Below are 144,179 nucleotides of genomic sequence, written 5' to 3'. Positions count from 1 at the left end.
TCCTCATATGGGCCCAATGTGTGTGTGTGTGTTGTTGGTTGGTGATGTGCGACGTCCACCTCCGTGAAATCAATAAAGTTGAGGCGGAGATGATTACAGGACGCGGTGGTGGCGTCGCTGTCGACTCTGACGCCCCGATCGCGTGTTGATTGCAGTTGATGGTCTGTGGACGATATTCAAGTGAACGTGCAGCCGCTGGCGGTGATGATGAGACCGTGAAGGCTTCATTTGGTGGTGGTGGTTTGGGAGGTGGAGATAAAACAACGTGTAAGGACGATAACGACGTGCAGATTAGGGGATTAGGCGGACCCTGTGACCCTCATGTGGAGGATAAAGCGGTAGAAGTTGATATGTATGATGGATGGATGGTTTATATACATTGGTTCTTCACTGAGGCCCCAGTTAAGTCACTGGTATCTGGGTTTATTTTCATTTATAATGAAGTGACAGCAATAATTATGGTTTAAAAGCTGCACAGTAATGCCTCTAGAAACAATATAACATTATTTATAATTAATTTAATCCTGTCAAACGGCTGAGTGACCAGGGTTTTTTGAGAAGAAGAATTAACTTCTGCAACTTTTCTGGTTTTCAGGCGTCTCGCTTGACGTAAAATAAATCACTTCCTGTATGCAGTGTTCAAATGTTGCCCTATGTGATATATATATACATATATATATATATATGTATATATATATATATATGTATATGTGTGTGTATATATGTATATATATGTGTATATATATGTATGTGTATATGTATATGTATATATATATATACGTATATATGTGTGTGTGTGTATATATGTGTGTGTGATAAGTAAATATTGATAATAATAACAAACTGTATTTGTATAGCACATTTCGCTCAACGTGCTTCACAATAAAAGGAAAATAACATTTAAAAAAGCAAATACAGCAATAAAACGCAACACAGGGTGGAATAAAAAGGAAGTAGTTTCAGGCTAGAGTAAAAAAATATGTTTTAAGATGGTAAATACTGAAGAAGAACTCATTAAAGAAGAGTTTGAATGTCGTGGAAATGTGTTTATATTTAAAAGTGTAACTTTTACTTTCAAATGCAGCTCCAAACATGGAATAATTCTTCTGTTTAGCCCTCATTTCCAGACTATAGAGTTCCTCATATTGTGGTTTATCACATTTTTGCTTGTGTTTCAGTTTTCCAACAGCAGAGGGCGACACCATCAAGGTTGCACTGTGTCCAGATTTATGCTCCTCTCTCATTTTTTACACACAATAATAAGCTCAATAAAAAAAAACCTCCTGTGGTTCATTCACCTTTTTTGATTAAGAAATTGTTTGGGGGGGGAGTTGAGACATGCATGGTTTGTTTTATGTGGAGAAATAAAAATCTGATGCCAAGGATAATCCCAAACTATATGAGGAGAGGAGAATCGATATAAATGCTCAGGAATGTGTAATAAAGACATAAACAATAGGAGGTGAGATAAGTTAGTAGATACTGCAGTGACTCCCTAATACTGTAAGTGTGGGCTGTGGCCCCCAAGTGGGCCCTGCAGTTACTGCAGGTGGGCTATGAAAGGTTATTTCAAACAAATCAAATATATATGACATTTAAAATAACAGAAAATATTTGGATAATGTAAAACAAACTCTTAATTTGACAGCGATAATTCTTGGAAATTTGACAAATGTATAATTATTGTATATACTATAAAATGCAATATGCATTTTAAATTTAAAAAAGCAAAAAAGGTTATTTTGCAACTTGTTAAATTAGTCCAAATTATAAATGTTGTGCCTGGGGAAATAAATAATCTCGTGTGATTTCAGGATACAGGGGATTAAGAGAGTGTAAAATGGCATTCTTGAGTTTGGGCATTGGCTGCAGTGGAGACGGAGATGTAAACAGACTCTGGTGATATTTTTGCAGAGTCATCCTACTGTTGTCTTTTTTTTTTTTTTTTTACTTCCTTGAAGCAGTTCATGAAAGGACTGTACTGGAGCACAATGGCTTGTGCAGCAAGTCATAAAACAAACAATAAAAGCATTTCATTAGGATTAGGATACAATTATTTTCCGTAATTTGATTAATCTGTTGATGGATTGATTGATTGATTTATTGAGCACTTGTTTGGTTTTCCAAAACCCTCAAAAATGCATGTTCTCGAACGTCAAATCAGTTGTGAATGATTTATGTTGTCCTATGGAGCTTCAAACCGATCGATTATAAGATAATAATCCCAACATACGGGTGGAAATACTGCAATTTATGCTCCACTGCTACTTTGACATGAACTGTTTACACCTGATCGGCTTTTAAAACCTAAAAACAGAGCAATATTTCATTATTTTTGTTGTTGTTTTTGCAGGATCCCCTTGAGAGTGACAGCGTGAGGTCAAACCGCCACCAGGCATGCAACAAAAAAAAGACCTACGAGTGCATATTTGTTTGCACACTGCAGCAAGTGAGTGTTTATATCAGGTTGCTTTTGTGATGCAACACACTTTGTTCTGCACACTCTGGAGCACATGTGTGGAAATGACTGGTAAAAACCCTGCACCTGCACTGCTTTCAAATCTAACAAATATCTTCCTGTCACATTAAAGGATCTATAAATTATATATATACAACAATGAAATGTAAAAAGAGACAGTCAGACGCGGATTTTCAAAGCCTCTAATGTGTCAGAATTACTGGTCTGACGAGAATGACGACCTGAAGTGTTTCCACCAGGCAGTCGCTCGTCAAAGGGGAAAAAATTACACCGTCGTAATCTTTCTCCTTCTGTTTCTGGGAAGGTTTCACGCTTCTGTTTTCACGCTTCTGAAAAACAACCAGGACTGATTTTTTAGACCTTTTTGGATATGAAAAAGAAAATACCACCTCGTTATTTTAACCTGCCGCAGTGAACTTTACGAACACAGTCTCTGGAGCTGTGTGAGATCACATCGATCTCTGAGTGACATTTTCTAAGTGTCCAAATGCTTAAAATGGTTCCCAAAATATCATATTCATAAGGAAACAAACCAAATAGTAATCGATTAATTGAGTCATTTGTTTTAGCCTTGGTGTGTTTTGAAGAGAATATTAATTTGACATTAGTGACGCTGACATTTCATGTCTTTTAGAATCAGAATAAAAATAATTTTAAAAATGTTATGATATGCTTTAAATAACAGTTTCAAAGCGTTCAGTCAGTCTGTTCTGACTGTGTTTGCAGTGCACATGAACCTGAACCTGAACATCCACAGATACATAATGGAATCACACCAGGTTACTGTTGTCTAAGGTTTAGAGCGAGCATTGTTGTGTGTGTGTGTTTGCTCCCAAATGAAGTCAAACAAGGTCACTGTCACCAGCTGCCAAGGGAGGGAGTGGCCTGTTGTGTTGAGTGACACATGAATCTATCTATCTATCTATCTATCTATCTATCTATCTATCTATCTATCTATCTATCTATCTATCTATCTATCTATCTATCTATCTATCTATCTATCTATCTATCTATCTATCTATCTATCTATCTATCTATCTATCTATCTATCTATCTATCTATCTAGGATAGGTAGCTATCTATGCTATCTATCTATCTATGGTAGGTATCCGTTCCCTAATCCCTATGGTATCTATCTATCTATCTATCTATCTATCTATCTATCTATCTATCTATCTATCTATCTATCTATCTATCTATCTATCTATCTATCTATCTATCTATCTATGGTAGGTATCTAGCTATCGTAGGTAGGTAGCTATCTATCTATCTATCTATGGTAGGTATCTATCTATCTATGGTCAGTAGCTATATATATCTATCTAGTCTAGCTATCTATCCATCTATCCATCTGTCTAAGATTAAGGGCCTGGGGGGCACCCTCAAAATCTCTTGAAATGCCCCTGGTGACACATTCCAAAAACAAAAGCTCCGACATGACACTAATTTATCAACCTAAAAACTGTCAAACTTCGTCATTAGTGGCCTTTGTGTAAACCTCATTTAGTTTTACCAGTTTAATCTCATACCATTCCCATGAGATCACACTGAGAGCAGCTCAGGTTTAGTCCTTTACATGCAGTCAAGTGCTGAGTGGTATTATGGGATTATGCTGTTTGTTGAAAAGAATCGTCCAAAAATCGACGATGATTAGTGCGTGGGGTTCCCTGCATGTTTGCTTTGTTGACTTGGTTTTGTAATAATATCGTGTTTCAGTTCAGTGACTGTTACACAATCCCTGAAGTCGTCCTAATCCCTGACTGAGGTTCACTTTCAGTTTGAGGAATGCAAATTTGTACTTCATAAATGATATAAGAAGGGATTATAAAAGAGCTAAAACACTTTCACCTGCATTTTTACATTTTAATTCAACTTTACCTGCATTTAGCTTCCAGTTGAAAGATAACTCACTCGACCACTGAGCCACCGTGGCTCCATCCTAATTCCTCACTTTTTTAATTTATATTATTCTATTACTTACTTATTCATTTATTGCTGCTATAATATATATAATATAATTGTTTTTTATGGAAGAGTATTAGGGCCACAAAATTAAGCAAAAATAAAAAAATCTAACTTTTCCGAAAATTCTGACTTTAATCTCAGATTTTAATCTTAGAATTCTGACTTTAATATCAGAATACTGACATTAATCTCAGAATTCAGATTTTAATCTTAGACTTTAATATCAGAATTCTGACTTTAATCTTAGAATTCTGTTTTTAATCTTAGAATTCTGACTAATCTCAGATTTATCTTACAATTCTGACTTTAATATATATAATATATACAATTACAATTAACAACATTAATTTTCCCAGAATTCTGACTTTAATCTCAGATTTAAATCTTAGAATTCTGACTTTAATCTCAGACTTTAATATCAGAATTCTGACTAATCCCAGATTTTAATCTCAGAATTCTGACTTTAACCTCAGACTTTAATCTTAGAATTACTTTATTTACACGTGTCCCTAATGCGCTTCCGTAGTTTGTTGCATGTCATACATGAATACTTTATTTTTAAAAATGAACATACACGTGATTACGGAGATTCCTCCTCCCGTTCCTCCTCCTCTCTCCGTGTGTGTGTGTGTGTGTGTGTGTGTGTGTGTGTGTGTGTGTGTGTGTGTGTGTGTGTGTGTGTGTGTGTGTGTGTGTGTGTGTGTGTGTGTGTGATTCTCCTCCTCGCATTGGTCAACCACAGATCCTGTGCTGCTGTGACAGGGCGGAAATCCAAGCTCGCGCCGGAGTTCACGCACAAACTCAAGTGAGTGAATGTGTGTGTGTTTGTTTGCGTGAGTGTGTGTGTGTGTGTGTTTGCGTGAGTGTGTGTCTTTACCAGCTGCTACTACTTCTGCTGCTGTTTTTAGGAGGTGAGTTACTCTGTTCAAGTGTTTTAAAATGTGCTTCTTTCTCTCTGAGGACGCGCCCTTTTCCAAAGTAACCGAGGACCAACGTCAAAGCGCGGGTCTCGTGCAGCGTGTGTGTGTGTGTGTTCTTAGTGCAACACTCCTGACACGACTTAGCGCGACAACAACAACAACAACAACAACAACAACAGTAGCCGCGCACTTTCGCTACAGTTTACACTTGAGTTACACACAAGACCAGTGTTTGTGTCAGAAAAGCGCTTACACAGTAGCGAACACACACACACACACACACACACACACACACACACACACACACACTCACACACTCAGCAGTTCACTTTGACACAAAACTGTTTCAATTCCCTTCAGTGTGTGAATGTGTGTGTGTGTGCGCGCGTGCTACTGTGTAACCGCTTTTCTGACACTGGTCTTGTCAGGACCCGTAGTCCTCATCGAGACCAAAACCTGGTTTCAGTGCGTGTTTTTTTCTGAAACCCTGCTTTAAGTTTAGCCCTAATTATGTCAATTGTGGTTAGTTTGAGGTTAGATTTTGGTTTAGAAAAATGGCTTCTGAAGCTTTTACCATTGAATATTAAAAGGGTTTTTGTCGGTCAAAAAAAGCATTTAAAGGATTGTCAAATGTTGCAGAGCTGCAACTGATAATGATCTGCATCATGGATTCATCCATTAATGGAGTCATGGTTTGTTCCATAACATTGAAAAATTATCACTTTTAAGAGCCCGAAAACATCTGAGAACTTGTTTTTCATTTGACTAGAATCCGAATCCGTCATCCATTAATCCATAAATGTTTAGGCTAAAAACTATAATCTCCCTGAACAACATGAAGCATTTTTATTTTTCAGTGTTGACTATTCTTACGTTATTGTTTTCCCAGAGTTGTTGACTTTGGCCTTAAATACTACAAAAAATATGGTGTTTTTCAAAGAATAATTGGACATCGACGCAGCTGTTGGATCGTAATCTGTTAATTTATTTAATAACACTTTATAGTAACTGCAACAACAAATATTATTTGGCCTAATCCGTTTGTTGTTTGTCCGTAAAATGACATTACTCAGTCTTTAATCTGAGAATTCTGACTATAAACTCAGACTTTAATCTCAGAATTCTGACATAATCTCAGACTTTAATCTCAGAATTCTGACTATAAAGTCAGACTTTAATCTCAGAATTCTGACCTTAATCTCAGACATTTAAACTCGGACTTTAATCTCGGAATTCTGACGATAATCTCAGACTTCAATCTCAGAATTGTAAAAAAAAACTCAGCATGTATAACATGTCACAGGACATACAGATTATCTTGCTTAACCTTAACCTTATTATCTTTGACCAAATATGCTGGGGTGTAATAATCTCATAGTTGACTTTACTGACGACAGTCGTTTATTTTTCCACTCAAACTCCAAAGGAAGAGGAACAGATTACAAAGAACCACAGTTTTATCTCAGCGCCACAACAGCACAACTCGTTTTTACGTCATTTTTCAGAAATGAAAGTATTAAAAGAGGCTCCCACTGACGACACATAATCTACCACACACACACACACACACACTATCAGTCATAAACACAAAACACACAGTAATTCATTGATCGCGGAGTAAATAAAACACCTCTTTATCTAAAGCTACATGTACGCACACATGAACATGTGGACCGACTCGTCTGCGACACAACCACCAGATTATTTTACTACCGTCTGTCAATCACACGATCGTCAATCATGTCAGAGCTGTAACCCGTGATTACGTTCACTGTTGATTAATGTGCAGATATTTTCTGTGTCATCACTTTCAGACCGAGAGAAACGTCACGATAAATGAAGTCTTTAGGCTTCTTGTGATTTGTGATATTTCACTGCAGGGATTATTATTATTATTATTATTATTATTAATAATAAAAAAAAACATGACTTTTCAACATTTGGATTAAGCCAAATAATAATTGTTGTTACTATAAAGTGTTATTCAATAAATTAACAGATTACGAGCCGACAGCTGCGTTGACGACCAATTATTCTTTGAAAAACACCATATTTTTTAGTATTTAAGGCTAAAATCAACAAGTTTGGGAAAATAATAAGGTAAGAAAAGTCAATTCCTCAAAAATAAACATTAAAATTCTGAGATTTAAATCTGAGTTTAATGTCTGAGATAAAAGTCAGAATTCTGAGGAAAAAAGGTCTGAATTCTGAGATTCAAGTCTGAGATTATGTTAGAATTCTGAGATTCAAGTCTGAGATTATAATCAGAATTCTGAGATTAAAGTTTGAGTTTAAATGTCTGAGATTATAGTTAGAATTCTGACTTTAATCTCATACATTAAATTTAGACTTTAATCTCAGAATTCTAACTATAATCTCAGACTTTAATCTCAGAATTCTGACTTTAATCCCAGAATTCTGATTATAATCTCACAATTGTGATAATATCAGACTTTAATCTCAGAATTCTGACTTTAATCTCAGACATGAAACTCAGACTTTAATCTCAGAATTCTAACTATAATCTCAGACTTTAATCTCAGAATTCTGACTTTAATATCAGACATTAAACTCGTCGAGTCTGCGTCAGCTCCGTTTCTTTCTTCCTTTGAAGTTTCAGTGGAAAAACAAAACCGCTCGGTCATGATTGAGTTAAACCCCGGTCAGCTGTTAGAGCAGCTCAACAATGACATGGCAGAAAAAGCAGCACGCGTGTGTCACGGCTGATACGTCACACGTGGTTATTACACCACAACGTTTTTAGATAAGATAACGCGGTTACGGTTAAGCAACGCAATCTACTGTACGTCCTGTGACGGATTATACGTGCAGGTCAAAGGTCAACGCACGAGCTGAAGTCAGTAAACTGCTGCGGTTAATAGTTAACTCTGCCTGAGTCATTGTTGCTAAAATAACTTCATTTAAATTCAAGTGTGCTTGATTTATAACATGAATAAACATTGAATAACATGAATAAACATTAGGAGTCAATGATGTCCATCATTAGTCTGTGGTCTCCTCCACTAGCACATGATGTCAATTTTGTTGATTCTGTTCCTGTTTTAGAGGGAAATATGCAATAAAGTGTGGAACACATGACCTGACAGGAGCGTACGACCGTTAACAACACTTTTGTGCCGAGTCATTTCAAAGACATCGTCGTCCAACTTCGTAAAAAATATTGTTCTCCCTTAAAAGAAGAAGTAAAAAGCCCAAACCTGACTCGGCTAAAGTGCTTTTGCTGATTTTGAACAAGTGGCCACCAGTCGTGGTGTCACCAGTAAAACTGAACACTGACATTTGTGTTTTTCACAATGTTTTGCAAAGTTCCGAGATGTCACATTGGAAGACGCTAGCTGTCAATCATACTCATGTATTTTAAACTCAGAATTTTGACTTTAATCCCAGACTTTAAACTCAGTATTCTGACTTTAATCTCAGCATTCTGACTTTAATCTCAAGACTTTAATCTCAGCATTCTGACTTTAATCTCAGACTTTAAAACTCACTATTCTAACTTTAATCTCAGACTTTAATCTCAGACTTGAAAACTCAGTATTCTAACTTTCATCTCAGACTTTAATCTCAGAATTTAAACTCGGTATTCTAACTTTAATCTCAAACTTTAAACTCGGTATTCTGACTTTAATCTCAAACTTTAAACTAGGTATTCTCACTTTAATCTCAAACTTTAAACTTGGTATTCTGACTTTAATCTCAAACTTCAAACTCGGTATTCTCACTTTAATCTCAAACTTTAAACTAGGTATTCTCACTTTAATCTCAGAATTCAGACTTTAATTTCAGAACTCAGACTTTTTGTATCAGAATTCTGACTTTAATCTCAGAATTTAAACTCGGTATTCTGACTTTAATCTCAGAATTCTGACTTCAATCTCATACTTAAACTCAGTATTCTCACTTTAATCTCAGAATTCTGCCTTTAATCTCAGAAATGTCTCAGAATTCTGACTTTAATCTCAGAATTCTGACTTTAATCTCAGAATTTAAACTCAGTATTCTGACTTTAATTTCAGAATTCTGACTTTGATCTCATACTTAAACTCAGTATTCTCACTTTACTCTCAGAATTTGGATTTTAATCTCAAAATTTTGACTTTAATCTCAGAATTCTGAGTTTAATCTCACCTGGCCAAACAGGGATTATGAAAATCTCATTCAAATGAATAAACTGACCAGAACTGAACTGGATTCACGTGTTCTCCCAGCAGGGCGAGCTTTATATAAAGTCTCTGCACACACACACGCACACACGCACACACACGCAAACACACACACACACACGCACACACACACACACACACACACACACACACACACACACACACACACACACACACACACACACACACACACAGTAATTCAGCGTAGCTCCCTGTGAGGCCTGCTCAGGACACAGACACAATGGACCTTTATGAAAAGCTCACAGTTCTTTAACTTCTGCTAATCTCACTGTTTGACTGTCGTCTTGTAAAAGTCTTTTTCCTCTTTGCGCCTCACACACTCTCTCTTCTCGTCATATGACCAGCTCACAGTCTGACAGCAGGGTGAGAGGTGACGGAGCTGCACCATCAACACATTTTAATTACAACAACTGCAGAGTTTTCTCTTGCCATTGTGTAGTTTTCACTTTCTCAAGAATCTGCTATTGATTGAAAGTGTTTTTTCTGACGGCTTTAACTGTAACTGCCAGCTTTTTCTTTTCCCTTTCTCCGACTGAAGGAACGCAGAGATTACACAGCGCTCTTTTTCTTCTTCTTCTGCCTCGTGTAAAGAGAGAGACGTGCTGGAAGCGTTTGTATTTTCACACCGTAGCTTATTGTGTTTTAATGGCAATTCTACAAAGTGTTGCAAAACGGATTATATTCTGACCTTTTTAAGATGAAATCAGATGAGATTTCAGGGGAAAAACGGTTTCTGGTAAGAATTCATTCATTCATTCAGGCAGTCTCTATTTAAAATAATAATAATAATAAGTATTATATTCTGGTTTCTTTGGTCTTTTATAACTAAGAAGCTTTAAAAAAAAAAGTTTGAGTGTTTTTAACAAGTTTTCAGTGAATGTGAATATTTTCTACTTTCTGTGATTTTTCAGCTTCTTAAATATGAATATTTCCTACTTTCTTTCATTTTTCAGCTTCTTAAATGTGAATATTTTCCAATTTCTGTCATTTTCAGCTTCTTAATGTGAATATGTTCCAGTTTCTGCCATTTTGAAGCAATACTTTCTAGTTTCAGTGATTTTTCAGCTTCTTAAATGTGAATATTTTCTAGTTTCTGTCATTTTTCAGCTTCTTAAATGTGAATATTTTCTACTTTCCGTGCCGTACTTTTACTCTGTTTCCAATAAAAAATGATGACGCATTGGAACATTTTATTTATAAAAGTTAAAAATCCATTTCCTTCCTCATAAGTGGAGCAGTTTACAGAGATTTGCCATTTTTTCCCTTTTAAAGCAGCGAGGAAGTGAAACTCTTGAGTGCTCATGACTCACTCAGCCTTTACATGAGTTTGATTTCATTAAGATCTTCTTCAATCACCAAAACTTACTGTTTTTTTCTTTCCAGAAAGAGAGCTGTAACAGAAGAAGTCCCTGCCACGATGAATCCTCGTCTTCTCCTCCCCACGATGTCACGATGGATTACTCCAAACCCCCAAAACCTGTCAAATCTGGACCGACGAATGTGAAAGTCCTGGTTCTGATGTGATTTTACAACTGCGCGATCACAGAACTGAGTGCTGCCAGTCATGTTGGAGCCAGGACCCGTGCACGAGGGAGTCCTGTCAGGTGGTTCGCCGTCCTTCTACGTCCACGTCTACGTCGTTCCGCCGCCGCCGCCGCACCTGTGCCGAAAAACACGCAGTGACCTCGGAGTTTCCCGTGGAGGCTGTTGCCGCGATTACCCGCGGAGAGCACGCTACGCTGTGCAGAGTCCACGCATGTTTGGTCAATGTCAACTCACTGGATAGATTATATTTTTACTGGGATTAAATGAAAGACATGTGCTGCCTGGAAATTGAATTAAAGACCAAAAGTGCTGTAGAAAGTCTGTCCCCGATGGGATAAGAACTGGAAAAACTTTAAACCGTACAAGACTGTGGACAACACAAATACTTTTTTGGAGTGCTACTCTTCTTCCCATCATGCATTGCTCCGCCAGGAAGAAACGTCTCACGCGCGACTCCGATTTCTCTGCGATCGTGGTTCCCTCCATGTACGGCTCCGGTTACCTGGACTACACGGTGGAGACCCACGCGTCCAGGTCCATGAAGGTCATGGACGAGTTCAGGCAGCACGAGATGCTGTGTGACCTGGTCCTGCACGTCACCTACAAGGAGAGGACGGTGGACTTCAAGGTAGACGCTACTCAAGTTTAAACATGATTAAATACTCAATATCAATGAATGTAATTAGAGAAACCTCTATTTATTATTACGGATGAGGATCTGGGCCACACAGCAAAAAAATATTTGAGTTCTGACTTTAAAACTGAGAATTCTGACTCTATTCTCACAGTTCTGACTTCATTCTCAGAAGTTGAGAGCTGAGAATTCTGACTTAAAAACTGAAAATTCTGACTTTTAAACTAAGATTTCTGACTTTAAAATCAGAATTATGACTTCATTCTCAGAAGTTGACAGCTGAGAATTCTGACTTTAAACTCGGGATTCTGACTTTAAAACTCAAAATTCTTTAAACTCAGAATTCAGACTTTATTATTGGAATTATGACTTATAGACTCAGAATTATGACTTTAAACTGAGAAGTCCAACTTTATTCTCAAAATTCTCACTTTAAAACTCAGAATTCTAACTTTAAACTCAGAATTCTCACTTTAAACTTCAGAATGCTCACTTAAAACTTCAGAATCCTGACTTCATACTCAGAATTCTGACTATTCTCAAAATTCAGACTTTATTCTCAGAATTCTGACTTTAAAACTGAGAATTCTGACTTTAAACTGAGAAGTCCAACTTTGTTCTCAAAATTCTCACTTTAAAACTCAGAATTCTCACTTTGAACTTCAGAATTCTGATTTTAAAACTCAGAGATCTGTCTTTAAAAGCCAGAATTCTCACTTTAAAACTCCAGAACTCTGACTTTATTCTCAAAATTCTGACTTTATTGAGTCTAAAGTTTAAATTCAGTACTCATATCTTTTTCCTGTGTGGCCTTAATCCTCTTCCGTAATTTATACTCCATTTTCGTCACAAATGTTATTAGTCACTAGTTATTTTTTCAGGCTTAATCCAAAATAGACCATTTGAGATAGATGAGTGGCATTTTCACTATTTCCATGTGTCTGCCGTGACTTCTGATCACTTGCTTTGCCGGATAATCCTGACTGATTAGACCAAAGACAATGATTTATATTTTACTCGTGTACAATGCCAGTCTGTTTCACTGATTGTGAACTCTTTCTCTTGTCCTCAGGTGCACAGGGTGGTCCTGGCCTCCTGCAGCCCCTACTTCAGGGCCATGTTCACCAGCAGCTTCAAAGAGCGTCACGCCTCGGAGATCACCCTGCGCGATGTTTGCCCTCAAGTGGTGGGGAGGCTCATCGACTTCGCTTACACCTCCCACATCACAGTGGGAGAGAAATGTGTGCTGCATGTTCTTTTGGCCGCCATGAGGTAAACACACATAAACAGTGGCACGCCGCGTTTGGAAAGATCATCCTCGGCCGTTTGTAAACAGCCGAAAAACACTCGCTGTGCTCGGATGTTTACATACACTGCATGGTGCAGTAATGGTTCTTTTTTTTCCTCCCTCCCCCTCAAGATATCAGATGGAAGATGTTGCCAAGGCCTGCTGCGATTTCCTCAACAAACATCTGGAGCCGGCCAACGTCATAGGCATCGCCCGCTTCGCCGAGGAGATCGGCTGCACGGAGCTGCACCAGAGCTGCAGAGAGTACATCAACATCCACTTCAACGAGGTGAGACAGTAAAGTACACGTTAAAAATGTCACGTCATGGTTATTATTATTGTGACTGCAGTTTTGGTGGATTTGTCAGGACTTTGTTATGACCTTTATAAACCTGCATTGTACATTAACAGATGGAGCTTTAATTTTCTGCCATGTCATAGTGAAACAGCAGCTTTAAGTGTGTGTGTGTGTGTGTGTGTGTGTGTGTGTGTGTGTGTGTGTGTGTGTGTGTGTGTGTGTGTGTGTGTGTGTGTGTGTGTGTGTGTGTGTGTGTGTGTGTGTGTGTGTGTGTGTGTGTGTGTGTGTGTGTGTGTGTGTGTGTGTGTGTGTGAACATGTCTGACATACAGAGCATACCTTTGTTGACACTGTCCCAAACATTTATCATCATGTGTGGAACAGTATTTGCCAGTGGGTAAATGAATGGTTTGTTTAAAACATCAAATTGACATTTTATTCTGACTTACATAATTTGCTATGAAGTCACTTAAATATTCTATAGATTTAGATTATATATATATATGTGTATATGTTTTTATATAAATATATGTGTGTGTATATATATATGCATACATGTGTGTGTGTATATATATGTGTATGTATATATGTATGTGTGTGTATATATATATATATACACATATATATGCATACATATGTGTGTGTGTATATATGTATGTATATATGTATGTGTGTATACATATGCATATATATGCATACGTGTGTGTGTATATATTTATGTATATATGTGTGTGTATATGTATGTATATATGTGTGTGTGTATAGGTATGTATATATGTATGTGTATACATGTATATATGAATACATATATATATATATATATATATATATATATATATATATATATATGCATACATATACACATATATGTATGCATATATATAAATATAAAATGAAAACAAGATTGTTTCCTAAAAACCTTGAAATTATTTTTGCCCACAAACCAAAACGATTCAGTTTTATTTATTCATTTATTTATTTATTTATGTATTATACGCCAGAATATAGTTTACAAAAAAAACACAAAAATAATATGGAATTAATTTAATAATACATTTTTAGACAGAATAAAAACAAGATTTAATAAATAATTTCTCACAATACTTGCATACAAGGTGTCCTGTGCAGCATTAAGGAGGGTTGATTGGCAGACATCGAATAAACCACCCTTATTTATGTTTATGTGACTTTATATAATTGCTTTAAATTTAAAGAAATCATCTCCTTTTAGCAGCTTTAGAGCAAGTCTTTAATTATAGACTTAAGGTAAGAGTCTCGACGCCTTAAAGCAGTCGACGTGTGAAGTGGAAGCTTCCTATACAAACCTTAGTGAACAGGTTCTTTCAACTGGAAGGTTGACGTTGATCCTCAGAGGGTTTGACAAGTGGACGATGTGGCATTGAGACAAGGAAGCGCTTTATAGATAAAAATCATTATCTTTGACGTGAATCTGATACGTAAAGGAACAAAGACGAAGAAGGAGGACACACACACACACACACACAGAGTGGTGAAAGAAAATATACTCGGCTGAAACTTTGGACAGTAGATGTTTTTAAATCCCACACACACACTGAGCCTTTTCATCCCCCAGTCTTTAAAAGCAGGATTAAAATGTCGTCCGTCTTACCTCGCCTGACTCCTGTCGCGTCTCTTTTGTCTCAGGTGACGAAAGTGGACGAGTTCTTCAGTCTGTCTCACTGCCAGCTGCTGGAGCTCATCAGTCAGGACAGCATCAAGGTTCTTTGTGAGTCTGAGGTGCGTGTCAACTGTGTGTACTCTATATATGTGTGTGTGCTACTAAGACACTATGGTAATCTCTGTATTATGATTACACCAGGTGTACAAGGCCTGCACAGACTGGGTCGGCTGGGACACGGAGAGCAGGGCCCAGTATCTGCACGCCCTCCTCAATGCAGTTCACATCTACGCTCTGCCTCCTAAGTTTCTGAAGAACCAGCTCCAGTCGTGCCCCATCCTCAGCAAGGTAAACATACACATAATGAAAATATGAGTCGTCCAGTAATGCTTTCAGATAAAAGCCAACCTAGGACATTATTGGCACTTTCCCCCTTACAAGCTTTCTGCAGGAACTGGCTTATGGCAATTTGCCGTGGGAATAATACACAATAACTCCTTATATGGACATCCTGAGGGGGTGTGCATTTATAGGTTGTATATTCAGGCTTTAAAGTAGCAATAATTGTGCAGAAGTCGCAAAATTAGAGCGTTTCTCTTTTGTTTTTATTGATTAAAACGAGGCCAGTCCGATTTAAACATTTGCTTGCAGTACTTTACAGTACTTTTTGCTCACGTGTGTTTATATAGTTGGTCAAAGATCACCTTTTTTGCATATTGCACATTCTTATACCTTCTGTTTGTACTGTATGTTTAAGCATAGTCATGGAAAACAAAGCAGCTGTGTTCTCAGGGTTAAGGTTGCAGCGCGTAACGTTACGTAATTTCTGTTTCCCCGGCGACCAAACGGGAGGCGTAATAACAACAGAAGTTATGCCACTGCAGCTTTAAAAGTCTTAAATAATCCACATAATTTAGTCTTATCTTACTAAAGTAAATTGCATATGTATATACATATATATATATATATATATATATATATATATATATATATATATATATATATATATATATGTATCTGTATATGTGTATATATGTATGTATCTATGTATATATGTAAATATATATGTATGTATCTATGTGTGTATATATATATATATATATATATACAGTACAGACCAAAAGTTTGGACACACCTTTCCATTTACTTGAATGAGGAAGTGTGTCCAAACTTTTGGTCTGTACTGTATATATATTTTATATTTATATATGTATGTGTAAAGATATATGTATATATATTTGTGTATATATATTTTATGTGTATATATTCCTATATATATATACATGTATATGTGTATGTGTATATGTATATGTATATATATATGTATATACATATGTATATGTATGTATATGTATGTATATATATATGTATATACATATGTATGTATATATATATATATATGTATGTATGTATATATATTTGTATATATATGTATATGTATATATATATATATATGTATATTTATTGTTTTTCAGAATAAAACAAGAACATAAGACAAACAGATAATAGGAAAAAAAGACCCTCACTTTACCCACTGTCTTTTATTTTGGAACACAGGCCAACTCCTGTAAGGACTTCCTGTCTAAGATCTTCCAGGACATGACGCTGAGGAAACTGCCGCCTCCACCCAACCGCGGCACTCAGCTCATCTATGTGGCTGGAGGGTACTTTAACTCATCACTCACTCTTCCACTGCATTCATTTGTTCACTTTGGGAACATTGAAGTGAAGGAAATCCACAGGGAGTTACATGCTGCCCCCTAGTGGCTGTTAGCAAGTCATCCACACTGTTTTTTTCTTAAAAGGTGGAGTGGTATTCATCTTTTTTTCATCATTTTTAGATCACATGTGATGCACTTTTCTTTCTTTCTGTGGCCAGGTACCGGCAACAGTCGCTGCCGTCCATGGAGGCCTACGACCCCAAGAAGAACATGTGGCTGAAACTGGCCGACATGGGCACGCCATGCAGCGGCCTGGGAGCCTGCACTCTGTTTGGACTGCTCTACACGGTCGGTTTATACACTACCGTTCAAAAGTTGAATGAATCAGAAATACACTCTATACATTGTTAATGTGGTAAACGACTATTCTCGCTGTAAACGTCTGGTTTTTAATGGAATATGTACATAGGTGTATAGAGGCCCATTTCCAGTGTTCTAATGGTACATTGTGTTTGCTAATCACGTTAGCAGCGCACCAAGTTCTACAACATTAGTCTCAATTTCTGTCGTGATATTTTATCACTTTTTTAAAAGTCATCTAATCCCCGTCTTCATGACTCCAGGTCGGCGGCAGGAACCTGTCGCTGGACAACAACACCGAGTCCAGCTCGCTGTGCTGCTACAACCCCATGACCAACCAGTGGAGCCAGCGCGCCGCGCTCCACGTCCCCAGGAACCGGGTGGCGGTGGGCGTGGTGGACGGCTGCATCTACGCCGTCGGGGGCTCGCACGGAACGACGCATCACAACACGGTGGAGAGGTGAGACGACGAGAAATTAAGGAACAATTTGATTTTAATGACGTCTAATTTCCCAGGATAAATCAAATATTTTCACACACGCTCTAAAACTGTGCATAATGGCAGGTGAAGAGCCGTCATTCAACCCTGAAGAGCAGTCAAACGTTCTCAGCTCTGCCCTTTTTAGTCGTCGTCTTAATTAAAGACATCAACGTGGGCTCTTTGAAAAAACGTGTTGAAACACACTTCCCAGGAATGTCAGCCTTGTCGGGAATGCTTTGTGTTAGTTTCCACCGTAGAAGCGGGGAGGAGTTCTAAAGCTGCCGTTATGAATTAAAAAAAAACCTCTGTCAAAGGCTGTCAAATCTGATAATAAAGTCTTGATTTTTCACCACATCTAAAGCAGCCTGACTTCAAATGTAACACCGTAGTAAAGATATTGTGATGAATCCTGGTCACAGGAGAGTAGAGATTAGAACTCGCTCGACATCAAACTACTGAAAATAAAACGCCGGAAGGGAGATCAGAGCTTTTCTCGTCAAATAAAAAGTAGGCGACGCTCTCGCAGATGGTTCCCAAGTGATTCTGAGATTCAACAGTCGTGAAGCGGAAACGTTGTGGTCATTGTCAGAAGCACAGTGACCCGTTGTGGTTTTCTCTAATATTTAGGGCGGGCAATAAAAATATCCGACACCTTCTTATCTGCACTTCACAGCTGGACCTGAGCCAACGTCAACAACAGAGCCGCTAACTGTTTTACTCATTAACCACATTAACTACAGAACGTGCAGTCCTACCTGCCTCATACTGTGACTTATATCGCGATAATATCATACTGTGACATATATCATGATAATATCGTACTGTGACTTATATATCATGATAATATAATGTGACATATCATGATAATATCATACTGTGACATATCGTGATAATATACTGAGACTTATATATCATGATAATATCATGCTGTGACTTATATATCATATCATACTGTGACATATCATGATAATATCATACTGTGACATATGATAATATCATACTGTGACTTATATATCATAATATCTTACTGTGACTTATATCATGATAATATCATACTGTGACTTATATATCATGATAATATCATACTGTGACTTATATATCATGATAATATCATCCTGTGACATATCATGCTAATATACTGTGACTTATATCATGATAATATCATACTGTGACTTATATATCATGATAATATCATACTGTGACTTATATATCATGATAATATCATCCTGTGACATATGCTAATATACTGTGACTTATATCATGATAATATCATACTGTGACATATCATGCTAATATACTGTGACTTATATATCATGATAATATCATACTGTGACTTATATATCATGATAATATCATCCTGTGACATATGCTAATATACTGTGACTTATATCATGATAATATCATACTGTGACATATCATGCTAATAAACTGTGACTTATATATCATGATATCATACTGTGACTTATATATCATGATAATATCATACTGTGACATATGCTAATATACCGTGACATATATCATAATATCATACTGTGACTTATATATCATGATAATATCATACTCTGACATATACTAATATACTGTTACTTGCATATCATGATCATATCATACTGTGACTTATATATCGTGATATGTCGCCACCTTAAAATTTGCCATTAAGAGGTGGCTAATTTAGCTTAGCATAAAGAAATACAAGGTAAAACAGTGAGTCCGCCTCTGTGCAAAAACTCCATGTTTATTTATTGTTTGTGTGTAGATATATTGTATGTTGTTCTTGTAACTTAAAGAGTGGACGGTTGTGTCCATATGTGTCCCAGTGATTGACATCAGCGCCCCCTTGTGACCGTCATGAGGAGGACAAAGTGGTAGAAGATGAATGAATGTTGAACAATAGTTTACAGACTCTCTCAAAGCCACTTGAGTCAAGTCACAGCGTCTTTAGCCTCTAATAAAGCTCATCAAACACGTTCGTGAGATTAACCTAATCCACTTAAACTTGACTGAGTCGGTTACTTTTAACGCCAGCTTTCCCTTCCTCAAACACTTGTTGTGTTGAATTAGTTATTATATATAATTGCCTAATGTGTCTAACATAATCTGGATTATTGACACACTGACAACAACCTCTCTGTTACACCTGTTTGATTTTATTTGATTTAATTTGCAGGTGGGATCCAGAGTCCAACCGCTGGTCCTTTGTTTGCCCGATGTCGGTGGCTCGCCTGGGGGCCGGCGTGGCGGCGTGCGGGGGGGCTCTGTACGTGGCGGGCGGCTACGACGGACACAACCGCTGGGACTCTGCGGAAAAATACCAGCCCGACACAAACACCTGGCAGCAGCTGGCTCCTATGAGCACCATTCGCAGTGGCCTGGGTGAGTGAAGGGTTATATACGTTTATTCTCTTTAGTGAGGAGGAGATTAGATGATGAAGATTTACCAAGAAATGGTATAAAATATAATATAAAAAAATAGTATAATATAATAGAAAAATAAAGATATATATATAAGATATTATCACATTTTATCATTTTCTTCAGTGTTTTTGATTTGTGTGTACAGATTGTTTTTATTATTAGATTATGTTAAATGGCGGGTTTTGTGCTGGTAGTTAAATTGTTGCTTATTTTAAGCATAAAAGGGCCAGAAAATGTCCTGTAACTAAGTGCTTTTGTCCTTTTTTCCCAGAGTAACTGTCATTATCTGGCTATTAACAATTTAAAATGGCGTTTTATTCAAAAATAACACTCGTGGTACATGAACAGATCAGCTTTTGCGTGTTAAATTTGAAATTTGAACAGTATAAAACATTTTTTTGTGTATTTTGCTTTGTGGAATGGAAACTATGTACAGGCTTTTCCCCACTTTTTCCCTTTCTGGCGTCAAAGATGCCGATTTGCCGGCTTCCTGCAACAGCGGGAGTGAAATTAACCATAATAACCTCACATTGGCTTTGACGTGCAACTTCTCAGCTTTCAGAAACTGTCTGAATTTTTCTGATCGCACAAATCGTCGCGTACTTACGGTACTGCAAAGTGCACGATTTTTGCCGTCTTGCCTAAATGCAGATATTTGCATTTCCATCAAATTCTCAAGCTTTCCCCCTCTATATGTTTTTCTTTGCAGGGCTTGTGTGTGTCAACAACTACCTGTACGCGATAGGAGGCTACGACGGCAGGCACCAGCTCTCGTCTGTGGAGCGTTACAACGTAGCCAGGAACGCGTGGGAGCCGCGGGCGTCCATGCACTGCAGCCGGAGCGCACACGGAGTGACCGTCCACCAGAGATGCATCTTTGTCCTCGGTAAGTGACATCATCATCATCATCATCATCACACCCATGACAATTTATATATTATCTCTATTTTTACTACCATTTCTTTGCAGGGTCCTTTAAATCATGGGTCATTGAAAGTGCTTAAATTTTGAGGCCTACGTCGAGTCGTAATCACTGTTATTTTGTCCGCCGTCTCTCTCTCGGCCGTTGACGCGAGAGTCCGTGCAGAATAATGAGCGAGTAAAGTCAAGAAAGAGAGCAAATGACGACGACGTGATGCCTGGTTCATTTGAAAATGAAAATGAAAATTACAAGATCTCTGATCTCTCACCAAAGACAAATAGCAGGACAGTCACGTGTCCAGATCCAGAGCTTCAGATGATGCAGATCAATAAACGTGGACGCCATCATTGGGCAAAGCGACTCTTACAAGTTGCCCTCCCGTCTGAAGCCTTGTCACTCCTTGAATTTGAGAAGATTTGGTCCTGGAAAGTCCTTGGAAAAAGGCCTTGAATTTGAACTCAACCAAGGTGTGGAAACTATCTGTGATACCTTATATAGACTAAATAAACCAGCCATTTCCAATACATTTTTACATAAATATTGTTTGGCGAACACAGTCAAGTCCCTTTTATTTTTACTAATTTTACTATAAACCATAAAAAGACAAATTAAGTGACTTGTTGAACTGTTCTCTAATGTGTGTGTGTGTGTGTGTGTTCAGGGGGCTTTAACCAGCATGGCTTCCTCTCCGGCGTCGAATGTTACTGTCCGGAGAGAAACGAGTGGACGCGCGTCACAGAGATGCCGGTTGGACGCAGCGGCATGGGCATCGCCGTTACCATGGAGCCGTGTCCTGGCAGCCTGCCACAGCCGGAGGAGGAGGACGACGGGGCCACGTAGGCAGGAGACCACGACCACGACGGGGCCACGTGGGCAGGAGACCACGACCACGACGACGGCAGCGAAAATCTGTGTTTTTGCAAGTGGTGCTGCTGCTGCTGCTTTTCAAGGGGAGGGGCTAAAGTACATTGAATAAAGAAGGCGCCCAATATGGAAAACCTGTATAACTTATATACGTCCACATACCTCGTGTATATATGTATATGTATATATATATACATATATATATATATATATATATATAAACATATATATATATGTATATATATATATATATATACATATGCCGCTCGTGCCGCACAATACTGCTGGTGTTTGAATTCTTTGAAAGACTCTTCATCTCCTCGTCTGCAGATCATACAGAAAATGAGGTAATCTTAAAGAGTAATACTATTTATTATTATAATTATTATTATTATTATCATCATCGTTTGTCCACGTGAGCGCGCGTCAGTGTTTCCTTCGTTTTTGTGCCAAGGAGGTTTCAGACGCCATGGAGTGCCATTGTTCGACGTTTGATTGATTTATATTTGTGTGTTTGTCTGTAAAGTTAATCAAAAATGTGTGAATGATATATATATATATATATATAAAAAAATCTTATTTCTCCATCTGCATTTTTGGTTTAGTCTTCTAATTCTAATTCACTGACCTCTGAAAACAGACAACACATTTTTGCATCATAAATATATTTTTATTATTGTGAACTTAATATTTTTGCATATTAATCCTTAGTGCTCTGGTGCACCCATGGTAATATTTGCCGTGGGAATAAAACACAACTTACTGTATATGGACATCCTGGGGGTGTGCGCCTTTATGGGCCATATATTCAGGCTTTACAAAATGTGTTTTTGAGTCAAAGTTATGATTGATTGATTGATTGATTGATTAATTAATTAATTAATTGATTAATTAATTGCACTTTTTAAGTAGACATAATTGTGCAGAAGTCACAAAAATAGAGCGTTTTTCTTTTGTTTTTTTCCTAAAAATGAGCCGAGCGAACTCTGAACTGTAATGTATTTCACAAATTCTATCCGATTTTAAACAGTTTGAGTACTTTTTGCTCAGGTGTGAAAATTACATTATTTTTTCATCAGGTCGTGCTGGAAAAAAGGATATAAGACACTATGTTGCACATTCTTATCGCCTCTGTATGTACTGTATATGTTTAAATATAGTCATGTAAAAAATGTCTTAACACTTTTATTTTGAAAGTCTCCAATCCAACTTGTATTCTGTAAAGCACTTGTTGACTAAAGTGCTTTACAGAATAAATCATTTGACTTTGAGGCCCCTGTACCTGTAACTGGAGTCTTAAGGATGCAATAGCACGTCTTCCACCACTAGATGGTGCAACAAGTCCAAAAATCAGCTGCACACTGCACTGTTTTTGTCTCCTGTCTTCTTCTTCATGTCAGAGATGACAGTGACAGCCTATAAATAACAGCTGTTCACCTATCGACCAAACACAATGACTCGTCCCTCTGAATATATTCTATAAATATTGGACGTTTGCTCCGTGGAAGCATTGATATTCTGTTAGTGTGTTAGTCATCGAACACACACACACACGCGTCACTATCTGCTCCTCTTCACCGTGGCCCACCTGCAATTATCGCAGCAGGCCTGAGACTATTATTCAAATGCAGCCTCTGTCTTGTGCTCATCTTCATGTCGAGATGTCTGACAGAGAAGCAGAAATGTGCTAGAGGTTGTGGATGTTGTGGAAATGTTTGTTTTTCCACGGCTCTCGTGGAATAATAGGAACGCAGGTGTGACGGTGGCCACATGTTTGACTGCGGCTCAGATTTCAAACTCGTGGACACGCACGACATTGTGATTATTGACAAAAGCGACCTGTTGGCTGATGATGAGGATGAGCAGAGATGAAGGTGTGTGTGTGTTCTTTTGCTTGCGGCATACTGAGAACCAGTGAGGGTTTTTAACCAACAAAGTGAGGTAATTTTTACGAAGTGAGGACATTTTGGCTGGTCCTCACTTTGTTTTGATGCAAATCACTTCCTTAGATCGTAAACATGCTATACTCTATACGTTTTTTAACATTGGTTCTCAATTTGGTACAAAAACCTGGTTCCACCTGCAGACATTTTATGGTACTGCACTCAGTAGTATTTTAGATGTCGTGTGTGTGTGTTTGGCCCCCACGGACGCCTCTTTTTTTATATCGACTCACTACTCACAAACAAGAGCAAGTGACTCACATGGCGAACGCATGACGCACTCGCATTTGCGCACACATACACAAATATGTGTGCGCGCACAGACGCGCGCTTGTTCCTTATCTGACTGTCCGCACATGCGCACGTGCACCATGCGCGCGTGCTGCACACTCGTGCGAAACAAAGCTGGCTGTCTCCTATTCACGCGCCATGGAAACACATTTGCCTCAATGTGTTCATTGTCTCGTGAGAGGAGAGGATGATACAGGACTCACAACCTGCGTCCGTGAACGCATCATTTAAAAACCAGGAATCGTATCGTCATTAGCAATATATGCGTTCGTGGAAGCAGATCTCAGCGGCTCTGTTATCGTTGTAAATTAGCTTGTAGCAGCAGCTACGACAAGCTCCCGCTGTGGGGAGGACGTGGACGTACGTGTGCATTTACGGCTCACGTATTAAAAAAAAATGTCTGGTTTAAATCCAGCTCGTAATAACAGTTAATGTGAACGGGCTCTGGTCTTTTTTGGGCCTGATCTAAGCTCTACTTTCCATATCTGGCAAGTTATTCAAACGTTTAGGAATTGCGTAACTGAGAAGCTAACGTCACAAACGTGCGACAACGCGCTGGTAAATCTCGTCTGTGATTGGACGCTTGTTCCGTGGAAGTCCCGAGGGGCTACCGTGATGCCAAGTCTACTGCTTTATCCTCCACACGAGGGTTGTGCGAGAACACGAATTAAAGCGTGTCGCTAGCATCGTCTCACGTGATCTTTCGTATTCCCGTAGCAGCCTCCGCGTTTAAACCACGTGAAAATGCTCAGCTTCTTAAACTGTTCTCCAAGGGCCGACGCAGACGGTGATTGGACAAAATGCGGCAAAAGCTGTCACTTCCAGGGAAGCTCAGCTTCTCTGGGAGTCAATGAAGCTGAGCATGATGCTTGGAGGAAGTTTTCTGAAAGGCGGGGCCATATTTTGATTGACAGCATTGCAGAAACAAACACAACAGTGGAGCCTTTTTCTGCCTCAGTCCTGTGTGGATTTTGCGAGGGAAGTTTGTAGACAAACAGATGGTCGTCGTGTGTTATTTGCTCAGCGATATAGAACGTTTTCATTTTTACATATGAACCGTAAATAAAAACACCATAATTATCGCTCTTCCTCGTTCTAGTTGTTGGTTTTGCAGGATTTAAGGAAGAATTTATGTATAAATAACTTCAAAGACCAGCAACCGCCACTGGTGTAGAAGGTTTTTTGTATGCTCGCGCTAGTGTACTCTTTTATCATGCTACGACACATTTTCTCTGTTATCCTTGTTTATATTAAAGTAAATTATGCCTTTACAGTTTATTTTAACCTGACTTAAGGTAAATAACGATCCATTAAGACGCTTCCTCTCTCTCTACAACCTCTGTCTGGTCCTTGAGGTTGAGTTTTACAAATATTTTACACCAAAAAGTATCTTTAAAAAGTGTTAAAATGTGCTTCCGTGTCTCTTTTTCAAGTTGGTTCACAGGTTGCAGGAAGGCTGACGGGGCCAAAGCAGCCAGTGTGTCGTATGTGAGTATTACAGCCAGGCTTATCCTGCTGGATGTGGCTTATTCGGCCTTATTTAGATTTTCACACAGGCAGGAGGTATAACTGAGCCTCTATAGAGTCTGAAGAGATGGTGACGGATGGAGTGTTTGTGTGTGTGTGTGTGTGTGGGGGGGGGTTTTAATTCTAGTGGGCCTACAGCTAGATGTGTGTGTTAAAGTGTGACCTTGGGAAGCGATGACCTCATCAACATCCCCGCCTGCAAAGCTAATCTGTTACATTTCTGAAGGATGCTAGCGACGACGGAGCCGCCCCGTGAAGGTGACATTGGCGTGGAAATCCGCCCCTCAGCGAGACACGTGCACACACATTCAAATGAGATGTGACGTCACGCGTGTGCACGGACGCATGATGCACGATTTCCACGCATGCATGCAAATACTGTCCGACGCACATAATAATAATAATAATATGTCAGAGTGTTTTCTCTCGTCTGACCTCAGATGTTGCACTTTTTTTTCTAACCAGGAAGTGATTACCTTCCACTTTATTAGGTACACAAGCCTGCTGATAAAGTGGCGGCTAACATGCTAACGGCAACCAGTTACGGTTGCACCAAGATCACCGTTCTTGCCCAGTCCGGTTCTTGATTTGAACTTCTGATTAAATATTAGTAGTTTGATGTCGAACTTTAATGACACAACGAATGCTAGCTGCTAACAGCTGTGTTGTATTCCATGCTAAATCCTCTCTCTCTCCTCTCTGGCAGGTGCCCTTGAGCAAGGCACGTCCAGCCTGAAGAACAGGAAGGAGACGGGGGGGAAAGCTGGTGAAACTGACGCGTGAGTGAAATCAATGTTACGTACTCCTCCTACATTCTACTACTATGTTCACATGATAACGTAACACAAGCGTGTACTACGCACAGATCTGTGCGAGAATATGCATTCATGACATCTTCATGTCGAGGGTATGAGAAAACAGTCGCTCAATATCAATGATTTCTCACTGATGGTTAATCTATACGTACGTTAAATGTGTCAGGATGCTATTTGACCTATATTTTTATTCTTATTTAATCATAGAAATTAGTACATCAGCACTTTTTATGGACTCTTATTGACTCTGAACCATGCAATTGTATATGTGCATCTTGAAAGTGACCTGAGAAAAGATGATTTAATGTTCTATTTCAGTATGTATTTATATTCTATTTTAATCAATGTCAACTCATTGCCACTTTGTTAGGTACACCTAATTGCATATTTAGGTATGTAGACGTGGTCAAGACAACCTACTGAAGAACAAACTGAGCGTCAAAGGGGAGAAAAAAATGTGATTTAAGTGACAAAAACAACATAAAACTTGAGGGATTTTCCACCTACAACCGTCTCAACAGTTCAAAGAAACTAATCCCCCCCAAAAAACAGAGGGAGAAAATATGCAGTGAGCTGCAGTTCAGAAGTGTGGATGCCAAAGGTCAAAGGTGAACAGTCAGAGTAGAGTAGAGTGGTACTGATGAAGTCAAATCGCTGCTGCTTCTTCTTCTTCTTTTGGTGAGAAGGTGAGAATAAGACGACCAAAAATATGGATTTAAAGGCGCCATATGTAAGAATGTTGCCAAAAACGGTTACTACATTCAAATTCAAAAATACAGAGGGCTTTTAGGTTTCGTTTTTCTGACGTAACTGGTAACCCGTGGTCGCTCGGCAGCTGAGACTCTACTGACTGCAATGATTGGTAGACAGCGTGAGGTGGCGCCACATGATTTCAAAACATAAACATGATTTGCAGTCTGCAAACTATATTTTAACGCGAATATTTTGTCTGTACTGTTGTTGTTGGTGAGTTCAGTTTGTCATATGAACATTATTCCTGAGTCTCTGTGACACATTAGGAGGATTTTATAGCCAGTTGCATTAGATTTATTACATAATGCACCTTTAAAGGTGCCATATGTAAGAATGTGGCCAGAAACGGTTTCTACATTCAAATTCAAAATACCGAGGTCTTTTAGGTTTTGTTTTTGGCGTAACTGGCAACCCGTGGTTGCTCGTGAGCTGAGACTCTACTGACTGGTAGACGGCCGTAGGTGGCGCCACATGCCAAAACATGATTTCAAAACGTAAACATGATTTGCAGTCTGCAAAAATATTTTTTTAATGCAAATATTTTGTCTGTACTGTTGTTGTTGGTGAGTTCAGTTTGTTATATGAACATTATTCCTGAGTCTCTGTGACATATTAGGAGGATTTTATGGACAGTTGCTTTAGATTTATTACATAATGCACCTTTAAATGTCATTTTTTTTAAACCTCTAACTTGAAATTTAGATTGTTTGTGACACTAAATAATCCCTTCAAACTAGATTTTGAGCACAATAAGACAACTGAGAGAGAGTTTGCCCACATGTGTGATGTTGTACGGTGTTTATTGTGTTGTTTTTCTTGTTATAATCACAGAAAAGGCTGCTGTTGCCTCTGCTTTAGTGATGGGAGCCTGCCTGTTGTGCGCCGACCGCTCAGTGTGTTCACTTCGACTGTGTTTCTCTCAGACTCGGAGGAAAGCATGAGTGGACCGTTTCAAGCTCCCCTCTCGCTGAATTGATTCTACTATGGGTCTTGTAGAAACGCGGCGCGGAAACGCAGGGGTGGCGGCCGCTCGTGTGCTTCTCATTCCGGCGTTTTTAAAACCTCTCACTGATCCGCGTTTCACACAACCGCGTCTACAAGCCCGTAATATACTTCTTTATAACACTCACGCGTTCACATTTCACGTTGACCCCCGCGTTTGTGGAAACGCACGTCTCCGGCTCACCCCCCTGTACCCAAAGGTGGTATATTCCACAATTTATTCCAGGGAAAGACTGACAGTTTTTTGGGTCATGAAGCAGCTGTTCAAGTCAGTGGTTCGCCCTCCCTCCGCAAGAATAAGGAATTAGTACATTTCAAATTAGATAACGACAAACGTTGGTGCAAGATGAGAAAAAAGTATGACAATATGTCCGCTGCACAATATAAACCACTTAAATATGGGCAGAAAAAATGTTTTAATGCTAAACAAAAACATTTATTAAAATAAAAAAAAATAAAAAAACTCATAGTGTGTATTTCAATACATTTAATATCGAGAATGTTTTGCTGTTGTATTTGTGCGCTGGAGTGAATAAGTAGAGCTAATTTCTCTTAAATTTTTTTTATTGATAGAGGCTGCAAACAATACATAAATATATATATTATATTTATATACATACACTGGATATAATTTTATTTGACTGCCATTCATCTGAACGGTCTAAACAAACCCTAATCATAACCTAAAAGCCATAAAAGTAACCAGGTTTTAAAAGTAACAGGGTTTCTGACTCATTAGAACCAGGTTTTGGGTTTCCGTGAGTACTACTGGTTATACTAGAAGAGGTCATAAAGAGGTGACAAATACAAGTACACACAAACACACAAATTTCACTTTCATTCATTTGGTTTAACCAAAACCAGTTAATGCCATAGTCTGGCTTCATTAGGACCAGGTTTTTGGTCTCTGTGAGGACTACTGGTTATGCTAGAAGAGGTCACAAAGAGGTGACAAATACAAGTACACAAACACAAATACAAGTACACAAACACAAATACAAGTACACAAACAAATACAGGCACACAAACAAATACAGGTACACAAACACACAAATGACACTTTCATTAATTTGGCGTCACCAAAACCAGTTAAAGCCATAGTTTGGCTTCATTAGGACCAGGTTTTTGGTCCCTGTGAGTACTACTGGTTATGCTAGAAGAGACCATAAGGAGGTGACAAATACAAGTACACAAACACAAATACAAGTACACAAATGTCACTTTCATTAATGTGGCGTCACCAAAACCAGTTAAAGCCATAGTTTGGCTTCATTAGGACCAGGTTTTTGGTCTCTGTGAGTACTACTTGTTATGCTAGAAGAGGTCATAAAGAGATGACCAATACAAGTACACAAACAAATACAGGCACACAAACAAATACAGGTACACAAACACACAAATGTCACTTTCATTGATGTGGCGTCACCAAAACCAGTTAAAGCCATAGTTTGACTTCATTAGGACCAGGTTTTTGGTCCCTATGAGGACTACTGGTTATGCTAGAAGAGGTCACAAAGAGGTGGCAAATACAAGAAAACAAACACTAATACAAGTACACACAAACACAAAAATGTCACTTTCATTAATTTGGTTTAACCAAAACCAGTTAATGCCATAGTCTGGCTTCATTAGGACCAGGTTTTTGGTCTCTGTGAGGACTACTGGTTATGCTGGAAGAGGTCATAAAGAGGTGACAAATACAAGTACACAAACACAAATACAAGTACACACAAACACACAAATGACACTTTCATTAATTTTGCGTCACCAAAACCAGTTAATGCCATAGTTTGGCTTCATTAGGACCAGGTTTTTGGTCCCTACAGGTCCTGAAGAGGTACAAAACATGTGCGTATACACACACACACACACACACACTGTGTAACACACCTACAACACAAAGTGGACTTGAACAATAGTGGAGTGACTGTTGACCCCGTCTTCAATAAATCCAGTCAACAGTAGGTTGAGCCTCGGCAATCCATCAACTCAATCTATAGAGGCTTAAATTAGTGTTGTCATTCTGGAGCGGACCGCACCGGACCTGGATTCCCGATGTAGTTATTATACAACCCGCGATCGGTACAGTACATCGAGATATGTCGATAACGTAAAAGTACACACACACACAACAGCAGCTATATATACGGAGTGTGTCTTTGGTGTTTGTTGTTAATCCTATATGTGCAAAGTAAAATCCTGTTTACGGGAAGTGTCTGACTCTGTGCTGCTTACGTCTACAGTGATTGTTTTTCTGTGTGTGTGTGTGTGTGTGTGTACATGTAACGCGGGTCAAGCCCCTCTGAAACAGCAGCAGAGGTCCTCTGCTTTTAAGTGGATTAAAACTCCAGCTCAATCCCCAGGGCCCGGCACGCATTGGACAGCCCGGGTGTAGTTTAGATGAGGACTTAAGACTGATTATCTCTCATGCTGCCATTGTTTTTGCAGCCACTGAGTGTTACAGTGGGCACACGGGCTACTAATAATAATAATAATATAGAAATATACTGTATGGAAATCTGCGTGAGTATACTAGGGCGAGGCAGGTATTAGCTGTTCAGACTTCAGAATCATGCGCGGTTGTAGTTTCCATCTGTGTCGAATCTTCACCGAACATCAGCTGTTACTAACTTTGCTGCAGTGGAAAGATTCCTCCGTCGTTTACCTGCAGCGTTTGTGTTTAGTCTGCCGCTGTTTGCATCTGCACGCTGTAATATGTGAGCTCCTGTGTTTACGGCGCTGTTGTACGGGACAACTCCCATTCTTCTGTGCCAGCACCAATTAACCAGGTCAATATCCCTGTGCTCCAGTTGTTGTGAATCTGACTCCTGATCCTCTCGTTTACGGATTCAAACGTAGAGCTCTTTAGCTTCCAAACTTTACTTTTTCCACATTTAAAACTTAAATATATGTACATAATAGCCATTACTCGATATCTTGACTATATTATAAAGAGTACATTTTAATTATATCCATTCAGAGTTAGCATACTGTCCTTTTAAGTGAGTTAAAGCTAAAAAATACTACTTGTTTTTTCCCTTTCGTGACCCGACATGATCTTCTTATAATTTGTAAGGCAACAAATTAAATTATCTACTTTTATTTTTTGTTGTTGTTGTCTTTTATTCGACAATGACGACATGTACAGATCAGTGTTTTTGTGATAGTCAAGAAGCTCTGGGTGTGGATCTGGATTCTGGAATGACATTAACTGATTTTGTTTGTTTACGACGTCCATTGTATGTAACGAAATTTGGCAGAAATGCTTGTTTTACTAATGATATATTTATCTGTGATACATTATATTTAAAATGTGATAGTTTTTAGTAGTTTGACCAAAAACCTGTAAATGATCCACATAGTGAACGTTACAAACTGCGTATTAAATACTAAAAGCTAAAGGTCTGTTTGGTTGGTTACGCTAACTTTTCAATATAATATAATTTAATGTCTGTTACGTTCAAACAATTGTCAGAATTCTAATGTATGCTAATATACAGTGAAAAAAACATGGACGCTAAGCTAGCCATTGATAGCAATACCAGTTGCTAACAAATGACGGTTTGCGCTATCGGAAAAATTCCGACAGTTTCTGAAAGCTGAGAATGTCAAAATCAATTCAGTTATCGTCGTAATTTCGCTCGTGCTGTTTCAAGATGCTGGCGAATCAGTGAGGAGAGAGTTATTTAAAATGTTATTTTAAGTCGGTGTTACACTGTTCAAAGTTCAAATTTAACACGAAAAATCTGGTGTTTATGTACAACTTCTCTTCATTTCAAACTATTTCAGCACACAGTAAAGTGTAAATAGCTGCCACATATTGAAAGTTATTCTGGAAAAACAGGCAAAAGCACTTCCTGTTACTCACAGGACATTTCCTGGCCCTTTTATGGTTAAAATAAGCTAAAATAAAGTCCAGATGGACTCAGTACATCCGTCCTTGTTGATTTAACCAGCTGTACTGGTCGCTCTGAAACTGTACGGTACAAAGTACGATATTGCGAGAGGATATTATGATCAAAATGGTTCTACACGGTCTCTGTAGGCATTAAAGCACCTTAAATGTGTCATTCCACTGATATTACTATAGTGTACTGGTACTATACTGTTAGTACTTGTCATGTAATCTGTCAAATTAATATAAATATTCTTTTTTTTGTCTGTGGATGGAAATATTTAAGGATAAAAATGAGTTTTCTCTGCATAGGTCTTGTTAATGTTTGTTCATTTGTTGATTAGCGACTTCACTGTCAGTTTGCCATCTCATAGCATCGCTCCTGCTGTTGCTGAAGGGCCCGGGAAAAGATTAATTTCTCCAGCGTATACGTATAGAATGACAATAATTGCACACATTAGCATACGTGCCGAACAAAAGCCATTTTCCCCTGTACTTAAAGTATCCCAGGACGGTGTTTTCCCCCTCTATTCCCTTTGGCACAATTGTCATATTGTTATAAACAAGAAGATCCTGATTGGACAGAACCTGAGTCTAGATCTAGATCTGACCATCACCATTCACTCTTTCATACGCTGTCACACGTCAGCGATTCAAGTGCAATGAAGGGTTCAAGACTTTCACCACTGAAGGTTCCTGAAGAGAAGGAGCCACATTAGGCAGATGTTTGATTCTCATGTCAGGGACGTGATTTCAGGGAGCTGATGTTGCCGTAATGCAAGATGTGTTTCCATGACGATTGACCGGAAAAAGACATGCCGTGGAACCGGAGTCCAGGCACCGTTTACCTGTTAGCTGCGTTAGCTGCATTAGCTCCTTTAGCGCCGTTATCGCCCCTAGAGTGGAACCAGAGCGGTCTGTTTATTAAAGGAAAAGAGCAGCGCTACAAATAACCAGCGTACCTGTGTACTGCGTATGTGTGCCTCTGTTTTTAAAGTTTAGCGTTACTTTAGAGACTCATTTTAACAAAGCGGGAGTCACGTAAACATCACGTCACGCACGTCTTTTTCTGGTCAGTCGGCATGGAAACGCGTCATTGCGCTAAAGTGCGCTAATTTTGACGTGCGTGATGTCATGTTTACCGGAGTTTACCGTTTACCAGTTAGCTCCTTTAGCGCCGTTAGGGTGCCTACAGTGGAACTGGTGTGGTCAGTTTATTAAATGAAAAGAGCAGTGCTACAAATAACCAGCGTACCAGCATGCTGCCTATGTGTGCGTCTGTTCTTAGCGTTACTTTAGAGACTCATTTTAACATTTTTCCAGTCAGTTGTCATGGAAACGTGTCATGCGTTAATGTGCGTTAATGTTGATGTGTGTGATGTCATGTTTACGTGCCACGGCACCAGAGTCCAGGCACTGTTTACCAGTTAGCTCCGTTAGTCAAGTCAAGTCAAGTCAGCTCAAGTTAGCTCCTTTAGCGCCGTAACTTAGCTAGTTGCTAACAGACACAGTTTCCATCCAATTCTATTTATTCAAATATAGCAAAGAAATAATGGAACATCTTTAAAAAACGTTACTTTAGAGACTCATTTCAATCGGGAGTCCCGTAAACATGACGTCACGCACGTCTTTTTCCGCTCAGTCGTCATGGAAACGCGTCGCGCGCTAACGTGCGCTAACATTGAAGCTGTTAGCTTGCATTCATTTATTTATTTATCTGACAGCGTACGTCCGACCACGAAAATTGAGCAAACGTAAATGAACTCTGCCGTTGTTTTTTGAGGGGGTTTTGTGGTCTCCTTCAAATGATTTATTCCGTTATTCAGGAGAACATTATTTATCCATATCTGTCCAAATCCTGGCTCTGCACTCTGGGCTCGTCTTTGCAAACTTCAGTCTTGGTTATTATCTCTGTCCAGTAAAGCTCTGGCCTGTGCAGAGAGACTGATGGATGAGGCTTTTTTACTCTCGATTCTGTTTATTTTTATTTTTGAAACAACCAAGGCTCGACTCCAGTTTTGCACACGGTTTCTTAGCGCGATCGTGGTTTTCTAAGAATGATGTTCGGGGGTTTTTTTGTTTTTTTTGCGTTGGTGATGACATCACCCTCCCCCCCCCACCACCCTCGATCCTCAGTGTTGCCATGGCTGTAGAAAAGCAGCTTTAAGTGGCCAGAACACAAGACGACTATTTCAGTGTCTGAGAACCTGCCTTTTTTTATTTAAATATTATTATTTTCCTTCCCCAAACATTTTTGGTCAGAAAACAAATTCAACATCTGCCCCAATGTCGGAGGAGGGAAAAGCCTCAGGGTCAGGATCAGGCCCCACAGAACCCCACTGTGCACGTATGTGTGTGTGTGTGTGCACGGATACCTGCAATGGTGTGTATGTGTGAACACGGATAAGTGTGTGTGTGTGTAGATGAAAGTGTGTGTGTGTGTGTGCTCCCGCCAGCCTCTAATGGGGATCATGTGTGGAGTCAGCAGCACAGACACACAAAAACATGCTAACCCCCACCCCCATGCACGGTCTGCATTAAAACGCACGTGCACGTGCGCATGCACGCTCACACACACACACAAACTGGTGCCTCCCCTAGGAGTTGTTCTTAACTCGCTGACTGAGGCACGCTCTGTGTGTATGTGTGTGTATGTGTGTGTATAGGTGTGTGTGTGTGTGTGCGCACTCCATTTCAGAAGGATTGGGGGTTGGTGGTGGGGGTGAAAGGCGATGGGGGGAGGGGAGGAAACGAGAGGAAAAGGGGGGGTAAAGAGAGAGAAAGGAGAAAGATATGGGCAGTGAGCACGGGTAAAAGGAGAGAGGAGGTGTTTGTGTGTGTGTGTGTGTGTGGGAGCTGGGAAAGAAAAGGAGTGAGAAAGAAAGCAGAGGATCGTCAGGGAGGATAGAGTGAATGGCTGAGGAGGAAAGAAAGAAAGAAAGGAAGGAAAAAAGAGAGAGAGAAAGAGGTTGAGGGGGCCCAGTGCAGGGGAGAAAGGAGGCCCTGTAGTTATGGTTGGAGGGGTGAGACAGTCAACAACACGTGCATCTAAAAACCTCTTCATACAGCTCAAAAACCTGCGTTCAGGTTCAGCCTCAGACGTTTCTGAAGGTCTGAATGTTTCCTGGTGACCTCCACAACACAAAAGGTCTGATGAGTTTCTACGTAAAAGACAAAGCACGTCGACAAACATCTTTGTGTTTCTGCGCCTCCAAGATCTGGCAATTTAGTCCAAAAGTTTGGCTCTGTTTCGAGGTTGCCAGGTCTGCTGTCGGAGTATAGATCTCCACTGCGTACATGACCAAGACCAAGACACTGAGCGAGCGTCCCTTTAATCACTTAAACATGCAGCTCTGGAAATTGTAAACAGATCCAGTTTTGAGTTATTTTTTGCAGATTCGGCCGGCGTCTACGAGGCAAAACAGATTATTGTTCAGTTATACGCAGGCATTTTTTTTGGGCTACGTAAAGGACGTGATTTCAGGTAGCGGATGTTGCCGTAAGTGGGGAAACTTGGTTCGTTAGCGCTGTCAATGGCGTGTGACGTCATGTTTACGTGCCACGGCACCGTTTACCAGTTAGCTGCGTTAGCTCCTTTAGCACCGATAGCGCGCCTTCAGTGGAACTGGAGCGAACGAAAAAGAGCAGCGCTACGAATAACCAGCGTACCCATGTACTGCGTATGCGTGACTCTGTTTGTAAACTTTAGCGTTACTTTAGAGAAGTCACGCACGTCAACGTTAGCGCATGACGCATTTCCATGACGACTGGCCGGAAAAAGACGCGCGTGACGTCATATTTACGCGCCACGTCACCGGAGTCCAGACCCCGTTTACCAGTTAGCTCCATTAGCTGCGTTAGCTCCTTCAGTGCCGTTAGTGCGCCTACAGTGGAACTGGAGCAGTCTGTTTATTAAACAAAAAGAGCAGCGATACGAATAACCAGCGTACCCGTGTACTGCGTATGTGTGCCTCTGTTTTTAAACTTTAGCGTTACTTTAAAGACTTGTTTTAACAGTCGGGAGTCACGTAAACATGACATCACGCACGTCAACGCTAACGCTCATTAACGCTCATTAACGCATGCCGCGTTTCCATGACTACTGACCGGAAAAAGACGTGTGACGTCATGTTTACGTGCCGTGCTACCGGAGTTCAGGCACCGTTTACCAGTTAGCTCCATTAGCTGCATTAGCGTGCCTACAGTCGAACCGGAGCGGTCTGTTTATTAAACAAAATGAGCAGCGCTACGAATAACCAGCGTACCCGTGTACTGTGTATGTGTGCCTCTGTTTTTAAAGTTTAGTGTTACTTTAGAGGCACGTTTTAACAATCTGGAGTCACGTGTTTGAGTATAGATCTCGACTGCATACATGACAAAGACCGAGACACTGAGCGTCCCTTTAATCATTTAAACATGCAGCTCTGGAAATTGTAAACAGATCCAGTTTTGAGTTATTTTTGCAGATTCAGCCGGCGTCTACAAGGCAAAACAGATAGCTGGAATTATTCAGTTATTTTGTTGCTGCGGATACACAGTATATTGTTTATTGTGTTGTTCGCCCTCTTTCAGGTTATACACCTTATGTCCTCTGTTAACGCTCATCTGTGTGCAGTAAATGCAAATGACGTAAACGGTAACTTTATGTTATTCAGACAGGAAAGAAAAGAGAAAAAAGGAGTTTACCGATCGCAGCAGTGAACGCAGCCACAGAGCTATATTTTATTTATGATAATACACTGTGTCTAATCAAACAAGGACATTTTAGGACCTTGGTTAAATAACTCTGCAAACTACTGGCACACTAAACATTTATGCTTTTTTTCCTTTTGTGCTTTCTTTACAATACATTTGGTAACGATTGCAAAGCAGTTGGACTTTTTAAGATTTAGAATTTTTGGGGTTTATTGGCTGCTTTTAGGTAGCTGGCTTTGTTGTCGTTGTGTTTTAAACGGCCGCTGGGCCGGTGTCGTGACAAAGACCATACATGCATTATGCTTGTAGAAATTCATATATAGCACCTAGCTGCTAGTTGGGGTTACAGAGGTCCAGTAAAAACTGATTTTACCCATGATTCACTGGTGCAGAGTCTGCAGGAGTTGGCACTAGTTTTGGGGACAGTCGGCATTGCTAGTTGGCACAGAAGTCTGTTAGCATGTGAGGGTAACAGATTCAACTCTTCTGGTTTGGTTTTTACCAGTTGAGGAACACATTTTTGTAGTTTTATAGCTGATTTATAGTACTTAGCTTAGCTAGTTAGCTATTTGCCATCAGACACAGTTTCCATCCAATTCTATTTATTCAAATATATATATTAAAAAAATGGAACATCTTTAAAAAAACAAAACAACAACAGACTAAAGAAAAATGATGTGCAGATCTGAGAAAAGGCTGCGACGTCGACTCCGGCTCAAATTAGCCGGGCTTTGTCACAGCTAGCTGTGCCAAAAAACATATAAATTATAGTATTGAGGTTTTAGATATTTCCTTTGGTAAATGTTGGAGATTAGCGCATGTTTTCAGGATTTTTAAGTCTTTTTAGCTAAAGGTACCCCAAAGAGAAGCACCAGGTACATGGTGCTATCGCTAATGGAAAAGCAAACAAACAAAAAAACGTGTACAATGGAAAAGAGCCATTTGTAGATATGGAATAGAATTATGATTAGCTTTCGAGCTAAGTGTAAAAATGTAGCCAAGACTGTTCTGGTTTGGTTTTCACCAGCTGAGGAGTAGCGTTTTTAGCTAATGTATGTAGTACTTTGCATAGCTAGTTAGCTAGTTGCTAACATTAGCAGTTTCTGTCCACTTATATTTATTCAAATATATAAAAAATAATGGAGCATCTTTTAAAAAAACAGCAACAACAGACGAAAGACAGATCTGAGAAAAACTGTGCCGTCGACTCAGGTTCAAATTAGCCAGGCTTTGCTAGCTAGCTGCTAAAAATATATAAAATATTGTCTATATTGTTTATATATATAGCACTTTTCTAGTCTTGGGTGGTCCTGAAGACTCAAAGCTGCTTTTACACTAAAGTTTTGCCATTCACTCACTCATCTTTCATACCCATTCACACAGGCACATGCTAGCGGAGCCGGGAATCGAACCCAAAACCTTCAAGTTGAAAGACGGTCCGTCAGGTGAGTATATCGCACAATGACAGAAGAAATGAAAACACATCTGCACACTTCCCTGGTGGCAGTTTTTTTTTTTACTATTAAACATGGTAAAAAGAGGACTTTGAATGGAAAAGCCATCACCAGAGAACAGTGTGCCGACCACACCGTTCTAAATCTGCGAAGGTGACAGAAAAACCAGCGTCTGAAATGACTGTGCTGTAGTTGAAAGAGCAGAACATCTGTAGACTGTCTGTGCAGCCAATTATACCAGCACACACTCGTGCTCGTGTCTCTGATGAACAGAAAATAGAGAGGGAGAAGAAAGAAAAAGGTCTCATAACTGTTCAAACGTCTCTGAGAGACGACACGCAATCTGGATTCAATTTGACATCCAAGTCAACATATGTTCCTGTCGCAGGCGCTCAGGTCAAATGTAAATAAAGCGCCGCGAGCGCTTTATGTTATGAATTCTTTGCACAAAAGCAAACGGGATGAATGTGTGACTTATGCTTTTGTCGTGCGTTGAATGAAGTGTGAAGGTGAAATACTTGTATTTTTGCTTTAAGGTGAATTTTCATGTAAAAAACACTTATTTTGGAGTTTTGTGCATGCATTACTTGGACTTGACTCGGAATTGTACTGACGCCACAGAAATGAGCTGTTTTCAGAACCCGAAAAGCAACGTTCCACCATGCAACGATTTTTATCTGCTGTTAATTCAGAGCAGCGGGGCAGTGGATGTCCATGTTAGCAACTTAACTGTTAGCATCTTAAGGATCATGTGATCGCAGCTACATTTGTCCACTTGTCACAATATGTGGACATTACTTTATTTCAAAGGCAGCCGTTCCATGTTTTTTGGTTATGAAAGTACATTTTATGTGCTTTTTAAAAAAAGCTATATTATTTTTGTCAGTGTCTGCCGTGTGTCTAAGAGTATGAAACCAGAGTCCTCTGAAAATACTCCGGGATTATTGATTAAAATGAGCAAGGCCAGAGCCGTGAATACACAACAAGAAAACATGTCACACAAAGCCTCTCCCTGTTCGGATTTCATCCACGATTGTCTTCCGATCTGAATGTTTCTCATTTAATGTGACGGCCAGAGATGGAGAGATGAAAATTAGCCTTTAAAAAAAACAAAAAACCTTGTTGCCTTTTAAATTCAAACTCAAATTTTTAACATTTCATTTTCAACAACAACAATGAGATGACCCACTGAGTATGTCTTAAAGGTACAGTGTGAAAGATTGCATGTTTTTACACTCCCTCATTTGTTCTTTTCACTCCCTCACTTGTTCTTCCTTCATTTGTTCTTTACAATTACTCACTTGTTCTTACCGCTCCCTCACTTGTTCTTTGCTCTCCCTAATTTGTTTTTTGAGCTCCCTGATTTGTTCTTTGCGCTCCCTCACTTGTTCTTTGAGCTCCATCACTTGTTTTTTGCACTCCTCGCTTGTTCTTTGCACTCCCTCACTTTTTCTTTGCACTCCCTCACTTGTACTTTGCGCTCCTCACTTGTTCTTCGCACTCCCTCATTTGTTCTTTGCTCTCCCTTATTTGTTTTTGCACTCCCTCATTTGTTCTTTGCGCTCCTCACTTGTTCTTTGCGCTCCCTTATTTGTTCTTTACACTCCCTTATTTGTTCTTTGCGCTCCCTCATTTGTTCTTTGCACTCCCTCATTTGTTTTTGCACTCCCTCATTTGTTTTTGTACTCCCTCATTTGTTTTTGCACTCCCTCATTTATTCTTTGCACTCCCTCATTTTTTTTGCACTCCCTCATTTGTTCTTTGCATACCCTCTTTTGTTCTTTGCACTCCATTATTTGTTCTTTGCGCTCCCTCATTTGTTTTTGCACTCCCTCATTTGTTCTTTGCACTCCTTCATTTGTTCTTTGCGCTCCCTTATTTGTTCTTTGCGCTCCTCACTTGTTCTTTGTGCTCCCTTAGTTGTTCTTTGCACTCCCTCATTTGTTCTTTGCGCTCCCTTATTTGTTCTTTGCGCTCCTCACTTGTTCTTTGTGCTCCCTTAGTTGTTCTTTGCACTCCTTCATTTGTTCTTTGCGCTCCCTTATTTGTTCTTTGCGCTCCTCACTTGTTCTTTGTGCTCCCTTAGTTGTTCTTTGCACTCCCTCATTTGTTCTTTGAGCTCTGTCATTTGTTCTTTGCACTCCCTCATTTGTTTTTGCACTCCCTCATTTGTTCTTTGCGCTCCCTCATTTGTTTTTGCACTCCCTTATTTGTTCTTTGAGCTCTGTCATTCATTCTTTGCACTCCCTCATTTGTTCTTTGCACTCCCTCACTTGTTTTTTGCACTCCCTCATTTGTTTTTTGTACTCCCTCATTTGTTTTTGCACTCCCTCATTTGTTCTTTGCGCTCCCTCATTTGTTTTTGCACTCCCTTATTTGTTCTTTGAGCTCCCTCATTTGTTTTTGCACTCCCTTATTTGTTCTTTGAGCTCCCTCATTTGTTTTTGCACTCCCTTATTTGTTCTTTGAGCTCTGTCATTCATTCTTTGCACTCCCTTATTTGTTCTTTGCACTCCCTCACTTGTTTTTTGCACTCCCTCATTTGTTTTTTGCACTCCCTCATTTGTTCTTTGCGCGTTTTCACTTTAAAAAGTTACAAATCAGTTTTTCAAACCTTCCCCTTTTAAACAAACGCATATTTGTATTAGTTGTTTCAGTATACCATACATGCAGTGAACATAAATGCTACTACTACAGTATGCTAATACGTGTCACTGTCAACCCCGGGAGCTTGTGTTTGTGACTGTAAGTCCACAGTCCTGCCCTGTCAGAAATAGGCCGACTGGGTAAGAAAATGTTTCATAAGCTGAGACTGACCTCTTTCCTCTGTTTCTCCCCCCCCCCCCCCCCCACACACACACACACTCCCTCCATGTCTCTCATTCTCTTGGTGTCACTCTCCACCTCTCTCACACATTCGCATCAAAACAGTTGATGGACAAACAGTTGACTATCACACACTTTCACATGTGTGTTACGCCAAAATCACCTGAAATCTCTACACACTTTCCCCCTACTGTGTTTTTTATTTTTTTTCCCTTTTTTATTCGCTTCACTGCACCAACTTCTTCCACAACTTCTTCCACAAACTCCCTCTTTTTTTTATTTTTAATCTCTGGCAAAAAAAAAGAAAAGTCTCCGTTCTCATTAATATTTCCTGCAGTGTGTTTTCTGATCGCTGAGCGTGTGTGCGTGTGTGTGCGTGTGTCACAACGAGAAGAGCGCATTTGTACATGTGAGTGTGCAGGTGTGTGTGTGTGTGTGTGCTGCACAAAAATGTGTGTGTGTGTTGTGTGCGTGCGTGTGTGTGAGAGAGAGCATGTAATTGCATGCATGTGTCTACGTGTTTGTCTCTGTCTACCATTTGACTGCCATCTGAATCTGTGGCACGTACAGCACAGAGCGAAGAAACAGCAGATAGACAGTCAGGAGGGATGGTGTGTGTGTGTGTGTGTGTGTGTGTGTGTGTGTGTGTGTGTGTGTGTGTGTGTGTGTGTGTGTGTGTGTGTGTGTGTGTGTGTGTGCGCGTGTGCAGGGGGGGAGAAGGAGTACAAGAAGTAGAGAACAAGTGAGTAGGAGAAGGAGGGAGGAGAGATGAGGACAGAGAGGTGTGCAGAGAGAGCGAAATAGTGATACAGAAAAGAGAGAGTGAGACAGGCTCAGAGAAGGGAGGAGGAGGAGGAGGAGGAGGAGGCTGGGGGAGCATCAGCATACAGAGGCAGTCTGTGGTCTTCCAAGCAGCAGCAGAAAGCAGCAGCAGCAGCAGCAGCGACGGCAGCAGCAGCAGCAGCAGTAAAAATAGGGGAGAGGAAAAACAACGATGGCTTGAAAGATTAAATTCCTGTTGGAATAGGAAGTGTTGGGTGAGGTGAAAGCAGGCGATGTGGTTTACTGTGTGACTGTTCTGGTTATCGTTATTATTATTATTATTTTGATAGAAATCAAATTCTATTAAAATCAAACATTTAGTGATGGAAATGTGTGGGTAACCAGTAGAGCTACTACACTCTTAGAAATAAGGGTTCCAAAAGGGTTCTTCTCCAAGGGCTGAGGTTCTACCTGGAACCATTTGCTTCTGGAAAAACCCTTTCCCCGAAGAAAGGGTTTTTCCAAGGGTACTTGGAGACACTAATGGTTCCAGTAAGAACCATTTTGACCCAGTCAACCTTTTAAAACCAGTTTCTTGAGCCAAAACGGGTTCTCCTATGAGGACAAGCCAAAGAACCTTATATGGTTCTACTTGGCACTTTTATTTCTAAGAGTGTATGATAGAAAGGTATTTAAAGGCTTAGTTAATAAATAAATAAATACATGTTTTCACTAGCAATTTTTGGACATGTAGCAACGCTAGGAGATGAGTCAAAGAAATGTGCATCTAAATATCATATACCACTAGGATTAGCACATTATTTTATCAGCATTTCCACTCCAGCTTGCTACGGTACAGTTTGGAACCATTTGGAACCTTCCCAACATAGCATTGGGAAACCCTTCTCAATGTTTAACAATGGATCCACAAAGAAGAAGTACGTAAATGCACCAAATTCAACTCATTCGTCCCTTTTCCCAAAGGCATTACGCAACTACGGTGGCCATCACTTACCTGAAGACCACTTTGCAAACGTTCTGGTTTGTCTGTTTTGGGCTGCCGTAGAAACAATGCGTCACAAAATGGCAGACTCCGCAAAGTAAGTCCCTTTCCCAACAGATATAAAATACCTATACCATGTTTCATGAGGAATACTACCGAAAAAGTGGTCCAGTGCAGTCCAGCTCGCTATGGTATGGTTTGGAACAATACCATACCCGATAACCCTTCTCAGTCTTTAACAATGGATCTGCAAAGAAGAAGTGTGTAAATGCACCAAACTCAGCTCATCCGTCCCTTTTCCCAAAGGCATTACGCAACTACAGTGGCCATCACTTACCTGAAAGGATTGTTTGCGTCACAAAATGGCAGCCTCCGTAAGCCAAGGCCCTTTCCCAACGCATATAAAATACTTATGCCGTGTTCTGCTCAAGCGGAACAGTTTGGTTTGGTACGGTAAAGTATGTATACTACCAAAAGAGTGGTCCAGTGCAGTCCAGATCGCTACAGTACGACTTTCTGATCTGGCTTACGTGGGCCACATACTTGTTAGCTTCGTCAGCTAGCATGATGTCATACCTGTGCGACCAGGTGTAGCCCTGCTAACAATTTCCCCCGAAGTAAAAAAACAGGAAAAAAAGAGAGAGAGTGAGCGAGAACATGACACAGTAAACAAAGAGAAACACTTGAGGACACCCAGCAATTTGTGTTGTTTCTCTGCGGCATGTGGCTGTTTATGTCCAGAAGAAGACATGGGTTTTTCTTTGAGAGGAGGCTGCAGGCTGCACGGAAGAACACTGCTGTTCTTCTCTTCTGTCGACACATGAGTGAATGATTCTCTGTCGACCTCTCAACAGACTGCTAGTGTTTCTATAGCTCTGCCCTGTTGGAGACACCCCTTTGCCACGTTTCCATGGTTCGGTTCATTACGGTCAAAATTTTTTGGGGATTTACATTTGGATTAGCACCAAAATATCCGGAACCTACCACTCCATTTTTTGGTACCCCTTCCCTTGGTGTACTAGAGTAATGGTGTGGTACAGTACGGGTGGAGATAGACCCACGACAGTGAGCTGATTGGCTGACAGAAACAGCCACAAATGAAGCAGATGAAAACCGAGCTGCTGGATTTCCTCCTTTGTAGTGCCATGTTCAATCGCACTGGTACAACAACGTCTACGGCTAAGTGCTGATGGGCACACCTGGTCTACCAAGTAAAGATACTGTTCTCAGTCGAAACGCAAGCCTGACGCAGGTCCAAACTGTACCGTACCATGATGGAAACACAGTTTAACTGTAACGCTACGTAAATCATAAAGTACACACTTATTCAAACATACTTAAAGATTAAATGTTACAAGTTGTTTTACCGGATCATCCACAAATTAGAGCAGTGCTAACAGTTTTATACCGCAATGCCATCCATCCATCCATTCATTCAGCTTATCCGAGGTCGGTCGCGGGGGTAGTAGCTTGGGAAGAGAATCCCAGACTTCCCTCTCCCCGGCCACTTCGTCCAGCTCCTCCCGGGGAATCCCAAGGCGTTCCCAGGCCAACGGAGATACTTCGGGTGAATTCCAATTCCTTGCTTAACCCTCAATCTTAACCCTCAATCTCAAAAATGCGCTCCCTCTAGTACAAGTGCTGTCCCGATTCTCAGAAAAATCAAGTTGAGGGGCAAGTTTAAGGGCTGTATCGCCCTCAATATTGAGATTTTCCGAGACCAACCTTGGGAGCAAGGGCTACCCAGAATGCATTGCATGTTTTGCCATAACAAAGATGGCACCGAATGCAGCGAAACAAGTGCGCTACAAATTAAGTATTTTCTTTATTAATAGAGATATACAAATTATGAAAACCATTGTATTATCTTAGTTTAGGCCCATATTATGGATTACTGACGTCATTGTTGCGTAACATTTAATTTTATTTTACGATCTGTTGTCAATAGCCGGCCGGTGCGCACACGCGATCGTTTGCTATCGTTTACTTTTCAATAAGCCGTGGTGTGTGGTAACTGTCAGCTGAATATTTCTGTGGTTCTGGTATTTGTATGAGTATCATCTTATAACTAACTGACAACCTAATAACTTAATACATAATCGTGACGTAAATGTGTTCTTCCTCGTCTTCTTTTTTGGAGTTGACAGACTGGACGCAGCTTTGGCGTTATTCTGCCCCCTACAGTCTGAAGACGTATCTGCATTTAAGGGGTGTCCCATTTCTAAGCGACAAAATAACCCTCAACACTTGGTTTAAGGGTGGAGCTTGAGGGTTAAGATTGAGGGTTAAGATAGTTTTAGAAAGTTTGAATAAGGCGGTGGCAGATTTGATCGTGTTCAGCCATGTCGTGGTCTTCTCAGAAACATTACTCTGGATCAAGCCTGTGTTTATTCACCTTCAGCCAACCGATATCAAAATACCTATATCACCTGTCAATACCTGAGTTACCGAGTTATTTCTTTTCCCCCCAAATCTCCACTCTCTCTTCTTGTTGTCTTTCAGCTCTGGAACAAGTGCATTTTTTGTCAAATTTGCATCATGCAGAGTGATTTTGCATGTGTATTTGTATGTCGTGTCGTTGTTCTGCCAACTTTTATTTGCATTGGCGGCACCGAAACAAAGCAACCAGAGGAGATTGTTTTGTTGTTAACGTGAAGGTGAAGAACCAACTTTATCTGCAGCGCTTTGATTTATCTGGTGTTTTTTTTTTGGGGGGGGGGGGGGGGGGGGGTCCTGACCCTCTGTTATAAATATGTCTGTGGTTTAATTCTTCTTTCACTTATCTGATTACACGTTCAACTCTGATTGATTATTCCCGCACATATGATTTGCACAATGATTTTTGAATTTTCAACCCGATAAAGACACAAAGCACATATATCTTTATATTCTGCCCTCTATTAACCACGTCAGCTCACAAAGGGAAAAGCCTGTTTCTTGTTTTTTTTTGTTTTTTTACAAACGAATACTTAGGAGGAGAAGGAAGGAAGCGATTGCTAAGTGCTGGAATGGGTCCCACGTCTCTCTTAGAAGCCAATGAGCTCCGATACAGGAATTCAAACAAACCCACTGATTGGCACCGCAAAGGATGCCATTCAATTAGAAATGAACGTGTGAATGGAATACTTCTGAGAGCAATCTGGAGTGATGAAAAATACAGGTTTGGCACAAATATGTGTGCGTGTGTGTGTGTGTGTGTGCGTGTGTGTGTGTGCTCTCGCTGATAGGATAGGGGCTTCGTTATAAGGTAATTACAGCTTTACTATGTAAATAAGCCTGTCATAGAGGAGAGCGACACACCCACCGCTTTTTCAGACCCAATTAACCTAACTCCCCTGAAATTTGCATACTTAACTATCTCCAGTGCACACACACACACACAAATTCATACTCACTTTATTAAACTGCAGATAAATATATTTGTAAATCGGCCTTTTTCGGACACGGCAGGTGAGCGCTGTGTGCAAACTTTGTGTTTATGGAAATCAAATTCTATTCAAATCAAGCGTTTGGTGATGGAGATTAACCAGTAGAGCTACTACACTCTTAGAAATAAGGGTTCCAAAAGGGTTCTTCTGCAAGGGCTGAGGTTCTACCTGGAACCATTTGCTTCTGAAAAGCCCTTTATCGAAGAAAGTGTTTTTCAAGGGTTCTTGGTAACACTCATGCTGCGTTCCAGAGCCCATCCAAACAAATGGGATGTGGGACATCCTACCTGAATTGTACTAGCTCCTACTTCAAAGCGTTCCAGCAATTGAAGTCGAATGTTAGAAAACAGTGACAATCGCGGCGCTTTAGATTTATGTTTGAAGAGGCATTTTGACTGTCAGCAATTCAGTCTACTTACACACACAAGCGAGCCGTATGTGTAAAAGCGATCGACATGTAACGCCATGAGTATATTTTTACCGTAGCCCTACATAGCTTGACGCTAACGGATAACAACGACGACATAATTTCACGCCATAACGTGAAAAACAAGTTGTGATAAAATTGCGGTGTCTAAAACAATCTATACACAGAAAAGTAAAGTTAATAGCCTATTCATGTGACTACATGGGCGTCGCCATTATTCTCAGACGTCATTTTGGCGAAGTCGGGGTTAGGTCGATCAGCCCCGACTTCGCGAGTAGGAGGTCCCACTTTGACAGGCATTCCAGTGCACTTTTTCTAATTGGAGGTAGGATAAGTCCCACGTCCAACTGGTTTGGATGGGATGGATGGTTCCAGTAAGAACCATTTTGATCCAGAGAACCCTTTAAAACCCCTTTCCTGAATAAACGTTTTTTCAGAAGCAAATGGTTCCACGTAGAACCTCGGCCCTTGTAGAAGAACCCTTTTGGAACCCTTATTTCTGAGCGCGTACTTCTGAGCCACAGCTGTCAGTAATATATATTATATATAAATATATATATATATAGAGTGCACCATGCTCTGCCATTGTTAATCCAATCACAGGCTCGGGCTGAGTTCCCCACGAGGCTGCCACCGTCACCTCTCACAACCTCACAGATGTATTTGGTGTGATGTAAGTGTCAAACGGTTCCGTTCGGGAACAGCTTATCCTTCAACTTTTCTTTCCCCTGCTCCGTGCCCTAAACTCCCCGCGATGTAAGGAAAGAGAACAACGGTGGATTTAAGTCGTAAAACTCCGCCGTCTGCGCGTAAATGCGCGCAACTCCTGCCGTCTTAATTACTTTTGCCATTCAGCGACTTGTAATTCCACACAACAAACTTCATTATCATCCCTCTCTCTCTCCGTCCCGTCCTATCTCCACTCCCCCCCCCCAGTGGTATCTTCCTCTCCATCGTGCCTCATCACTTCTGCTCTGACCCACTTTTCTGTGCCTTCTTGCCTCCGTCTTCCTCTTGTTCTTGTTTCCTGCGCCCACTTCCCTCATCTCTACATCTTCCCCCACCGCTTCAGCCTCGTCTCCTGCTTCTGTTCATCTACTAAATATTCCCGCTATTTTTCTATCTCCATCTTCCAGACTCCTTCTTCATCACTGTTTTCCCCTCTCCTCCCTCCTTCCCTCTCCCTTCCCTTCCACCATGAGTCATATTGTGCTCTCTGTGCTCCCCTCACTACACCGCCGAGCCACTCAGGACAGACATTCATCAACGGGCCTGAGATGATAGATGCTGCTCACCACGGCTCCAGCAGCCAGTTAGCCCGCGGTGACGCCTCGTGCATACAGATATCACCCACGGCTGCATGGATGGCCGAGGTTCTACCAGCTCAAGCCGTGATGGAACAAACAAAGTTTCCACCTTTACCTGAAAAGGGACGGATGAGCTGAGTTTGGTGCATTTACACACTTCTTCTTTGCGGATCCATTGTTAAATGCTACGTTGGGAAGTTACGATACGGTTCCAAACTGTTCCGTAGCGATCTGGAGTGAAAATGCAGATAAAATAATGTGCTAATCCTCGTGGTATATGATATTTAGATGCATATTTCATTGACTCATCTCCTAGCGTTGCTACATGTCCAAAAATTGCTTGTGAAAACATGTATTTATTTATTTACTAAGCCTTTAAATACCTTTCTATCATACATTCTTAGATATAAAAGTGCTAAGTAGAACCATATATGGTTCTCCTCATATGAGAACCCATTTTCGCTCCAGGTTTTTAAAGGTTCCACCAAGAACCCTTTATTCAGAAAGTGTTTTTCAAGGGTTCTTGGTAACACTGATGGTTCCAGTAAGAACCATTTTGATCCAGAGAACCCTTTAAAACCCCTTTCGTGAATAAAGGGTTTTAAAAGGGCTCTTGGTGGAACCCTCCAAAGGGGTTCCAGGTGGAACCTTTATAAAAAGGTTTTACCTGGTTCTACTTAGCACTTTTATTTCTAAGAGTGTACACTCTTAAATATAAGGGTTCCAAAAGGGTTCTTCTACAAGGGCTGAGGTTCTACCTGGAACCATTTGCTTCTGAAAAACCCTTTCAAGGGTTCTTGGTAACACTAATGGTTCCAGTAAGAACCATTTTGATCCAGAGAACCCTTTAAAACCCCTTTCCTGAATAAAGGGTTTTAAAAGAGTTCTTGGTGGAACTAAAGGTTCTACCTGGAGCCAGGACAAGCTGAAGAACCATATATGGTTCACTTTCCTGCTTTTATATATATATATATATATATATTACTGACAGCTGTGGCTCAGAAGTACACTCTTAGAAATAAGGGTTCCAAAAGGGTTCTTCTATAAGGGCTGAGGTTCTACCTGGAACCAATTGCTTCTGGAAAACCCTTTCCAGTAAGAACCGTTTGATCCAGAGAACCCTTTAAAACCCTTTTCCTGAATAAAGAGTTTTAAAAGAGTTCTTGGTGGAACCCTCCAAAATGGTTCTCCTATGAGGACAAGCCGAAGAACCATATGTGGTTCTACTCAGCACTTTTATTCCTAAGAGTGTAGAGCGGGAAAGGTCGATGGTTTGGATCCGCGGGCTTGTGCGCTGAAGTGTCCTTGGGCAGGACACGGAACCGCTGTGAGCCGGAGGAGCACTTTAATATGAATGTGAAGTGGTGACAGAAGCTGAACCATGAAGCGTTTTTGAGTGGTTCTCAAGACGAGAACGGGGCCATAAAAGAAATACTCATCAGTGACATCAAATGATTTAATTACTTAAAACGTACACTTGTGTCCTCTTAATTAAGTACACAGGACGTTTAATGAAGTGGCGGGAGGCGTGGCCTTCTGCTGCCGTCGCCCGGAAGTCACAAACACCAGACTCCTGTGTTAAATATTGAGATTTAAGACATTTCCCTGGTAATTTGTCAGAGATTAAGCCACATTTTGTAGGATTGTTAAGTCTTTTTAACTCATCTACAGTTCGGCTTTGTTCGGCTTGGTCGAACAATACTTTGCAATAAATTTTGCGATTAAAGGCGCTATATGTAAGATGTGGAGAACTCCATTTTTGTTCTATCCTTGCACTAGTGATGTCTGGGAGATTGCCCCTCATTTACAAGTGTTTCCTTGTGTTCTTTGTGTGTGTGTGTGTGTGCAGACTTGTGTGTACTTGCGGTGGACTTCCTCATACATCCTCATGAAGCATGTTTCCATGGTTACGGTCTACTCCGGAGTCGCCGTCGCCTTCTTTTCTGGACTCGGTGAAGACGTTGGATGAGGTCAACGCAGAATCAAAATGGAGGCGGATTCGTCCGTGTGGGGTGGACGGAGACGGACGAAGACGTGGAAAGTATATAATTATACCACTTTTGGTCAGTGAAGTCAGTACTTTAGAGAACGTGGTGAGGACGGACGCACAACAACAACAACAACGGTTTATCAGCTCATCTGCATTCGATAAGAATCGGAGAACCAGAGCGAGGGCAGGGAAGTGCAGCGCGACGACGAGCGTTTGCGTTCTCGCTCTGTTCCCAGGGATCGTTGGGTTCTCGGATCGATGCTGGTGCTACGATGAGACGGTGATAAAGTTTGTGGTCTAGAGCTGACAGGATACGCGGCGCACCATCGCACGCTCTCGTCCTTTCTCTTAGTCTTGAAAAAAACCTTATTTATACTGTTTCAATCCTGAACTAGTTTGTTTTTATGTTGAAATCTGAAAATGGCAGCACATATCTATCTATTTATATATGATTTACTTTATTTATTAGTTATTTGGACAACTCACAATTCACAATCCCTAGGGTTAGGGATTATTGAGTGTGCAATTAAGCAGATTGTAAATACATGAATTAACATATTACTCTACAATAGTCTCACATATGTCACTGTGGCCATTTTTTCTTCCTCTTGTTCTTTAAAACCGTGAAGTGTTTTTTATATTCTGGTGTAAAAAAGAGGTAAAAAAATGAAGCTTCACCGTCTTCCTCACTCTGTCTCACATCCACATAAACATGCACACAGACAGTCAGCTGTGCCCTTCCCACAGCAAGTAGCACGGAAAGAGAACACACACACACACACACACACAAACTCTGTGCAACTGCCCTCTACACACTCTTAAAGGGACACGACGCAGAATTTAGACGTCGTTACCGAGCGCCAGATACTAAACGGTGAATTGTTTATTCACAGAGTACAATGTTGTGGAATTTATGCTTCTTTTTGTGTTAAATAATTAATTAATTTATTTAAGTATTGCATCAAAAACAAACAATATTACAACCTATTTAGTTAGTGTCTGTAATCAGGTGAGTTAATACCCTTTAAAGGTGCATTATGTAACAAATCTAAAGCAACTGGCCATAAAATCCTCCTAATATGTCACAGAGACAGAGAGAGGAATAATGTTCATATAACAAACTGAACTCACCAACAACAACAGTACAGACAAAATATTTGCATTAAAAGAATCATTTTGCAGACTGCAAATCATGTTTATGTTTTGATATCATGTTTTTTTGGCATGTGGCGCCACCTACCGCCGTCTACCAATCATTGCAGTCAGTAGAGTCTCAGCTGCCGAGCAACCACGGGTTGCCAGTTATGTCAGAAAATGAAACCTAAAAGACCTTGGTATTTTGAATTTGAATGTTTTTGGCCACATTCTTGCATATGGCACCTTTAACCAATCATGTTTGTAGCTCAGAGGTGGGTTAGGGTTAGGTGGAAAATATGAGATATATTTGAGGGTCATGTTTGTCCAAATCTGTTTTGGCTGCACGAAACAATACCACAGATTATATTTGACCCTTAGTTCACATTACTTAAAGGTGCCATATGTAAGAATGTGGCCAAAAACAGTTACGACATTCAAATTCAAAATGAATGTAGTTACAGCGTTCCAAGCTCTCCGAACGTACGCAGTGCGAGTTTAGGTGTAGAGTGGGAATGAAAAGGCCATAATTCACCATGTCACCCATGAAAAGTGAGGGTATCAGAGGGTGAAAAAAAAGTTGTATTATGTCACTTTAAATGCCTCATATTAGGACCAGGGTTGTGTGCCGGACTTGGCACTTTTAATGGTATCATTAAATTTACATGAGGAGAGAGTAACGTGAACTCTGAGTTAAATAGTGCAGCACCAGCCTCTCGTTCGGACTTATTTAAACTACATTTTTGTCATTAAGGAGTGGGTAAAATACTGAAAACAGGTACAGTTGAGTACCAGTACCACATTCAAGGATCCACTTTTGGTACTGGCTTTCATTAGAGAGATTTAAAAGATAAACCACATCATGTTAAACTATGTCTTTGACATGTTTTAGTCAAAAAGATGAAGCACCACAGCAGTTCAATCACCCTGCCAAAACAGCCCTGTTCAGAACGCTCTGTTTAGTAGTAGCTCTTTAGGTCCACCTTAAATATCCACCTTAAAAAAAAAAGTTAAACAAAACTTAGGGGACAGGAAATGACATCAGCCACAGAGGCTACTGGGAGCTAACAGCAGTTAGCATTTGGAAAAGTGACCATTTGCAGGCACATTGCCGTCATATATAACTTGTATCCACTGGACAGATAAATCCTCTGAGTCTGGAAGTTTGTGTAGAACTCTGTGCTGCACTGTGGAGCCAAGAAGAGAACTTTTCAAGGACTTCCGGGTTTTCGGATACCGTTGCCCTCGCCAGCACTCTCGCATGTTTTATGGACAAAGCGGAGCTCAGTGAGACAACAATTCCAGGAATTTAGCGCATTGTGACGTAGCAATGAGCGCGGACGTCAACACCGCGTGTTTCATCCCCTGTACTTACACTGAGGAGGACCACAAAAACATTGTTTTGATGCCATAATTTGCCTTAACACACTATGCATTGTATCAATTTTTGAATCGAGAATCGTAATGGGATAATTATGACCAAATGTCTTATTATTACTGTTATAAAACATTGCTAGCAAACATATATTATGTTGTATCACCTCGCTGGCAGCTGTGAAAATGATGAAAACCATTGTATCATCTTAGTTTAGGCCCATATTATGGATTACTGACGTCATTGTTGCGTAACATTTATTTTTATTTTACGATCTTTTGTCAATAGCCGGCCGTGCGCACACGCAATGGTTTGCTATGGTTTACTTTTCAATAAGCCGTGGTGTGTGGTAACTGTCAGCTGAATATTTGTATGAGTATCATCTTATAACTAACTGACGACCTAATAACTTGACTGACAAACGGATCGTAATAAATAATCCTGACGTAAATGTGTTCTTCTTCTTCTTCTTTATTTTGGAGTTGACAGACTGGACGCAGCTTTCGCGTTATTCTGCCCCCTACAGTCTGAAGACGTATCTGCATTTAAGGGGTGTCCCATTTCTAAGTGACAAAATAACAGTCAACACTTGGTTTTGAGGCCAGTTGAGATTAAGGGTTGAGCTTGAGGGTTAAGATAGGAATTGGAATTGGCATTTAACCCTCAAGCTCAACCCTTAATCTTAACTGTAAGATAATACAATGGTTTTCATATTTTTTATATCTCTATTAACAAAGAAAATACTTAATAATTTGTAGCGTACTCGTATCGCTGCCTTCAGCGCCATCTTTGTTATGTGAAAACATGCTAAGCATTCTGGGTAGCCCTTGCTCCCAAGGGTGGTCTCGGAAAATCTCAATATTGAGGGCGATACAGCCCTTAAACTTTGCCCTCAACTTAATTTTACTGAGAATCGGGACAGCACTTGCACTAGAGGGAGCGCATTTTTGAGATTGAGGGTTAAGCAAGGAATTAGAATTCACCCTAAGATTTGAATTGGAATTGGCCCTAAGATTTCCAGCCGAAGTCGTATTTTTTCACACTTTGCCGACTACTAGGGCCTCCAGAGTCCCAAATATTAGTATTTAAATGATTAAAAGGTTGATTTTGTGTAATATTTCCCCTTTAAGGCCTAAACTTCCAGGCCTTTAAAAGAGAACTTGAACTTGAGCGAAGTCGAGAGAAGAAGAAAAAAAAAAACCAAGTGGGACACTGTCTCTTTAAGAAGCCCCCACCTTCTGACAACAGGGGGGGCGTGAGCAGAATCCAGGAACAGCGATTGAAAAAAAAAAAAAGCTCCACCAGTGGACGGTTTCAAGTCCCCCCCCCGGCTGAAACCCTGCCTGATTTGTGGGCAATGTTGGGGATGTAAAAAAAAAAAAAAAAAAAAAAGGAAACCGGAGCAAAGAGAGAGCGCAAGAGGGAGAGAGAGAGAGAGGGAGACAACACTAACTGGGTAGCTATGGAGATGGTAGCTTTTCCTGGTCGCTTTCTTTGACAGGTGTCGAGTGGGATAAAAACAAAACAAGTGCCACAACAGCTTCCAAGATGTACGGCAAGGGCAAAGGAGCCGTGGTCCCCTCCGACAGCCAAGCGAGAGAAAAGTAAGTCAATGAACGCAGCCACAACACAACAAGAGTGAGTGTGCTAGCTGGCTAAAGTTGCTAACTGTATCTATGTGTGTGTGTGGAAAGCAGCTCCAGCAGAGGTGCGCCTGCTCTGCCAGCTCTTTTTATCTATACTTATAAGTTTTAAGCTTCTTTTTTTTTTTTTTTTTTTTTTTTTAAGAGAGGAAATAAAAGTGTGTGTGTTTGTGTGCACTTTAGCGTGCACTGCGAACAACTACACTACACTACACAGGCATGGCTGCTAAGTTAGCAGCTAGCTTACACTGGCCACTTCCACTCTTGCCGTGTGTTATTTGTCCCCTTGTTTTGTCTTTCGTGCAAAAAACACACAAAGTGTCAGCGCGAGCAGCTGAAGTTGCGGCACTTGTGCGCGGTGGTTGCGCGTGTTTCTGCACAGTTAGCGGAGAGCCGCACTCTTCTTCCCCTCTGTGTGTTCGGGTCTTGTCGGTCTCAGTGTCGGGAGCAGAGGGGGGAACAATGCATTCGGAGTGACGCTGCTATGCTGTGCATGGTATGGTAGCTCAGGCTGGCTTTTGTGTCGCGGTAAAAATAGAATACAGCTGTTTGGTGGAGGCTTTGTTTCCCCAAAATGGCACAGGGACGTTTTGTTCCACAGTTGCTCCACGCCGAGCCCATAGACTCGTTGTACCCGTGCGTGCGTAAAGCTGAGCCGGGGAGCCGCTGCCACGATCCCCGCTGCGCTCAACTTTTGTGGCCCGTAGAGATTGACTTCAGTCTCGCCGAGTTCTTTGAACCCATGTTTTACGCACATTCTGTGTTACTGTCGTCAAGTGTTTGCTGCAATAAAGGCATAAAATGGTCTTTTTTAGTGTGTTGTTTGGTGTGAAAACTTAGGCGGCGTTAGCTCGGAGAGCTGTAGCCTTCCAGTCCCTTTGTCTGGCTGCATGCCTCTGTCTCGATGCCTGTTGTTCCTCGCAGGGAGCTGCATGCACATCGCACTGTCTCGATACTGGCTCTTCGACGAAGTGCAACCTTTACAGATTCATCTAACATTTTAAATCCCACCAATCTCTACTGTATGCATTCGTCAGTTAATGAAATAGTGATCACGGTGCGTTCAGGGAACTTCTTTGCTCAGAAATCAGCCTGTGGACCTGCACATGCTTTCATTAAACTTTGTCTCATCATCATCATCATAGTAACCTTGTTTATATAACACTGATCTTTTATTAGATACAGTAAAATCAAAGTATGTGAGAGATAAAAGCCATAAAAATCAGAATAATACATCTAGTGTTGGATGTTGTGTCCAAAAGTGAGTTTTAAATCAGTCCATATTGACAGAGTAAGTTAATTCTTTGTTTTAAACTTTGTGTTGGAGAGCAAACTTATCAAGAGAACCTTCTTCCATGGCGATTGAAGAAAATCTTATTCCAATATACGTGTCGTTATTGAATAATTGATCGCCTCTAACTTTAACTTTTTCTTCCTATGCTGCTCACAAACCTCTTTCCAGGTGGTGATCGTGAAATAAAACCCTCATTGCACAAAAGCAAGTGAGAGTGAATGAATGAATTAAACCAAACAAGTGTTAGAACAGCTTTTATAAACCAAGAAAAGAACAACCTCAGCCCATGTGTGAATGGCTCATGTTTGATCCGCTAACATTACTAGAGGTAAATAAACGGCAGGAGGAAGCCTGTGGCTTTGTTGCTCTCGGTGGATGTGGTCCATCACTACTCGCCGGACCAGTCAGCTGCAGGTGGGGGCGACTGAGGATGGGATAGAACTGTCAGACTCGTGTGCTTTTGCGTGAACATCAGCAGGTATCCCATTACCCCCCCAGGCTCTCGCCTTCCATCCCTCTGTTGTGTTGTCTTCATTTTTCCCCCCCGTTTGTCTCTTCATCTGCTTCCCAACTCTCGCTTCCCCATCCCTTCGCCTCTTCCGCAAAAAGTCCCCCATCCCCTCGCTTTGCCGCTGAATTATTGAGAGCGACTGGAGCGACCGCTCTCAGCTTTGCGTCAGATTTGAGAAGAGAAAGGAAGGAGACAGGACACGGGGAGATGCGGTGGGTAGACTCATCCATGTTTAAAGAGGGGGGTTTGTCGGCAGCCTCAGGCAGGATGTCAGGTGTGTCACTGGTTGTGCACCGGGGAGATTTCTCGCTCACTGCGGGATTTAGGTGTTTGAATGTACTAATGTCCCATCTCCAAACAACAGAGGGGACGGCGGAAAAAGGAGGTCAAGATGTCACCTCAGATGGTTTGATAAAGACGGGCAAATTGGGCTGAAGGACGGCAGATCAGTCAAAACGGACCACACCACCGTACCTTCTTACCCTGTCAATCATGGCTTGACTGCTCCTGCACCACGTACTGTTTCTCCCCCCCTTCTCTTCTAATTTTTCTGTGCTCCTCCATCCTCTTCTCCTCAAACTTCTCCTCTTTTTCTGTGAGCCAGGCTCCTGAGTTTTAATAATGCAGTAAGCCAGGTGCACGCATCACGCAGCCCCTTTTGCAACCCACACAAAAACACCGGTACACACACCACACATAAAAATTTCATTGAAGGCCTCTGGGAGGGGGGTGGTGGTGGGGGGGTCTGCAGTGTGATCCACATATCCCCAGACATAGGTACAACTCTTCCATATATGGCATATATATATTTATATATAAATAAAAAACACAGTAAACCTGCAGTGTACTGGGAGACTGGAACAATATCAATATTTGAAGCGTCCTATGAGCCTTTAAAAAACGTTCAGGATCGGTACAGATGGAAGGAATCGTGCTGCAGGTGTTCAGGTGTGATTAGTAACCTGGAAAGTGCAGGTGTGTGTGTGTGTGTGTGTGGGTGGTCCGGTGCGAGGCTGACCTGCATGTACTGGTGACTTAAACTCTACACCAGTGGTCACGGAGAGCTTTGTGACCTACAAATTGGTAGGAACCTCAGAAAGTGGTCAGATTCCCCTGGCTAAACTGTGTGTGTGTGTGTGTGTGTGTGTGTAGTCTTCGCTATCGTCTCGATCCTCTTAAAGAGATAGTTCAGGGTTCTTCTTTTTAATGTCATGGTTGTTTTAAACAAACTTATTAAGTTAAACCACTGCTGCCTCCATCGCTAAGTTCAAATGTATACTTTTGTGATTTCACTGTTTTAGAAAATCCTTTTTAAAGACCAGGACTATAATTTGAATTTAAGGCCTTAAAATGTCTTAAATTTTCCTAAAATCTCATAAAAGGTCTTAAAGGTGCCATACGTAAGAATATGGCCCAAAACAGTTACTACATTCAAATTCATAATACTGAGGTCTTTTAGGTTTCGTTTTCTGACGTAACTGGTAACCCGTGGTTGCACGGCAACTGAGACTCTACTGACTGCAATGATTGGTAGCCGGCGGTAGGTGGCGCCACATGCCAAAACATGATTTCAAAACATAAACATGATTTGCAGTCTGCAAAATATATTTTTTAATGCAAATATTTTGACTATATTGTTGTTGTTGGTGAGTTCAGTTTGTTATATGAACATTATTCCTGAGTCTCTGTGACATATTAGGAGGATTTTATGGCCAGTTGATTTAGATTTATTACATAATGCACCTTTAAATGCAATTTCGAAAGGTCTTTAAAAAAATCTATTCACGTTGCTTTTATTTAAAACGTGCATTAACTTCAGTCTCGCTTTGAAATGTTTTCGATTTTTGAGGATGCTAGCATAACTACAACACGGAACTAAAGTAGGCCACCTGTGTTGCTAGCTAGTGTGCTGTGCGCGCGCTGCGGTGCGTTACAGCTTAGCATAGCATAGCAGAATAAAAAAGCAGAATTAAAAAGTCTTAAATTTGACTTGTTGAAACCTGCAGAGACCCTGAATGACATAAACATACCAAACGAGGCATATTTTATCTGTGGACTTTGGTGTAGGGTAGTTAGCGGTTGTCAAACTCCAGTTTCGCCTAGTATAACTACAACTAGAGTTCTGCCTGGCCTACCAAATTAATTAATTAATCTTCAATTTCGCAAACTTACTTATTCATAGAACAAGATTTGTTGTACGCCAATCAGCAACACACAACACAATTTGCTAAAAATTTCCATTGTCCGTGTTCTCCGTTTCCAGGCAATTTTGTTGTCACCGTAACTATGACTGAATACGTCTGTCAATTACCTTTTTTGACGGAGAAGAGAAGGCGCCAATGTCATTAAACACAAACTGTGACTAAGACTAAAAATCTCAAATGATAAAATAGGAGGCAAACAATGACATAGTCTTCTGTCCTTTTTTAATACAGGACATGCTGTGTATTTTTCCTTCCATTCCTACCAGCGATGCAACCATGAATGCTTTGTAGTGATTGACTGGACCTAGCGTTGCTCTTGCACCGTGACTTAGTAATACACAGAAAGGGAAAATTACATGAAGGCTGCAAGAAAATTACATTGACATTTGGATCTACAGAAAACCGGGCAGTAGTTTGTATTGTGAGGCCTTGGACAGATGCATCTTACAAACCTGGAGACACTTTGTTCAACTTAAACCTAATGTTTCATTGTGAAATAAAATACTTTTAAGGTCATTTATTGTAAGTCAGGCCATATTAGCTTATCTACAGTTTTCATAAAATGCACAGAACATTATTTTTGCGCTTTTTTAAAGGCCTGTCGGGGAGTATTGCGTCGTCTATTGGTGCTTAGCTAGCTCTGTGTTTAGAGAGTGTATTATCCAGGGGCTGTAACCATATCATTTAGTACCCAATAATACTGGTATATTTACACAATATCATATTACAACATAGGATACAGTTGTGTGTTGATGTATTGATAAGGTGGTGAGCTTAGGAGTTGCTACAACATGCATTCAAGGAACCATGTAACTCGTATTATTTCCACAAACGCGTGCAATTTGGGAAAAGTGTGGAAATTAACTTGATTTTCTTGGCGTTAATAAATGCTGCTCCCTTCACCCAATGAATAAACATTTAGTTTTTTTCACTATATATCTCCCCCTTCTATTATCTATTAAATTGTGTGAACCCGACTAAAAATTGCTTCGTAAAATCTTCTCACGATTGAAATAATCAAATATTAGCTTGAAAAACAACAGCAGTGTCGAGGACTGTTAGCTTAAAAAGAGACGTTCTGCATATGGACAGCTGAAGAGCACTCGATGAGTTCATCTGTAATTCTCAATACTGAAGTTTTCGGTGTATTAGAAACATGTGTAGTCCTATGATTAAGTAACCAGCCCCTGCAGCTGTCCAGCTAATGTTCATTAAGTTGTTTTTGTGTTAAGGACAAGGTGGGATCTTGTAGTAGCCGAGGGCTCCATACTGAAGTTATTGTCTATTTGCCTATTTATATCTTTTATCGACTAGATTTGCATACTAACAATGCATATTTCAAACATTTGCATAACACGAGTAGCACGAGCAGGTCGGGTCATATCTCCAGCGGTTTCTCTCTTGCCTTCATGTGTTCACGTCATCCTTCCCTTTGACTTAAACCCTTTGGCAGCAGTAACGACTTAATAAAGGTGCACAACATTGGCTCTGACTCGCTGAAAAGTGTGGTTTATACCGTCAACCGATCTGGTCTCGTCACGTCTGGAAGCAAGGACGCTCCAATGCTCTGTTGCGTTGATCAGTGATTTCCTGATTTAAGCGTTGATCTGTAATACACGAGTAGAGAAAAGATCTTTTACTGTTTTAAAGCACACGGTGACGTGATTAAATATCTTGTCACAACAGCAGATTAAGTGGAATCCTCTACTAGCCGATAGTGGTGTAAAAATATTGATAGTGCTCAGCCACGTTATGTTTTGTGATATTGTAAAACAATATTGTTTCATGTCACAATTAGTCATTTCCATTCACTGGCTCCCCCGCCACGTAACCCTATAATAACTTGGCAGAAGTGTTATTAACGTCTTGTCTTCAGCATTTCAAACAATCCATTTAATGCATGTTGTGTGTTATTTATACCGTGGAATATGATTCACACTTGTTGTGTTTTCAGCCTAAGTCAAGTATTAAAGGATTAATGGTTTGGTCTATTTGCTTTATGATAACTTTTCTTAGTCACTTAGTACTGTAAACGTATTGACATAAACCTGTATTGTAGCTGTTACAGCGCCAGCCACTGGCCTGGCATACGTACTGCAGCGTTGAGAGTCATCTTGGGAGGTTTGGTGTGATTTCAAGGCATTTCCTGAAACAATGCCGTGTTTATGGAAACCACTTTTAAGAGCAAAAAAAGGGGAAAAGATTGGGCACGTTCCATGTGGGTAAACCCTGAAAAGTGGAGGGAGGCGGGGGAGAATAAGCAGTAAACATTTACCGCTTCCCACCCACCTAGAAATTGGTTAGGTGCAATGGCCAGGGAGAAGTAAGGGCAAGACCAACCGGCCAACCAAGCAGGGTACAGTACAATTATCCATTTATGCACCTAAACAGTCAGAATAGGTGGTGCAGATATGTATTGATATATTCCCCATTAACAAATTGGCGTTCGTTTTAGGGTTGCATAAGGGCGGATAATTCCACATTTTTGGGAATTTTGGAAATTGCTAATTGTAAAACCTCTCTGGGAATATATGAGAATGAATGGGCACTTAAATAAATATATGTTGACATACATTGTCTTCACTGTACACTTTGACAACTTCACCAGCAAAGACGACAGTGGTTTAAAAACAAAGTGGACAACAGCCCGATTATCTCAAAGCCATGTTTCATTGATCAGTAAATTGACTAATGATGGGGGGACTATGACACTGAGCTACTGTCCTTCTCATTAGGACCTTATTGGCCTGTCAGAGGACTGTCTGCTCTGGGCACACAGGGCACTGTCATATCCACGCTGCCGGTCGATTGATGGTCCATTAACAGCCTATTAAACACGGCTAAGTGAAGGAGTTAGGAGTACAATGTTAGGCCAATGGGGGTTTCCCCTCTCCTCAGCATGGTTCTTGTGTCCATTAATAGACTCTGGTAGATTGCTGTTTTCAAGTGTGCCTGGCCTGTTATAATGGCAACGATTTAAAAGAGCTTTTGAAAGGCTGTTGGAATTGGTGAGAATGCTTGCCATGTACAGCTAATTCTTTAAGTATGTGCTGCGTTCAGTCAGGACTTACCTTTTTTTTGTTTTAGCCGTTGTGATCTGAGGACTTTCACAATATACTCGTGGTATTTTTGTTCTCGGGAACATTTCCATCAACCTTATGTCCTCTGGAGGTGCTCCGTAGCATTGAGGTTGGAAATTGGTAGGAATTGAAGGGAATATGATCGGAAATTTACATTATCTTTAGTTTAGAAAGTGCCTGGTCGGTTTTTCCCTGTCCACATAGTGCCGCTTTGCATTTCAACGTACACAAAGACTGCCGTTCACGTTAAATGATGATCTACGTCAGGCTAGCATTCAACGTACCTACTCTAATCATACCACGGTATGCTTCTGCGTACACTCCGAGCTCGCAAAAGTGTGCATCGCATTGCGCGGACCCTGGTCTACTTGCTGCGTCCTGTAGTATCCCACTTCACCATCGAGTGGCGTTTCAAGTCTGGACGCGGGGAATAGGATGCATTCCTACCACAGAAGAAGAGAACAATGCTACAGCTCACTCGTACAAGTCTGGTTCACGGATGAAAGGCCCGTCGGGGGTTGAGGAGTGTATGATTGTCCTTGGCGACTTCTTCTTCCGTCAAAATGTTTTTTCTGCTAGGTTAGCGGGGCTTATACTCCACCTACTGGTGGGCCAGAAGTTCAGCACCCAACGCGCTGTTTGTGGTTCCAAAATCTGGGCTATGGTGAGTCCCAACTGGAGATGAACTCCACACCTCGTGGTGGTGGTGGGTGGCACAATTTCGGGGCTAATTTCAAAGGGGCGAATACTGTAGTGTGTAACCCAGGCTAATTTACAGATGTCCCCAAAATGCCCCACATGTCGACGACTGGCAGACATTAGCTACAGAAGCTCTAGACCAGACAGGTGCTGACAGGTGTGTGTGACCAAAAATGTTATGCGTGTGTTTAAAAACTAGTGAAATAAGGCAAATGATTTATGTAACTTGAAACGGAGTGATTTCATGTTCCAGGGTGGGACCACCCAGGTCGAGCCATTGTATGATAAATGTTGATTTATGTTTCATTCGTCAGAGGGAAGGAATCTGCTTATCCTGTAGCTCTGTGCACAGTGTCAAATACACATGGCGTTCCCCCCGTATTTAAGCTCTTGTTTTGCAGAAAGACAATTCATCGTTATCACTTGTGTTGTTTTCTAAAATTGCTGTTTTTGAAAACAACAACCGATCATTTGTGTGACTCCGTTAAAGCTGATTTTTTTCTGTCCCATCCTTCTGGCCTTGTATTTCCGTGTGTTTTCATGCGTTGGCGAACAACGTTAAAGGCTACATCCATACCACCACTCCATTTGAATAAAACTATCGGAGAAGCATTTCAGCTCGATATCAGAAATCGTTTGCGTCCATGCCAACATACTTGAAGATGTACAGTCTATTGCATTTCCATCCTGGCACACTGAGCATAACAAAAACTGCATTGTTGAAAACTGGCTGTTGAGACTAAAATCGGGGCTTGAAAACCTGTGTGTTCACGGTCAGATCGGCCTTCAGGACTATTAGTCGGGATCCTTGTGGTTCCAGACTAGTCAGGTTCAAGTCAAGAGTCCAAGGCCAAGTGCATTTCTTGGTCTCTTTTGTGTCTTTGCGTTCCAGCCTTTCAGGACTGTGTGTTGTGATTTTGTGCTTGAACAATGTATGTGACAGTGAAATGCTATACTGGATGTGTGTCTGTGAAGTTATTTAAATGTAAAACTATGGGCGGTGGTACAGGTGGTACAAATGCTATTTAAATATCCACAAATGGGTTTATGTTGCTTGTGGAATCGGAGAGGAGTTTGTACATGTAGAGAATGAACTTGGCCACTGACATTTCTCCCTCTCTCTGCGTTTCAGGTTAGCGTTATATGTGTACGAATACCTGCTACATGTGGGAGCACAGAAGTCCGCACAGACCTTCCTGTCTGAGGTAAGATGGCGCTACAAACCAACTCTTGATAAAAACAGCTCATCGTATCAATCCATAACATGTTGTATTGTTAAGCTAACCCAAGTGACAAAGCCTATTTAATGGTTGGAGTAAACGGTAAAGTAGGAAGTCGTGTTGTGGTATTTTTTGATGGGTCATCACAACACTGGATTTTAAACTAACTGTGATCCACTCGCATCAAACCAATTTAACTATGGTTAATTATTGTCATGGTGAAACCTTGACTGTAGTGTTGATGCATTAAAAAAAAGAGGTCAATGTTCTGCTCCGATAAGCTACATCTGAGTACGAAATCGAATATAAACACGATATATTATGTCACTTCTTCCTCCGTTAAATGTGACCCTGCTATCGTAGCTAAGCTAAGTCCTCTCAGACACATGGTATCAGTGCAAACATGCTAAACACGATTAGAGTGCAAGGTGTTGCATCCATTTTTCATGAGGCAACTCTGTAAAGTTACACCGCCTTGTGCTCACTGTTAACCAGGCTAGGTTTGACATTAGCCGTCTGTGGACATTGGTATCCTACTGTACTGTGTGTGTGTGTGTGTGTGTGTGTGTCATCGTGGTCGTTTCCAAGGCCTTTCTACTCCTTTATTCCCTGGATTCACGAATGTAAAAAAAAAAGAGTAACGTGAGAGATGAAAATTGACAGAGGCAGAATTGATGCCCATCTCCACGTCGGAGGCCACTGACAGTTTGAGACTGACTGATTATATGTTCTTAACCCCAGGACCTGCAGACATAATCCTCTCTCTGTTGGCTGCAAGTGACTCTTCTTCTTCTTCTTCTTCTGCAGATTCGATGGGAGAAGAATATTACATTAGGGGAGCCCCCTGGATTCCTTCATTCGTGGTGGTGGTGAGTTTATTTTATTTTCTATTTGAGCGCGGCTACATCCACACTACTCGTTTTTTTGGTCTTCAAACAACTTGAATATCTGCCGAATGCAAATTAACGCTTACTTTCACTTTCGGAACTTTCACCCCGCTGTGTTTATGAAAGTAAACTTCAGATTCACTTCCTGTTCACCGCAGCACATGCAGGCCTACTGGACTTGAATATGGTCATGTGATGTACGTGTTATTATAGACGCAGATTTACTTCTGATTTCAAAGCCGAAGCGCTAATCCTGACGCGGATCAAGTGCCATGCGCGACTCGCTATTGTCACGTGCACAAACCGTAGCTTCATGAGGGGGGTTTTGTGGCCTTCAAAAGAGACGTCATTTAAATAAATAACTAAATCTTGAATATTTAAAAGGCATGTTCTGCATGAACACTCCGATATTCAAGTATCTGGAAGGTGCTAGTCCTCACTTCTGATTAAAAAAGTGACTTGCGTAGGTGAAAGGTCGGGTGGAGTCTCAGCCTTGGGGTTGACCAGTCTCACTGAGGGCGTGACCCCCCTCCCTCTCCCTCCTCGCCCTCCTACCCTCCCCCCCTCCTCCGGCTCTCCATTTTTCACCCCCGTCCCTCTGAAACAATAGAACCAGATGGTTAGGGAATGAACCCCCCGCCCTCCACCCCCTACTCACCCGCTCGTCACCCTTTGTGTTCCCTCCACCTCCCCGTTTTTTTGGTCCTTTGTTCACGTGGGAGAGGGATTCTTCGCAGATTAACCCGTTGCATTCCAGCTCCCTTTGTGTCACCTCTCCCTCCGCCGTCGTCCTCCCCCGCTGTCATTCCTGCCCTTGGCTAAAATTTGACCTTTGGGGTCAACACCTTAAGCTCTGATTAGCAGTTTCACTTACTTTAGGATGTCGCTGTAAGTAGCCGGGTAAAGAACGCGCCACGTTTCAATTCTAAGCCTAAGTTAATTGACTCTTTATTTTTACTTTACTTTAAAGGGACACTGTGTAGTATTTATGGGTTTATATGACCCAAAATCCACTTTTTTATACATATTATGTGCTCCTGCATTGTCTAGTCGCTGTATAATATTCTTTGTTTCATTTTCGTAGTGTTTCAAAAAGTCATGTTAAATAACATGGTCGCGGGCCGCGGTTGCATAGCCACTGTTGGCAGCGAGACGCCATGTTTCTACCGGAGCCTGTAAGGACAAATGCGAGAGAACAAATCAAGCGTCTCTTTACTTGTAGCGGAAGTCCCGCCTCCTCTCTCTCCGCTTCGTCTGCTACGGCCACGGTAGCTCGCCCTCTCCCTCACCTCACGAACCTCATCTGCTGACACGGAGAAAGACGACGAGGACGACATTTGACCGGCTGTGGATACCGTAGTGCTCAGGGAAGGGAGGGGGTGAGCAGAGCAGCAGGTCTTTGTTGTAAATTTCAGCCTCTCCTCTAGATGGCACTATAAACTACTTACTTCACCTTTAACTAAAATACAGTTCTTGTGAGTATATAACTGCAATATTGAGACTTGAATAAAAGCCCTATTGAACATTTTTTACTTCTATGAGTTGTGTCTGCATTATAATAATTATATTTTTTGTAGTACTGGACACGTTAACGGCGCTAACAGTGGTTAACGGCGCTAACAGTGGTTAACGCACAGTGTGTTTCCATGACAACTGACCGGAAAAAGACGTGCGTGTGATGTCTTGTTTACGTGCCACGGCACTGGAGTCCAGGCACCGTTTACCCATTAGCTCTGTTAGCCCCGTTAGCTCCTTTAGCGCACATAGCACGCCTATAGTCGAACTGGAGCGGTCTGTTTAGTAAGCGAAAAAAAGCAGCGCTACAAATAACCGGTGTACAGTGTACTGCGTATGTGTGCCTCTGTTTTAAAAGTTTAGTGTTACTTTAGAGAATCATTTTAACAATCGCGAGTCACGTAAACATGACGTCACGCGTATCTTTTGTCATGGAAACGCTTGATGTGTTAACGCTGATGCCGTTAACGTGCCCAGCACTACTTTTTTTAAGAAGGGAATTTTTCTCATTTTAAGCAAATCCTGTGAAAACACCAAAGCATCTTAGTGCATTCTGATGTTCATGTGGCTTTCTACTAAAATCTTTAAGAAAAAGTCTGTCTGAAACTGTATTTCCGCAGATGTTTGGCGATCTGATGTGAATGTGTTTCCAGATCTGATTACGCAAACCTCATTCAGATGCGGTCTGGGACACGTGACCACATTCTTTCACATGTGTAAACACAAATGTGTCCTCGGCACACGGTGAAGGCACCTTCAGTGTCGCACTGAACTGAGACTATTTTTACACTTCTCAGCCACAATGTCCATGCTGATCTCCTCATATTTAAGTTTGGTTCCATCGACGCCTTTATCATGACTCTGCACTTCTTGGCTCCCTCCGGCTCGTCTAGTCTTAACTTGTGAGTGAAATGACGTTACATGTTCATTTGCATACAAACTGGAAGAAGACGAAGAAGAAGAAGTGGAATCTTATCTTGTGTGCTTATCACAGGAGACGGAGCCAGGGCAGATTTTTAATGCCAGGTGTGAACAGAACAAGTCAACACTGTCCTCTTGTGATTGGATCTCTTGGGACAGATGTTCATACCAGGTCTGAACGGGACCTGAAAGATACTCGGAATATTACTTGTAGTATTTATTGGTTTATTATTGTTTTGTCCTTCATTAACCTCCCTTTTAACCGTTTTACATCTACCGGTGACACCGCAAATTACCGTAACTCCTCGTTAATTTGTGTAATTTTAATCATTTGAACTGCCCCTGAAAGCTGTGAAAAAACACTAAAACTATTGTTTACAAGATTCGGATTTATTTACACAGAATATACCTCTAAAACTTTGCTAAACTCCCAAGAAACCGCACCAAAAGTTTGACTGAATCCTCCCTCTGTCACACAAACGCCACCTTCTTCCTACACGCCACTCAGTCATTACCGTAATGCATGTATTAGCATCAGAAAGCCCCGTTTCACAGCTTTCAGGGGCAGTTCGAACGATTAAAATTGCACGAAGTAGGGAGTAGTTACGGTCATTTGAAATACACATGCACCCGTGGTGTCACCGGTGATCCCTGTGGTCGTAAAAGGGTTTGATCAGATCTGGCAACCCGTCATCTGTTGTTTTTTGACCTGGTTGTTATTGTTATTTGTGGAGACCTAGGCCGTGTCAGTCTGACCCATCTTTAAACAAGCGGTTCCCTTTTTTTTTTGAGGAAAAGTTTTTTTTCCTTCTTCCCTTTCAGGAGCATCAGAGCACAAGGTCGCTTATTAAAAAAAACGTTGCCGTAGAACCGCTTCGTTTTTCTAAAGCACACACACTGCCCCACGAAAATTTAAAAATGGAACACATCTTTAAACACCTGTGGATGTAAAAGTAAAGACTTGTAAATATACTCTTAAATGGTCTTAAAAAGTACAGTGCAACTCTCACCTCAGGGGGGTGGCTCTGCTGAGTCAGAATAATGAATGTCAGAGCGATAGAGCACCATCAGCAATAAAAAGACCAAGGACATGTTTTAATAAAAAGGAAAATGAAGCCATAGAATAATAATTTTAAAGCATACAAGGCTGGGCAAGTCTAAAGACTTGGTTTAATGTTCTTGCTCAATGAAGGACATTGACCTCAATTTTTGCACATATTTGAGGATAATTAATAACAACTTTTGTTGTTTTGTACAGGCTTATATACTTGAGAAGTGGAGCGTCTTGAAAGGAAAATCATTTCTCTCATTTTGGTTCATCTTTTAACTTTGGTCCTTACTTCGGGAAAACTTCTCATTTGACCGTTTTTGAAAATAGGAAATAACATTTTGGCCTGAAGGGTTCAAGTCCACCAACTTCCCTTCGGTTAACGCGTCCTTGAGGGACAACGCGTTGACACGCTGTTGTCCTCGCTGTAGCTCAGCCGAGCGCTCTGACCTTCTCATTAAAGGCGGTTACGTGAAAGCAGCAAAAGCTCCACAATATTTGGATATCATCTGAATCAGGTGTGTTGGAACTTTGGCAACATGTAAAACATGGCAGGGAAGTGTTCCCTGAGGACCAGGGTTGGGAAACACTGGTCTAGAAGAACTTGTTAGCTTCATATCAGCAGTAATCTTGCGATGTATTGCCTTCTTTTTTCCGACAAAGACGATAATTCAACCGTATTATCAGTGTTGGAAACAAAAAAGACAAAAAAATGCAGCAGCAAAGCTCAACTCATAGTTCAGTCCAAGCGGAAACGATTCATAATTCATTAATGGCTTTAAAGTTGTCGAAAGCAATACATGGATACGTTATAGAAGAATAATTATACTTGCTGTTTCCAAATATCCTATTTATACAAATCCAATCCAACTGTATTTATAAAGCACTTTAAAATCAACAACAGCTGAAACAAAGTGCTGTACATCAGAGATGAATAAATAAACCATACAAACGTGTGACCTAATAGACCTAAGAACAAACAATAAAACAATAAAAATACTATAGAAAATAAACGGGTCATACAATACAAAGAAAAGCTCAAGACCCCAAACAGAAGATAACATAACTCAACAAGTATTGGACATTCTGTTTATCAGTGTTGTTGTTGCTGCAATCCAGGGTTTTGAAAAGACGACATTTTACGGTTTTATTTGAAGTTTAAAAAGTTAGTTTGTTAGTTTAAAAGCTCTCGTTCCAATATAAGAGCCTCTGTTTATTTTGTTCCAGTGTTTTCTTTTACTTTTCTTACAGCACTAGTTCAGTAAACACTTCTTATTTGCTGGTGCGGCTAAATGTAGCCGTTAGCTTCCCGTACTGTCCCGTACAATTTATATAAAATTCAGACTGGTATGTGATGTGCGTTGATTTTGGAAATAACATTCAATGTTTAAAAGTTTAAAGTTGCAGTGCGTAAAGTCGAGTAGCGATAGCGGAAAGACGCCGTTAGCGTTAAACTGTCGTAAAACTTTACACTGCTCACCTCCTTGGCTGAAAACCTCTGTCACTCATGGCAGAATCTCAGTTCATATCTGTTTTTTAGCTTTAAATAACGTAACGACTGAGAAACTATCAGGAAAAAATACCTTTTAGTGCCCTGAATCTACTTGTTCCCAGGTTTCTTCGTACAAACTAATTGTGGGCCCTGTCCATGAAATCCATGCACAATGATTGATTGAGTTAAGAGTTGTTGGACAGGTATAACACACACACACACACACACACACACACACACACACACACACACACACACACACACACAGTGTCGGGTATTGTTGGTGGGTTAGGTGTGCGACTGAAAGCGGTTCTATATGTGTAATTGTTGTATGTATTTGTCTGTTCTTGTACGGATTAAATAAGCAAATTCCTTCACAATGAGGCCTTTTTACCAGTCAACACTTGTACGGGAGGTTATTTAGGGACAACTGAGGCAGTAGTAGTTTGACTTTTGGCTAAAAAAGCCTGTGTGTGTGTGTTGTACGGGTGTCAGAGGGCTGGTGGAGGGGAGGGCGACACTGGCCCTCTGAAAAATCTGCTCAAGTGCGTAAGAGGCAGTTTTAAGAGCACTGTGGAGATAATGAGAGAGTGTGAATGGGTTATGAATAGCTGTTACACATTTGCTTGTATTGCTCTGTTCAATGACCTTTGACCCCCCCCCCCCCCCTCTCTCTCTGTCCCCCTCCTCCCCTCCTGTTTCAGTGTATTCTGGGATTTGTATTGTGCGGCTCCAGACCGGAGGGAGACATGCGAGCACTCCAGCGAGGCCAAGGCCTTCCACGACTACGTAAGTCTGCATTTTTAATTTAACAGCTACTGTCTTTTTTCCACATAATGCAGTACCTGGATTTTCTCTCTTTGTGTCTTTTACCTCCGAGACGGTGTTTTAGAAATGCTACATATATTTATATCGAGGTCAAGTGTGCGGGAGAGTCTTGAAGTGGCATCCAGAGAGAAGAGGCGAGGTGCAGACTGGTGCTCACCTCAAGGACATTTGGACAAGCAATAAATTCAAAAATCAGTCTCAAAGATGCAGACGGCAGCTCGGTAGATAATCAACATAAGAATTTAAGATTGTTTTATCGTAGATTAATCTGGTGTATGTACAGAAGCGTATTGCTGTCACACATACAAAAAAGTGGGGTGTTCAGTATTGCGTTATAAAGAGAAACTATCACGTTATTTCAAGAAACTATTACGATATAACGAGAAACTATCACGATATTTTGAGATGAGATGTTTTCACGTTATTTCGAGAAACGATTGCACTATAACGAGGAACTATCACGATATTTCGAGATAAGAGTTTTTCTCGTTATAACAAACTATTACGTTATTTCAAGAAACTATTACGATATAACGAGAAACTATCACGATATTTTGAGACGAGATGTTTTCATGTTATTTCGAGAAACGATTGCACTATAACGAGGAACTATCACGATATTTCGAGATAAGAGGTTTTCTCGTTATAACAAGAAACTATTGTTATAATGAGAAACTATCAGGTTATTTTGAGATGAGATGTTCTGTCTATTACGCTATCACGTTATTTCGAGAAACTATCGCAATATTTCAAGATGTTTTCTCGTTATGAGAAACTATTACGTTATAAATAGAAACTATCACGTTATTTTGAGATGAGATGTTTTCACGTTACTTTGAAAAACTATTATGTTATTACGAGAAACTATCAAGTTATTTCGAGATAACAGGTTTTCTCGCTATAACGAGAAACTCTCACGTTATTTTGTGAAATTATTAAGATATAACAAGAAACTCCTGATATTTCGAGATAAGAGGTTTTCTAGTTATAACGAGAAACTATCACGTTATAACGAGAAACTATCACGTTATTTTGAGATGAGATGTTTTCAAGTTATTTCAAGAAACTATAACGTTATAACGAGAAACTATCACGATATTTCGAGGTAAGATGTTTTCTCGTTATAACGAGAAACTATTACGTTATAACGAGAAACTACCACGTTATTCCGAGAAACCGTTAGGTTATTTTGAGATGAGATGTTTTCACCTTATTTAAAAAAAAAAAAAATTCCATCTCTGAAATCTAATCCAGGAGAATTATGTGTGTGGATTTTTGACTGAGAAGAGATTTTTTTTTTTAAATTCAGAATGATGGCGCCACTCTACATTTAGTTTTCATTTAACCTTATAGTGCTCGTGTGTCCTTGGTGGATTATTTGTTGCCCTCAGTTGCAGTTGAAGGAGAAATTCAGGGTTATTTTTTTCTTTCTTTTTAGTTCTTTAGCTGCTCCTCGCTGAGGTCAGAGATTGAGCATAAAAACAGTTTGTTGGGATTCAAGGTTGTTGCCTGCGGATGCTTCAGTGCATCTGTTGCTCTCTGTCACGACTGCAACTTCCTGCCCAATAATAATAATCATATTAATAATAATGTACAGAAGTGTGTTTTAACATCCTGAGCCAACACTGTTACTGTATCCTCTGGTGTGTAAATGCCATGTGTTGTGATTGACACTCGTGTGTGTGTGTGCGTGCACGCTCTATAGTGTGGGGAGATAATGGAATAGAATTCTAATCCGGTAATCCCAGCACTGGACTGAGGCTAAGCCAGGGATTTGTGTGTGTGTCTGTGTGTGTGTGTGTGAGTGTGTATTTTGGGACAGGGGGCATGTTTGGCACTCGGCCCAAAGACGGAGGTTGGAGGGGCTCGCACCCTAAGTGCCAGCCAGTATGCTAGTTAACCCCGTCTGTGTGTGTATGTGTCTGTGTGAGTGTGTGTCTGTGTGAGTGTGTGTGTGTGTGTGTGTTTGCTTCCGTCTGCTCCTAATAGTGATGAAGAGAAGGATATGGGAAGGGTTTAATTTAGGCTGCAGCCCCCCGAGGCTCGTCTCTGAGCGTAGGTCCTTTTTCTCCTGGTTTCAAAAAGAACGAGCCGGTTCGAGGCATCGGCAGAAAATACAGGAAAAAAATAAAAAAATAAATATTCCTCCTTCCTCCCCACCTCAAAGAGTTTCTTAGTCTTTTGTGGATTGCTAGATTGCAAGCCAGCATTTAAAAGGCATTATCACAGTTCTCTCTGCTGGGTGCAGAGACTCAGCAAAAGTTACTGTTTTTGGCTCGTTTAAAAAAAAGAAGAAAAAAAAAAAGAAAAATCCATGTCCTGACACAGGTTATAAACAGAATGCTGGGCTTGTTAGACGTGTACCTCAGGGGCAGTGCAGGTGAATCCACCAAACTTTATCGTATTGGCCTTTTATCGGCACTGCATTTTCCTGTAGACGACAAATAAGTGACTTAGGAAAAACGCATGTGACTTCATGTTTACGTGCCGTGCCACCGGAGTCCAGGCATCGTTTACCAGTTAGCTGCGTAGCTCCTTTAGCGCCTTTAGCGTGCCTACACTCGAACTGGAGCGGTCTGCTTATTAAAGGAAAAGAGCAGCGCTACAAATAACCAGCGTAACTGTGTACTGCGTATGTGTGCCTCTGTTTTTAAAGTTTAGCTTTACTTTAGAGACTAATTTTAGCATTCGGGAGTCATGTAAACATGACGTCACGCGCGTCTTTTCCCGGTTAGTCGCCATGGAAACGCGTTTTGCGTTAACGTGCGATAACATCGATGCCGTTAACACTATTAATCGCAGCTAAAACATTAATGACGTTAACTGCCGCTAATGCGCTAACCTGCTAACGTGCCCTATTTTTTTATTTTACATTTAGTGCCGTTTCCGTGTTGCGTATTTAACAACCTTACAGACCCCCGATTACTTTTAAAAAAACAAAACATTTTTAATAACTACCGAATTTCTGTGATAAACGTAAATACTTTTACGATAACGCACAATTCTGCCGCACCAGTAAGAGCCATCCAACTGTATTTACTGACACACACAAATAATAAATGGGGCGTCAGAGTGAGTTGCTTGTTAGTTGACTTTGCAGAGCTTAGAAAGAAAGTTTTTCCTTTTCTTCATATATATATACATATATTTATATATGTATATGTATATGTATATGTATATGTATATGTATATGTATATATATATATATATATATATATATATATATGTATATATATGTATATATATATACATATATATATACTTTCATATCAGAATTCTGAATTTTCTTGTTTTATTTGATGATATAAAGTTGAAACTAAAAACATGTACCAGCAGTTTATCTTTTGCTTTCGTTCGTCGCTGCATCAACAGACGATCATGCAACATCATGTCATAACTCCAACCAGGTGTGACTTTTAACCCATTTAAAAATCTGAATTCCAGTTTTTGAAGCCTCCAGAACAGTGATTCATCCGTCACCGTGTTGGTTTTGCAACCAGAAATACAGAGGCGTCACCTGTAACCAGGTTTTTATTGGACGATACCAGGTTGTCAGTCACGTTGGTGTCCTCAAAATACCCCAACGCTAACGTTATGAGCTCGAGGAAAACCTGAAACTAAGGATTGAGGCAGTTTACTCATCGGGAAATTTAATACAGAACCTCCTATAGTTGTTCATGAAGATGATGATGATGTGTTTTTACTTAATTTGTGCTGCTTTAAGGACTTTCCCCACAATCGTTGTCTCTTTTTCTTATTCACGCTACTACGTTGTGCAGACGTGCAGAACTTAGTCAGAACTCTGCTGTGTCATGGGGGGAGTTATTAAACATAATATTTTTGTTGTATTCATTTGAAGGCTCCTGTGACATTTAATTCACATGCATTTAGAGATGAACAACAACAGCAATAAATCCTTTCCATTCATTTTGATTTGTACTATTGTCCTTAAGAATGTCGGAAATCTTCACGTTGTCATCCTTGCATTAGAATAATAGAGTAGTTGATTTTTTGTGTTGTGTGCTAATGAGGCATCTTTGTTGTATACTGATTACTAAATTGAAGCTTGTTTACAGGCGTAAAATATGTCTCTAAACGAACCACAATTGCAGATTTGTCAGATGTGTCAAACTCGAGGCCCGGGGGCCAGATGTGGCCCGCCACCTCATTTTATGTGGCCCCGCGAGTGATTAATTGGTCTTAAAAATCTGTGTTAAAATAGGTCTATACTGCTTTAAGGCATGCATTGACCATCAACTACATTTCCCACAATGCATGGCGATTGCGTGACCCGCAAAGTGACGGCATCCTGGCACTAGATCGCAAGTCTATCATTTTATATGCATCATGCGACGAATAAGAAATAAATATAGAAAGATATTTAGCGATATTTTATTTTATAATTGGTTACATTTAGATACATTTATTCCGTATGACGGTTACATCTGGCCCTTTGAGGGTAACAATTATGTTGATGTGAACCCCTGGGCTACAGTTTCTTCTTTCTTTTCAGCTTTTTGAATTGTTCTATAGTCTGTAAGAATGTCTTTAAGTTGCATTGGAATATATATAGAGTAGCTGATGTTTTGTGTGTGTGCTTTTGTTGTATACTACTAAATTGAAGCTTGTTTACAGACGTACATTATGTCTCTAAACGAATCACACTTGCAGATTTGTCTGTAAATCTGCAATTAGAAATTTTCCCCTTAATCCTTCAGCCATTCTATACATTACACGTGTGCACGCTGTGTTGTGTGTGTGTGTGTGTCGCCATTTCTTCATTCCTTCTGGTTTTTGCTACCTTTTCAGACCGATCTGCCTACTTTCCTCTCTGTCGTAGCCCTGCTCTTCGTTTCATCTCCCTCTCTGTGGCGTGTTGTGCAACTCCAGCCTGTTCACATCATGTTTTCATGTTCAAGCAGCTTGTGGTTTTTTCTGCGACACACCACCCCCCCCCCCATCCCTCCATCCTCGCATCTGCATCTTTCCTCCCTCCCTCCCCCCTTCTCTTTTCTTCTCCATATTCATTCTCCTCAGCGTATGCAGCCTTTTTCTTCTTCTTCTTCTTCTTCTTCCCACTAATGCTTTACTTTATCTTTCACCCTCTCCTTAACCTAACACACAAGTACGCCTCTCCTCATCTCACTCACCTTATCGCTCTCTCTCACCTCCACCACTGCTACCTTTTTTTCCCTTGGAGAAGATTGATTGGCTAATCTAGCTGTTTACCCACAATACCTAGTGGTGCTGAGGAGGTGAGGCCAGTGCAGACGACGAGAAGACGCATTATTTTAAAAATGGAGCTGAGTGGGCAAATGTCAAAAACGGAGAGGGAGGGAGGGAAATTGGGCGGATATGTCTAATTTTCTTTTTACTTTTAAGTCAAGTAACAGTCAGAAATCTGTATATGTGGAATTATGGTTATTCAAATAATATAGTTCTGTTACACTTGACTCAATTATGATCTTAATGTTCAATTAAAAACACTGTAATTTGCTTTTCTAAATCCCCTTTGTCACGGGGTGCAAAACCAAAGATTCATTCAGCAACTAACACTTATTTTCTTAATTAATTGGTTCGCTAATGTCAGAAAATGTGTTTTCCCAAACCCGTTTTGTTAAAAGGAGCAAGAAAACCTGAAAATATTCACATTTAAGAAGGTGGAAAATCAAAAAACACAACAGTGACAATTCATGTAGTAACCATTTAATACACATGTTATCGTTGCAGTGATAGTTATGAATCTTTGGGTGGCTCACGATTAGATTCAAACGATTCTCGATTCAAAAATTGATGCAATGCATAGTGTGTTAAGGCAAATTGTGGCATCAAAACAATCCAGTTTGTATAAGATCATGTGATAATGTGATCACACAAGGCAAACTTAAGACAAAAGTTAACATTTATTCATTCAAAACAAATAAAAACTGAAGTACTGTACAAAAAAATAAGTTGCGTAAATAAAAGCTTAGGCTAACTGCCTTTTTCTCCCAGAAGTTACAAAAATAAACTGTGAATGTGAAATGTGAATCGGTTTTCCCCCCACCCCTAATATTTATGGTTAAAAAGTGTCTTTTTTAGGTTTATTCTCATAGATATACTTCACAAATATCTAAATCACATAAACTATACTTGCTATGCTATGCTGCATTCTGCTTGAACCTTGCGTCGTCTTTTCTCTGCCACCAAAAGGCACCAGTGTAAGTTGATATAATTAGCCTGTGTGATAAAGTTAGAAAAAGAAAAGTGCAATAATACATGTTGCACAGCCTGAATGTGTTACACCCGTGAAAGCAGCACAGATTGTTGTCACTGTTGAGAGCAGCAACTCGAGGAACTGTACTTTCTCAGTTGTGCGCATACGTTTTGTCACACATAAAGTACAAGTACTTGCAGTACAACAAAGTATTGGCATCAAAAAAAATATATGTTTTAACTACCAAACGCTTTCCTATATTTTCCGACTGAGAGCAGTACATTTTACGTAGTAAGGCGGGTGCTATAGCATGACGTCTTACCAGTGCGATGACATAACAGGCAACAAAGGAGGACACCTAGTAGCTCATTTTTATGAGATTAGACTGCAGGAGTTGACGCTGATCGCAAGGGAGTGACGTTTTTGCTACCAGTACCAGAGTACTATTTTACTGTGGTACCCTAAGGGAAGGGTGTGGAAAAAGAGGGCCGGCTATATGCTTTTACTTTTTGTTGATATAGGGAAATATATATATATTTCCATAATTGTATTGTATGACTTTTAACATGCTTTTCTCCAAAGAGTGATTGGATTTGAAGTAAAACAATCCAAGTACAATATGTGGCATTTGTCCTGGAGTAAAAGTATTAAGAAGCAGAATATTGCAATACTAAAAAGTAACTTTAAGGTGTATTTAAGTAACAGCACTTCAGCTTCACTGCTTAATATCACTTGATTTAAGGCTGAAGTTAGGACAGTGACCATCGACTTCACAGCCCATGTAAAGGCCAATTTATACTCCTGCATAAAGTGCCGGAGTCGTAGACGGAGTCTGAGAGCCTCTGCGTCGTCTCCGACTGCACAAAATATTTTTTAAGTGTCCGTCACTCCGTCAAGGGACAACGGAGACGGCAAGGGCTGCAATTGGTCCTCAGGACAGGCCGAGCTAACGCTGCGCTGTGCCGGCCACACACTGCGGACCGAGCGTCCACAGAGCTGATCACCGCCGACAACCACATGTTAAGTTAGGCTAATTTCTCGCCTCAAATGATCTTAAAACTGCATTCCGGGACACAGAAAAGTGAGAAGCAGCTAACAGTCTCCCTCTCGGACGCCATTGCTCACTGTCGCCAGAAGCACAACGACCTTGCGTAGCGACCCCTACTGATCGGGCGGGAAAGTATAACGTGGCCTTAACTGGTTGCTTTCATAAACTTTTGTATTGGTGCAAGATCCCATCATTTAGAGTTAAAACTATATTCAGATCCACCGTTATTCCCAATTCTCCTCGTGCACTCATCTCCTGGCTGCTTTCTCTCTGAAGTGTTGGCTAAGTGGATGTTGTGTCTGTCGCATGCATTCATAGTAATAGTCGACATCCTGTGTGTGTGAGAGAGAGAAAGTCCGTCTGTCTGATTCAGTACGGCTACCTTGGCAGCAGCTTTGGGGGGTAACGTGTGTGTGTGTGTTTGCCAGTTTTAAGAACTGGGCTTTCAGAGACGCGACAGTCCGAGTAGCAGCCGCATCCTGTTGCTTCGTTTTAACTGCACCGCAATCGGCTATTTTTCCACAGCATCTCACTCTCCTTCTATCCTCACCCCTTTCCCCTCCCTCCGTCCCTCCCTCTCTCTGTGCGCTAAGGACAGCAGGTCAAGGAGACAGTGATGAGGTACATATCAGTGTGAACCAGAATGTAGATTAGTATGCTCTCCAGGCAGATACACACACATAAATACACACACACACACACACACACACACACACACACACACACACACACACACACACACGCACACACACTCGCTTTCATACCTCTCCATCTTGTGTTGTCTCTGTCTTTATCCCTGTGAAAGGTATCAGGCAGAGGTCAATAATGTGTTGAGCACTATTGATCTGCACAGAAGGTCCTATGTTGTGAGAGGGAGGACGAGGAGAGTGGAGGGGGGAGAGGGATCGATGCTTTTCTGTATAGTCCCATCTACGTACTGTACTCTACTGTACTGTACTGAACCGACCAATCAGATCATTAGTCTTTTGTTCCCCTGATGGACTGTTCGTCAACATTGTGAGGGAAGCACGAGAGCAACAGGGTGTCCTCGCAGCAGCCGAAAGCCACAGAAATGCGGATTAAGACGTCATCGCGTATTAAAGTATGTTCGCCACAGACACGCCATCGCCGTGCCCACAGAGGGGGTGGGCGAGGTTTACGGCACGGTTGTCTCCATTTAGGATGTTTAGGAATCGGAGGTTTTTCTCTCAGGCTTTATGTTGCACGTCTGTTTGTCTGCAGCGTTTCTCAAACCCCCGAAGCTGCTTTCCACAGACTTAAATCAGATAAGTAGTTTCAGTGAAAATGACCTCATCGTCAGAGCTCGCAGTCGACTCATGCTTGCATCTGTGTTGAGGACGTCTCGATAACATATTCAACTATATCGTTTCTGGTAAAACTTCAGAGCTGCAGCTAATGCAGCTGTTTTTTGCTGTTATTGATGAATCATTTGCTTAAAGGGGCCCCAACTGTAACATTTCAGAATCAGAGTAATCTTTATTGTCATTATAACCAAGTACAATGCCTTTTCTTCAAGTGTCAGTGTAAATAAAGTGAACCCGGAACTCAAAACACAAAAGCCACACAGGCAGTTTTGTCAAAAAATAGAATATAGAGTCAAAAATAGAACAGATTTACTTTAAAGAAGTGCAAAAGAGGGTAAGATAAATAAATAGATATTCACAGAGAAGTGTCTTGGATCAGCCACAGTCAGTCACTGATGGGTGAAGGTGCTGGATCTCAGGACTCTGAACCGTTTTCTGCATCAAAATATCTATAAACGATGAGACTTGCATGAACCAAAACCTTTCTCAAATCTGTAGAAATCCATATTTCTACACAAGGTGATGGACCGTTTCATTTTAGTCACCTTTTAATCCCTGGAAGAGAGAGATCTTGTATATTAATGGGTCATTCCTGGTTTTCAAAACCAAATGTGCAATTTGAAACATCGCAATTACATAATTGCAAAGGCTGCAGTTTAATAATTATGTTTTTGACGTCACAGGAAGAGACGTCCGAACGATGCCGAACTGTAGCTCGGTTAAAAAGACTTAACAATCCTAAAAACGAGGCTAAATCTTCAACAATTACCAGGGGAAGCGTTGTAAAATCTCAATATTTAACTGTTTCATGCAGCGGAGCAGTGATGACTCCGCCCACTTTGAGTCGGAACAAAGCCAAACTGTAGCTCAGTTAAAAAGACTTAACAATCCTAAAAACGAGGTTTAATCTCCAACAATTACCAGGGGAAATGTTGTAAAATCTCAATATTTAACAGTTTCATGCAGCGGAGCAGTGATAAAGGCACCAGTTTAAGTTGATATAATTAGCTTGTGTGATAAAGTTAGAAAAAGAAAAGTGCAATAATACATGAACAAGTTTTGTCACGCATAAAGTACAAATACTTGCAGTACAACAAAGTATTGGCATCAAAAAAAGATATGTTTTAACTACCAAACACAATGCCTTCCCATATTTTTCGACTGAGAGCAGTACATTTTATGTAGTAAGGCGAGGGCTGTAGCATGACATAGTACCAGTGCGTTGACATAACAGGCAACAAAGGAGGAAACCTAGCAGCTCGTTTTTATGAGATTAGACTGCAGGAGTTGACGAAATACTGATCGCAAGGGAGTGACGTTTTTGCTACCTGAGTACTATTTTACTGTGGTACCCTAAGGGAAGGGTGTGATAAATGAACAGATGGGGCTGGCTATATTTTTTTTATTTTTTGTTGATACAGGGAAATATATATATATAATTTTTTTTTTTACTCCGCCCACTTTGAGTCGGTACTATTTTTGTAGTGGCAGCTGTGACGGTTGATGTGATCCCACGAACAAGAAAAGCAGAAATTGTCCACATTTGACGAGTCGGCAACAGTGATTTTTTTTTATGTTATTGCAGGTTTGTTATGCTATAAAATAAATGCTAAGGTTAGCGCTTCTCCATCCAGAACTTGGTAAAAACCTGCGTGATGATCTAGAGTTGAGGCCTGCAGTCCAGCTCCTATATTTTTGACAGCCAGGTAACATAAAAAAAAAAAAAAACTCACCTCGTATTATTTTTTTTGTGCACTCATTGAAGCAGCACTGCTGCGGAAGGCCATTAAAATATAGTTTACACTTTAAACCGTGTAAATATGCCCAGACATTTGAAAATGTGTCTCATGGGGGGGGGGGGGGTGTTGCAGCCTCAATGAAAGAAGCGTATTCTTCTCTCTCTCGCTCTCCTGCAGCATGTCGGCCATTAAAAGTCTTTTCAAGTCGTGCTGCCACCCAGCGCTTCGTCTCACGGAAAAACCACGTGCGCGACACGGCCTTCATTAAAAGACTTTCCCCGTACGTTTCAGCGCCGACGATGAATAATTCAGCTCTACTACTAAACTCCCCGTGTTCACTATATCGACTAATTAGCGCGGGCGTTAACGTCGCCTCGCTCCGGACTGTACTGTCACAGGTACGCTCGCACACAAAAAAATCACAACAAATCAAGTTATTCTGATTCGAGGAGGCCATCTTGTTGCTGACGGCGTGCAGTTCAAATTGAAAGGTAGATGTAGGCAGTGTTGTGGGTGTTACTACACAAAAAAAAAGCACAGTTGGATGCTTTTGTATTTCCCCAGGCCAGATGGTTTTAATAAAGAGCATACTAAAAATCTACCTTTGCTTGTGGCAACCACACTCTCTCTTTGTGCTTTTTAGTTTGCGTTCAGTTTCAGAATTCACATTGTTTGTCGTTAACGGTGTCTGACGACGGCGTTAAGCGATCGATAAGCGAACGGAATCGTCTTCTTCTTCCAACTAACTCACTCTTTCCTCCATCTCACTCTTGTGCCTTCGCCTCACTCTTTTCTCTGCGCTCCTGGAGCGGGGGATGCCAGGGGGACAGAGTGCAGATAGGACCTGTCTCCATAGCAACAGCTTCTGCAAGCTGCTGACACCCTACTGGGGGGTGGGAGGGGAGAGGAGGCTTAGGGGAGGAGGAGAGGTTGCGATGGGGAGGAATTGTACAAGGGTTGGGGCACGGGGGAAGGTGTGTATGTATGTGTGTGTGTGTGTGTGTGCTTGTGCTTGTGTGTGTGTGTGTGTGTGTGGAAAAAAAAAATAAGTGAGGAGGGTCACGGAGAGGAGGAAAGATGGAGGAAAAAAGTGAGAGAGAGATGGATGAGAGGGGAGGATGGAGAAGGAAGAAAAGAGGCAGCCGACCCTGCTTCTTCCCCAGGGACTCAGTGGCCTGCTCATGTTCATGAGCAGAATTAGCATAAAGATGGGGGAGGTGTGTGTGTGTGTCATTGTGTAAGTCTGTGATTTTTTTTTTCTTCCTAGTTTTCATGCGTGTGTGTGTGTGTGTGTGTGTGTGTAGTGTTCAGATCGTCATGAGGAGAAGGGGCAATCGGTGCGTTTGCGTACATGCGTGTAATTGGTAAACACGCCGTTGTGTCACGAGTGTAGTGTTGTCGTACGAGTGTAGTATGTTCGTTAAGGTGTGTGTGTGTGTGTAAACTGGTGGAACAGTGGACGCATAAGTGTGTGTGTCTGTGTGTTTGTGAGGGCACCTCCCTCCCCTGGGTCTTAAACCCCCTCCCTGTTCAGGTCCTGTGGTTCTCTCTGAACTGAAGGCCTGCACTTTATGAGCCTGTGATGCAACTCTTTGTGAGTCTGTGTGTAACTTTGTGTGTGTGTGTGTTGTTATGTAAGCACCGTCAACGTGCGTCTCTGTCAACGTGTGTTGACAACAATACAGTTATATCATATTTGACTCCTGGACTGACGCCATACTTCCTCAGGGTTTCTCAAACTCAAATGACCTGGGGGCCAAATGTGCATCTATTGTGGTGAAGAGGGGGGCCGGCCAAGTTAACAAAAAGTGGGGGGGAAAAAACAACTGTAATTAAAATTCGTACCAGGCCCTAACAAGTGTATTTATATATGTAATTGAATGTTGTATATGATACGTTTAATAATGGGATAATTATGACCAAATGTCTTATTATTACTGTTTAAAAACATTGCTTGCAAACATATATTCTGTCACCTCGCTGACAGCTGTGCCTCAGCTACACACTGAGGTTGTGGGCCATGTTTTCATTATAACATGATATTTAATTGGGGGGGCCGCATGTAATCGATTGGGGGGGCCGCCAGTTTGAGACCCCTGCTCTAGATGCCACTTTATAGTATTTTTGAGTATTTTCCTTTTTAGGAAATTTAGAATGCAACTTATGATATTGTTGATTTTCAAAACTTAATGATGTAGACAGTAAAAGTGTTTCTTCTTTCTGTTTAAGAGAATCATTGTATTTGCAGATGACGCGCAACTCTTTACTAAAGACCTCCATAGACTTAACTGTGCTCCTCACTTATTTTTTTCAATAATTTTAGTGGGTTTTATCCATTTTAAATGTTTGTAAAGTCATCTTTATTTAAATATGAGCAGTGTTTGGTACTGCTTTGTAAGTTCTGACCACTGTATTTGCCAAATTATAATGGGAGAATTGTAATATTATATTGTTAAACATGTGCATTAACCGTCGCCTCAGGCTTACTGGAGAGTGAAAATGGTTTTTCAATTAAAGTTGTGTCTAACATTGTGAGCAGAAAACATTGAGGCGTTGTGTCTGTATGTACTGTAAATTAAATTCTCTCTGATTACCCAAATATAAACAAAATTATGAAAATTACAGTGAGGTTAAACATGTAAAATAATGCAATAGGACAAACACAAAGTGGCTCTGTTAAAACAATATGTAAAACAAAGTCATTCATTAGCGCACAGGTTATGGAGAAGCTAACAGCTGCTCCTCAGGATGGCTGTGAATACAATTTTGTCCATATTTCACCTTGAATGATTCATCTTCAGAAGTAAAACTGATGTCATTCTCTCCTCCTCCTCCTCCTCCTCCTCCTCCTCTCTCTGAAGAGTTTAAAGGTTGTAATCAAAGATGCTTTTTCTGAATTAACCATTAAACTTTACATGGGTTATGTAGGGGTTGTAGGAGGAGGAGGAGGAGGAGGGAGTTTGCTGGTATTGCAGATGCAGACACTGCCCCCTGTAGTAATTTGCCACCCAGTGCATCATCATCATACACTATATAGATATTAATGTAGAGCCTCCTCAGACACAAAACAATCTCATAATAATAATTACTTTTATTTCTTGTGTTTTCAGAGCGCAGCGGCAGCGCCGAGCCCGGTGATGGGCAACATGCCACCCAATGACGCCATGCCAGGTGGACCCATGCCCCCGGGCTTCTTCCAGGTATGACCGGGCTGTTCAGCGCCTTCAAACACAACCTTTTTTTCTACCTTTTCTATCATCCTTCTCAAAAACTCTATTTAAATTTCACACCGTATTTGTTTATTCTCTTGATTTTCATCTCAAAATGATTGCTTAAAAATTTAGTCCTGATTTTTTTTTTAAGAACTTCTTAAGAAGGCCGTGACATTTAAACATTTCCCCCCACTTATTGACAACTTGCTTAATTCTTTGATTATAACGAGCGTGTCAATACTTTCACAGCAACCTTGTTTTCTTACACCTTTCAGAAACGGCTTTTTTCAGAGACTCTGTGTCCTACGACGACAGTTACACGGATGTTGTGTATGATCAGTAGAGCTGCAACTAACGATTATTTTCGTAATCGTTTGGTCCACAAAATTTCAAAAAATGTTTGTCAAACCTGTTCTCAAATGTCTTTGTTTTGTCCACAAACAAAATTATTCACTTTTATTGATTTCTTTGTTATGTGGAGCAAAGAAACAAAGAAAATATTCACATTTAAGAAGCTAAAATGATCAGAAATCTTGTTTTAATCAACTCCCGATTTGTTAAAATGAGTCTCTAAAGTAACGCTAAACTTTAAAAACAGACAAACACATTCGCAGTACACAGCTACGCTGGTTATTTGTAGCTTTGCTCTTTTCATTTAATTAACAGACCGCTCCAGTTCGACTGTAGGTGCGCCAACGGCCCTAAAGGAGCTAACGAAGCTAATGGAGCTAAATGGTAAACGGTGCCTGGACTCGTAAACATGACGTCATGGGGGTATTTTTCCGGTCAGTCGTCATGGAAAATCGTCATGCGTACAGCACTAATTAGCGTTAGCATGGATTAATGGCTTTACCGGCATCAATGTTAATGCATATTTACGCATGACGCGTTTCTATGACGACTGACCTGAAAAAGACGCACGCGACGTCATGTTTACGTGACTCCCGCAAAATAAGTCTCTAACGCAACGCTGAACAGACACACACATACGCAGTACACAGGTACGCTGGTTATTTGTAGCGCTGCTCTTTTCATTTTATAAACAGACCGCTCCAGTTCCACTGTAGAGGCGCTAACGTTGCTAACTCGGCTAGCGGAGCTAACTGGTGCCTGGACTCATGAGCAAACACAATGTCACGCTCGTCTTTTTCCGGTCAGCCGTCATTGAAACGCGTCATGCGTTAACGTGCATTAATGTTAGCGCCGTTTACCGCCGCTGAGCACTAGCAAAAAGCTTCAAACCGATTAATCGATTAATTTATTTTAGCTCTAATGATCAGACTAAAAAAAAGAGCCTGTAACACTTTAGTTATGATCGTTCGTTATACTTTTCTTTTTTTTCCCATTTTTGTCCAAACAAAAATGTTTACGCCACCCTTGCTAATTGCACTCGTCACGGACTCTGACGCTCACGGACTCATTGTCACTGCCGCTCTGCTCGCTCCATCTCTTTTCTTCTTCTCTCTTCACTTGGTCAACCATCTCGTATCCATCCTCCCTCCATCCTTCCGTCTTCTCCGTCCAACTCTGACCTGTCCTCGCTCTCTGAGAAGGAAGAATCGGTTTCAGTGTGGGAAATGGCTGGTTTTTGAAGAAAAAGACACACACACACACACATACACGGATATCATACCGACACATGCAGGTGTACACACACACATTATCCACGAGGCAGTGGTGTGATGGACAGCACTGGCATTTGGCAGGCGGCACGATAAGGTGGTGGAGTAGAGTCGCAGAGAAAACACAAGTGACAAGATAGATAGAGAGAGAGAGATGAAGAGTGGAGGAGGAGGAGGAGGAGGATGTGAAGGATCAATGCCACACACTGGTTGTTGTGGCCCTGTGTGTTTGTTTCTGTGGCTACCTTACACTTCATTGTGTGTGTGTTTGTGTGTGTGTGTGTGTGTGTGTGTGTGTGTGTGTGTGTGTGTGTGTGTGTGTGTGTGTGTGTGTGTGTGTGTGTGTGTGTGTGTGTGTGTGTGTGTGTGTGTGTGTGTGTGTGTGTGTGTGTGTGTGTGTGTGTGTGTGTGTGTGTGTGTGTGTGTGTGTGAGGTTAGAGTGAGGCAATGCATGTGTGGTGATGGTGATACTAGTGAGAGTACCACTGTGAATAAGCGAGGAGGAGGAGGAGGGTGGGGTGAGAAGGGGTGAGGAGACGCTCGCAAATGCTATTTATAACATTGGTGCAGGAGTGAGATTGGGCGAGTGAGTGTTTGTGCACGTGTGTGTGTGTGTGTGTTCAGGGGGACTCTACTGAAACTGGAAGCTCTGGTTGTTTTTCCTGCAGATAATACGGTCGATGCTTGTCGTCGTTACGGCCGAGTATTATTATTATTATTTACATGTTTTATACCGGTGCTTGTTGTGATAAGGAATCAGGGCCAAGACCTGAACCCGGTGACCTGGAGGTGACGCCGATCTTTCCACATCAGAGCAGCTGATAGCTTATGTTTTTTTGTGCACATTATGTGTTGCAGACTGTATTATTCCTGTTTTCTATTTGAAAGAATAATGTATAAAATTCTGACTTGGTCTGTCTGCCTACTTTGCACAGTGTGTCTGCACTGCAGTGTGTTTTATATATTTTTGAATAAGAAAATGTAAAAATAAATATATGTATGTATATGTATATGTGTATGTATGTATATGTATATGTGTACGTATGTATATATGTACATCTATATACATTTATTTATATTTTTTAACATTCTTTTTTATTTAAAAACGATATACATATATATGTACTGGACCATATTATTTCTGAGAACACATTTTTTTATTATTATTATTAATAATATTACTCCTGAAACTTAGTCTAGAATTATTATAATAATTTTTTTTTTTTTTTTAATTTCTAGGAAATAAACGCATCTACTGTATTAGTAAAACACAAGATGTTGTACGAAAAAACTGCCAAACCAAAATAATATATAAGAGGATTTTAAGCTGACGACCAAACAGCTGCTTCGACCGTAATATAAAAACAAACTTTCTCAGTCGATTATTGTGAGCTTTTCACTGATTTTTAAAGTCTTACTGCTACACACACACACACACACACACACACACGTTATTTACATTACTGCTGCTTTTTTCAGGAACTCTGACGAGATACAGATGCTTGAGCTCTTTTTTTTTTAACACTGAATTATTGAACATTAGCACCTATAGTGGCTCAAAGCAGGTGCTATTTATTAGAACTACTCTATAAGGTCTACCTTTAAGACCTTAAACAACAAATCTTTCATTGGCCCAACTATAGGTTACAAATACCCTCAGACTCTGAGGTCATCCATATGTGTTGTATTTGTTTGTGCCAGATGCCTGAGAGGGGATACATGGAACATTCCATTTGTCTTTTTTTTTTTTTTTTTTTTGTAAATTGGCCAGCTTTTGTTTTCTGGAAAAGTGTGTGTGTGTGGGGGGGGGGGTGAAGATGAACACAGTGACGGTGACAGAGTGGGAGAGAGGGGGGCTGTGGTATAATGAGTTATTTATTAGGGGTCGTTAACCTCTTTTCTCAGAGATAAATGTCAGCAATAACACAGTGGTGTGTGTGTGTGTGTGTGTGTGTGTGTGTGGAGAAGTCTTTGAGACGCTCTCTTATACGATCACCAGAAGAAGAAAAGAAAAAAACTTTAACTTGTTCACATCAGTAGAGTGTTTGTGGTTTGAAGTTGCCATTAGTGCCTGTCCTGCTGCTGCTGCTGCTGCCTGTCCTGTTGCAGTCAGCCTTTGGCAACACTGCCCCCATGTGGTCCCAGGGACAACTACATGAACTCCTCTGACCTGTGGGTCTCTCTCGTACAGTGGAGCCACCATTGACCATGATTTGTGATGGTGAAGTCTCAAACTGGACCATTACGAACGCTTTCAGTGTTTTATAATAACATTGTTTGTGTGCACACTGTGTGTGTGTGTGAGTGAATATATGTGAAAATATGTGTGTATATGTATATATATATATATATATATATATATATATATACATACATACATACATACATACATACATACATACATACATATATATATATATATATATATATACATACATACATACATACATACATACATACATATATATATATATATATACACACGTGTGTGTGTATATATGTGTGTATATAATGTATATGTGTGAATATTTATGTGCGTGTGTATGTATACACATACACAAATACAAATGTATATATACACATATGTATATACAAATGTCTGTGTATATATGTATATGTATGTATGTATGTATAAAAAGTGGTCTCAATTGTCCAGTTTGCCACTTCACTATCCCAAATTATTCTTTTTTTTTTTCTGTAAAAAAAATTGCGATATCTAACTGAACGTTTTAAAAAGAATTAACCCAACATGCTTTTTGTCCCCCCCCTCACCCTCATGCTCCTCTTCTCCCCTCTCGGACTAAAGACTCCCTCGCTCACTTTGTCCCCCCCCCCCCCATCCCCCCTTCTCATAACTGTGATTGGGCGATTCCTTCAGGTATAAACGGCCACATTTTGGCCCCTCCCACTCTCTGACATGACATCGCTCTTCTTTCTTAAAGGGACCACCTGGCTCTCAGCAGTCCCCCCATGCACAGCCCCCCCCACACAACCCCAGCAACCCTATGATGGGACCCCACGGCCAGGTAAGACAAAAAAAAAAAACACTTTACTCTCAAACACCCCACCCCCCCTATCTCTCTCATCCCTCACCCCCCCACCACTCCCCGTCGCCTCCACACAAGCTCCCTCTCTTTCCATTCACCACTCACACACACACACCTTCTTCTTCTTATATTTTCTTCTTCCTGTCCTTCCCTTGGGCCCCGTTAGCTCGAGTATTTTTGTTTTCCGGGGGGCCGTAGACACCCCCCCATCCCCCACCACCCCCCCACGTTGATGTGGGCCCCTCGGTTATGAAAGCGGAGCATCCAGAGGCAGCTCTTCTACGAGACCCAGAATCAGCTGTCCATCTGCGGGATGAATAATTCACTCCTTTGCCCCTCCCCCAGAGCAGCTAGTATCCGTGTGTGTGTGTGTTTATATCAGGGGGTTTCACACTTATCTGCTCTTAACACACACACACACACCTCCCATCTCCTAGCACCTTATAAATAAATAAATAAATAAATAAATAAAACAGGGGACAGGCACTATGGACAACCAATAACACATAACGCACATTTAGGACAATTAAAGGTGCCATATGTGAGAATGTGGCCAAAAACGGTTACTACATTAATTTTTGACGTAACTGACAACCCGTGGTTGCTCGGCAGCTGAGACTCTACCGACTGCAGTGATTGGTAGACGGCAGTAGGTGGCGCCACATGCAAAAAAAACATGTTTTCAAAACAGATTTGCAGTCTGCAAAATAATTTTTTTAATGCAAATATTTTGTCAGTACTGTTGTTATTGGTGAGTTCAGTTTGTTATATGAACATTATTCCTGAGTCTCTGTGACATATTAGGAGGACTTTACGGCCAGTTGCTTTAGATTTATTTCATAATGCACCCTTAACGTTAGCGACTGTGTTAGCTGCCGATGCTATTGAGGAGGTTTCTTGGTCTCGTGTGCCCGGTGAGACGTGGACGCTGCTTCATTTTAAAGGTGTTCGGAAACTGGTGGGTTGAGTTTTTTTGTGTGTAAGGGACACTGTAAGGGGTTTGTGTCTCTTGGTAAGTACTCCGAGCTAGACCACAAGCCCCGAATCGGCTTACACCGCAGCGACGGCAGGCAGGGAGGGAGGGACCTGTGTGAATGCTGACTTAAATCCCAGTGTTGTGATGATTTCCTCCATCCTACGACGTCCTCGGTGCTCTTCCTGTTTCAGTGCTCCTGGATTTATCACTAACAGAAAGATGTCATTTTCCTTTCCCTTCTTCCATTTCTCTTCCAGCCTTTCATGTCACCGCGGTATCCAGGTGGACCACGCCCCGCACTCCGAATGCCAAATCAGGTACAGAACGGGATTGTCTTACTCATCTTAATGTTGTTTTTTATCAGAAACATGTTGATCACGTCCTTTCCTGCTCTCTCCTCACAGCCTCCTGGGGGAATCCCTGGATCTCAGCCTCTCCTGCCAAATAGTCTGGACCCGACAAGACCACAAGGTATATAGTCCCCAATGTACCGAAGCTGCTTTGTTTAGTGTAATTGTAACACAAGGTGATTCCATTAAGGCTGTAACTAGTAATTAACTTAAATACTGATGTGTAGCAGTAACTAAAATCCATAGCGCCGCTGTTCGACAAATCTAATCTTGTTTAAAGTTCAAGTGTTACTTTATTGTCGATGAAGCCACTGATCCATACGTTCGCTGTCGTTTATCCAGCTCCATGTTGTTGTTGTTGTTATTAACTGTGTTTTGGAGCTGCTGATGAATTCATGAACTTGGGAAAATAATTTTCAGGCATCCAAACAGTTGGTTTTAAAAGATAAAGTCAATAGTCTACTGGTGAAACTGTGACTTGAGCTGCTGAAGCAACAGGGTTAGAATTAATTGGATTAGGATTTAGAGAGTCGTCTGTGGCACGTCTTAGTTCCTGAGTTAATGACTCTTTTTTATTTTTTAAATCTGTGATTCTAGGACATCCTAACATGGGTGGACCAATGAGAATGAACCCTCCTCGAGGAATGGCCATGGGCCCACAAGTAAGAGCTCACACACAATGTTATCATAGATCACTGAAAGAAGATATTCAAGTTTAAGAAGCTGAAAAATTACAGAAATGAGAAAATATTCACATTTAAGAAGCTGAAATGTCAAAGAAAATAGAAAATATTCACATTTAAGAAGTAAAAAATCAAAGAAAATAGAAAACATTCACATTTAATGAAGTAACAAATTAAAGAAAATAAAAAATATTCACATTTAAGAAGCTGAAAAACCGAAGAAACTAGAAAATATTCACATTTAAGAAGTAAAAAATCAAAGAAAATAGATAATATTCACATTTAAGAAGTAAAAAATTAAAGAAAATAAAAAATATTCACATTTAAGAAGCTGAAAAACCGAAGAAACTAGAAAATATTCACATTTAAGAATCTGAAAAATGACAGAAAACAGAAACAAAGTCATGATCAAATTGAATTGATAGAATCAATAAAAACATGCTTGAGAAAACTCACATTCCTCTTCTCGTCTGGCAGAATTATGGCGGCATGAGGCCTCCTCCCAACTCCATGGGCGGTCCCATGCCAGGAATGAATATGTAAGTATAAATCACTTTGGACACCCGAACGCTAGTTATTAAAAAGAAAAATCTGCTTTAATTTGTAATTTGTCTTCACACCATTTCCTCTCTCTGGTTTTCCTTGGCCTCAGGGGTCCTGGAGGAAGAGGGCCGTGGCCCGGACCTAATGCTAACTCTGTGAGTCCGAAAGAAAAACCTTGAATTCTACGTTTTTTTAAAGAATACAACAATAGTTTTTCTTTAAGGGCATTCTAAAGGCTAATTCATAGACATAAGTACAAACTAAAATGCTAATTCCGCCCCGTGTTGTGTGTCCTGCAGATAGCATACTCTTCTTCATCTCCAGGAAACTACGTGGTGAGTTGAAAATCGATCAAAACAAAGCTCAAGATTTTAAAAATAATCTATTTATTTTTGTTTTATTTTATTTTGTTCATCGATCAAGACGTTCCGCCGACGTTTAACTTCCTGTCTATGATTGCTCCTCAGGGTCCTCCAGGCGGAGGAGGTCCACCAGGAACTCCCATCATGCCCAGCCCAGGTGGTGCGTCAGCTAACTACGTCCCCAGCGCTAACACTTGTGCTCATTACTAAAAAACATGCATGCACTCCCTCTGTCTTCCTCGTGTCGCGTCGATTCGCCGTCATCTGATTTCACGCAACTAAAGCGGATTTATTTGTCCTTTGGCTTTAGATTCAACCAACTCCAGTGAAAACATCTACACGATGATGAATCCTATCGGACCCGGAGGCAACAGACCCAACGTGAGTGTCGCGTTATTGAACGTTCAACAAGAAAGAGTCGCAAGTATCAACAGGAAATGATTGGTCCTGATGATTTTAAATGTCTTGTCGGTCAGTTCCCCATGGGACCCGGGCCTGACGGACCGATGGGAGCTATGGGAGCCATGGAACCACACCACATGAACGGATCACTAGGGTCTGGGGATATGGACGGGTTGCCAAAGGTGAGTTTAAAAAAAAACAAAAAACTGTTTCCTGTTTGCGTTATTGTTTATCGACACTTCATTCATCTTCTCTAGAAAATATTCACATTTAAGAAGTAAAAAATCAAAGAAACTAGAGAATATTCACATTTAAGAAGTTAAAAATGACGGCAAGTAGAAAATATTCACATTTAAGAAGCTGAAAAATTACAGAAACTAGAAAATATTCACATTTAAGAAGTTGGAAAATGACAGAAAACAGAAAATATTCACATTTAAGAAGCTGAAAAATCACATAAACGAGAAAATATTCACATTTAAGAAGCTGAAAAATTACAGAAAACAGAACATATTCACATTAAAGAAGCTGAAAAATGACAGAAAACAGAACATATTCAATATTTAAGAAGCTGAAAAATGACAGAAACTAGAAAATATTCACATTTAAGAAGCTGAAAAATGACAGAAAACAGAAAATATTCACATTTAAGAAGCTGCAAAATCACATAAGCGAGAAAATCTTCACATTTAAGAAGTTGAAAAATGGCAGAAACTAGAAAATATTCACATTTAAGAAGCTGAAAAATCACAGAAAAAAGAAAATATTCACATTTAAGAAGCTCAGATCGTTTTTACAGTGTGTTTTTAAATAATTAAAACAAGTTTTCTGATTATTATTAGGTTTGGAAATGTATAGATCAACATTTTTCTGACTTTTTATGGACCAACAACCTAGATAATAATCAACAGATAATTAGATAGATGCAGCTCTAAGAGCATAAATAGAAGTTTAAAAGGTGTAAAATAACGATATAAAACTGATACAACAGTCCAGTTGCAGTGGACATAAGTGACCAAAGTCCAACTGTTTCCTGTTTGCTTTATTGTTTATCAACACTTCATTCATCTTCTCTTTCTTTCTTTCCGCATCTCCAGAGCTCTCCTAATAACATGGGGGGCATGAACAACCCTCCCGGGACGCCACGAGACGACGGCGAAATGGGCGGCAACTTCTTGAACCCATTCCAAAGCGAAAGTGTAAGTAGAGGCGCCCGTGGATGGCAACTGTCGCCCCCTTGATGGGTTAGGTTTGCGTAAATAAACCAGTGGATGAATGCAAGCAGAGAAAGCATAGAAATACTACAAGAAATACAACAAAAAAGGTGTTTATAAAGCCCGTTTTCCACCGATTTTCCTAGCGCGCCTGAACTCAACTTAGCACGGCACGTTTTAGGTTTGTTTCCACTACGATATAGTAGTAATAATAGTGAATAATGACTTGTAAAGTGCTTTTTTTCAATGTAGCAGAATCATTAGAATCGGTTAATTAAAAAAAAGATTTGTTCAGTACTTCCTCCGTGACCGATAAACACCAGACTCCTGTGTTAAATACTGAGATTTTAGACATTTTCCTGCTAATCGTTAGAGATTTAAGCCACGCTTTTAAGGATTATTAAGTCTTTTTAACTGATCTACAGTTCGGCTTTGTTCGGCTTGATTCTCGCGTCGGACGTCTCTTCCTGTGACGGCACTCGCCTACTCAAAGTGGGTGGAGTCATCGCTGCACGGCTGCACGGCTGCATGAAACTTGTTATTTCTGACTTGTAAAAGCAGTTGTTTTCGGTGTAACTGAATCATTAGAATCAGTTCATTAAAAAAAAGATTTGTTCAGTACTTCCTCTGTGACCGATAAACACCAGACTCCTGTGTTAAATATTGAGATGTTAGACATTTCCATGCTAATTGTTGGAGATTAAGCCACGTTTTAAAGGATTATTAAGTCTTTTTAACTGATCTACTGTTCGGCTTTTTTCGGCTTGATTCTCGTGTCGGCCGAGAGCAGCGGCCGGCTTGTGGAAATACAACTGAACTGTGCCTTGACGAGTCGAGTGTACGCACGGACTCGAACAAGACGAGCCATGACCAAACGTCAGCAGCAGCTTGACACGCTATCGCTCCACAGCGGAACAAAGAGCGGCTTTATGTGCCTCCCTTTTCCTGCTCTCCACAGTTCACACTCGATCGCGAACGAGCACATGATCGTCGAGATCTAAATGCAGCGTCCGTGTCCGTCCACGTGTGGTACAGTCAGACACTCGTGTGGTCTGTCCTTCAAAACCGAACCAAACGGATTAGAAGAAACCAAAACGAGCCTCGTAGTTTTCAATGTTCTAAAGAATGCCCGGTGTTCTGCTTGCATTACAGCCGCTTACTAATCACTATATATACTCTCTATATAATCTGTGAAGTGACGATGCATTTTTAGATATAATTACCGTACATCTGAGGTGAAGTCAAGAAGTGGCATTGTGTTTGGCCTGGAGAGCAAGAGGGTTCAACACAGGCCTAAGTTTCTTACTTATTATCAATATCATGTAATAAAATGACACAAATAGTTGGAAAAGTAACAAAATAGTGTTTTAAGTCAAATATCATGAACATGGTTCTTTAAAAGTCACTGAATCAGTAGCAACGGGAATTCTTCACGTGTGAAGATGACGATGAAGGTGGAATGTTCTGTTGCTGCTAATTCAACAATTTATTATATAGGTTGAAAAATTACCACATATTATACATTATACTGAGCTTTGGTTCTTTTACTTGACTTTTTGGACACTTTTTCTGTTTGATAATCAGCTCTTATCCAAACTGTGATTTCAGTGATTTCAGAAATCACTGTTTTCGTATCTGCATCTAAAATTTCATGAATTTGTCGCTTGCAAACAGACTTAAAATGAGCTAAAACTGTCTTCAATCAGCTCTATGGTGTTGTTAAATATGTAAAAACTCTAAATAAAAAAAGAAGCCTGTTACTCGTTGTTTTAGCTTTTCAGGACTGGGTTTGAGCGCCCTCTGGTGTTTAAATGTCTCATCTCTTCCTTCCTCTCTCTCTCTCTTTTTCAGTATTCACCCAACATGACGATGAGTGTGTGATTCTATTTTTTCCTTTTTGATTTTTTTTGTATTTTTGTTTTTGTTTTTAATCCTCCTCAACCACCCCTATTTTTTATTTTTATTTTTATTTTATTTTTTTCCCCTTCACTTCAATCCGTCCTGGATTGGACCACCCTTCACACTCACGCATACACAAAAACACACGACCTCTGCCCTCTCCGACCCCTTCGATACGGGATCCGCTATCTTCCTCCTCCTCCTTCTCACCCACCACCACCACACCTACGGCCCACACAGCCTTGTGGCACGGCCCTGGAGCGCGCTGGGACTCTGATAAAGACGGCGCCCCCTCCTGGTCCTCCTGGAGGAGCATGCGAGGTGACAGGCGGTGTGTGTGTATGTGAACAGGAATCGGCCACAGAGCCACAGGAAGAGGCTGCTCTCTGACTCCGACCCTGGCCTCCCTGACTTCCTGTCGGGGTCTAGACAATGAGCGAGGGGCGAGGAGGACGAGGAGCAGAGAGGGAGGAGAGGGGAGGAGACTGGGGAAACACAGCCCCTCCCCCCGAGGACAAAGTCTCTCAGCTGCAGCCTGGACGCTTCTCTACCACCACTTTTTTCTTTTTTGTTGTTGTTCCCGACACAGATCCAGAAGAGCCCCCCCCACACTCGGTGTGTACATTTTTTTGTGTATGTATTGTATCATTGTTATTATTATTATTATTATTGTATTATTATTATTGTTATTAAGGACATTTTTTTTTTAAGTTTCTTTTTCTGAGGGCACATGATTTTTAATGAAGACAGTACATAAGAATTGTTTGAGCACGCTGCCCCCTGCAGGTGAGAATCCACACATGCACGGTACTGATCGGGCCCCTTTTCAAAGGTCCAGTGTGTAATTATAAGTGACCTCTGCCTTTCGCGAGTGTGTCGGGGGGGGGGGGGGGAACTATGGTAGCCTTTGCAGACCAAAAAAGGACGGAAACACGATTCAATTCGTCCGTTCTGATGTTTCCACGCTTCAGAAACGCAGCTTCTGGCTGATTTGTTTGCTCCAGAACGATGGCAGTGCAGTAATTTTCAGCAATTTGAGGATTTTATTCATTATTGAGACAAGTTTTTGGATTTTTCACCTTCTTAAATCTGAATATTTCCTGGTTTCTTTGCTCCATATAACCAAACAAGTACTCGATTTACCTTAAACCATGAAACCCCAAAATGTTGCACACTGGACCTTTATTTTGAAACTCTCAACAACCCACACCAGGAAGAAGAAGCAGCAGCAGCGCCTCCTGTTTTGTTTTTTTTGTAGCTTCCATGCAGTGTAATAATGCACAGCTCTATTTATTGATGTACTTTTTAATTTGTCTTTTATATCTTTTTTTTGTTTAATTTTAATTTTTTTGGAAGTGTTTGTTATTCCTGGTCTTTTTGTTATAACTGCAGAACGAGTAGCAGCCGTGTAAATATGCAGATCCGCTCTACTTTACTACGACATCACTTCCCCCCTCTCTGCGTCCGAGCCCTTAAAGGTGGTGCTCAAGTGTTTTTTCTGCTTCTTCTTTTGTTTTTATTTTTGTGCTGCTTCCACTTACGCTCACTCCTGTGTTTCTCGTCTCTGTTGACCTGTAGTGAACACTTGGATTGTGTTTTTCTGTTCTTTTTCCTCCACACACTGTGATGCGTTCAGCTAACGCACACCTCCGAACTCCCTCTTTTTTAACGTGTGGCATCACACCTCCATCCTTTCCCCCCACAGCAGAAATAATAATAATAATAATATAACAACACCCAAGAGCCTCACTTTCACTCTCCCTAACTGATTTTTGTACAACTCTCCCCATCTTTATTCCCCTCCCTGATTATTATTTCCTCTTCGTGTAAATACTGTAAAATGCATTTTGATATCATTGACATGTTTTGATATTTCTGGATCACCAACTCGGAAAAAAAACAAGCAAACAAACAAACAGAAAAGGCGTGGTTTTCCGGGGGGTGTGTGTGTATTTGTTCAGAGGAAAAACTGGAGCTGCTATAGACGAAAATATGCTATTTCACCTCATCACCGACGGACGGCGGCGGCGGGGGTCAAAGGGCACGAGGGAGGAACATTTTTCCTTTTTAAGAACAGTATATTAAAACATTTATCCTCCGTTCTCTGCTTCTGTTCAGGGGTTTTTTATGTTCAATTTTAAATTTTGGAAGATCAGAGGTCAGCGATTCGCGATAAAAGGCGAATTTGTCGACCTCTGACACACACACACACACACACACACACACACACACACACACAGGATACAACACAACAGGGACCAGAGACTTAACTATGAAGGATTTTTTTTTTTTTTTTTCATTTTTTTAATCTATTTAAAACAGGACGGGACGGCGGGGAGAGTAAAAGGAAAAAAAAAAAAAAGATGAAATAATAAAAGGACAGATTTGTTGCTGAGAGGTCGGGGCGTTTCCTCACGCTCTTACTTTGAAATACTGTTGTATAAAAATGCAGTCGAAAACTTCTCTCTCTTATCTTTCTGTCCTGTAAGTAAAAGCTGTCACAACGTTGATCATTTCTGTATTTCTATCGTGCTGATGTATAATACTGTAACATTCAGGGGGAGGAGGGAGGGTTAAAGAGAGGACTTTCTCGTTCGGGGGGGGGGTAAAGATTTTTCTGTTCAGTTCCTCGTTTTTGTTTTTGTTTTGTTTTATTTTCTCCTCTTGATGACAAAGCAGTATTGAATATGAGGCAAGTCTGTCCTTGGGGGAGTTGCTTTGTATCTCATGTTAGGGTAGTTTCAGATCCTAAATGTCTCGTGTAGTAAAAACAAAAAGAAAAAAAAAACATAAAAAAGAAAAATAAGAGGTTCCTTCTTCGTATGTTTCTTTATATTGTAAAGTTTCTTTAGATACAAAAAAAATTACAAAAAAAATGTTGCTTATTGAAAAAAAAAAAAGGTGGGAAAACTGCATTGATAAATAAATGTTTTTTTTGTTTTTATTTTCCGTTCTTGTTTTTAATTTTCATCAAGTTGTCGGTCGTTTTTGCCTGTGTCCCCCTTGTTGTAGATACATATTAAAAACAAATAAAATGACTTCACTCCTTTTGCCATGAACAGCAGCTGTTTATTATGCACACCTTTGTTTCTTTGTGTCCCAGGAAGTAGATGCGCTTTTCAGCGCCTGTCTCTTTAAATGCAAATGAAATACCGGAAGCTACGTCAGCGTCTCTGTAGTTCCGGCAGCTAACAGCAGTTAGCAATTTGGAAAAGCCCAAGTCATTTTCCGACTCTAGCCGGCACATTGCCGTCAAAAATAAACGGTATTCACTTGACACGTAAATCCTCCGAGTCTGGAAGTTTGTTTGGGTCTCTTTGCTGCACTTTGGAGCCAAGAATAGAACACTTTCGCCGACTTCCGCCTTTCCGGATACTCTTGCCCTCGCTGTGACGTAGCAATGACAGAAGTCAACATCGCGGACCACAACAACACGAGTGAGTCATCTTTGCCGACTCATAGGGCCTCCAGAGTCCCAAATATAAGTATTAAAATGATTAAAACGTCGTTTTTGCATAATACGTCTCCTGTTTTAGGCATTAATTAAACTCAGCACTTAAATATGACGTCCAGTATTTTGTTTTTCAACTACTCAGAATGTGAAAAAGATGCATTTAATTATGCTAAAATTATGTTTGTATGTAATTAATCATGCAGAACTAGCTCTTTAAAACAGTTATGATTATATTTATAGTCTAATTATGGGCAGAACTAATGACTTTAAAGGTGCATTATGTAATAAATCTAAAGCATTTGACCATAAAATCCTCCTAATATGTCACAGAGACTCAGGAATAATGTTCATATAACAAACCGAACTCCCCAACAACAACAGTACAGCCAAAATATTTGCATTAAAAAAAATATTTTGCGGACTGTAAATCATGTTTATGTTTTGAAATCAAGTTTTGGCGTCAGGTGGAGCCACCTACCGCCGTCTACCAATCACTGCAGCCAGTAGAGTCTCAGCTGCCGAGCAACCACGGGTTGCCAGTTACATCAGAAAAAGAAACCTAAAAGACCTCGGTATTTTGAATTTGAATGTAGTAACCGTTTTTGGCCACATTCTTACATATGGCACCTTTAACTAATTTTAATATGAAGTTATTGTTGTTTTTGGTCCAAAATTCGTATCATAATGGTGATTATCATTGAGTTTTAAGTTCAATTGAAGGTTTGTGTTGTCTCTTTTACTTTTTATTCAAAGTTCCACTAACTCTCTGTCTTTAAAAGCTGCAGTGGTCGACGCTGTTATACAGCTGCACCGAGTGACGCCTCAATGACCTCCTGCTGGAGGAGGCAGGAGGATGAGGAGAAGGAGCAACCAGGGAGGAGACGGCGGAGGAGAGGGGCAGTGGAGGCAGCAGCGAGGCTCTGGATGTGGAGGAGCTGGGCGGGCGAGGCAGGAACGCCATGCTCTTGCTCTTGGAGAGGCAAACACGGGTTCCTGGCACCTGCTGGCGAGAGTCCGATTGGTCGACTAAGGGCGGGAGGTGAAGCGGAGGCGGAGCCACCGTGACGGCGGGGAGGGTGTTTCTGCGTAGGTGGGACTGAGGTGATGTCTTCTCCACAGAGATCCTTTTCTGAAGTCTGCTGGAGGTCACCTGAGAAGAGGTCACGTCTGTGAGGGACAGGAGTGACTGTGAGACCCTCACCAGGTCTCCATCGTCGCCTCCGTCTGCTTTCCCCTCGTTTTCACCACATCTTCTTAAACGCTCGGTGCTCTTCTCCTGCAGCCCCTTCTCTCTCCTCCTGCCCTCCTCGTACGCTCTGTTCAGACAGGCCAGGTTGTGAAGAGCCAGCCACGGTTCTGAGAACATCCTCTGTCTGGGAGGTGGAGTCGGTGGACTCAGCTCACAGGTCTTCTGTCTTCTGCTGCGGCTGTCGTCCCATTTGTCTAGTGGAAGAAAGTAAGACATTAGTGAGAGTGAATTCCCCACTTATGGACGGAGGTGAAGGAGAAACGAAGCTCGTCTAGTATTGTCTGAGAGGAGGAATCTGCCCTTGATTGCTCTTCCTGACGCTAACTGTCAATCTCACTGGTGTCCACTCATATTTTACGTTTCGTCCTCCAAATTGGGAACACATTTGTCTTCATGTTCTACTGAAGACCAGTAATGTTGATTGAGACCTGGAACTCTTTATTAAGTTCTGTTTGCAGCTAACAACACTGCCCCCTGGTGGCTATTCAACATAGTCTTACTTCCAGGTAGGCCTACTTAAAGGTGCATTATGTAATACATCTAAAGCAACTGGCCATAAAATCCTCACAGAGTCACAGAGACTCAGGAATAATGTTCATATAACAAACTGAACTCACCAACAACAACAGTACAGACAAAATATTTTGCAGACTGCAAATCATGTTTATGTTTTGAAATCATGTTTTGGCGTCAGGTGGAGCCACCTACCACCGTCTACCAATCACTGCAGCCAGTAGAGTCTCAGCTGCCGAGCAACCACGGGTTGCCAGTTACGTCAGAAAACAAAACCTAAAAGACCTCAGTATTTTGAATTTGAATGTAGTAACTGTTTTTGGCCACATTCTTACATATGGCGCCTTTAAATGTTTGATTGAATGACGTGATTATATGAGGTGCTGTCTGAGCTGTTTTGCGCCCCCTGCTGGACCCTTGCAACTCAAACTCGTAGAAGTTTCTGAGATACAAAGAAGGTGTCGCTTCCTCCTTTGAAAACGTTGCTTGTTTTATCCGTAACGCGCCGTTTAGAGTCGACTCTCCACTTTCATTTTCCCGTCCTTAGGCATAAGTGCTAACTAAACCTAATTATTTCACTCCTCATCTGTCTAGACTCGCCTTTTGTGAAGGAGTGTCTGTATTTAAGAGTAGCAGCATCGAGAAGGAAGAAACTATTTATGTCTCTCTCTGTCTACGTTCGCTGCCACTTTATACACGTGACATCTAATAAAGTGGCAGTGACACTGACATTAAAATGTCCTTTATTTATTTAAGTGTTAAACAAAAATGAACCTTGATAACGTCATCCTTTTTTCTCATATGCAGATATTCAGCCTCTCTCTCCTCTCTCAGCACCACCTCACCGGTTCCTCTGAAGTTGAAGATGTTCTCCGCCTCGGGGGAGTTGGGCGAGCCCGTCTTGAGGACGATGTCCGACGGGGACATGCAGGACACCGGCGACGAGTCTAGGGACGGCGGGACATTCAGGTAACGCCGGGTCACGGGACCGCCGCTCACGCCGACCTCCGTGGTGATGATGATGATGTCACAGCCTTTGGCTCGACAGGCGGCCATTAACACCTGAGGTACGAGGAAAACTTTAGAGCTTAAAGGGGAGATAAAACTAAAAGTTAACAAGTTATATGAAATTAAGTTCATACAACTTCCTTTTGCCTTATTTTTACTTGGTTGTAAGAACTTAAATTTATATTTGTAGCATTAAAAATGCTTTAGTACAAGAGCTTAAGTTAATTTATTGTGATAATATGTTTTTTGTACTTGAAGGTAAAAGTATTTCCACTATCTTTAAATTATAAACCAGTGTTTCCCAACTTTTTAAAGAACTATTGTGGCCTAAATCACATTATAAATCAAGACAAGAGCAAATCTGTGACTAATTTACAGCCATATAACATCATTTTGAATTGGTAAACATGTCATGTTTAGTAGAAACGTTTGAATCTTCATTTTATCCATGTCATTTAGAACATATTTACATTAATCTGAAATAAAATGTGTTTAAGAGCCTCAAACCCCCCCCCCCCCGTCTTTTCTCCACGTCTTTCGGTCCACACTGACCTCCAGCGTGGGTTGGTGCTGGGCGTTGACGGCGTACACCAGTGCCGAGGCTCCGGAGTGGTCCTCCATGCTGGGGTCAGCTCCCGCCGACAGCAGCGTGGACGCCACCTCGGCTCCTGCTCGCTGCATGCAGGCGTACATCAGGGCTGTGCGGCCAGAGCAGTCCTGGACGTTTGGATTTGCCTGGACCGAAAACAAATGAAGTAAGTATGAGTGTTTGGATTAGAACATGGAGTACTTTGAGTGCAGTTTATTGATGAAAACAAGCACTTTTTATGGCTATAATTTGCTTCTCGCAGCTGCCGAGTGCTACTCATGCACATGCACACATTTATAAACATAGGACCCAGGTTGAAAAATGCCAGAATTCCCCTTTAAGGAAACAGGATAAATTTCACTGATTCCCCTTTAATCTCTCAATGACCTACACAATGACTTCATACAATACATTTCGTACATATTTTTCCATTTAATATCACATTTTTGGACTCAAAAACAAGTTAAACGACGCCTCTCCTTCATATAATCATGAATTATCCCGTGTTGTGTGCTCAGAGGACACAAACACAACCTGTTTACTATGCATTAAAAAACATACCTCTCTCTCACTGCAGGCGCAGATTTATTATGCATTAAAAAACATAATGAATACCTAAATCAATATATATTGATGAGCTTGAATTTCGGACACAGAAGTGAGATATGAGCGCCGACCTTGTTGCGGAGCAGGTATGTGAGGAGTTTGACTGCGTCAGGCCCATGTGTGGACTCCTCTGTCAGGGCCTTACAGGCGGCCAGCAGCGCAGTCTCGCCTTTGGCGTTGCGCCCGTTGACCTGAGCCCCGCCTTCTACCAGGAGGCGAACCAGGCGGAGCTTAGCAGAGGCGGCTGCACTGATGAGGGGGCTGCAGTCCAACAGGGGGTCCTTCATCGCCTGGAGATAGAGAGAGAGGGATGTAGAGTGAAAGAAAGACAATGTTAGCGTATGTTTTAGATATATTTTTATCTAGGAGACACATGATGATAACCGGGGCCGTTTGAAGGAATTTGGGGGCCCCAAGCAAAATGGGCATGTAGGCCCCCCCACCCACCACCACCACTACACAAACGCAAAGCCTACAGGAACCACAGCATATCCATACTGTTTAAGTTAACCCACACTTCATATAAATACAAAATACTGCTGTTGCATAAACTGTGCGTAAAATTTGAACATTTGCAAAAAACACATGATATTAACCCTTTTTAAACAGTAGAACGCAACTTTTTTTGCTATCAGAAACACCTGTACATAGTTTACATAGTTTTTGGCCTCCTTTTTACACATTAAAAGACAAAGAAACATTGAGATGAGATCGTAAAATATGTTTTATACTTTATATGTATTGTTTGTGTACAACTGCAGTGTTTTTTTTCTAAATAAACTTCATTTTAAATTGTTAAAACAACATTTGAACGTGCAGGAAATTGTAAATAACCACAACAACTGCCAGATATTGGGAGTTATTTTGGAAAAAATTGACATTTTCTGGCCTTTTTTATGGTTAAAATAAGCAAAGGGCAGACATTTTGAGGGTTAGGTTAGGTTAAGTGCAGCCTTTAGTTAGCATCAAAATCCAAAAAGATCCATTTTGGGATATTGTAAACACTTTGTGGTCCAACATGCGGGTCCTGGCTCATTCTCGGCTAATGAAAAACAACAATTCATAAAGTAAATAAATAAAGTATGACTATTTTATCTTACATTTCTACCAAATTTAAAAATGATTTCTACTAAATTTTGCACATTTACAAACAAAAATACACTGAGATTCAAAAACTATTTATGACAACAAAATTGAACTTGACACAAAACATTGATTGCAGTTTGAGATAAAGTGCACGCAAACAATCTCACCTTGACCTCGTTCACCGTGTAGAGAGATTCTGCTGTGTTGGATTAAAAAAATGATCTTTATTCCATCGTTTGTTTCCAGGTTTCTGTCCCAGGTTTACCTCGTGCCGCTGACCTGTGAGGGACACTAAAACTCTTCCCATCTCTGTCCTTGTCTGTCCTCTCCACGCCCGCTGAGCCGAGCGTAGGCTGCCGGGCCCCGCGGTCGACATTTAAAGTCATAAACGCGTCCTGTGTCCAGAATAAAATGTCACCAGAGGCAGACGCTGCGCTACAAAGACCCCGGGGGGGCCCTTTGATATGTGTCAGCTTTGAACCGGCATCACCGGGCCTTGTGACCACCGTCTGTGTTCAAACAGAGCCAGAGAGAGGGAGACTGTTACATAAGACAGCACTGAAATCACAAGAGGATAATCACAATTAAAGCTGCATTGTGCAGGCCCTCACAGCTGCCACCCTGCCAGCAGGTGGCGCTGTGAGTTATCAGTTACAGGGCACTTCCTGTTTTGTGGCGAATGGACAAAATTCTGCCAAATTCCGATGACCATTCCTTGACCATGCCCTTTTAAATCTGCGAGACCTTTTCACAGCGTTTTTCACGTTTAATGTTTTCAGTACGAATTAACATGTTTTTTTTTTTAAACGAAGGTACGATAGATGTTCGTTCATTTTCACGAAAAAATCGCATCAAAGATGGACAACAAATTTTAAAATACCCAACTTCCTGTTCAGTTGAGGCCATGGTCCCAATATACTTTTTTGCTCGCCATGAGCTTCAACACGTTTCTACCAATTTTCGTGAAATTCGGTGCAACTTATTTTCGCCTGTGTCCTACTGGGTTTCACCTTTAGGGGTGCTACTGAGCCATTTTGCGGCACCTTTACATATTTCCCTTATTTTATGAAATTTGTCACCAGTTCTGATTTGCATAGCAGTTTTCGGGCATTTTACAAAGCATATACATTCTATTAGTGCGTATATGTGTTTTTAATAATAATGTTTCGTAATATAGTCGTATTTGTATTTTGTTATGTCTCTATTTCTTGTATCTTGTACACATTTGTGCGTATATATATACTATACTACTTATATATTGTACTGTGAGTACAACAATCTTGAATCTCGGATAGCGAGTGAAAATCAAAAGTGCAAAACACTCGCAGGCGCTCACAGAGAAGTGTTTGTCCTGATGCGCCACAGCAGCTGTTCTGTGAAATAATAAACGAATGTGACGAGAGTGATGTTTGAGTGGCAGAGCAGAGAGAAACAGACTGTCTGAGGCGAGGGAAAAAAAAGAGAACGAAACACATTTCAAAAAGCAGACGTGCAATTAAGTCAAACTGCAATTACAGTCGGAGCGAATGAAAATAGCACACGGACCAAATCAGGTGACTTTTATTCTTTTTTTATGCAAATGTTTTGTGCAAGAAAGTCAAGAAAGAACAGTTTATTATGATAAACATATTCAATTAGTCGGTGTCAATAATTATACAATAAGTGATGGAACTAAAGTGAGACACCTGTTAGTTTTAGTGGATTCATAACTGGCAACCCGTGGTTGCTCGGCAGCAGTGACTCTACTGAGTGCAATGATTGGTAGACGGCGGTAGGTGGCGCCACATGCCAAAACATGGTTTCAAAACATAAACATGACACACATAGACATAATACATTCAATAACCCCTTGCCCCTTAAAACCCAAGGGTTTACCCCTTAACCCTGGGCCGTTTTTGTTGCATGGAAACACCAGATTTGCAAACTTACAGAAAAATATTTCAATTATTATTTGGCAAAATCAGCAGCTCCCCCTACTGGCGACACAGAGAATCAACAGATAAAATCAAACGGTTTATGAATAAAATATTAAGATATCAAGGTCTGAAAATATAAAAATGTGCACAATCTTTGGGGGGTGATTCAAAATACACTCCTGTAATACAAATATTTGACTTTTACATGTAAAAAAACACAACATTAAATAAAATAAACAAACAAATATCAAACAAATACTTCAATAATAATGTAAATCAACAGAGGCACTGGAAAAATGGTTTATAAATTAAATATGAATTTGAATAGTCTGACATCTGACAACTATGTAAAAACTGTGAAAAAGCTTTGGTAAAAATGGGGAGAAAAATTCTAAATAAACTACAGCAATCCAAACTTATTATTATTTTTTGTTGTTGTTGTTGTTAATTGCTCTTGGGGGCCATCTAGTGGTCACGGGGCCCGAAGCAGCGGCTTAGTTCGCTCATGCCTTGGGCCGGCCCTGTCTTAAACCAGCCCTTTAACGTTGTGTGGTCCTCACTCCCCTTATACGTGTTTGTGGTCCTCACAAGGACACTCAAACAAGAACACAAACGTAAACTAAGAGTGAATAAATGTTAATAAACCTATAAAAATGATGAATAAAGTAAAAGTATGAATGAAAACCGTTCGCGTAAAAAGACGAAAGAGAGCGAGAGGGGCAGACGTAGCAGCGTTTACGTCATCACTACGTCGTGGTTTATTTATGTCTGCGCGCCAATCAAATCCCTCCTCTCGCTTGCCGTCATGACGTAATGCGATCTACTCCAGAATAGCGCGCGAGGCGGCGGCGGAGGAGCAGCAGCAGAAGCGGCGGGGCCGTCGAGCACTTCCCTCTCTTTTTACCCTCCCCGTTTTTTTGTGTTGTGTTGTGTTTGTTTATCTGTTTGTTTGGTTCGTTCGGCCATGTCGTCGCGGTTGTCCTGCCCGGAGTGAACAACACTCCTCTCGGCGGCGGGATGTCGGCGCTCACGGAGAGCCGGTGCTACGGTCTGTCCAGCGGGAAACTGAACCGCGGCGAGAAGGTCTCGGTTTTTCACGTCAAACTCACTGACAGCGCGGCAAGAGCCATCGACACCTTCCAAAACGGCAAGGTACGTGCTCATTACCCCGCTAATTCACCCGCAAACTCACCCGCAAACGGGACACAATAGTGGTTAAACATGTCGCGGTACTTGTCTAAGAGGAGCCGAGCTGGAATATTCCAGAAAAAGCCTTGAAAAGGGGTGAGTAACACGGGTTTTTTTTCCAGCCGAAGTTGACCTGTGTGTTGTCGGCTTGTTGTCTCCTACAAGCCTCCCTTTTTTAGCCATGAAGTGGAAACGCGTGTTGCATAATACAATGCGGAAACGCTTTCCTGTGTGATGATGATGATGATGCTTGTTAAAAACACAACAAAAGGCTAAGTCACTGCCAGCTATAGGCAACAGTAATGTTTGCCAGTCTGTGACAAGAAAGGAAGGAAGGAAGGAGAGAAAGGGAAGATAGAGGAAGGAAAGGAGATGAGGGAAGAGGAGGTGTAGGAGGGTTATTTAGGGTCCATTTGAATGATGGAGTACTTATCTTTTTTTTAGTTGCAGCCATTTTTTGTGTGGAGACAGATGGAAAAGCTCACACTAGACTTGGGACGATATGCAAATGTTCCGAGATAAGGACAAATATCAGGGATGTCATTTCCATAGACAAACACACCTAACATTCTGTTTTGCCAAATGTTTCTGTTTAAAAAGAGTGTGCTGTCATTTATTTAGCATTCCTACGAGTGAAAAACTAGCATGTTCGAGGTTTGGTGCGTCAGAATTAGCGACATCTAATGGTGAGACTACACACGGACTCGTTTTTGTCCATTCAGGCTGCCGTAGAGACGTGGCCCTACAAGGTTATCCTACATATAAAAATGCTTATTCCTCTCACCTTAATCTATCTATTCGCACCTTAATCTATGTAGCATTCCATTAGCGACTAGTCTTATTATTATCATCGCGATAACTCCTAAGTTGTGAAAAACTAGCATGTTTAACGTTCAGTGAGTCAGAATTAGCGACATCTAATGGCGAGACTACACACGGGCTCCTATGGTGGCCTGAACACACCAGAAAGGATGTCGTCGTTTCTCCTCCGTAGAGCTTACACTGTGTGACTCGTTTTTGTCCATTCAGGCTGCCGTAGAAACAGGTACAAGGTTATCGTACATATAAAAATGCTTATTCCTTGTATCTTGAAGAAGTTTAAAACCACAATTAGCTTAATTTATTTAGCATTCCTTTTGCGACTCCTCTTAGTATTATCATCGTGAAAACTCGTCTGAGTGGAAAAGCTAGCATGTTTAACGTTCAGTGTGTCAGAATTAGTGTAAAAACTGTTGTAAATGGACGCATGAATGTCCTGGAATTACTGAAATGGATAAATCTCAATGTTTAATCTCTTGAGATTCCTCCACCAGCTCCCCGGTTGTAATAATATTATAATAAGTTAATGTCCAAAAGTAAGCTAATTTCTCTACTACAGGATGATTAAGAGATATGGATTTTTAAAATGATGGCACAAAACATGCAATAATAAAAACATTAAATCAGTTATAGGCTTTTATAATTAGTTTATTGCACTGGTATATGTTGCAGTTTTGATTTCTTCAACATTAAAACTGATTGCACAGCGTCAACATTTTGACCCATTTAATTAGAAATGAACCGGCAGTGGCGTATATATGTGCACTTCCCCACTTTGCTCTTTCCAAATAACTGGCGTAGGAAAGTCCTGAGAAGAGAAATGCACCATCACACCTTTTCTGATAAATGCTGAAAACCACACCACATCCTCCTGGTTTAGTTGAATGTCTTTGTACAGAGACAGAGAGAGAGACAGGAAGAAGGGGGGAAAACACCTGACGCTGAACTGAAAACTGAGTCTCAACACACACACACACACACACGTACACTGTAGTATTGCCGTGCACATACCTAGTTTCTTTATTTAGCTTTTAAGTGTGGCTATTCATAACCACTCAGGCCTGATGATAAAGAAATAAAAAGTCACACACATACACACACCTCCATGCAGGCAGGCTCATCACGCTCTGAACCCATCAACAGGTGGACTCGCGAACCCTCTCCGTGGAAAAGGTCAATTAAATTCTAGTCGTCGCATACTTTCCGTCAACCGCGTCGCAAACGTGTCACTTTGGCCTGCTGTCAACTCTGCAAGCTTTCCACCGCGGCTCGAGAGATGACAGGCCTGTGATTTCACTGTGAGTGTGCGTTCGACCGCGATTCACACGAGCAGCGGGTCGCAAAAACCTTCGCCGAAGCCCCCCTTTGGATATCAGATTGAATTTGTTTAAAGGGCATGTCATGCGTAAAAGTGACTGCGTATTCATGCGTTCATCGGGAAATGGGAGGGAATCTCGTGGAGTAGCTCTGTTAATTTACAAAACGGTGATCTATGTGTAAGTTTGGCTTTTAAAGGTGCAGCGTGCGACGTTTAGGAGGCTTCACTAATTACACCAGACTCCTGTGTTAAATATTGGGATTTTAGACTTTTCCCTGGTAATTGTTGGAGATTAACACACGTTTTTTAGGATTGTTAAGTCTTTTTAACTGACCCACAGTTCGGCATTTTTCGGCTTGATTCTCATGTTGGACGTCGACATTGCGCCTCAGCTAGCTTGGAACCTGGTACCTGGTACCAGGCATGTTAAGGCCACCGTAGTTTCCTGACGTACTGGGGCTGAACAATTCCTCAGAATTTTATTGAAATCGCAATACGGCTAACTGCAACACAAGTCGTCGAATACAGCTGTAAATGAGAATAACTATGTATGTATATTTATACAAAACGGGTATTATATCGATATCATGACATGGATGTCATTATTTTGTGATAGGGCATCTCTGATGTCTTGATATCACTCCGATATTAAGGCATTTAGTCAAATATTATGATTTTTATCGTATGAAATTACACCTTGATTGAAAATACATGGAATCGACATAAAAGTTTTAAGTAAAACGGGACTTCTTCAGCCTGAATGTTAGTGTTGCAGCTGCATAATTTGACCATATCTAAAGACAATTTCACTTGGAAACACATTTTGGGCTTTTTAATATTAAATACAGATACTGTATCACCTAAAATTAAAGTCATTAAACTGTATTTTAAGTGTGCAATACAGATCATTAAGTGGAACACAGAACTTAGAGGGTAGATTTGAGTGTATCACAGTTTTTACAACGTATTTTCACTGTCCTGGGTGCAGCTTTATAGCGAGATATATCCTGTTTATCGCAAACACTGCCTAAAACTATGGAGATGTTATTCATATCCATATTGCTCAGCCTTAACTGTGAGGCTTGTGATTTTAACAGTGTACACTTCTGCATATAGGATTAGGATTATTATTGGAGTGAATATAGCATCGTATTTATTTTTCATTGAGTGAAAGTAGGGAACTCCCCATCAGTGGTTCATTCAAGTAGAGATGCCTGGTGGTCTGCTGCTGAGGCTGAGGTCTAGTAATATCACTTCTTTCCATCTTTCTACCCACAATTTCACTTTGTTTCCTTCTTTTTTTTTTATCTTCAGTCAACGTCACTTTCAGGCAGATAAGCTGTAAATGACGAGATCTTCTCATTCATCGGAACGTGTAAAAAACTGACGGAAGTTCCCCTTTAGAGATCAATCATTGCACTGGTGTTGGTTCTCCGTTTCACCTTCATGACCTGAACCATAGTTTCGGTCAGATTAGGTTAAAACCAACGGTGTCAGGATCACTGTGTGTGTGTGTTTCTCAACAATAGGTTTTGCACACGTTTATGTTTTTAACCCTTTAACGCCGAGCACATCGCAGACGACACCGCAGTTACGCGACAGTTTGTACTATCAGGACATTTCCAATGTCTTCTGAAAGCTGAGAAATTCCACGTAAAAGGCCAACATGTGGTTATTATGGTTATTTCACTCACTCAGTTGCATGTCAAAGCCAACATGTGGTTATTATGGTTTATTTCACTCGCTCAGTTGCAGGAAGCCAGCGAATTGGCGTCTTTGTCGCCAGAGAGGAGAGAGTTGGAAAAAGGCCTGTACATACAGTAGTTTCCATTTTTTTTACCTGGTTTTGCACATTGAGACATAAACAAACGTTATTTTAATTAAATATGTCTTCAACTGTTCAAATTGAACACGCAAAATATGGTGTTCATGTAAATTGTAAATTGCGATATCGAGATATTGATATTGAAAATTATTCTGTGAAAAATGGGCAAAATCACTTACTGACAGGACATTTTCTGGCCCTTTTTATGCGTAAAATAAGCAAAACAACAGTCCAGATGGACATTTTGAGGCTTAGGTGTTAATGTAGTCTAAGTAACATCTAATTCTTTAAAGTTTTAGACTTGATCTGTGGACTGAAAACCACTGTGATGCACAAAAATACTGAACTAAAGTGCCTGCAGTGAACAGAAAGGACAACATCTGTGAGTAATAACAGAGGTTAAAAAAAACCACCACAATGATGGAGGACAGAACAGTATAAATACAAGTACAAGTACAAACAGTTCAAACTACACACTCTGTTTTGTTACTATCTTATCAGGTGTGTGTGTGTGTGCGTGTGTTCATGCTTTTAAGTCACTGAAATTCACTCCTCTCTTTCTTCAGGGCTGGTCGTCTTATCCTGCGATCTCTTTCAATGGCAACCAAGGGGTAAGCAGAAAAATATTTATTCTAATCTGATCCAAGATTAAAGGTTCCATTTTTATCTTTTAAAAATGTGTTTTCGTCTTTCTCTTGCAGAGAATCACTGTCCCTTTCTCAGACAGCCGAGACGACGTCAGGACCTTCACCTTTGACGTGACCAACGTTCCTAATGGAAGCGTCGACTGCGTGCAGCAGCTCGACACTGGGTAAAACACCACAAAATCAATGTCAATTGTTTAATTGCGATTCAAGGCGTGAATGAATGTTTTGCAGATGAGAAATGTGCTCAAATAAAGCATTCTTTTAAATTTACTGACATGTAGACACTTGCAGGAATTCAAAGCCCTGCTCCTGCGAGGCCCGCGAGCATGTTTTTGTCTGCGGCAATTACATGATTATATGTTTACTTTTGTTTTCGTGTCCTGCGAAGAGTTAAAACAGTCATTTTTACTGAATGAGACTCGGTTGTTTTTAACAACATTTCCACATTCTCTCTCTCTCTCTCTCTCTCTCTCTCTCTCTCTCTCTCTCTCTCTCTCTCTCTCTCTCTCTCTCTCTCTCTCTCTCTCTCCTGCTGGGTGAAAGTCACCCTGCTGCTGGTTACGTCTTTCTTTTAAATGCCAGAGAAAACATGGGGGCTCCTCCTGACTCACTGAACCGAGTGTCTCGGTTTTCTCACATTGCTGAATTTTCAGCAATGTGAGAATAGAAGTTGTGAAAAGTGCTGGAATCGTGTGTCATATTTTACAGTCTGTTGCCGTCCAGTTGGCACGTTTGTCTCAGCTGACATAGGGCAACGATGAATGGTGTTTATCTTGTGTGCAGAACACACTCTCAGACATGAAATTGTGTTGTGTTACCCTGTTAAATAACACTGTTGTGTTGCGCTGGACTCACACCTACGATGGTGGGCGTGTCTGAAGAAGTGTCTGTCATGACTAACTACTTAGTAACTCTTGCTATGCGACGTTAATAGGGCTGCAGCTATCGAATAGTTCTGTAATCGAGTATTCGACCAATTATTCGAGAACGTGGAATTATTATTCCGAGTGTCTTGAAAGGCGACCTTGAGTGTCTTGAAAGGTGCCTTCAAATATAATGCATTATTATTATTATTATTATTATAATTTTTTTTTAATCCAATTAGTCGAGTAAGCTACATTAAATCAGCTAACATCAATGTTTACGTTAGCGCGTGCCAGAAGCGTTAGCAACTGGATGCTATCGGCTCAGATGCTGGATCATTGAGGACGTGCTGTTGCTTTGGTTCCACTGCACCTTGTCGGCTTCTTGTTTAAGCGTGAAATGGTCCCACATTTTCTGGCTTTTTTACGGGCTGTTTCGCTCTCGGATGTGCCGCGTGTGTCTGCTTAAACGGTCCGTGCGGAACAACGATCCCTGCGCTGAACAGGCCGCGCAAGATGGGAATTAAACGAATACGAATTTCTTTAATCGGGTTACTCGAATCACTCGCTGTAACCGTTGCAGCCTCAGATGTTAAGTTTGATTGGCTGGTGCCTGCGATAGATTATTCATACAAAATCAGCTTAGTCATTGGACAGCAATTTCTTCAGAATTGTCTTTTCTAGTTGATCATAGCTGTGAGTAAAGTGTATTTCAATATCTAGCATAAGCCAGTGTGTTGAAATAAATGATTCTGTGTGTTCACCTCCTCCTCCTCCTCCTGCCAGTGCTGCCGAGGAGCTGTCGTGTCTCGGGGTGATTCAGAAGAAGATGACGGTCAACGCCACAGATGACTCGTATGATAAGGCGCGTCAGAGCATGGCCCAGGTTGAGGAGGAGACGCGCAGTCGAGTGGCCATTGTCATCAAACATGGAGGACGCTTCCAGGGTAGGCATGACGCTTCCAGGGTAGGCATGTGCGAGGCTACAGACCGCTTTAGTTACACAACATTTAACTTCAGCGAAGGATATAAGACTGGCCGGAAGACAAGTTTGTACTGTGCACAATCTGCCATGTTGCATTGGTTACCATAGCAACGTGTCTGGTAACCAGTGACATGGTAACAGTGAGTCTTCAGTCTTTTCTTCTGCAGGTTTTTTCCCCCTCTCCTGTTCTTTTGTCTCTTTTCTATGGGGGTAAAGTTTCTATTCAGCGCACACCTGCACATTTACATTTACATGTTATAATTTGACACGTAAACACAGACGCCATTAAACCAGTGATATTTTTTTCTCTCGTCTCTTTCTAACCACCAAACCCACTTCCTTCTAAAAAAGCCACGTTTAACCACCGTCATCGTGTTTCAGTGCACACACACATACATGCACCGTATGAGTTTGTCAGTTCAGAGGAAACAAGCGGAAAAGCAGAACTACCAGCTTGTGCAACAGTGTGGTTTTCTCCTAAAATAGATAGCAGTGTTTTTGCTCATTCGGATGTGTGTGCATGTTTGTAGCCTGAATGTGGGTTTTGTGTAGAGGTAAACTGAGGTCTTTCCTCTTTTATCTACGGTCACGATGAATACGATGATCCGCAAAGTGTGCTTCCTCTTCCTTTCCGAGGGGTGCGAGCAATTTTCGCCTACTAGACAAACAAGCACAGGACAAGGTCACCTTTGATGGCAGAAAGAAACCTCAGTTTAACTTCCCTCTCGTGTTTCTTTTGAAGATATTCTCGCTTTATTTGGAAACGATGTTTTTTGATGTGCGTTTTTCCTGCTTCTCCTCAGCCAAGAAGGTTACGGTGCGAGCTCCGGCCCCTGCTCTGGCCAGCCTGTCCAAGCCGAGGCACAAGTCGCCGCAGTCCATCCTCAGCAGCATGAAGCGGGGGGTCGGCGTGTCCAAAGTGAAGAAGGGAGCATCTGAATCAAACAGGAGGAGCGTGGCTAATGTTCAAGAGAGGCCGCTCAGGGAGAGATTAACTCACCTGCTGGCTCTGAGGCCGTACAAGCGGCCAGAGTTGATCCTCAGGCTGCAGAAAGACGGACTTTCAGCTGAAGATAAAGACATGCTGGACCCGGTGGTGATGGAGGTAATTATTGTTTGTTTGAGTCGGTGAATACAAAAGAAAGATTATGGGGTGTAAGAGAGAAACGTGGGATGTTCATGGCATGAATGTCATTATCATTTATGCTGAGGTAACAGCAACATTGTGCTAGTAAAGCGAGACGACTGCGGACAGGTTGGAGTATGACTGAAAACATAAAGAAGCATTTAGAAAAACTCTCAGAAGTGAATTCTAGTGCTCAAAAAACCCAAGTTCAGCAGTTTAATGGGATGCATGACTGGCCCTGCACTGTCGCTGTATACACACAAACGCTCCCTCAGTTTAGTCTGATAGTATTGCTTGACGGAGACGGTTTTCAGATGAAGAACGCAGCATACAAATAATGTTTGTGTTCTAAAAGACCCAAGGCAGAACAATTAATGACGACAACAAAAAATGTGATTTAAAATGTGACTTTTTCTCAACAGGTCGGCCAGTTCAACAGCAGAGACAAGACTTTTGTTCTGAAGGACTTCCTGTATAAGGAGCTGCAGAAGGACTGGCCAGGCTACACCACAGGAGACCAGCAGCTTCTCAAAAGAATTCTCGTCAGGTGACGCAGACGCTGCTCATGTTACGGGGAGAAAAAATGCAGACGCGACAGTGGGTTATAATGCTCTCGAGATGAATCGGCCTGTGCTAGTGGTGTACGATTAAAGGCGCTGAACGCAGATGTTCAATGAGCTAAAATTAGTCGTTCTGATTATATTGTTTGAAAATATAGAGTTTGATTCACAGAGGTCAACCAATAAGTTAGGGCTGCAAAAAAATACAAAACTATTCTGATGAATAATTTCTTTGTTATATGGAGCAAAGAAACCAGAAATATTCACATTTACGAAGCTGAAAAACCAGCTAGATATGATATCCAATCCCAACTTTATTTATAAAGCACTTTATGAACAACAATGTGTGCTGAACATCAGAGATAATTAAACAGAATATAAAAACGTAATGGACCTAAGAACAAACAATAAAATAATAAAATACTTTGAAAAGTATAAAAACGACACACAACAAAGAAGTCGTACAATAAAACTATAAAAAAAGATAAAACCAACGTCTCATACTGGGTCAAAAGTCAAAGAGTATCGTTTCATTGCACTGAGCAACATGCATTAGGTTTTTGAGAACAATGATGTGTTAACTTGCATAAAGAAATGATATAATGGCCAATTAATGAAATAACCATTGATGCCTGTTATTATATTAAAAAGATTTGCCCAATTAGTCCAATTTACCTCCAACATTTGATCGTCACTCATTAATCCACTCGTTTCACGTTTTATTCAGGCTGTTTAATTCTCCACAATGAGCAGTTGTCAGCGTGTATGTAAGACTTTTTTGTTTTTGCTCTCTATGCAGGAGGCTGTTTCAGCCGCAGCAGAACCTCCTCACCGCCCCCGAGGCCCAGGTCAGCCCCCTGAGAGACACCCCCAACTCCTCCCCGGCGCACCGTCCGAAACATTCCCTGCCGGAAGAATACACCGACCCTCTGGTCAACAAGAAGCCCCGGATATCGCACTTGTCCAGCAAAAGTGACAAAAAGTCCAGGCCGCAGAGGCCGTCGGAGCCAGCGTCTCAAAAAGACGCCGCAGAAACGAAAGCGGACGACGGGCGACGGAACTCGCTCGACCCTCGAAAGCTGTTTGACTCGCTGTCGGCCGCCTGCGAGCGGCGGGAAGACGATGTGGCTCAAAGGCTGGAGTCGACTCCCTGCGCTCAGGAGGAAGAGGAGGAGGAGGAGCCCCTGCGGGCAAACGACCGCCTTCAGCGCGACCGCAACGACGACCCTCCGACTCTGATAGTGCCTGATCTGAGAAAACACGCCACTAAAAGGAAGAAGAGCAAACACAAAAGCAAGGTGAGTGCGAGTGCAGACGCCTGGAGGTTTGGTCGTTCTTCCAGAAAATATAGTTAAAATCTTGTCTGTAATGTGGATGTTTTTTCTTGTTTTTTGTAGGAGAAGGAGAGAAGAAAGGGTCACAGTTCAGATAAATGTGGTGAGTTTCTCTATTTTCACATGTGATCTCAAAGACTCTTTGTAGTTATTTGACAGTTTTTTCCTGACTGTCTTTCTTCTCTTTCAGAGCCAAGTGAGATGCTTGAGTTGGAGTCTGACGCGCTGCAAGGGGACGGCGACGTCGCAGCGGATTATTTATTGTGAGTGTGTTTTCGTGTTAATTCCGCAGCGACTTTTCTCAGGAGAACCGGAACCTTTTTGAGGAACTCTTTTGAGGGCTGTAGTGCTTTCTGAAGGTTCTGTGGAAGTTACATAGACACGTTTCCATGACGACTGACCGGAAATAGACACGCATGACGTCATGTTTACATGCCACGCCACCGGAGTCCAGGCACCGTTTACCAGTTAGCTCCGTTAGCTGCATTAGCTCTTTTAGCGCCGTTAGTGCGCCTACAGTTGAACTGGAGCGATCTGTTTATTAAACGAAAACAGCAGCGCGTTACAAATAACCAGCGTACCTGTGTACTGCGTATGTGTGCCTCTGTTTTTAAAGTTTAGCGTTACTTTAGAGACTCATTTTAACAATTGGGAGTCACGTAAACATGACGTCTTTTCCCAGTCAGTCGTCATGGAAACGCGCCATGCGTTAACGTGGGTCAACGTTGACCCCGTTAAACGACATTGACGCGTTGACGTTTGACAGCACTAATATATATATATAACATAATTAAAGTAAATACTTGCACTTGTAAGTTAGCCATTTAAATGTGATTTAAAAGCTGTTCATTAGCCCTGAATGCTCCTGTACCAGAGAGGAATTGTTGAACAGAGATGGCAGTGTTTCACCAATTATCTTCCCCACAGTTCTCACAGCTCTGTTCGGTTTCTATAGTCTTTTCAATGTTTGATTTTTTGTACTGCTGTTGAAATATGAAACCCCCAAGCATGAGAGGAGCTTTCACGCCTGGGGGCATCTCTTTTGTTAATTCAAGTTCCTGGAATATTCAGTGTCCTGTTATTAGTTATGTTGTCCACTTCCATCTCCACCAAGGAAGATTGTGAGCTACATAACTGAGCAGAAATTATATGATTTTGATGGCGAGACGGAGCCAAGATGAATAAGTATTAACCCTGTGAGAGAGGGGAGCTTTCAACATGTGTGTCAATACCTTGGAAAAGTCTATGATGCTACCTCGTGTAGGTCTATGTTTCTGTGTAGTAACATGATTTACCAAAATCTCACCGTCTCTGCACAGGATGTACACGGTGATCTGCAGCCACGACCAGCGGCAGCGCTACAAGCAGGACTTTACCAAGGAGTACAGCGAGTACAGGGACTTGCACGCGCGCATCGACGGCGTCACGCGGCAGTTCATGGATCTGGACTCGCAGCTCAAAGAGCTTCACCAGGAATCACGGAAATACAAGGTAATATATGTAATATGGTGTTGATTTTTGCTAATGTGCTCAAACGTCAAGGTTTACCTCCTCTGTGTTTCTCTGTCTTTCAGACGATTCGTAATCAAGTTCTTCAAGAGTATCGCAAAATCAAAAAGGTAATAACTTGGACACTCTAAATTTGACCGTAGGTGTCATTTAATTATTCTTTCATTCATTCGTTTATTTACTTCTTTCCTTTAGTCCAACCCGAACTACAACCAGGACAAGATTCGCTGCGAGTATCTCCACAACAAACTCGCCCACATCAAGAAGATCATATCGGAGTACGACAACCAGCAGCTCGTGGAGCGCTCCTGTCCCAAATGAGGAGACGTGACTCTGAGACGAGAAGACACACACACGGAACCAATGAAAGGTTCACACTGCTGAGCCGAACGCCATCGAGCTGGATTTGGATGGTCACGGCTAAAATACAGTATATACTCTTCTGCTGAGACCTTCTGGAGGTGAAGAGATGTCGTTGGGAGCGTTGGGCGAAACGCGAATCGCATCTTTTTCTTTTCCGAGATGAGATGTGCTCTCTTTAAAAAAAATAAAGTGGTTTGACCCACTGTGGCGACACGATTCCGCCCAACAAGGACACAACGAGGAGTGACGGCCGAGTCGTCGAAGCTGAGATTGAGCTTTTATCCTTTAAAGATGAGAACGGTTACATGTACATCGAAAAGGTGCTAAACCTAACAAAAAAAATAGTAAACTGTAGATTCCCCGTCACACATTCATAACTGCACACTGTACATAATCCACACGGCTCATATGGAAAAGCAGGTGAAGGTTTCTTCTTCTCCGGTGTCAGCTGTGATCCAAATGCTCTCGTCGTGCTCAAACGCCTGTCCTTCTTCAGTATTCTTTAGGTTTTCGACGAATTGAGACTTCGTCGGTTCTTCGCAATCATGAATCTTGAAAGCATTTCCAGTGCCTGAAATGGTTATTACGTCTAGTCTGGTTTCATAGTATTCCACTGGTTTTTATCCTCTCTGAACACAAAAGACTGTTATGTTAATGTGAACATTGTATTCAGGGAATTTACAGTGAGAGCTGCAGTAATTCGTACGATGGTTAAAGCCAGTTTTAATGAAGAGTATTCAAATTGTACGTCGCTGTTGTTACTGTGGGCTGAGACGGTGAAGAATTACGAGACGTGGAAAGACTTTGTTGCATGCTATGTTCTTTACAGAATGCATGAGAAAGATAAAAATCAGCGGTTTTGTCTGACTTTCAAATAAATTCCTTTTGTTATTTATTTTGTGTGACTTAACAAGTGCTCTTTTTACATTACATTTGTAAATGAAATATGCATTAGACATGTTTTATACTCCAGTATAATTTACAGGGAAATGATCTTCTTTCAGTGGTCACAAAAAGTGGATAATCAGCCTCAATTTACAGGTAAATAACGTGGTTTGTCTGTAAAGTGTTGTAGGTTAACGGCAATTTAAACAAAATCTTGTTTCTTCATCACAAAAACTCTTTTTACATTTATAATAATGACGAATGGCTGTAAACGAGTAGTTTTAAGTACAGTAAATGTCATATATTTTAAGACTTTTACTAACCCTGATATTATAAAAAGTGACTTTAAGGTACTTAAGATTAAAAATAAAACAAAAGCATAGCAATGAAAAAAAAATTCATGGTTAATATTCAATGGAATTGGTTTTTTTTTTAATAATCATAAAATTACTTAATGTTGTCATTATATTCTTTTAAATCAAAACAAAAAAATTGTTTTTGTATATTTTACAACATTTTTGATGATTAACATACAGTTTATCAGTGAATAGAAAATCAACATTTGATTTAATTTATATTCAGGCAAGAACTACGCGATTCCTGCAAGGAGTCCTCTGATTGGTCCATCTTCTTCCTCTTCCTGTTGTTGTTTTCCGTCACTTCCGGTTGTGTGACGGTTGTAAACACAGCGGAACGAATGCTGTGACGCCGGAGGCAACGTGAGTGTCCAGTCGTTCGTGAACTTTGGTTTTGACGCTTAGTTTATTATTATGACACGAGAGAGAAGAAGACACGCTAACAGAGGAAGGAGGGCTCTACGGTGAACGGTGTACCGGTAAGTGACGCTGACGGTCAAACAAAGTTGTGCTAAGCTAAGCTAAACCACTGTTTCATAGCAGGGTTTCCCTGCCACAACACACCTGATTCAAATAAACGGGTCGTTATCAGGCTTCAGCAGAGCTTACTGACGAGCTGACCATTTAACACAGGTGTGTCATTGAGAAACACTGCTGTAGGGGGCGCTAGCATAGAGGTCAATGATGGTAGCAGCTTATTCAGCCTACTATTTTAGTCATTAATCATGTCAGCAGATCTTGGTGTATTTGCCATAATATATTTTGAAGCAAATATCTGTGGATACCGTGGATTAAAAGTTGTTGTGAACTATTTTGATAATCAATTAATCGGTTAGAAGCTTTATTTTCCATTATTAAAACAAGATTTCTGATTGTTTTAGCTTCTTGAATGTGAATATTTTCCTGTTTCTTTGCTCCATATAAACAAAGAAATCATAATTTTGGTTTGTGGACAAAACAAAACATTTCAGAACCTCATCATTTGCAGGTTTGACAAACACTGATCAACATTTCTTAATGTTTTCAGATATTCTGTGTTATTTTATTTAAAGGTGCCATAGGTGAGAATGTGGCCAAAAACGGTTACTACACTCAAATACAAAATACAGAGGTCTTTTAGGTTTTCGTTTTCTGACCTAACTGGCAACCCGTGGTTGCTCGGCAGCTGAGACTCTCCTGACTGCAATGATTGGTAGACGGCGGTAGGTGGCGCCACATGCCAAAACATGATTTCAAAACATAAACATGATTTGCAGGCTGCAAAAAAATATTTTTTAATGCAAATATTTTGTCTGTACTGTTGTTGTTGGTGAGTTCAGTTTGTTATATGAACATTATTCCTGAGTCTCTGTGACATATTAGGAGGATTTTATGGCCAGTTGCTTTAGATTTATTACATAATGCACCTTTAAGAGTAGTTTCTGAAATACTCAGGTTAACATCCATGCCACGTGCTGCCGTATGATTAGCTGATATTTGATATTTGCAGTGACATGCACGCAAACTAATGTACTGTAATGAGTGAACTGCCAAGGGAATTAAAATAATTATTATAATTTAGCAGGGTTTCTCAATCCTGGTTCCGGAGGAGCCACTGTCCTGCATAGATGTTTCCCTGCTCAAACACACCGTTTATTTGAATCAGAAAAACCTGCAATGTAACATTCGTGAACAGGGAGGTAACAAACTAGTTCTTCTTGTCCCTTCTCCTTCTGCTCTGCAGCCTGTTTCTGTCGCCAAAACCGTACGATCTCTTGAGTTATGACGGCGATTCTCCGAAGAATGTCGGGACTAAGGACAGCTCTGCGATATCTGAGCCCACACCGCGCCCTCTCATCGACGGCCAGAACCAGACCAGGCCTCTGCAGGTCTGTCCTCACCTGCAGCTCGGGACAGTTCTCAGCCTCCAGTCGTCAGGTACACGCTGGAGCGGATGCACCAACACCGTCGCCCTCCGCAGCCCCAAAGAGGAGGCCTTTCTCCAGAGTGACTCGGCAAGATCTGGACTTCTTCAGGGAGGTTTTACCGGGAAGGACAATCACTGACCCAGACCTGCTGGAGTCAAGTAATGTGGACTGGCTCAGGACAGTGAAAGGTGATGGGATTCCTTATTCCACACACAGGTTTTTTTAATTTTTAATTGTTTTACTTTATGAAGGAACTGACGTGGCTCATGTTTCTTCTGCAGGCTCCAGTGAAGTATTGTTGAGGCCTCAGACCACAGAAGAAGTGTCTCAAATACTCAGGTAAAGTATTTATTATTATTTATTATTAACTCGCTCTCACTGCTCTCATGAACAACATCCTTTCCTTTGACCATTTTTTGACGACATACTATACTATGACGTTTATAACCATTTTTGAACAACATACTATACTATGACATTTTTAACCATTTCAGTACGACATACTATACGATGACGTTTTTGAAGGACATACTATACTATGATGTTTTTGACCATTTTTGAACGACATACTATACTATGACATTTTTAACCATTTCTGGACGACATACTATACCAATTCACACTTTTTCAATGTTTTATCCCCTCTGTAGTTATTGTAACAGTCGTAACTTGGCAGTCAACCCTCAAGGAGGCAACACCGGGTTGGTTGGGGGCAGCGTTCCAGTCTATGACGAGATTATCCTCTCCACTGCTCTCATGAACGACGTCCTTTCTTTTGATAGCGTCTCTGGTGAGTCCAATAACTGCTTCAAAGTTGAATCCAAAAATGCCCTTTTTTTAAACTGACAAATCATCACAAATTTATTTCTGTTTTCCAGGGATTCTGACCTGTCAGGCTGGCTGTGTCCTGGAGAACTTGTCCCTCTATCTGGAGGAAAGAGACTTTATCATGCCACTGGATCTGGGCTCAAAGGGCAGTTGTCAAATAGGGGGGAATGTCGCAACTAATGCAGGGGGCCTACGGCTGCTGCGCTACGGCTCCTTACGTGGGACCGTTCTGGGTCTGGAAGTGGTGAGTTACAGTAAATATATGATTCTTGTGTATGAAAGAGTGAGATTCTGACAGTGTTTTTCTCTGACGTATGCAGGTGCTGGCTGATGGACGTGTGCTGGACTGTTTGACGAAGCTGCGCAAAGATAACACAGGATATGACCTCAAGCAGCTGTTTATAGGGTCAGAGGGCACGCTCGGGGTCATCACTGCAGTCTCTGTCCTTTGTCCACGCAAACCGAAATCTGTCAACGTGGTTTTACTCGGTACAATTTTTCTCTTTCTTATCTGTCAGCAGATCTCAGCATCGACAGTGTCATAAAGTTGTGAATGAGTTTTGAGCCGACCGTTTCTCCCTCTTTTATCAGGTTGCGAGACCTTCGAGCAGCTGCTGCAGACGTTTCAGCTCTGCAGAGGAATGCTGGGAGAAATCCTGTCTGCGTTCGAGTTCCTGGACAGTGAGTGTATGAGGCTGTTGAAGACGCACCTAAAAATGTCCAATCCCATTTCTGGTAAATGCATATATTTAGTTATACGATTATTTATTGACATGTTATTGCAATCATAAATACATCATACATACATGCATTTATTACAAATACTAACACGACTTTCTCTCTCCACGCTGCAGACTGTCCGTTCTACGTCGTCATTGAAACATCCGGGTCAGACTCGACGCACGATGGAGAAAAACTCCACAACTTTCTAGAGGAGGCAATGTCTTCGTCTCTGGTCGCTGACGGAACCGTGGCCACTGAGGACTCCAAAATAAAGGTCTTTTTCAAAGGAAAAAAGTGCGGTACAAAACAAGTTCTTCTTTGTTAAAGATGGTATAAATAACAACCTTTTCCGTCATCAACTGTTCAGGCTCTGTGGTCGATGCGCGAGCGAGTCACGGAGGCGTTGACTCACGAAGGCTACACCTACAAGTATGACATCTCGCTTCCTGTGGAGCAGATCTACCAGCTGGTGACGGACATGAGAACACACCTGGGAGACCAGGCCAAGAGTGTGGTGGGATATGGACATGTAGGTAAGACACAGGGCGGATGTGTTTCTTATATAAGTCTTTATTCACACGGAAACAGAAGAAAAATGTCCACTTGTCACTCTTCAACCCACCTGCGTCAATTTCTTGCCGTCTCTTCCTTCACAGGCGACGGTAACCTCCACTTAAACGTCACCTCTCCTGCCAAAGACGCCGCTCTCGCCGCCGCCATCGAGCCGTTTGTCTACGAGTGGACGGCGGAGCGTCAGGGCAGCGTCAGTGCCGAGCACGGACTGGGCCTGAAGAAGAGGAATTACATCTACTACAGTAAACCCAGCCAGGCCGTGGCGCTCATGGGAAACATCAAGGCCATGCTGGACCCGAAAGGCATTCTCAACCCGTACAAGACTTTACCAGACGACCTGAAATGACCTCTCATCGCTCAGGGGTAAGTGTCATATTATGTGAATTATTATTCCTCTACATGTAATATCACGTTTGTCCACCGGAGGGCAGTTTTATCAGTTGAGCAGCCGTGAATCAATACTCCTCTAAATGTAATAACACGTGTGTCCACTGGAGGGCAGATTCAACAGTTGAGCAGCCGTGAATCAAATACTTCTCTACATGCAATTTCACTTTTGTCCACCGGAGGGCAGTTTTAACATTTGAGCAGCCATGAATTAATTCATCTAAGTGTAATATCACGTGTGTCCCCTGGAGGGCAGATTCAACGGTTGAACAGCTATGATTTAATTACTTATAATAATAATATAACTAATAACTAATTAATAATAAACAGTAAACAGAGTAAATAAACAGATACTTCACAGACAAATAAGTATAAATACGGTGTTGAAAGTTAATTACAAGAGGGATTTATTAGCTCGGTTCAAAGTGGCAACAAGGTAAAGGCTTGTTTGTGTGTTGAAATCCGAGTTAGTTCTGTGTAAAGCAAAGCTAAATGCTACAAGCTAGTTACTGATGTATGAACTCATGACCGCGGTGAAGTCAGTTTCAGGTTGGATGTTCGCTTGACATTCGCTCCAGATCCAGCGGCGCGCTCCTCCGCTTCTCCCCAGAGATAGGTGTACGACCACGGCTTGTTCAACGTCTGACTCATCGCTCTCGACTGCCCAGGTCTCATTTAGGGAACGTCAACAAATTACCATTAAATGACAATATTTATTTGAAAAATTGTAAAAAAAAAAAAAATGAGAGGTACTAAAATGGAATGAAAAGAGGTGACTAGGTTCAAGCTATTGAGCTAAAATGCTCAGATTTACTGATTTATTTTGTGTATAAAAAATTGATAAAAAATTAGAAAAGCGTTAAAATGTGGAAGGAAAAGGTGTCTCATACTGCACGTTTTGCTCTACTGTCCTACACTGACACTCATGTGACCCTCTAGGTCACATGACCTTGAAACTATTGAGTTTTAATGCTTAGATTTACTGTATTTTGTGTATTAAAAATTCATACAAAATAAAAAATATTAAAATGTGACAAAAAACACGTGGCTTGACTTGAAAATTGACATTTCATTTTAATTTTTTTCATTTATTGTTTTATTGTTATGTTACATTATAAATGTTCCTGATACCTTATTTTTCTGAGTTGTTCGTTGCTTTTTCTGTAAATAGGTCATTATAAAAACAAAAAATAACACCCAGAGTGTATGTTGCTTTAAAAAAAAATGATTATCAAACTTTTGTATTGTATTGTTTTTATTGAATTATTGTGTTAACTTCTAATAAATTATAATGTCAATATTACCTCATGATCTTCCTATTGGCTAAAAACGAGTGGAGAAGAGCTACACTTTTTTTTTTTTTTCAAATCGCTTTCTTTTTAATGCTTTACACGATACAGTAAACATGAGCATTAAAGCTCAATAGCTTCCAGTCATGTGACCTTGGGGGTCAAAATCAGTGTAGGACAGTAGGGCGACACGTGCAGTAGAGACACGCCTCTTTTCATCCCATTTTAATGCTTTTCTTATTTTCAATACATTTTTAAAACTCAAAAATACAGTAAACCTTAGCATTTTATCTCAATAGCTTCCAGGTCATGTGACATAAAGACTTGAAATGAGTGCAGTTGAGGAGAGGATATAGGGAAATGATTGTAAAGAAGTTTGGGGTCACTTACAAATGTCCTTATATTTGAAGGAAAAGCAATTTTTTTCAATGAAGAGAACATTAAATGAATCAGAAATACACTTGTGGTAAACGACTATTCTAGCTGCAAACATCTGGTTTTTAATGGAATATGTCCATAGGTGAATAGAGGCTCATTTCCAGTGTTCTAATGGTACATTGTGTTTGCTAATGGCGTAAGAAGGCTATTGGGTGATGAGAAAACCCTTGAAAACGCTGTGCGACGATGTTGGCACAGCTGAAAACAGTTTTGCTGCTTCTTTGACGAAAGTAAAGTTTATTATTTTGAATAAAAATCATTATTTCTAATCTTGACTATATTTTCTATTCATTTTGCAACTCTTGTCTACATAACAAAGAAGGAATTAATCTATAAACCTAATCTTTGAACATCTGGCTAGTGGCTAACCCTATCCAACTTAAAGAAAGATATTGAAGATTTTTGTGTGTACATGTTTGAAATCCGTGTTTAAAGTTCGAATTCATTGACCAGACTTTTGAAAGATTCCTTAACCAGTTGAAAATGATATCGATTGTTCCAATACGGCTGTAAATGTGTGGCTACATTACGCACAGCTCTGTGATTTATACAGTGATTTGGCTCATGGTCGTTTGTCAGAGGGACGAAGTGTTTCCCTAACTTTCTACACCAAGAAAACGGTCATTGAAGCCTGACATAATGTGGCAAAACTGTTCTGAAGATACACACACACACACACACACACACACACACACACACACACACAGGTCAGTCTTTTGTTCAGTGGCTAAAGTAAATCTCGTTGTGTTTCAGAGCGGGAAAAGTTTCCATCAGACGAAGGAGGAGGACGAAGCGTACGACATCTGTTCATACGTGATCATTCATACAAGGTCTGACGTGGTCCAGGACCAGGTCTTCACAGAGCCAGTCCACTTCCTGCGGCCGTCCGGCCATTATCACGCTCCAAGAAAGTCGTCGTCCATCTGATCCTCCATTTCAACGACGAGGGCAAGAACAAAGTGTGCAGGTTCAATGCCATCAGAGAGGAGCTGCAGCACGCCACGGGGTCCGCGTGAGCCCCCCCTCCTGGCTGTACCAGGGAATGATTTTGATTATTTTCATGCGGTATTTTCAATTCACTGTTACTTATTGTTGCTGTAATTAAATGTCTAAGATGTTTCCGGAGCGGCATTTTTTTTGCCGTCACTGTACGAACGTTCGCTCATGTACGAATTTTGACAGCGCTCTTAACGATCGTATCGAAAACAAAGCAAAGTTTATGAAAAATCCAAACAGATTTTTGTTGCAGGTGTGAGTTAAATAACTTAAATTCTCTCCTAAACACCAGCTATGAATTCATCATGTTGCGAGTACAATAAACTAAATGTGCTTTTCCTGATTCTGGTTTTTTATTTAAATAAACACAGAGTGTAAACTGAGCACATGTGTCTTTGTAATGGATGATAAATTCTTTGAATAGGTCTTTTTAGATGAGATGAATATGAACAATAATAAGAAGAATCTTAAATACTCTCTTGTCTTTCTTCATAAAAAGTGATCAAAGTCCAGCAGAGACAGCGTCACGGTGGGTTTTGCAGCGTTTAATGAAAACCATGTGTAATCGTTGTTTAAATGTGACTTTATGCTTTCTTTTTTCTCACATGAACGTCACTGTAAACTGAACACAATTTCAAAAGCTGTGTTTTGGAAGCAGTGCAATAAAAAGTCTTATACTTTCTACACAGTGAATAACGTATACATGTACAATACAGTGATAAATGTAGTGTTTATTGTTGTTTAGAAGTACTTTTTACTATGAAAGACAAAAAATGACGTTTAAAAAGAGAAGCACGTGAGGTCACGTGGAGCGGAGGCCACGCCCCCCCCAGCGGCCAGGTATCACAGGTGACGTAAATGAGCAGGTGATTAGGCCAAACCACTGACACCTGTGACACCTGCTGTATATAAACCAACTCCTTCACCTGCTTCATTCTCTGAGCCTCAGTGAATCATCACCTGAGCAGCTGAGCCTGAACTGAAGGTGAAGTAAAAACGCTCACTTGATCCTTTTCTCTTTAATCTTGTTCACATTTTAACTCCTTGTTTCTTTCTGACGTCTTTGTTGTTTTTCAAACAGACTCTGCGACTGAAATACTGCTCATCCACCCGGCGTAATGATGTCTGTTCGGTGAGAGCCACATACCAAACCCCGTTCAAATGTTCTGCCATTTTTGTGAACTAACGCTTTAAAAAGTGACTTTCTCTCCAAAACCCTTGTATCTAGGACTTTGTTCCGGCTCCGTTTGATCAAGCTGAACAATTCGTCTCATCGACATTTGTGATAGAATCCCACCTTTTAACGAACATTTAAACTTGTATTACTTTCATCTCTTAACAGGTTCCGTGAGCGTGACAAACCAGTCCAAACTCCAGCGTTAACGCCGAGACTCACGAAGGAGGTTTGTAGAAAATGACTTTTGATAGAAAACTAGTGGAATTACTTTTGTGTACGTGTTTATTTTCCATTAACTAGCATCATTATTCATCACCAGGTGAAAGAAGACGCCATGACACACGGCCTGAATCCAGCCTCTTCACTTCCGGTTCTTCTTATTCCGCTTCCGCCCGGAGTCCGCATCACTTCCTGGTCAGAGTCACTTGGACAAGGAACAGACTCTACACAGGTGAGTGGACACAGAACATGCTTTGCTTTTGTTAGCATTTTTATATTGTAATACTAGTTCTTAAGCTTTGTGTTTTTAACGTCTTCTCTTTGCTCTGTTTCAGAATCCTGGGTAAACTGAAGGCAGTGATTTAACTCTAGCTCTAGGTAACCACAGTATTGTCTGCATGTTTCCTTTGTGCTAATCACATGTTAGCTGTCATAATGGAGTGTTCTCTGACCGTTTAGTTTTTTCACTCTCACAGGTTTCAGAAGCTCCATCCTGAGTCACTGCAGCAGACTTTCAACAGGTGATTTAATTCCCCCCCCCCCATGTGCTCACTTGCTCACAGCAATGGTTGCTAAACTTACTCCTGCACCAATTTCTACATCATGGCACACAGGTGTTAAATGGTGACTTAAATGTTTGGGATTCCCTTAACATAATTACATCACCATTTAATGATCAGGTAAATCTACGTTTCCTCTCTATTTATGCATTTGTCTTTCTCTCATTCAGGTGCTAAAAATTATCCTCAAGAGAGAAAATCCAGGCCAATGGATGTGATGCAGAAAGTGCTTTTATTCAAGTTGAGGTACGAGCTGCAACACGTAGCTTTTTTTGTCACATTCTCCTCTTGCACTTCTTCTTCAGGATTCCTGTGCTGACTTTTCCTGCAGCAGTGGAAACTTGGACAACAATCTGCCAGAGAAGCAGGTAAATCTCATCCACTCATCTGTTTGACCACAAGATGGCGCCAGAGGACAGGCTTTAACCTTGATTTTTCTTGTCTTTTTTTTTTCAGACTCTGGGGATGTGTGAAGGAGTCATGCAGGAAGTGAACCCTCCAATAATCTGCACAGGTACATTTCATTGAAACTGTTGTGCAATTGTGTTGAATAAACATTTGCTCAAAGGCATTTAAACAAAGTTACTTGTTGGTGTTTTGATTTGAGGTCAAGCGTTTAGCTTATATTTAATCTGGCATTTATTTTTATTTTCGCTCGGTCCTTCCTGTTGGCCACACATGCAATTCATGCAACAAGCTGCTAATTTGGAAGATGCTAAATTTCCTCCATTTTGCTAAATTTGGAGTAACTGACTAAAAGTTGGTTTAAATTGCTTCAATGTGTATCGAGCTTTAGTTGTGTTGCATCTCCTTGACTCTCAGGTCTAACTTTAACTGCTTTAGAAATTACCCAAATCCCAAAGGGCTTCTGATTTGAGCTAATCTGCAAGACTTTAAATAACCTAGATGTAGAGCTGAAACGATTAATTGATTACTAAATCAATCGCCAACTATTTTGATAATCGGTTTAAAGCTTTTTTTCATGATTAACAAGATTTGTGATTCAAGTCTTTAGTAGTGTTGGCCACAATCCAAAAAGGCTGTTAGCTTTGAGTAATGCAACAAGCTGCTAATTTGGAAGACCATAGTCTTTAAGTACTTGTGCTAATGTTGCGTGCTAATGTCTGAAGAAAGTCTAATTTGTTTCAATGCAGACTTATTGTGAACACTCAGCCTTATGTTGACTGTCATTGTGTCTCACATGGACAATCTTTATTGGTGTTCTGCAAAACAAGGGTCACTTTGTCTCGTCTTCTGCAGGATGCTGTTGAGATGATGCTCCACTCGGCTGAGAAACCAGAAGCTCCTTGAAGAGACAACTGTGCACCATCATGTGAGTTGTGTTGCAGCATGTCACCACTTCTGTTGAAGTTGTTTTTCTTTGTCTTCCAGAATGAAGATGGACTCTTGCAAGAATAGTTTCCTCCAAGCTGTGCTACAAAATAGTAAGAGATGTGGCCCCAACCCCTCTTTCACTCCCTAGTTTAGTTAGTCTGCACCAGTGTTTGCATTTGTTAAAGTTAAATAAAAAGTCAAAAGAAGTTGAGATTGTGTCTGTCTTTATTTGCTGCTTTTTGAAGAAGAAGAAGAGCATTTTTCACTCATTGTCTGGAGAGAAACATGTGTTTAGATAGTGCAATGCAGGGGTTTTTGTGTTTCAAAAATAAAAACTTCAATTATACTTTGTTTCAAATTGTTTTTTCAAAAAATCAAGCATACAATTTTCTTTTTGTCTTTATTACATTTATATATTAAAAGTAAAAACATTTACTAAATACATTCAGTGAAGAACAACCAGAGGAGCTGCTGAAGAAAACATTACTAACTATAAAGACAACTAAGTTAAACATTTCCAAAAATAAATTTACTAAGTACATACAATGAGCCAGTGAACACTGGAGCTAAGGACAAAGAAAAAATTATAACTAAGTACAACAACCAGAAATGCTATAAGTTAAACATTTAGTAAATCTAAAGTGACACTAACAAAGTCAATGACTGAGTTAAAAAACTGGAGCTAAAGTGTGAGTGTCAGAGAACAGATTATCAGATGAGACAACAAACTTTAAGCTCAAACTAACAGTTGTAAACTTTGACAGAGACGTCTTCAGTAACTGTCAGTGATCATAGTAACGCACAACTTCAGTGATAAGTGTGAGACGTCACCACCTCTGAAGTTGTGTCACTACGATCACTGACAGACTCACTGAAGACGTCTCTGTCAAAGTTTACAACTGTTAGTTTGAGGATAATCTGTGTTCACCTGCTGACAGACACAAGTTCACTAAAATAATCAGGCAACAGGAATGTTTGTCATTAACTTTTAGCTTTATTTAGATAAACAAATGACTCTACAACAGTAAACATTACTTTATGTAGATATAGTGAAGCGAGGAAGAACAGAGTTTCTTCTCCACTGTTTGACTACACGGAGCAGACTAAACACACTGGTGAATACAAATGGACGTGAATACTCATCGTCTCAGAGCGCTGGAAGAAGCAGCCGACATCGTGGAGAAGATGGACGTCAACCAGTTTCTGCAGAAGAGAAGACAGGACATGGTTTAACTGGTGCTCTTTCACAAGTCAAGTACAAAAGGTCAGAACAGGCTCTGACATCACTTTGTCTACATCAACTGTCATAGTTTAGAGGCTCACATTGAAAATAATCAATCACTTTATTTACATTTGACATTAACCTACACTTTTTCATTAAACAGCCCAATTTTATACTTGTATTCATTTATCTCTGATGTTCCAGCTCTTGTTGTTTTTAACTTGGACTGGATTAGATTATTCACCTGTTCTACACAAGAAAAATTGATTCAGGATTATCCAAGTTTGACATTTATTTGATGAATACTGGCTTAAATTTATAATTAAAGGCAGCATGATTTGCAAAAGACGAGATTATGTTCAATTGTTGCAAAGTTATATATAAAAAACGTTACAAAAACATAGTAAAATGTATATTTTATAATTTTTTTAAATATATTTTGACAAATTGGAAAAAGTGACATTTCAGTTATTTAAAATATAAAAGGAGATGCTATATAGAAACATTGGATTTTCCAGGTTAAGCAGGAGAATTCAAATTTAGATAATTGAGTTTTTGCTGGTGCTGGTAATAAAACAGGAATTTAATGTTTCTTTGAGGATTATTGGGTTACATTTATTGTAAAGTCTGACAACTGCACAAAGATTGATTGTTGCAAAATTATACAGAAAATAATGTTATAAAATACATAGTAAAATTAAGATTTTATACATTTTTAGATTTTGTCAGACAAAACGTTTAATCATTTGATTTGCCAGGTTAAGAAGGAGAATTGATCATTTTCTTTTTTTCTATTAATAACAGCAATTTAATGTTTCTTTGAGGAGATTGTGAGAGTAATATCTTTAATGGCGTTACAGGTTTTACACTAAATGGTCATTCTATCGACGTGTCACTGATAAAAGAGCAATTCAATATGAATTATTTTTGTTCTTTTTTCCCCACAGAAGGTTTATTTAAAAAGTGGACAATAATAGATGTTAAATTAGACAAATCAGGATTCACATAAGAAGACACTGATCTATTATCTTCCTAAAATGGACTAAAATGATTCTCACGTTATATTGAAGAGCTGAAATTAGATTTTAATGACATTTGAATGGAGTTAGTTTCTAATCAGTTTTATCACAATAATATGTTTACTTATTAAACAGTCTGTTTTTTTGGATAGAATTGGTCAAAATATAAGGGTAGAAACAAAATGGACAAACTGTTTTTTCCTCGTGTCAGAGGAGAAGAAGAAGCGGCGGACGGGTTCTTCATGGCGGCTGACCGCGGGCCGTGTCTTCAGTGTCTTCATGGCGGTTCGTCTTGTCTTCGGTGTCTTCATGGCGGCTCGTCTTGTCTTCAGTGTCTTCATGGCGGCTCGTCTCGTCTTCTTCTCCAGCAGAACATTCTGGAACTCTTCGCTTTGACTCCCCGACATCACGGCCGACAGTTCCCCGACATCTCTGCCCTCTCAGACGGCTTGTAGCACGGTCTTCTTCCTCTATACCTGGCCGCCGCCACACCTGACCTGCTAATCAAATGTTTGGTCCGTTTCCCATGATGCAGCGCTTCCTGTTTGGCGGTTTCACAAAGTGCTTTTCGGTGCACTAGCGCCACCTTCTGGATAGGAGTGTGAGTCTGAATTCTACAACACTACAATCTATGAAATAACCTTTAAGTCATAAAACAATATAAACATATATATTAGTGTGTGTTCAGTGGAGTGTGATAGTACTCGAATAAACTAACATCAAAGATAGGTAGAAAGACATGGCTTGAACAGAGTTAATTAATTAATTAATTAATTAATTAATTAATTAATTAATTAATTAATTAATTAATTAATTACCATGACTGTACCATGTAAACGCATAACACCATTACTGGTGTCACTTCACAGCATGAGTTAAGTAAAGTAAGTAGAGGTGAGGAGTGTGTGGAATATAATTCACCCACATTCATAATAAAAGTTAGTTTTAAGGAAGACATCTTAAATTTATTCATGGGATGGTGAGAGTTTAAAGGTGTAACTTCCCAGAGAAGAAACGTTGTCTCGTGTTTCTCACTCGTCTATTTTTATCTAAAGCTTTTAAGGCCTTTAAAGAGTACCTTCAGCAAATACTAATATGATTTAAAACAGACACAGAGATGAATTCCATGCATGTGAACAAAGAGTCAGTGTTTTTATGAGACAGAGCTGCAGGCGACGAGAGCTCGTCAGGTGAGAGAACAAATGTTTAAACAGGGAAAGCAGGCGAGACGTACCCTCCTGCTGGAGACCTGCTCGTCTCGCACCAGCTCGTCGGCGCCTCCCCTGGGCAGCGAAGGCATCTCCCTCACCTCGCTCTTCCTCACCGTCCTTCGTCTCACGGTGTGGCTGCGACACAGAGCAGAGGGAAAATATCCAGACGTTAAAACAGTTTCGGGTCATTTACATAAAAAACGCTTACGTCAACCCATAGACTTCTAAGTAAATTGACTCAGTCAAAACAGTGAAGGCAAATTTCAGTAAAATAACTTAGCTAGCTTAGTTATCTCTACCTCCTCGTGAGGTTTAAGAGTTTAGAAATAACAACTAACTGAATTGTGCGTTTACAAAACGAATTAAAATTGTACAGAAAGTGTCATAAAAACAGGCCGTGAAATTTTTTTTCCGTGAAAACAAAAAAATATATTTGGGTAAAAAAAAATTTGCGAAAATAAACACCGAAAAAAGATATTTTGTATAAAAAGAGCCCGGAAAAAATTTCATATAAACAGACCCCCCAAAAAATATCGTAAAAACAGACCCCAAAAAAATATTTCTTAAAAACAGACCCTGAAAAAAATATTTCGTAAAAACAGAAGCCCCAAAAAAATATTTCTTAAAAACAGACCCCAAAATAAAATATTTCGTAAAAAACAGACCCCATAAGAAAATCTTTCTTAAAAACAGACCCTGAAAAAAATCTTTCGTAAAAACAGACACTGAATTTTTTTTTGTATAAACAGACACCCCCAAAAAATATTGGAAAAAACAGACCCCCCCAAAAAATCTTTCTTAAAAACAGACTCCGAAAAAAAATTATCGTTTAAACAGACTCTGAAAAAAAACTTGTAAAAAACAGACTGCAAAAATTATTTTGTATACAGACCACAAAAAAGTAGTAAAAACAGACCCCGAAAAAAATATTTTGTATAAACAGACCCCGAAAAAATAATTCATAAAAAGTCTCAATATAAACTGTCTATTATACTGTATATATATATATATATATATATATATATATATTAGATATAAATATACATATATATATATATAAAGATACTTTCAATATAAGAAGTAAAAGTGGATCCTTTCACCAGCGTTTAAAAGATGAAGGGGAAAGCTACGTCCAGCAGATGGCAGCATTTCCCAAGATGCAATTCAACAACAACAAAAAAACTTTATTAGTCTCCGTGGAGCAGTTCAAAACACACAGGGCAGTTAGGTATGAACACAGGTGTGGAGTTTATCTCTGTTTCAGCTCAGTGTTTTAACGAGGACATGAACGTTCATTCATTACAGGTGAGGCTTCTCCTGCACACAGCGACACCGAACTTGAAGAGCGCGGTTTACTTCCCGTGACTTGGTACGGTCCACTCCGCCCCCCGGTGTGGATGTATTTAAAATGTTCCACTTAGTGTTTATCTTTCGGAGCTTCAGAAAAGCAGCAGAGAGGACGAGGAACAGCGCGGACAAACATGTGGTAACTCAACGACACACAAACACACATTTCTGAGTGTTTCTGTTCTCACTGTTGCTAACGTCCGTTCACAGGTGTTTACATTACACCTGCTGCTGCAGCTAATGTGACGTCACTGCTCCTCCGCATGACGAACCGTGCACGTGTGTTGTCAATGCAATTAGTCAAAAAGTGTCTTCATACTGTCGAAAATGTCCTAGTATATCATGTCAACAAAAACTGTCCAAATATAAACTGTCAAAAATGTCCTGGTAATTGACCAAAAAAGTCCATAAAAATGTTTGTCCAAAATTTGACCAAAAAAATGTTAGTCCAAAATTTGACCAAAAGAAGTCCAAAAATGGTTTGTCCAAAATGTGACCAAAAGGTCATACTTTAGCATGCTGTCCAACATTTGACCAAAAAGTCAAACTATAGTATGTCATCCAAAATTTGACCAAAAGAAGTCCAAAAATGGTTTGTCCAAAATGTGACCAAAAAGGAATAATATAGCATGTCGTCCAAAATTTTACCCAAAAAAGTAAAAATAGAATGTTTTTGTCCAAAATTTGACCAAAAAGTCATACTATAGCATGTCGTCCAAAATTTGACCAAAAAGTAATAATATAGCATGCCGTCCAAAATTTGACCAAATAAAGTTTTTAAAGTGTCGTCCAAAATTTGACCAAAAAGTCATACTATAGCATGTCGTCCAAAATTTGACCGAAAAAGTTTTTAAAAAATGTTGTCCAAAATATGACCAAAAACTAATAATATAGCATGTTGTCCAAAATTTGACCAAAAAAAGTTTCAAACATTTTTTGTCCAAAATTTGACCAAAAAGTCATACTATAGCATGTTGTCCAAAATTTGACCAAAAAAGTTTTTAAAAATTGTTCAAAATTTGACCAAAAAGTCATACTATAGCATGTCGTCCAAAATTTGACCAAAAAAGTTTATTAAAAATGTTGTTCAAAATTTGACCAACAAGTGGTATTATAGTATGTCGTCCAATATTTGACCAAAAACAGTCAAAAAACTTTGTCCAAAATTTGACCAAAAAGTCATACTATATAGCATGTCATCCATCCATCCATTATCTACCGCTTCCAATCCAAAAAAAAGAAAAAAAATGTTTTTGTCCTAAATTTGACCAAAAAGTCATACTATAGCATGTCGTCCAAAATTTGACCAAAAAAGTTTTTAAAAAATGAAGTTCAAAATGTGACCAAAAAGTCATACTATAGCATGTCATCCATCCATCCATCCATCCATTATCTACCGCTTCCAATCCAAAAAAAAGAAAAAAAATGTTTTTGTCCTAAATTTGACCAAAAAGTCATACTATAGCATGTTGTCCAAAATTTGACCAAAAAAGTTTTTAAAAATTGTTCAAAATTTGACCAAAAAGTCATACTATAGCATGTCGTCCAAAATTTGACCAAAAAAGTTTTTTAAAAATGTTGTTCAAAATTTGACCAACAAGTGGTATTATAGTATGTCGTCCAATATTTGACCAAAAACAGTCAAAAAACTTTGTCCAAAATTTGAACAAATAAAGTTTTTAAAGTGTCGTCCAAAATTTGACCAAAAAGTCATACTATAGCATGTCGTCCAAAATTTGACCGAAAAAGTTTTTAAAAATTGTTCAAAATTTGACCAAAAAGTCATACTATAGCATGTCGTCCAAAATTTGACCAAAAAAGTTTTTTAAAAATGTTGTTCAAAATTTGACCAACAAGTGGTATTATAGTATGTCGTCCAATATTTGACCAAAAACAGTCAAAAAACTTTGTCCAAAATTTGAACAAATAAAGTTTTTAAAGTGTCGTCCAAAATTTGACCAAAAAGTCATACTCTAGCATGTCGTCCAAAATTTGACCGAAAAAGTTTTTAAAATTTGACCAAAAAGTCATACTATAGCATGTCGTCCAAAATTTGACCAAAAAAGTTTTTAAAAAATGTTGTTCAAAATTTAACCAAAAAGTGGTATTATAGTATGTCGTCCAAAATTTGACCAAAAACAGTCAAAAAACTTTGTCCAAAGTTTGACCAAAAAGTCATACTATAGCATGTCATCCATCCATCCATCCATCCATTATCTACCGCTTCCAATCCAAAAAAAAGAAAAAAAATGTTTTTGTCCTAAATTTGACCAAAAAGTCATACTATAGCATGTCGTCCAAAATTTGACCAAAAAAGTTTATTAAAAATGTTGTTCAAAATTTGACCAACAAGTGGTATTATAGTATGTCGTCCAATATTTGACCAAAAACAGTCAAAAAACTTTGTCCAAAATTTGACCAAAAAGTCATACTATATAGCATGTCATCCATCCATCCATTATCTACCGCTTCCAATCCAAAAAAAAGAAAAAAAATGTTTTTGTCCTAAATTTGACCAAAAAGTTTTTAAAAATTGTTCAAAATTTGACCAAAAAGTCATACTATAGCATGTCGTCCAAAATTTGACCAAAAAAGTTTTTTAAAAATGTTGTTCAAAATTTAACCAAAAAGTGGTACTATAGTATGTCGTCCAAAATTTGACCAAAAACAGTCAAAAAACTTTGTCCAAAGTTTGACCAAAAAGTCATACTATCGCATGTCATCCATCCATCCATTATCTACCGCTTCCAATCCAAAAAAAAGAAAAAATTTGTTTTTGTCCTAAATTTGACCAAAAAGTCATATTATAGTAAGTCCAAAATTTGGCCAAAAAAGTTTTTAAAAATGTTGTTCAAAATTTGACCAACAAGTGGTATTATAGTATGTCGTCCAATATTTGACCAAAAACAGTCAAAAAACTTTGTCCAAAATTTGACCAAAAAGTCATACTATAGCATGTCGTCCAAAATTTGACCAAAAAAGTTTTTTAAAAATGTTGTTCAAAATTTGGCCAACAAGTGGTATTATAGTATGTCGTCCAATATTTGACCAAAAACAGTCAAAAAACTTTGTCCAAAATTTGACCAAAAAGTCATACTATATAGCATGTCATCCATCCATCCATCCATCCATCCATTATCTACCGCTTCCAATCCAAAAAAAGAAAAAAAATGTTTTTGTCCTAAATTTGACCAAAAAGTCATACTATAGCATGTCGTCCAAAATTTGACCAAAAAAGTTTTTAAAAAATGTTGTTCAAAATTTGACCAAAAAGTGGTATTATAGTATGTCGTCCAAAATTTGACCAAAAACAGTCCAAAAACTTTGTCCAAAATTTGACCAAAAAGTCATACTATAGCATGTCGTCCAAAATTTGACCAAAAAAGTTTTTAAAAAATGTTGTTCAAAAAGTGGTACTATAGTATGTCGTCCAAAATTTGACCAAAAAGTCATGCTATAGTAAGTCCAAAATTTGGCTAAAAAGTCATACTATAGTAAGTCCAAAATGTGTTCAAAATTTGACCAAAAAAAGTATTTTATTAAGACGATTAACTCACTAACCTGATCCCCAACCAAGAACTGGAGTAAATGAACATGTTTGTTCAATGCATATGATTGTGCTTCCTTGACCAATAAGTGATACTATAGTATGTCGTCCAAAATTTGACCCAAAAATATTTAGTCCAAAATTTGACCAAAAAGTGATACATTAGCATGTCGTCCAAAATTTGACCAAAAAAGTTTTTAAAAAATGTTGTTCAAAATTTGACCAAAAAGTGGTACTATAGTATGTCGTCAATTAACTCACTAACCTGATCCCCAACCAAGAACTGGAATAAATGAACATGATTGTTCAGTGCATATGATTGTGCTTCCTTTGTTATGTTGTGAAAACAATAAAAAGAATGTTGTGCAAAAAGAAAATGTCTTCAGTAAAGTATGTTTTCAAAAAATGTTAAAATGCAATATAGCATCAAAACTGTCAAAAATGAGTATCTAGTGTTCGAGACAGTCCAGGTGTTTTACAAGCATGATTGTAGGACGTGTTGATGCTATTGTGGATGTAAGATTGTTCAAACTAAATTCCCTATTAAGTTAAGGTTTCATCATAAATCTAATGCTTTAAGTGAATAACGAATAAAAACAAAGCAGTGACTTAAAGTAAACGAGTAAAAAGACACATTGGGCAACACACTTTGTGTACAAGTGAAATGTTAACAGACTAAAGCCTTGTCTCTGTATTTATAGAGTAGGAGGTCCTCCACCCTGTGCACTTCATGGAGGAGGAGGAGCTAAAAACAGTGAGCTATCCCTTTAACGGAGAAAACTAGTGACGCTCACACAGTTCATGTGCTGATCGTGTTTAAGCAGCAGTTACTAAACAAACACCTGGACCCAAAAAACCTCATTTTAGTGAACAGGAACCCTTTACCACCTCTAGGAAGCCGGGGACTGCCATGTTGTGGACTGGAACAATGCCTCAGGTCGTGGAACCAAACCCGCCGGACTGGAACGACCCTGCAGTTGTGGGACCGAACTTGCTGGACCTGGCGCAACGGTGGGTTTGCGCCAGTCCAGCAGGTTCAGTTCTACAACTGCTGGGTTGTTCCAGTCCGGTGGGTTTGGTTCCACAACCGTGAACCCAAAACGTTGTGAAAAACCACAACCTGGCAACCCTCGCGCTGCACGCAGCCCCAGCCGTTGTGGAAACCAAACCTGGCAACCCTCGCGCTGCACGCAGCCCCAGCCGTTGTGGAAACCAAACCTGGCAACCCTCGCGCTGCACGCAGCCCCAGCCGTTGTGGAAACCAAACCTGGCAACCCTCGCGCTGCACGCAGCCCCAGCCGTTGTGGAAACCAAACCTGGCAACCCTCGCGCTGCAAGCAGCCCCAGCCATTGTGGAAATCAAACCTGGCAACCCTGACCAAAAAAAAAGTTTTTTTTCACCAAAACTAGCTTTTGTACAACCCAACCTGGCAACCATCGCCCCCCCACACATCCATCACCAGCTTGCACACCTCAGCCCCACACCAGTGATCCATTACCCTCACAACCCCACACCAGTGACCCATTACCCTCACACCCCCAGCATACGTTACCAATCATCCTTTCGTACAACCTCCTCCTGGAACCGAACCCGCAACCTTGAGATCCGAACATTGCCCCCGGTCTTGGTCGAGGACAAAGCCGCTGCGCCACCGACTTGTTGTAAGTATATGTTTTTTCGTCCCCTTTGAATCGTAACTTTGCACGTTGGACTTTAAAAATGTTGGTCTTTGCGGGATTCGAACCCACGACGTCAAAACTTGACAGCAGCGTTCTTACCCACTGAGCCACTAGTTCTGACATTTGTACATGTTTTCGGCGAGGTATGGCTGTTTATATTGACTCTTAAACTAAAAAAAAGCATCACTGTGGGATTCGAACCCATAACCTCAGGGATGTGAGTCATCTGCTGACAGTCTGAGCCACTTGTCCAGATGCTTTCTCACACATTTTCGGTAATCATAATTTTTCTGTTGTGGTCAGAGTTTCTTTAAGTATTGACATTTTTTCCAAAACTCTCTGGACTCTACAATATCGGACTATTGTCAGGTGTTCAAGTTTCAAAAAGACAAAAAGACAAACAGTTTAATTCTGGGCTTCTCTGGAATCGAACCCCAGTCTCCCGCTCCATGAGCCAACATCAAACTCATAGAGCTATGCAACGTAACAAGGAAATTTTTTGGTTTTGTTTTATTTATTTTTTCCGTCTGTCATATTGGTATAGGTGTTCAACAGTGTGATGACGCAAATGTTTATAATTCAATGCAATCAGTCAAAACCTCTTTGAACAAGCATCTGCGTGATAAGGCTCAGAGAAATCACATGGTTGTGGAACAGAACCTGCAAACCTCGCTGTTGTGGACCGGGCTAAGACAACCATGGGCGACGCTGGCCCCTTTTTAGGGGTGAGTCAGTGTGTGTGTGTTTGTGTGTGTGTGTCCTGCCAGTGACCAATGATGGACGTACGACAATTGTTGTTGTGTCAAAAATACTTTTATTTGTTATTATTATTCATTTCAAACCCACAATGGAGAACACAGCTTCTCCTGTGAAGAGAGTTCAGGTTCAGACTGGTTGTTGCTCGCAGCGACAATACATTATGCTAATTTAAGCTAATCGCCTGCTTGCGCTAGCTTCACATTTAATCAAATGTTCCACCTGAAAATATATAATAGACACAGTGAATAGGGCTGAACGATATGGACAAAATGTCAAATCTCGATATTCATGCCAGATATCTCGATATCGATATCGATAAGATACGATATGATATGACTACAGGTTCGGTGAAAACCAAGCATTTTTCAGAAAAATAAAAACATTATACAAAAGACTGTGGAAAGTGCAGTTTTATTGATGAGAACTCACTGCCAGTCATCAACATTAACATAAAGTCACCAAAGAATAAATAAAAAATCATTTTTCATCATCATCACATTTTTTACTGCAGCTCCACTTTAATGTTCGATGCGTTATCAGTCATCACGCAAACCTGTTGGTCCTCCTTCAAGTCCCAGTGTGCTAACCGTTAGCAGCTAACGCAGCTCTCATCCTGCGCTATATTATCACCTGTATGTTCCCCGGGGAAGAAGGACTTCTGCAGACAGCGGGTCCTGAGTTTGTTGTTATAAAACGGATCGTTAAACTGATGTAAGGTTCGGTTGTCCGGCTTGACCACAGGTCCGTGGTTGTGGCGAAATGATCAATGGCACAAAATCGCCACCGGCCTCATTATCTTCCGCACACATGTCACTATTCTTTCTTTTTTTTTATTTTCCCACTCTGTGTCGTGTGTGTGAGGGGGAAAATCTATATCGTTTATATCGTCGCTTTTTTGATATTAATATCTTGAATGTTCATATCTCGATATCGATACGATAACGATATATCGTTCAGCCCTAACAGTGAATATCGTGCACGTTAACAACAGTACATAAACCAAATTAAACGACTATGTCAGGAAGTTGTTTTTTAAATGCGAAAAGTGCGAGATTGGTTGCTCCTCGCAGCTACATTATGCTAATCGAAGCTAATCGCCTGCTTGCTCTAGCTTCGCATTAATTCAAATGGCCACCTTAAAATACGTAGTAGACAGTGAATATCATGCACGGTAACTGCAGTACATAATCCAAATTAATTGAATATGTCAGGAAGTTGTTTTTTAACTTTGAAAAGAGCCAGACCGGTTCGTCATGCTAATCTAAGCTAATCGCCTGCTTGCTCCAGCTGCACATTTATTAAAATCACCACACTGCAATTGACAGCGAATATCACATATGGTAACTACAGTACATAAACCAAATTAAATTAATATAATTAAATTAATATGCCAGGAAGTTGTTTTTGTGTTTTTTTTTAACTTTGAGAAGATCCAGACCGGTTGTTCCTCGCAGCAACAATACATTACGCTAATTTAAGCTAATCGCATGCTTGCGCTAGCATCACATTTATTCAAATTGCCACCCTACAGTATGCAATAGACAGTGAATATCACGCACAGTAACTACAGTACATAAATTAAATTAAATTAAATTAATTAATTAATTTAATTTTAATTAATTTAATTTAATTTAATTTAATTAAAAATAATTAAATTAATATGCCAGGAAGTCGTTTTTTAACTTTGAAAAGAGCCAGACCGGTTGCTCCTCGCAGCTATGTTATGCTAATTTAAGCTAATCGCCTGCTTGCTCTAGCTTCACATTGATTAAAAAATATTCTCATCTAAATGAGGCTAATCTAACTGTTATGTAAGCTTATAATGAGCATATTTTAGCACGGTGCACACATATGAATTTAACCTGTTTGTTGGCGTGTGCACATTGTGTTTCACATGGGTAGATTATTGTGCACCTGTGTGTGTGTGTGTGTGTGTGTGTAGACACCCACCTGCGTGACGGTAGCGGTATCCTCATGAAGGTCTTGTACGTCCTGAGCTCTCTGTGCAGATCCATGAAATGTTTCTCCTTCCTCTTCACCATCCAGGTGAACTCGCCGTGTTTCAGCTCAATCTTGAACACGGCCGGCAGAGACTACGAGATGAGAGCGGGGATTAGATTTGAACAATTTCTTTACGTACGGTTATTTTAAAGCACATTTAACGAGGGGGATAAACTCAAATTATTATAACCAGTTGATTTAAAGACGACAACAGTAACTGTTAGAGAAACAGAATCATAACAGCTCTGTGAAGCAATACTATCAGACCTGACTGAGGGAGCATTTCTTTGCATACAGCAGCAACACAGGTAGAATAATACTTATACCAAGCTATCATTTATTTATTATTGTCTGTTTTTTTAATGAATTAATAGACTCATTTTGCATATTTATTGCATAAAGATGTTTATATATTAGCGTGCCCAGCGCTAGTTTATTTTATTGTTTTTTTTTTTCATTTAACACGACCTTTAATTTCACACTGAAAAAAAACAATCGTGAGATGATTTCAGACAAACAGCGACAACGACGAATAATAATAATAATATTTGACTGTAGGCGCGCTAACGGCGCTAAACGAGCTAATGCAGCTAACGGAGCAAACTGGTAAACGGTGCTTGGACTTCTGTGTCGCGGCACGTAAACATGCCGTCACATGCGTCTTTTTACGGTCTATCTTCATGGAAGCGCATCATGTGTTAACCTAGTGCCCAGCACTATTATATTCTGAACTATTTATCTTTCCACATCAAAACAAACTTTTATTTTGAAATCCTGTGCAATATCATCATATATATTATTATTTCCGCCCCCAGGTCATTTGACTTCCTGCTTTACCTTGTTGACGCTGCGGTTCTGCGACAGGTTAAAGCGGTCCTGAGCGGTGGTGAACCTCTCCACCTCCAGGATTCGGACGGTAATGGGCACAGTGGAGAGGTAGACCTTGGCGCTGGCCTCCTTGAAGCCCACCGTGGCGTACACGGCTGAAAACGGGATACGACAGTCCCCTAGGAGAGAGGAAGAGGAGGAAGGATGAAGGAGGCTTGTGTAGGTAGGTGTTTCTTGGAAGCTCGGGCTGCAGAGTGGGCTGCAACAGACTTTTATGCTTTTGCTCGTGTGGAGAGAGTGTTGAGGTCAACTTTTTTCTCTGGTAAAGTTTGTGAGATCTAAATTAAGTAAAGGAAGAAAAACCACCTTCATGCACGTCCACTGTGAGATTCCTGTGTGGAAGCTCAATACATTAAGCTTTTTTCCTCTAATTTTCAACCTTCTGCCTATATATCCTACATTTTATAATTGATCTTGTCATTTTTTAATGTTTTTTTAATTTTGTATTTATGCATTTATTTTTTTATTGTTATTGTTTATTTTATAACTGTTTATTTTTACCTCAACTTTCTGCCATGTTTCTTTTAATTGTTATTCTATGGTTTTATGTTTTTAATTCTAGATTTTAATGTTTTGACCTGTAGCACTTTGAGATGATCAAATGTAAAGTGCAATATAAATAAAATGTATTATTATTATTGCATATTACATATACAGGGATTCTACAAAAAAAAACCCTAAGATGACAATTACAAATGTATGGTTTCTAGCATACACTGGTACACTAATCTCTAATTTCCTTTACAAAAATAAAACAGTTTTCACAGGAATAACTGAGTGCTATGTTTGGTTTTGAAGTGTTCCAGTTATATCAAAAATAATTTCATGGATTTGTATTTATGTATTAATTAATTAAGTAATGAATTATTAATTAATTAAAGTAATTTAATTTAAAATAATTTAATAATACAAATAATTAATAATATAATTAATTAATTAATGATTTTTAAATCATTATTTAATTAATTAATGATTTTTAAGAAGAAGAAGAAGAAGAAGAAGAAGAAGAATTTTCACTCATTGTCTGGAGAGAAACATGTGTTTAGATAGTGCAATGCAGGGGTTTTTGTGTTTCAAAAATAAAAACTTCAACTATATTTTGTTTCAAATTGTTTTTTCAAAAAATCAAGCATACAATTTTCTTTTTGTCTTTATTACATTTATATATTAAAAGTAAAAACATTTACTAAATACATTCAGTGAAGAACAACCAGAGGAGCTGCTGAAGAAAGTAAAGGACATGGAGAAAACATTACTAACTATAAAGACAACTAAGTTAAACATTTCCAAAAATAAATTTACTAAGTACATACAATGAGCCAGTGAACACTGGAGCTAAGGACAAAGAAAACATTATAACTAAGTACAACAACCAGAAATGCTATAAGTTAAACATTTAGTAAATCTAAAGTGACACTAACAAAGTCAATGACTGAGTTTAAAAAAACTGGAGCTAAAGACAAAGTGTGAGTGTCAAAGAACAGATTATCAGATGAGACAACAAACTTTAAGCTCAAACTAACAGTTGTAAACTTTGACAGAGACATCTTCAGTAACTGTCAGTGATCATAGTAACGCACAACTTCAGTGATAAGTGTGAGACGTCACCACC

General features: G+C 40.4%; 5 protein-coding genes across 24 annotated transcripts; 4 read left to right on the top strand and 1 right to left on the bottom strand.

Moving 5' to 3' along the window:
* Positions 1–5,196: 5,196 nt before the first annotated feature.
* Positions 5,197–22,148, top strand: keap1a (kelch-like ECH-associated protein 1a). Of its 3 annotated transcripts, none has more exons than XM_083892509.1 (12): positions 5,197–5,249; positions 10,953–11,742; positions 12,821–13,020; positions 13,169–13,325; positions 14,999–15,091; positions 15,174–15,320; positions 16,530–16,636; positions 16,852–16,981; positions 17,257–17,453; positions 19,642–19,847; positions 20,599–20,775; positions 21,473–22,148. In XM_083892509.1, the coding sequence occupies exons 2-12, from the start codon at positions 11,530–11,532 to the stop codon at positions 21,649–21,651; spliced, it is 1,806 nt and encodes a 601-aa protein (XP_083748635.1). In that variant the 5' UTR covers positions 5,197–5,249; positions 10,953–11,529; the 3' UTR covers positions 21,652–22,148. The 3 variants fall into 3 exon arrangements, with proteins under 3 accessions (XP_083748635.1, XP_083748637.1, XP_083748636.1); XM_083892511.1 differs by lacking the exon at positions 21,473–22,148 and adding an exon at positions 20,859–21,262; XM_083892510.1 differs by lacking the exon at positions 5,197–5,249 and adding an exon at positions 5,253–5,355.
* Positions 22,149–53,782: 31,634 nt separating this feature from the next.
* On the top strand, positions 53,783–94,652 carry LOC310929690 (single-stranded DNA-binding protein 3; the record flags this gene model as incomplete). 18 transcript variants are annotated; one of them, XM_083892515.1, is made up of 17 exons in its annotated part: positions 53,783–53,906; positions 62,866–62,938; positions 63,761–63,822; positions 69,521–69,605; positions 83,063–83,152; positions 87,729–87,812; positions 89,067–89,126; positions 89,214–89,280; positions 89,757–89,821; positions 90,320–90,381; positions 90,495–90,540; positions 90,685–90,720; positions 90,853–90,907; positions 91,058–91,128; positions 91,224–91,331; positions 92,247–92,348; positions 94,503–94,652. In XM_083892515.1, the coding sequence occupies exons 1-17, from the start codon at positions 53,851–53,853 to the stop codon at positions 94,650–94,652; spliced, it is 1,272 nt and encodes a 423-aa protein (XP_083748641.1). In that variant the 5' UTR covers positions 53,783–53,850. The 18 variants fall into 18 exon arrangements, with proteins under 18 accessions (XP_083748641.1, XP_083748651.1, XP_083748655.1 ...); XM_083892525.1 differs by lacking the exon at positions 94,503–94,652 and adding an exon at positions 94,215–94,244; XM_083892529.1 differs by lacking the exons at positions 87,729–87,812; positions 94,503–94,652 and adding an exon at positions 94,215–94,244 and having other exon boundaries at positions 90,685–90,717.
* Positions 94,653–98,488: 3,836 nt separating this feature from the next.
* On the bottom strand, positions 98,489–101,968 carry LOC310929304 (ankyrin repeat domain-containing protein 34B; the record flags this gene model as incomplete). The annotated part of the gene is made up of 4 exons (XM_083892026.1): positions 98,489–99,159; positions 100,324–100,540; positions 101,039–101,221; positions 101,753–101,968. The coding sequence occupies 4 exons, from the start codon at positions 101,966–101,968 to the stop codon at positions 98,489–98,491; spliced, it is 1,287 nt and encodes a 428-aa protein (XP_083748152.1).
* A 3,689-nt stretch (positions 101,969–105,657) lies between these two features.
* LOC310929684 (RNA polymerase II elongation factor ELL-like) lies at positions 105,658–117,870 on the top strand. The gene is made up of 12 exons (XM_083892506.1): positions 105,658–105,835; positions 110,400–110,444; positions 110,535–110,644; positions 112,130–112,290; positions 113,132–113,433; positions 113,877–114,001; positions 114,814–115,312; positions 115,412–115,451; positions 115,539–115,611; positions 116,668–116,839; positions 116,923–116,967; positions 117,053–117,870. The coding sequence occupies exons 1-12, from the start codon at positions 105,701–105,703 to the stop codon at positions 117,176–117,178; spliced, it is 1,833 nt and encodes a 610-aa protein (XP_083748632.1). The 5' UTR covers positions 105,658–105,700; the 3' UTR covers positions 117,179–117,870.
* A 921-nt stretch (positions 117,871–118,791) lies between these two features.
* d2hgdh (D-2-hydroxyglutarate dehydrogenase) lies at positions 118,792–125,786 on the top strand. Its single transcript, XM_083892512.1, has 11 exons — positions 118,792–118,940; positions 120,185–120,556; positions 120,650–120,707; positions 121,019–121,158; positions 121,247–121,440; positions 121,517–121,685; positions 121,788–121,931; positions 122,051–122,193; positions 122,287–122,452; positions 122,576–122,855; positions 125,360–125,786. The coding sequence occupies exons 2-10, from the start codon at positions 120,223–120,225 to the stop codon at positions 122,836–122,838; spliced, it is 1,611 nt and encodes a 536-aa protein (XP_083748638.1). The 5' UTR covers positions 118,792–118,940; positions 120,185–120,222; the 3' UTR covers positions 122,839–122,855; positions 125,360–125,786.
* The last annotated feature ends 18,393 nt before the right edge of the window (positions 125,787–144,179 follow it).

Source organism: Microchirus variegatus (genome assembly GCF_963457635.1).
Source record: "Microchirus variegatus genome assembly, chromosome: 7".
In the NCBI taxonomy this organism is placed as follows: Eukaryota; Metazoa; Chordata; class Actinopteri; order Pleuronectiformes; family Soleidae; genus Microchirus; species Microchirus variegatus.
The sequence above is the reverse complement of the archived record's forward strand: the minus strand, read 5'-3'. Positions and strand labels throughout refer to the sequence as shown.

Bases quoted from the DNA above. Each gene is read 5' to 3' on its own strand.
- keap1a (XM_083892509.1), top strand. From the start codon at position 11,530: ATGCATTGCTCCGCCAGGAAGAAACGTCTCACGCGCGACTCCGATTTC. The intron at 16,982-17,256 runs GTCGGTTTATAC...TCATGACTCCAG, and splicing joins TGTTTGGACTGCTCTACACG to GTCGGCGGCAGGAACCTGTC. The intron at 17,454-19,641 runs GTGAGACGACGA...TTTAATTTGCAG, and splicing joins CATCACAACACGGTGGAGAG to GTGGGATCCAGAGTCCAACC.
- LOC310929684 (XM_083892506.1), top strand. From the start codon at position 105,701: ATGTCGGCGCTCACGGAGAGCCGGTGCTACGGTCTGTCCAGCGGGAAA. The intron at 110,645-112,129 runs GTAAAACACCAC...TCCTCCTGCCAG, and splicing joins GTGCAGCAGCTCGACACTGG to TGCTGCCGAGGAGCTGTCGT. The intron at 115,452-115,538 runs GTGAGTTTCTCT...CTTCTCTTTCAG, and splicing joins TCACAGTTCAGATAAATGTG to AGCCAAGTGAGATGCTTGAG.
- d2hgdh (XM_083892512.1), top strand. From the start codon at position 120,223: ATGACGGCGATTCTCCGAAGAATGTCGGGACTAAGGACAGCTCTGCGA. The intron at 121,441-121,516 runs GTGAGTTACAGT...TGACGTATGCAG, and splicing joins CCGTTCTGGGTCTGGAAGTG to GTGCTGGCTGATGGACGTGT. The intron at 121,932-122,050 runs GTAAATGCATAT...TCCACGCTGCAG, and splicing joins AATGTCCAATCCCATTTCTG to ACTGTCCGTTCTACGTCGTC.